Source organism: Physella acuta, unplaced genomic scaffold, assembly GCF_028476545.2.
Source record: "Physella acuta isolate Inbredline_101_S28 unplaced genomic scaffold, ASM2847654v3 ptg000972l, whole genome shotgun sequence".
Classification (NCBI taxonomy): domain Eukaryota; kingdom Metazoa; phylum Mollusca; class Gastropoda; family Physidae; genus Physella; species Physella acuta.
This window is the reverse complement of record NW_026732489.1, coordinates 224,373-346,268: the sequence shown is the minus strand read 5'-3', so window position 1 is coordinate 346,268 and position 121,896 is coordinate 224,373. Positions and strand designations below refer to the sequence as shown.

Genomic DNA, 121,896 nt, shown 5'->3' with positions numbered 1-121,896 from the left:
ACACACATGGTGCTGACCACACACATTCTGCACATGGTGCTGACCACACACATGGTGCTGACCACACACATTCTGCACATGGTGCTGACCACACACATGGTGCTGACCACACACATGGTGCTGACCACACACATGGTGCTGACCACACACATGGTGCTGACCACACACATGGTGCTGACCACACACATGGTGCTGACCACACACATGGTGCTGACCACACACATGGTGCTGACCACACACATGGTGCTGACCACACACATGGTGCTGACCACACACATGGTGCTGACCACACACATGGTGCTGACCACACACATGGTGCTGACCACACACATGGTGCTGACCACACACATGGTGCTGACCACACACATTCTGCACATGGTGCTGACCACACACATGGTGCTGACCACACACATGGTGCTGACCACACACATTCTCCACATGGTGCTGACCACACACATGGTGCTGACCACACACATGGTGCTGACCACACACATTCTGCACATGGTGCTGACCACACACATGGTGCTGACCACACACATGGTGCTGACCACACACATGGTGCTGACCACACATATGGTGCTGACCACACACATGGTGCTGACCACACACATGGTGCTGACCACACACATTCTGCACATGGTGCTGACCACACACATTCTGCACATGGTGCTGACCACACACATGGTGCTGACCACACACATGGTGCTGACCACACACATTCTCCACAATATGCTGACCACACACATGGTGCTGACCACACACATGGTGCTGACCACACACATGGTGCTGACCACACACATGGTGCTGACCACACACATGGTGCTGACCACACACATGGTGCTGACCACATACATGGTGCTGACCACACACATTCTGCACATGGTGCTGACCACACACATGGTGCTGACCACACACATGGTGCTGACCACACACAAGGTGCTGAGCACACACATTCTCCACAATATGCTGACCACACACATGATGCTGACCACACACATGGTGCTGACCACACACAAGGTGCTGAGCACACACATTCTCCACAATATGCTGACCACACACATGATGCTGACTACACACATGGTGCTGACCACACACATGGTGCTGACCACACACATTCTGCACATGGTGCTGACCACACACATGGTGCTGACCACACACATGGTGCTGACCACACACATGGTGCTGACCACACACATGGTGCTGACCACACACATGGTGCTGACTACACACATGGTGCTGACCACACACATGGTGCTGACCACACACAAGGTGCTGAGCACACACATGGTGCTGACCACACACATTCTGCACATGGTGCTGACCACACACATAGTGCTGACCACACACATGGTGCTGACCACACACATGGTGCTGACCACACACAAGGTGCTGAGCACACACATGGTGCTGACCACACACATGGTGCTGACCACACACATGGTGCTGACCACACACATGGTGCTGACCACACACATGGTGCTGACCACACACATGGTGCTGACCACACACATGGTGCTGACCACACACATGGTGCTGACCACACACATGGTGCTGACCACACACATTCTGCACATGGTGCTGACCACACACATGGTGCTGACCACACACATGGTGCTGACCACACACATGGTGCTGACCACACACATGGTGCTGACCACACACATGGTGCTGACCACACACATGGTGCTGACCACACACATGGTGCTGACCACACACATGGTGCTGACCACACACATGGTGCTGACCACACACATGGTGCTGACCACACACAAGGTGCTGAGCACACACATGGTGCTGAGCACACACATTCTCCACAATATGCTGACCACACACATGGTGCTGACCACACACATGATGCTGACCACACACAAGGTGCTGAGCACACACATGGTGCTGAGCACACACATGGTGCTGACCACACACATTCTCCACAATATGCTGACCACACACATGGTGCTGACCACACACATTCTGCACATGGTGCTGACCACACACATGGTGCTGACCACACACATTCTGCACATGGTGCTGACCACACACATGGTGCTGACCACACACATTCTGCACATGGTGCTGACCACACACATGGTGCTGACCACACACATTCTGCACATGGTGCTGACCACACACATGGTGCTGACCACACACATGGTGCTGACCAAACACATGGTGCTGACTACACACTAGGTGCTGACCACACACATGGTGCTGACCACACACATGGTGCTGACCACACACATTCTGCACATGGTGCTGACCACACACATTCTGCACATGGTGCTGACCACACACAAGGTGCTGACCACACATGGTGCTGACCACACACATGGTGCTGACCACACACATGGTGCTGACCACACACAATATGCACATGGTGCTGACCACACACATGGTGCTGACCACACACATGGTGCTGACCACACACATGGTGCTGACCACACACATTCTGCACATGGTGCTGACCACACACATGGTGCTGACCACACACATGGTGCTGACCACACATATGGTGCTGACCACACACATGGTGCTGACCACACACATGGTGCTGACCACACACATGGTGCTGACCACACACATGGTGCTGACCACACACATGGTGCTGACCACACACATGGTGCTGACCACACACATGGTGCTGACCACACACATGGTGCTGACCACACACATGGTGCTGACCACACACATGGTGCTGACCACACACATGGTGCTGACCACACACATGGTGCTGACCACACACATGGTGCTGACCACACACATGGTGCTGACCACACACATGGTGCTGACCACACACATGGTGCTGACCACACACATGGTGCTGACCACACACATGGTGCTGACCACACACATGGTGCTGACCACACACATGGTGCTGACCACACACATTCTCCACATGGTGCTGACCACACACATGGTGCTGACCACACACATGGTGCTGACCACACACATGGTGCTGACCACACATATGGTGCTGACCACACACATGGTGCTGACCACACACATGGTGCTGACCACACACATTCTGCACATGGTGCTGACCACACACATTCTGCACATGGTGCTGACCACACACATGGTGCTGACCACACACATGGTGCTGACCACACACATTCTCCACAATATGCTGACCACACACATGGTGCTGACCACACACATGGTGCTGACCACACACATGGTGCTGACCACACACATGGTGCTGACCACACACATGGTGCTGACCACACACATGGTGCTGACCACACACATGGTGCTGACCACACACATTCTGCACATGGTGCTGACCACACACATGGTGCTGACCACACACAAGGTGCTGACCACACACATGGTGCTGACCACACACATGGTGCTGACCACACACATGGTGCTGACCACACACATGGTGCTGACCACACATATGGTGCTGACCACACACATGGTGCTGACCACACACATTCTGCACATGGTGCTGACCACACACATGGTGCTGACCACACACATGGTGCTGACCTCACACATGGTGCTGACCACACACATTCTGCACATGGTGCTGACCACACACATGGTGCTGACCACACACATGGTGCTGACCACACACATGGTGCTGACCACACATATGGTGCTGACCACACACATGGTGCTGACCACACACATGGTGCTGACCACACACATTCTGCACATGGTGCTGACCACACACATTCTGCACATGGTGCTGACCACACACATGGTGCTGACCACACACATGGTGCTGACCACACACATTCTCCACAATATGCTGACCACACACATGGTGCTGACCACACACATGGTGCTGACCACACACATGGTGCTGACCACACACATGGTGCTGACCACACACATGGTGCTGACCACACACATGGTGCTGACCACATACATGGTGCTGACCACACACATTCTGCACATGGTGCTGACCACACACATGGTGCTGACCACACACATGGTGCTGACCACACACAAGGTGCTGAGCACACACATTCTCCACAATATGCTGACCACACACATGATGCTGACCACACACATGGTGCTGACCACACACAAGGTGCTGAGCACACACATTCTCCACAATATGCTGACCACACACATGGTGCTGACCACACACATGGTGCTGACCACACACATGGTGCTGACCACACACATGATGCTGACCACACACATGGTGCTGACCACACACATGGTGCTGACCACACACATGGTGCTGACCACACACAAGGTGCTGAGCACACACATTCTCCACAATATGCTGACCACACACACGATGCTGACCACACACATGGTGCTGACCACACACATGATGCTGACCACACACATGGTGCTGACCACACACATGGTGCTGACCACACACATTCTGCACATGGTGCTGACCACACACATGGTGCTGGCCACACACATGGTGCTGACCACACACATGGTGCTGACCACACACATGGTGCTGACCACACACATGGTGCTGACCACACACATGGTGCTGACCACACACAAGGTGCTGAGCACACACATGGTGCTGACCACACACATTCTGCACATGGTGCTGACCACACACATAGTGCTGACCACACACATGGTGCTGACCACACACATGGTGCTGACCACACACAAGGTGCTGAGCACACACATGGTGCTGACCACACACATGGTGCTGACCACACACATGGTGCTGACCACACACATGGTGCTGACCACACACATGGTGCTGACCACACACATGGTGCTGACCACACACATGGTGCTGACCACACACATGGTGCTGATCACACACATGGTGCTGACCACACACATGGTGCTGACCACACACATTCTGCACATGGTGCTGACCACACACATGGTGCTGACCACACACATGGTGCTGACCACACACATGGTGCTGACCACACACATGGTGCTGACCACACACATGGTGCTGACCACACACATGGTGCTGACCACACACATGGTGCTGACCACACACATGGTGCTGACCACACACATGGTGCTGACCACACACATGGTGCTGACCACACACATGGTGCTGACCACACACATGGTGCTGACCACACACAAGGTGCTGAGCACACACATGGTGCTGAGCACACACATGGTGCTGACCACACACATTCTCCACAATATGCTGACCACACACATGGTGCTGACCACACACATGATGCTGACCACACACATGGTGCTGACCACACACATGGTGCTGACCACACACATGGTGCTGACTACACACATGGTGCTGACCACACACATGGTGCTGACCACACACATGGTGCTGACCACACACATTCTGCACATGGTGCTGACCACACACATTCTGCACATGGTGCTGACCACACACAAGGTGCTGACCACACATGGTGCTGACCACACATGGTGCTGACCACACACATGGTGCTGACCACACACATGGTGCTGACCACACACATTCTGCACATGGTGCTGACCACACACATGGTGCTGACCACACACATGGTGCTGACCACACACATGGTGCTGACCACACACATGGTGCTGACCACACACATGGTGCTGACCACACACATTCTGCACATGGTGCTGACCACACACATGGTGCTGACCACACACATGGTGCTGACCACACATATGGTGCTGACCACACACATGGTGCTGACCACACACATGGTGCTGACCACACACATGGTGCTGACCACACACATGGTGCTGACCACACACATGGTGCTGACCACACACATGGTGCTGACCACACACATGGTGCTGACCACACACATGGTGCTGACCACACACATGGTGCTGACCACACACATGGTGCTGACCACACACATGGTGCTGACCACACACATGGTGCTGACCACACACATGGTGCTGACCAGACACATGGTGCTGACCACACACATGGTGCTGACCACACACATGGTGCTGACCACACACATGGTGCTGACCACACACATGGTGCTGACCACACACATGGTGCTGACCACACACATGGTGCTGACCACACACATGGTGCTGACCACACACATGGTGCTGACCACACACATGGTGCTGACCACACACATGGTGCTGACCACACACATGGTGCTGACCACACACATGGTGCTGACCACACACATTCTGCACATTGTGCTGACCACACACATGGTGCTGACCACACACATTCTACACATGGTGCTGACCACACACATGGTGCTGACCACACACATTCTGCACATTGTGCTGACCACACACATGGTGCTGACCACACACATGGTGCTGACCACACACATGGTGCTGACCACACACATTCTGCACATGGTGCTGACCACACACATGGTGCTGACCACACACATTCTGCACATGGTGCTGACCACACACATTCTGCACATAGTGCTGACCACAGAAATCATTCCCATAGTACCTTGAATGCCGAAAAGTAAAGTCTGACCAGACTTTGAATGCCATCAAGTAAATTCTGACCAGACTTAAAACGAGATCAAATACCTGCATACAAGAAAAAAGATGAGCGTTCGCCAGAGATAAACAAAGTTTATGTTTATATAAATATATTTTCCGCGATTAGACATTTGCAAGGGTAGATGATTAAAAAAATATTCCAGGGGAATTAATTCTCGGAACGTAAACCGATTTGTTATGGTTGCAAAAAAAAAAAGTGAATCTATTCTTGAAGCTCTAACGTTGATATGAAAAATTTTCTTTAAATCATTTTTTTTAAATAAATTTTATTTTGATTACATCTTTCTATAAACACCTGAGACATGAAACTTTAGCTTTTCTCAAAGGGGAAATGTTCTTACAAAAGATTTGGCGTAAATATTGGATTTTATCAGCCACAGTGTGGTAAAAAAAAAGTTTAGGTAAAACACAATCACCAGAGAACTATTATTTTATTTCCTTCTGTCAAAAGTAAAAACAACATTTTTTCAAACGTGTTATTATTTTCAGAGTTTTCTTTGCTGTACAACATTTCATTTAGTCTACAATATTTACTTTTTTCAAACCAACACATTTGTACGATATCTACTGGCTAAGATGTATCAGGTAGGGCGGAGCTAAGGTAAAGCCTTCATCGGTCTTTAATTTAGAATGATTGGAAAAATATTCAAGTATAATATTATAAAATAGTTCAAGAGTTAAACACATCCCCTTCCCATTGTGCCTACTGGCATTAATTTATGCATACAGTTCACCTATTAATTAATGTGGAAAAATCATTGTTTTTAACGTAAGTGATTATATTTTGGTGTCACTCCTTCTAATGTTGTTCATTGAAAATTCTTCTATATATTTTGATTTTTTTCGTCATGGCGTCACCCTCACCCAGTGCGGTACGCACCCCCCCCCCCCCTCGCGACGCCTCTGACGGACATAACATATTGACTGTTGGAGGGATTTCCCTTTAATGTTACAAGCAAGCACGAAGAAAAAGGATTTACAGCTAGATCTAGTTATGTGTGCCTATTTCTGTGTACAAATGTGAACGACTGCCCTACCACTACACCACTAGTCATAGCCTATTAGTTAGGGAACTGCTGGCTTAGTAAATACGATAAAATGGCATATCCAACACATTTTGATCTGGCCGTCTGTTTTTTGTTTTTAAAAATGGCAACTACTGTTGTAGCAGACAATGAGATCTACGCAACATTGTCAGTGATTGTACACGGGGATTTAGCTGAATCTGCGCTGGTGAGACGATTCAAACAAAAGCAAATCAAGATCAGAAGTAAGAAAGTTTACTTTTTTTGTCGGTAACCCGCGAATAAAGTATTTTTCAACTTTTTAAAGCTTATTTTCAATGCATGTTTTTTCTAGGTCAGCAAAAGTATAAAATAATAATGTATCGTATCGGATGTTTCATCTGATATCGCTTTTGTTCTTGTGTATTGACAAGGCTTAAAGGTCAGATGTGGGGTTTGAAGAACGATTCTACTAGCGCGGGGAGGTGGCATATGAAATATAGCACTTTAATATTTATAATTATCGTAGCAATTTTTAAAAATATATTCTAGATCTAAATCAAATCAGCTAAATGATAAATCGATTATTAAACTACGTAGACTAGATCTATTTAAAAATACCTCTGAACGATACCGTGTCCGCCGCCTTCTGCCATCAAAGTTGGCAGAACAAATTAGGTCAAACGTGTTGAGCTCCTTAATAAAAATAGTTTGAATATTTTATTTTGTTTCTATTTTATTTTTATGGTTGTACTATTACTTTTTAGACCTAGATCTAAAATATCGATCTAAAATCTACCTAAATTCTAAAAATATTTAATTTTTAGAAGTCTACATTTTTCGAAGTTTTAATTTTTTGTCCAGTGTCCGTTCCCCCGCAAATTTGACCTCTCATCCTACCAGAGGAAAATGTCTGAATTAGGCCTAAAGAATGAAACACTCATCGTCTGCCTCTCCGTCAAACTTTCATTTAGAGTTGTTGAGCTAAAATCCAACGATCCAACCAATTATGTGTAAAATGCTGTAGGGTTTTGACGTTTCCAAATTTCGTGTTTGACATGAGAATATCAAAGGACGAAACTAATGGCGATTTGACACGATATATCAACACACACACACACACACACACACACAATAGACTAAGCCTGGATATAGATCTAGTCTAGATCTTGCCAATGGCAGAGAATACGCGAAGTTTCATTTAGGTAAACGATATATATAGATATAAGTATAAGATCTTAATACTTAAATTACTTTCAATTTTTTAATGGCCGCCGACGTCCGTCCTAAAGAGGTACTTTCCTGTATTTCTGGTTTTTAAAATACCGATGACATGAGTGCCGTTTCAGGTAGGTAAACGAAATTTCAGACAGTCATTGGTATAATATCATATTCACTGGTTTCTTTTAAATTTAGAGTGATTTCCAATGACGGGAAGTAGTGCTTCACGCTGTTTCTGACTTCTCAAAAAAAAAAATCATAAGCATCTTGACTCTCTATCGTCCTTCATGGGCGGCAACCTGCGAGCAAATTTCGACCACTTCTACTAGACCGATATACTTTAAAAATTTCACGACAATGCGGTGTGACATAAAATGTAACTTGATAAGATATTAACTTTAAAAAAATCAATCAAGGTTTTTTTTTATTAAGTGCTAATTTTCCGCTCTGTTATACACACCTTGTTTGCTTTCATTTCGTGAGCAATTCTTTTTTTCTACTCGATTCTATCCTAATTGAATATTCGAGAAAGTTAAGGGGAAATCACGCCGCTTTATTTTTATTCAACTTGCCTCCTGGTCATGTCGTAAAGAATGAAAACCTGCAAACCAATTTATTTCTCCTCTAGTATAAGCGTGAATGGGTGCGTCGGTTCTGCTTGTATTTGCTACCATGTTAGTCCACATCAGTTTTAGTGTGGGATATGAGTGGAGACCACTGTATTCTAGTGTGTATGTGTGTGTGCGTGTGTGTCTTGTGTTATGCTGGATAGAATACACTGTGTTGCTGTTTAACATTATGTGTGGATGGATTTAAATATTGCAAACAGTCGTTTGTTTTCTTTAAGTCAAGTGTTTTGTAACACATCATCACACTGGTCATATCAACAACAGAAAGCTGTAGCATACATACGTAGGCCCACATCATCACACTAGTCATATCACAACAGAAAGCTGTAGCATACTGTAGCATACATACGTAGGCCCACATCATCACACTGGTCATATCAACAACAGAAAGCTGTAGCATACTGTAGCATACATACGTAGGCCTGCATCACCACACTAGTCATATCACAACAGAAATCTGTAGCATACTGTAGCATACATACGTAGGCCTGCATCATCACAACAGAAAGCTGTAGCATACTGTAGCATACATACGTAGGCCTGCATCACCACAACAGAAAGCTGAAGCATACATACGTAGGCCTGCATCATCACACTAGTCATATCACAACAGAAAGCTGTAGCATACTGTAGAATACATACGTAGGCCTGCATCACCACACTGGTCATTATTTAATGTCAGCATCATCACACTGGTCATTATTTAATGTCAGCATCCTGGTCAGTGGTCAAGGGATCCGTGATATTCCCCAAGGCGAAAGTGGCCTTTCTGATCGTGGAGCTCACCAAACCAGCGACGGATGGATGCCCGGGCCAAATTTCTTCTACCTCAGCTCTGGGAGCGAGCGACATCGAGAGGTCAGTGGTTCGAGTCCATGTTTGGCTTTGTACGGGCTTGCCCGATTTAAAAATAGCAAAACGTCAACTTTTGCTAGCTTTATTTTATCGCATAACAAAACAAAAAACAGTTCAAATTGTGTGCGATGTGCCGGGAGTAGATGGTATTATAGTCAGGGATGTAGGAAAAAAATTATTTACAGTTGGTGTTACTGGTAAGTTGGTCGTTCCTGAATGTCCATACGTTCTGTTTCACTTTTTGTTTGTAACCATAGACCAAGAATTATGTGATCTCAGTCCTATGAGACGCAGTATCTGGGCTAGTATGACGCAGTATCTGGGCAAGTATGACGCAGTATCTGGGCTAGTATGACGCAGTATCTGGGCTAGTATGACGCAGTATCTGGGCAAGTATGACGCAGTATCTGGGCTAGTATGACGCAGTATCTGGGCTAGTATGACGCAGTATCTGGGCTAGTATGACGCAGTATCTGGGCTAGTATGACTTGGTATCTGGGCTAGTATGACTTGGTATCTGGGCTAGCATGACGCAGTATCTGAGCTAAAGACTAGGAAAAAAGTATCCTAACTTTAGGATCGTGTAACCAGAAGGCCATCCACATACGCCAGCCCAATCTAAAATGTTTTCAGTCGTTTCAAAATGGCGGGTAGGGGGCGTGTCCGTTTGTGTCGCTAGGTGGTCTGTTTGTACTTCTTAGACAACGATAGAGGTAGCAGCTAAAAATAGATTGCATGTGATTAAATCATGATTGATTTTTCACACAAAAACGTGATTGATGATTAAGAAAAAAATATTGAGACACGCAGTGATTAGAAATATGATATTATGTTCAAGTAAAAATGTAAAAACTCAGACATGATTGTCTGTATGTTCGAAACGCGAGATTTTGTCAATTAGATTAACCGCCTTATATCACATTAATCATCGGAGAACGAAAAATAGGATTGAATAGAAAAATCTCCCGTTCTTTTTCTCTCCCCCCCCCCCTTGGTTTTATGCTTGCCCTACTCAGTTTACTTGTGTTTATTTATTTCTCTTCTAATCTAGCAATGGCGTCACTAGGCTGGGTGTCTATAAAAGGTTGCGTCCAAAAGGTTGCACTATTGCTAGTGTTGTTACTTTATTTAATATGCTAATCAGAAAGCCGTTAAATGTTTATCTTGCTGTGATATCTGTTAGTATATCAAGTTCCTTAAGTAACTATAACTTAAATAGTATATTGTAACTGTATATCAAGATTATGTGTATTCAAAAAATGGGCGCAGTGATTTTTATTTCATTTTTATTTTATATTTAACTGGAGGGTAATGTACGTACATACCGTAGAGTATCCATGTCATTTATTGAAGAGGATGGAACATTTATTGTGTCAATAGCTAGTGGCCTCCAACACAAAGTTGTGCGTCAATAGACACAGTGGTGCGTTGTTCTTCTTAAACATGAGCCGAAGACGTCAGCACATTTGTTATAAAAAATGGCCAGGTCTTAGAGTTAAAAGAAGATTTATTTTGACAACTGTTGTGCTTAGGAAAAATGAACACGTACCACAAAAATATAAGTCTTTGATACGTTCAACAGCAAGCCACTTTAAATAAAAAATTAAATATACTTTAAAATAATTTGTTTACTCTATAGTTGAGTTTGTTTTTTTTTGTTTCCTCCGTGAAGGATAAAAGGTAAAGGGGATTGACTTATGTATTAGGTGGCAGTCTTGGAACTGTGGTATTTGGTGGCACGTCTTGAGGCTGTGGTCAAATATTTCTGGCTAACTCATAACTTTCTATGTCAAAACCAACAGATGTGTTTGAAGGGGACTTTGCTGGTTCAGTCGTGTGTTTAAGTCAAACATAATCTCACACACACAACCTCACAATCACACACAGACTTCACAATCACACACAGACCTCAAACATAACAGAAGAAGTTCACCATGTCATACATCAAGCGAGTAGCGGATTAAGGGTGGGGGGGGGGGGGGGGGGGGTAGAGAGGACTGCAGTTAGGAGCCCCCGATTTTTAGAGGCCCCCAAATTTACTGCTTAATAGTTGGTTTTCACTGCTTAATAGTTGGTTTTCACTCTAAAAGCCAAAATTTTGATGTTTGCATCACAAAGATTCATATTTTACAAAATATCTAATATGCACGCACACACACACACATATATATATATATATATATATATATATATATATATATATATATATATATATGTATATATATATATATGTATATATATATATATATATATATATATATATATATATATATATATATATATATATATATATATATATATATGTATATATATATATATATATGTATATATATATATATATGTATATATATATATATACATATATATATACATATATATATATATATATATATATGTATATATATATATGGGCCCCCAAAAATTTTCAGCAAGGGGCCCCGCTCAAGCCTTATCCGCCCCAGCCACTCACACCTCCCACACCAAACAAAAGTGACTACTGAATGATTCTGGTCTTCCCCCCCCCCCCCCCCCACAGAATGGACAAGTTTGTCAACATCCACGGCCACTGCTACATCGTGTTACAGGCCCCTCTCTTCACAGACACAGAGCTCAGTACACTGTCCTTCTTACAGACCAAGTGAGTCAACTTCTCTTCATTGTCTACATCCCGACACTATACTGTCACCCCACTGTCGTTCTTACAGACCAAGTGAGTCAACTTCTCTTCATTGTCTACATCCCGACACTATACTGTCACCCCACTGTCGTTCTTACAGACCAAGTGAGTCAACTTCTCTTCATTGTCTACATCCCGACACTATACTGTCACCCCACTGTCCTTCTTACAGACCAAGTGAGTCAACTTCTCTTCATTGTCTACATCCCGACACTATACTGTCACCCCACTGTCCTTCTTACAGACCAAGTGAGTCAACTTCTCTTCATTGTCTACATCCCGACACTATACTGTCACCCCACTGTCCTTCTTACAGACCAAGTGAGTCAACTTATCTTCACTGTCTACATCCCGACACTATACTGTCACCCCACTGTCCTTCTTACAGACCAAGTGAGTCAACTTCTCTTCATTGTCTACACCCCGACACTATACTGTCACCTCACTGTCCTTCTTACAGACCAAGTGAGGCAACTTATCTTCATTGTCTACATCCCGACACTATACTGTCACCCCACTGTCCTTCTTACAGACCAAGTGAGTCAACTTCTCTTCATTGTCTACATCCCGACACTATACTGCCACCCCACTGTCCTTCTTACAGACCAAGTGAGTCAACTTCTCTTCATTGTCTACATCCCGACACTATACTGACACCCCACTGTCCTTCTTACAGACCAAGTGAGTCAACTTCTCTTCATTGTCTACATCCCGACACTATACTGTCACCCCACTGTCCTTCTTACAGACCAAGTGAGTCAACTTCTCTTCATTGTCTACATCCCGACACTATACTGTCACCCCACTGTACAGCCCCCCCCCCCCTCTTGATTGACGTAGGCCTACACAGTAGTCATCTTAATCAACAGACTTCTTAAGCGCGCTTACCTCACCGTCTTGATTACACATTCAACATTGAGCTTATGGTTTGAAAGTTTTTAATTTGGTGTCGGCTTGAAACCAACCCCCCACCCCCCCCCCCCCACCCCCCAGCTATCTCCAACACAAAGTCGACGTGTTACCTGCTCACAGCTACGATGATTGTATGACGGCAATGCTGACCATTGTATCGGTAAGTTATGTCAGTTTATGGTGTCATGTCGGCATATGGTGTCATGTCAATATATGGTGTCATGTCAGCATATGGATTCATTGCCGTTAGGATACAGTGACATGATATTGATACCATGGTGTTGTGTTGAAATATGGTGTCTTGTTCAAATAGTTTCACGTCAAACTGTGGTGTCTTGTTCAAATAGTTTCACGTCAAACTGTGGTGTCTTGTTCAAATAGTTTCAATGGTGTCTTGTTCAAACAGTTTTACGTCAAACTGTGGTGTCATGTTCAAATAGTTTCACGTCAAACTGTGATGTCTTGTTCAAATAGTTTCACGTCAAACTGTGGTGTCTTTTGCTGTTACACAACCTCAGATTCTCAGAATATGGTGCCATGTGTTATGTCAGAATGTCATGTAAGAATACAGTGTCATGCCAGAATGTCACGTCAGACTTCAGTGCCATGTGTCATGTCAGAGTATGGTGTTATGCCAGAATGTCATGCCATGTCATAATATGGTGTCATATGTTGTTCTAGCTACAGATCCCGCCAAAATCAGACCTCCTCCACCAGAGATTTTGTGACCTGATGACCGACATCCTCAAGCCTTTCCCCGTCAAGAAATTCTGAGCAAAAAAATCTTGCCCCAAGTCAAGATTTACAGGGGAAAAAATATTTCCATCACGCTGCGTAGAGTTAAAGGAAATTTAATTCAATGTCTGCCTAATTTCGTTCCACGTCATTTGGTTTTTTTATATTATTATTTTGCCAAAATATTGGGGGGTGGGGCCGTATCATGTCTACCAGCCCATTACACCTGCATTATCTACCAGTCAAACACAGAAAGTTCAAAACATCTTTCCAAAATCATTCTCCTGACATATCCATTGAAAAGTTGTCAAACTCACCTCAAGAAAATAAAAGTTTCCAGTTTGATACATTATCTGCAGCACTATCTTGCCTGACCAGCTAACTGTCAAACTAATTGTATCCGAAAGTTATTGGAAAAAAAAATGTTTCATCTAAAAACTAAATCTAAAAACCACATCAGAAACCAGAGTAATGAAATCAATAATCCAGACAATCCAATTTCGTCCCAAAGTCGTAAAATACATTTCTTTTTTTAAATCTAATTTTTTTTTTTTAATTAAATCTTTAATGCGGGACTAATAAAATCAACAATCCAGAGGAAAATTACATTGAACTATTGAAGTGAAAGAATACAAACTACTAAAATGGAAAGTTTGATTTCTGAAGTCATGCACTTTTTTTTAGTAAAGTTATATAGTACTAAAGTGTTAATTGTCTTGTCAGGTTACAAGTAAATAAATGTAATAAAGCTAATACTTAATAATAACGTTTATTAAAATGATAAGTCAACTTCTATTTAAAAATACCAATAGTAACATAAGCTCAACATGATAGACTAAACAGAATTACTTGAATACATTTCAGTTCAAATTGAAAACAAGTTTATTATATAATCTGTGTGTAAGGCAAAAGCTATGCATTGATGCTGGTGCAAAACATACAGATAGAATGGACATAAAACCAAACGAAATGGATATGTTCACATAATAATAACTGTCATCATTTCAAACACATGTACAAACAGCAAGGATTTTAAATTATTTGTTTTTAAATTTTATGAGAGAAATAAAAATATAAGGTTTCATAACCTATTGTACATAATTTGATTAAAAACATAGCGAAATGTTAGGGCTTTTAATTTAATACAAATTTGTCATTAAAAACTATAATTCTCATTTTTAAGTCAAACGTTCTTTCATTATTTTTTTTTTGTGAATTTAAATTTGGCCAAAAGATGTGGATTTTTTTCTTTTACACAAATGTAAAAAAAATCTGTTTAATGTAAAAATAGTCCTATCTTATTTTTAATGTTTTTTGTAGACATTTTCTTAAATTAAAACCTAAAAATATAATTAGACAAGAATAGGACTAGAAGGCTTAAAAATCACAGTACAAAAATCAATATGTCAGGCTTCAGTGTTCCTGTGAAGATTTTGTTCAATGTTTTTGAGCGTGGCGTACATGTCATGGATGTCCGTCCTCATGCTGTCCAGCTGCTGGGTCACTGTGGACCTGAACTCTGCCTGGGCCCTCTCCTCACCACGGTCCACTCTGTTCTCAGGCTCAGGCATCTCCTTGATGACATCAATGTACCATCTCTTGAACTTATGTTCTTTATCCCACTTACTTATGTACCTGGTGCAGAGGTGCTTGGATTATTGTATACAGAGATAGATAAGTTTTCAATGTTGGTGGGGGGGGGGATGTAAGAAAGTAACTAACTATACTATATTTTTTTGTTTGCTAGTTCATGGTATGTGGCAGTTCTTGTATCTAAATTTTGACCTATTCAAAAGCATCAAATTGGTTCAAACTTGTTTAGATAGATTTGTCTCCAGTGACATTAGGTTGGTTAGTAAAATTGTATCTAAAAATGACAAAATTCAATTTAAAGAAGGAAGATAGCTAGTGATTCTTTGATCAGCAGAGGGATTATTTTTGCCTGATTGTCAAATATTTTTAGTTGTAGTCCATGTGGTGTCAACTTCATTTGGAACAAATCACTAAAAAGTGAAAACAAATGAAAAAAGCCTTTTTTAAAATAATCTCATAAATGCACTGAAAATAAGAAAATAAAACAGATTTGCTTTCCTTAAAAACAAGCTTTGGATTCAAATATATGTAAGTGATCTCATTGTGACCAAATCTCTTACTAAAGATAGGAAGATATTTCCTTATTTTTAATGCATTTAATTTAAAAGCTTATTATTTTATAAAGGTTTTTTAATATTTGTTTTATTATTTTACAAAGTCTTGAGACAGGTAAAGCTAAATCAAAAAACTACAAAATATTATGGCGCTATAGTATAATAGACCATTCAGTTTCTTATGGAATGCCAGTAAATTATAGCTAGGATTATCTTACCCTTCTACAACCTTGACCTTACTAAACATGGGAAAGGTCAAAGGTAAACTTTTCTCAACATCAACACCAAGTTGGGCAGACTCAATTCTCCAGGCCTGCCGTTGTTTCTGTAGGGAAAAATAATTGAGAATTAGAGGTTGCTATTATCACAAATGTTTCAGAGTTATAGGTTTCTATAGCCACAAATATTTTTAAAATTAAAGGTCTCTATTGCCACAAATATTTGAGAATTAGACCAAGACATTTCTGGTTGTTAAAATATGTACAGCAATTAGTGTTACAGTTACAGCAATTAATTTTATAATTACCCAAACAAATTTTTAATTTTTATCATTAAGTTATTGTTTTTATACATAACTTTGCTTATTCTAAATTTAGAATTAAAAACAAAGTGAAACCAACCCTAAGGATTTCTCTGTAGGAGTCATTCATCATGGCAATCAGCAGATTCAGTAAAACAATGGTGGCCAAGATCATGTAGATCACATACAGTATCTGTTGATAGAATATAAACAGTTTATTATGTAGATCACATACAGTATCTGTTGATAGAATATAAACAGTTAATCATGTTGATCACATACAGTATCTGTTGATAGGATTATAAACAGTTTATTATGTAGATAACATACAGTATCTGTTGATAGGATTATAATCAGTTTATTATGTAGATCACATACAGTATCTGTTGATAGAATATAAACAGTTAATCATGTAGATAACACACAGAAGCCTATCTAAACAGATTAATATAAATATTTTATCATATAGATCACACAGATAATCTGTAACACAATGTAAACAATGAAGATCACAAAGAAAATCATAATACAACAAGTATAGTAGTCAGAATGTATAGCCAGTATAGGCTTACCTATCGTCCATTGTCATGATCATAGATCTAGTTATGGAAGTTTTAATTATTTAGCGATGTACATTTCCATAATTTAATGGAATTTATGGTGCTTTTGTGATGTACCTTTTTCAAATTCCATAATTTAACAAACTAGTGGTGTAGATTTCCATGATTTAACAATTAAAAAACTAGTGGTGTAGATTTCCATAATTTAACAATGCAGACAATGACCTTCATTAACAGAGCACTCCTGTTGACTGTACTGTAGCCAGTCTCAATGCCGTTGCTTATAAAGTCATTGTCCATCCCAATCATCATGTTAAACATAAGGAAGATGGTGTAGGTGGGATCAGGGTAGTCGGTTGACAAACTCATTGAAACTGGGGGGGGGGGGGGGGGGGGGGAGACATTTTTAATGTAAGTTATTTATTATTTAGACGTTAAAAAAATGTATACCTCAATAAATATTTACCAGTTAAAATGTATTTATTCTAAAGTAGGTCTAGGACTGTAAAAGTTAATATAAGTATTATAAGGTTGGTTTGGTGCCTTGGTCAATTGAAATCATCTATTGTTCTTTTTGTTTAATAAATATATAAGTATAAAAATATAATAAAAAGGTGATTGTTTAAATAGTATTTAATTAGAATTAAAATAATTGTTGTTAGCTACTCTACCTTGAAAGAGGGCATGGAAGGCAAATGAGAAAGCCAGCAGAACAAAAAGGTAGATAAACAAAAATTTGAACACATCTCTGATAATCATGATTTGAATCATTCGCCAAAAGTAATTGATAACTTTAAATCCTCTGGTGAAAGCTATTGTAAACATCCATCCTAAATATTAAAAACAGAAGAACAACAGGAATTAATGATTATTACAGCAAAGATAGTTTGTATCTCAACAAACTGCATGATTATTTTAATACTAGTATACACAGTGCTAAAACTAGAAATGTAAACAACACACATATACACAGTGCTAAAACTAGAAATGTAAACAACAAACCTATACACAGTGCTAAAACTAGAAATGTAAACAACACACATATACACAGTGCTAAACTAGAAATGTAAACAACACACCTATACACAGTGCTAAAACTAGAAATGTAAATAACACACCTATACACAGTGCTAAAACTAGAAATGTAAACAACAAACCTATACACAGTGCTAAAACTAGAAATGTAAACAACACACTGCTAAAACTAGAAATGTAAACAACACACCTATACACAGTGCTAAAACTAGAAATGTAAATAACACACCTATACACAGTGCTAAAACTAGAAATGTAAACAACAAACCTATACACAGTGCTAAAACTAGAAATGTAAACAACACACAGTGCTAAAACTAGAAATGTAAACAACACACCTATACACAGTGCTAAAACTAGAAATGTAAACAACACACAGTGCTAAAACTAGAAATGTAAACAACAAACCTATACACAGTGCTAAACTAGAAATGTAAACAACAAACCTATACACAGTGCTAAAACTAGAAATGTAAACAACACACAGTGCTAAAACTAGAAATGTAAACAACAAACCTATACACAGTGCTATGGCCAGGAAATAATCCATGTAGGCATAGTCCACGACATACGTTACAATCCATATGATGACAAATATGGAGTATATGAGGCCAACAAGAACAGACAGGAATGTCATAAGTACAGTTAAAATACTTTTCTGAGACAGTTTAGACCTATTCATTGAATTTAAAATAGAACATTAGTTTCATTAGGATATGTTATTGAAATAGTTAGACCGGTCATTGAATTTAGAGTAGAACATAAGTTTCATTAGAAGTCAATGGTATTGTTAGACCTCGCAGCTATCTAAGTTAGAAGTAAATACAGTTTCTAGTATTTCTACTCTAGACTAGATTGTCAAATCGCCAGTCAAATTGTATGAATTAACAATTTTATAGCCAATCAAAAAGTAAAGATACTTTGGATTTTGAGTGTTGAAGCTGAGGACAACATTAAATATGTCATGGGCCTACTTCAGTAATTAAGTAGTGTTAGAATACATAAGGGAACTAACTATGTTAGTCATGCTCTTTGGCATTAATAAAGTAGTGCCCCTTAGATTTGTTTTAGTTTAATTCAATAGTTTTTTATTTTAACCTTTTTGGAGGTACTGAACCCCACTAGTGTCATATGCGCATTCACCTAACCCATCTTTATAGTTCTATCATCCCCACTGACAAAATCCATCATGAATCATATGAGTTGGGTATGTGTCTTGACCTTTGCCATCCCCCCCCCCCACATCACAACTTGACCATATGTCTTTACCTAACAGACAACTCCCCCATACAACACAACTTGACCATATGATATGCGTTGTAGAAGACGAAGAAGGCAGGTTCTAGTGGCACAATGATGTAGGTCACCAGTGTGGGGCCGTCGTTGGTCCTCTCCCCTGGGCTAGTCCTGCTGTTGTACAGGAGGGTCAGTCCTGACCAGCTGAAAATATACAGAGGGTCAGTCCTGGCTAACTGGAGACAGAGGGTCAGTCCTGGCTAACTGGAGACAGAGGGTCAGTCCTGGCTAACTGGAGACAGAGGGTCAGTCCTGGCTAACTGGAGACAGAGGGTCAGTCCTGACCAGCTGAAAATATACAGAGGGTCAGTCCTGGCTAACTGGAGACAGAGGGTCAGTCCTGGCTAACTGGAGACAGAGGGTCAGTCCTGGCTAACTGGAGACAGAGGGTCAGTCCTGGCTAACTGGAGACAGAGGGTCAGTCCTGGCTAACTGGAGACAGAGGGTCAGTCCTGGCTAACTGGAGACAGAGGGTCAGTCCTGGCTAACTGGAGACAGAGGGTCAGTCCTGGCTAACTGGAGACAGAGGGTCAGTCCTGACCAGCTGAAAATATACAGAGGGTCAGTCCTGGCTAACTGGAGACAGAGGGTCAGTCCTGACCAGCTGAAAATATACAGGGGGTCAGTCCTGGCTAACTGGAGACAGAGGGTCAGTCCTGGCTAACTGGAGACAGAGGGTCAGTCCTGGCTAACTGGAGACAGAGGGTCAGTCCTGGCTAACTGGAGACAGAGGGTCAGTCCTGGCTAACTGGAGACAGAGGGTCAGTCCTGACCAGCTGAAAATATACAGAGGGTCAGTCCTGGCTAACTGGAGACAGAGGGTCAGTCCTGGCTAACTGGAGACAGAGGGTCAGTCCTGGCTAACTGGAGACAGAGGGTCAGTCCTGGCTAACTGGAGACAGAGGGTCAGTCCTGGCTAACTGGAGACAGAGGGTCAGTCCTGGCTAACTGGAGACAGAGGGTCAGTCCTGACCAGCTGAAAATATACAGAGGGTCAGTCCTGGCTAACTGGAGACAGAGGGTCAGTCCTGGCTAACTGGAGACAGAGGGTCAGTCCTGGCTAACTGGAGACAGAGGGTCAGTCCTGGCTAACTGGAGACAGAGGGTCAGTCCTGGCTAACTGGAGACAGAGGGTCAGTCCTGGCTAACTGGAGACAGAGGGTCAGTCCTGGCTAACTGGAGACAGAGGGTCAGTCCTGACCAGCTGAAAATATACAGAGGTTCAATCCTGACCAACTACAAACAGAAAACAAATATTTTGAATGTGCCCCATATGACATTACACAGTTGTGGTCTCAACAAGCTATATTCTTTCTGTAGTTTATGGTATCTTTATTTAAAAGTGCATGTGTTGGCTTCTTTACATGTATACTATATGTATAAGTATAAGTACAGGTGTGTTAATCCAGGTAAGAACATGGCCTACCTGAAGATACTCATACAGATAATCTGGACTATCATAACAATGATGGCCTACCTGAAGATACTCATATAGATAATGTGGACTATCATAACAATGATGACCAACCTGAAGATACTCATATAGATAATGTGGACTATCATAACAATGAAGGCCTACCTGAAGATGCTCATATAGATAATGTGGACTATCATAACAATGATGACCTACCTGAAGATACTCATATAGATAATGTGGACTATCATAAAAATGATGGCCTACCTGAAGATACTCATATAGATAATGTGGACTATCATAACAATGATGACCTACCTGAAGATACTCATATAGATAATGTGGACTATCATAACAATGATGGCCTACCTGAAGATACTCATATAGATAATGTGGACTATCATAACAATGATGGCCTACCTGAAGATACTCATATAGATAATGTGGACTATCATAACAATGATGACCTACCTGAAGATACTCATATAGATAATGTGGACTATCATAACAATGATGGCCTACCTGAAGATACTCATATAGATAATGTGGACTATCATAACAATGATGACCTACCTGAAGATACTCATATAGATAATGTGGACTATCATAACAATGATGGCCTACCTGAAGATACTCATATAGATAATGTGGACTATCATAACAATGAAGGCCTACCTGAAGATACTCATATAGATAATGTGGACTATCATAACAATGATGGCCTACCTGAAGATACTCATATAGATAATGTGGACTATCATAACAATGACATATGTCCAGGCAGACACTGAGCTGTAGGCTGTCTCAATGGCACTGAAGGGCTGCAATACAAACAGTTGACTTGGTGGATGTTTTGGTGGAATATAAATGTCTTAAAATTTTCTGGATGTTTCACTATGCCTATGACCAACTAGCAATCAAGATAAATTAAATAAATAACTAAACTTCCAATAAATAATATTAAAAAGTTTGAAGCACCTGAATGTTAAGGACACTAGCAGCATTTTCTGGCAAGTCAGAACCAGTGGCCAGGAGCCACTCTAAACATGAAGGTCTAGGGCTGACAGAACCCTGGCTCCACAAGCTGCCCAGAGTCCCATTAGTCCTGGGGGTTACACCAGTTACATCATACCGCAGGTGCTTGCCTACCTATCAGAGAAATGTTTTCCTAAAGTTGTTATATAAAACAATAGCTAGGCATTCAGAATAAACAGGTAATTTCATTCATAATCGTATGAATTAATCAAATCTGTACTTTGTATATTTGTAAATAGGCCTATAACAGTAAGGATGGGAAGACACTTCCTGTGCAATAAGACTATACAAAATATTGAAGTTTATGAAAAAAAAATGCTAGTTTTGCAGCTACCATTTGTATTTAGTTTTTCAAGAAAACAGAGGCAAAAAGTTCTTAGAATATCTTAGAAAATCTGATATCAAATTATCAAATTCTTAAGGATTTTTAATAATCAAAATAAAAGTACCCCTTCTGGTTACCAGAGATGGATGGATAAAAGTTGATAGAAATCTAAATATAGGAGCAACTACTTAAACTTAAAGGCCTATTTGAACAATCATTCACCTAACTGTAATGGCACTCAAGTTATCGCAATTTTAGAAACTGGAAATTTAGTAAAGTACCGCTTTAGTGATCGAAAGCAAAATTTTATTCTCATTTAAAGCAACTTTGTCTAACTAACTGAAATATTTTGTCTACCTAACTGAAATATTTTGTCTACCTAACTGAAATATTTTGTCTACCTAACTGAAATATTTTGTCTACCTAACTGAAATATTTTGTCTACCTAACTGAAATACTTTGTCTACCTAACTGAAATATTTTGTCTACCTAACTGAAATATTTTGTCTACCTAACTGAAATATTTTGTCTACCTAACTGAAATATTTTGTCTACCTAACTGACAGATTACTATTATTACATTTGTTTTATTATAATAAAAATGAATTCAAGATATTTTTACATTCAACACAAAGATATTGTTTAATCAATTGTAATTAATTAATTATTTTGTTTAAATAAATAACATCAACTGATCAACAAAGATAAATCATATTTTTCTTGAAATTGAATGAACATCTAATGAAATTAAGTGAACATCTACTAATGAAACTGACCTTAAAAACAAAGACATCCTCCATATTCACAATAAGCTGGATGACATCATTAGCTTTAATTTTACAAGCAAGATCAAGGACAGTCAAGTCCTCATTGTTGAGCAGTTCAGTGACCAGAATCTGGATGCCTCGTCTCCTGTAGAAGGCTTGACACTCCTTGCTCCTGCACTCCTTCACCTGCTTCAGGGTGCAGTACAGCTGATGGGGAAAATTTCATCTTTCTCAGACATGGGCTCAATTATAGTGATACCAGGTCACTGGCATGCAGAGGCAATGGGGTGTAAATGGGGGGTAAATATGTCCCCTGGCGCCGACAGGGGGTGCCAAAATAAGCTCATTTTAGCTGCTATTTTTAATTATAAACAAAAAAATGTATGGGTGGGGCGCCAAATTGAAAGTTTGTCCCTGGAGGCTGTGAGGGGTCGCTACCCCTCTGCTGACATGGAGGTCACTAAAATATGGTCATTGACCCGGGGGTCATAAACATGAGGTCAGTGACATGGGGGTCACCAACATGATCAATGGCATAATGGTCGATACAAAATGTTATATCTATAATTAACCATTTACAGGCCTATACGCCTGCGGTCGCCCATGAATTTTTTAATGTGGTACTTGTACAGTCCATTGCGCCCACAGTCGCCATACTATGTATTGTACGTTTATTTATAGATCTATGTATTTGCACGGCAGAAGCAGGAAATAATACGTTTTGTTTACGTTGTTTTCTTGTTGTTCTATCACTAGAGGTTCATTCTCTACGATTTTTCTAAAGTTAATAATTTTTTTTTCAAAATTAAGAGCAATACAATATAATTAATGAATCTAATTAAAATGCCTTTGCCATTGAATTGTGCTTTATTTATAACGTAACTATTGAAAAGAAAGCAGTGACAATGTTGAATGTTTTTTAACATTTAAAATACAAATTTTAGTTAGAAGTAGTGTTTTGTTTACATTTTTCTAGGATAGTGGTCGTGTTATTTTTACTGATTATTATGAAACTTTATAAGCTTTATAACCTCATGCATAATAAACTTGGACAAATTTTGTGTACAATTATAATGCTTTTTGTTTTAATTTTTTTAGCATAAGTGGTTATTTACGATTTTTTATTTTAAAAAAGTGCTGTGGTTGAAAAATGTGTCTTCTTTTCACCCAGCCGTAGTGGAAGTAAAATCATTTTGATGCCCAGGCTGGTAAAGGGTTAATAAATCCTCTGGTAACTAGGTGTGTTTACCTGCTGTCCCCTGTAAATCCTCTGGTGGTAACTAGGTGTGTTTACCTGCTGTACCCTGTCCAGCATGGTACACATGATGTCCAGGTACTGGGACTTGTGAGAGGGGTCAGTCACTGTTAAACTGGTCAGCATGTGGAGCAAGGCAGTCTGCTTGTAGTCCTCAAACTCTAGTGAAATATGGGCCCCATACAGCATCAAACGCTGGACACCTCCCAGAAAACCTTCCCTGTTCAGGTATGACAAATGTAAGAGCACACTATATCCTATCATGTTGGCAGTCCACTATATCCTATAATGTTGGCAGTCCACTATATCCTACGATGTTGGCAGTCGAGAATCGGAGACAAATAATTAAGCTTTTCTCTCGTTAACCAGTGGCCGGACACATTCTGCGAGGTGTGTGTTCCACCCCAGGACTTTCAACAGTTTCCCACCCACACCTACCCCAGGGCATTGCTCTCCTGTCAATAGATGACCTACATTTTTGAACACAGGTCTCAGGCCATTGACTTTCAAACTGCCACCCCCAACAAAGAGCACCAAAGACTGCCACCCCCAACAGAGAGCACCAAAGACTGCCACCCCCAACAAAGAGCACCAAAGACTGCCACCCCCAACAAAGAGCACCAAAAACTGCCACCCCCAACAAAGAGCACCAAAGACTGCCACCCCCAACAAAGAGCACCAAAGACTGCCACCCCCAACAAAGAGCACCAAATGCAAACACTTTCATCATGTTTGATTCATTTTATAATTTCACTCAGTGAAAGAACTGATGCCGTGATGGAAAATATATTTTATTTTTATCCTTTTTGATCAGTTAAGGCTTCATTATATAAATTGAGGTATTATAACATTTCCATTCAAAAGTGCTAATTTAGCTGATAAATTAATTAAATAATAAATTGTCAGGGTTTTTTTTAATAGTATCTAGATAGTATTATTAACTTAAAAAAGAATATGGGACATTAGTACTTGCCATATCTTAATAAATAGATGATTTAACTCCCTTTAACTCCTTCAAACTGTACCCCATGAGTGAAATAGTTTTGAAAGAATAAAAATTCATAGTGTTCCATTCATCTGATTTTCAAAGTGATTGTATTTATTTCACATTTTAAAATGATATTTTATACTGAACATGTTGGAAATCACCAATAGATTACACAAATTGTGGATGTTCTAAATTAACTTCAGCCTACCTAGCCGCAAGATACAAGCAGGTCTGCATCTTTTTATTCTTGTGATTGATGTCACAGTCTCGTTTCATAGCGTCATAAATGTCCAACATCATCTCCAGAACTTCTGGCTCTCCTGGTCTGAAAACATTTTTTTTTAACCATCAGACACAACTTGATGCTTTACCCAGCTTTCTCAAACACTCAAAATATAGGCTACACTCAATAAATAAATATAATCAAACACTCAAAATATAGGCTACACTCTATAAATAAATACAACCAAACACTCAAAATATAGGCTACACTCATTAAATATTCAAACACTCAAAATATAGGCTATACTCAATAAATATAATCAAACACTCAAAATATAGGCTACACTCAATAAATAAATATAATCAAACACTCAAAATATAGGCTACACTCAATAAATAAATATAATTAAACACTCAAAATATAGGCTACACTCATTAAATATTCAAACACTCAAAATATAGGCTATACTCAATAAATATAATCAAACACTCAAAATATAGGCTACACTCAATAAATAAATATAATTAAACACTGAAAATATAGGCTATACACAATAATTATAAATATAATCAAACACTCAAAATATAGTCTACACTCAATAAATAAATATAATCAAACACTCAACATTTAGGCTATTATTAATCTGAAGTCAACAGCTAAGATTAGTTAAAACAAAAACAAATCTTTATTCGCTGACTAAATGCGTCATGTAGAACAACCAGGTGTAAGTTGTTTAAGTGAGAATACCTTGGACCATCTAATTAAAGTTTTACCTGACAGCCTCATGTAGAACAACCAGGTGTAAGTTAAGTGAGAATACCTTGGACCATCTAATTAAAGGTTTACCTGACAGCCTCATGTACTGCTATGTTGCCATCAAAATCTTCATCCTTGAAGCTCACAAACCTGAACTCCCAGAGAACTTGTGGCCGCGCATGTTTGGCAGCGATGTGTAAAGGGTTTCTTCCATGGCTGCAACAAATAAATAAATCTTTCTTAAAGAAGTGAAGCCCTAAAGTGAATTGGTAGAACACAAAACTACAAACACTAGCAGCACTGCTGTGTCGTGATCAAAATGCTGAATATCTGCTCCTTTATCTTATTTCACTGCAACAACAATTAAGTCACAATATTTATTAGCCCAATTTTAATTTTTTAAATTTGTAAACTAAAATTAATATTTTCTTATGAAAAAGATGGAAAGAAGTGGAATAAATATTTTCCAAAACAAAGAGAGTGCCTCACATTTGCCATTTCAACTAAAATATTTTCTATACCAAAAGATCTCCCATATCAACAAAAATATTTTCTACACCAAAAGATTGCCTCCATATCAACAAAAATATTTTCTACACCAAAAGATTGCCTCCATAGCAACTAAAATATTTTCTACACCAAAAGATTGCCTCACTTGTCGGAAATGTTGAGACACTCCCAGGGATGTGTCTTGATGATGTAATCCATAAGCTTGGACACAGTTTGAGGCTGAATATGTTTGGAGTAGGCCGCAACATGGAGGGCTGTTTCACCTAGAAACAAAATTTATTTAATTATTTTAATACAGTGGAACTATTAAAATTCAAAAATATTTTTTAAATATGTAGTGATATATATATATATATATATATATATATATATATATATATATATATATATATATATATATATATATATATATATATATATGTATATATATATATATATAATGTTTTTTTTCATTAATGTTAATGAGGTACTTAATGAATTGTCAAATTTGTCTGTGTAAATGCCATATTGCTCATTGACAGGTTTGTATAGTATCATTATCTTTTATTCTGAGAGTTAATAAAACAAGAAAATTACCTTTAGAGTTTTTAATATTGGCCATTACATGGAACTGTATGAGCTCCATAATGACCTCGTGATGACCTTTTATACAAGCTTCATGTAGGGCTGTGTTCCCATAGTTGTTTGTGCTGTCAATGTTTACCTGGGTTAAAAGGGTTAATCCCATATGGATAATATAATTAGTGAAAGAGCTATACTAGACACAGTTGGAATTCATTTATGCCATGAGAGTCTATAAAAATAGTATGTGTTAAAATGTCAAAAGACAGCAAACATTCAATCCAACTACAGCATCAAATTTCTAATCATGTAAAGAAAGTGTGATGTTTAAATCTTGTCCATGTATAAACAATGACACAACTAAAAATACAATCTAACAGCTCCTCTAAGCTTATACACACAAGACTCTACCACTTTATAAAATTCTCTTATACACAAGACTCTACCACTTTATAAAATTCTCTGATGACCACTGTTCTGTTGTTCATGGCAGCGTGGTGTACAAAATTGTTGCCCTCTTTGTCAGTAGCACATGCATCTACCTGTTGATTCACTTGTGAAACAGTCAAATTAAACACATAGCTAGAGAAAAATTTTAAAATTTACACTTGCTAAACATCTCCCTTTTTACAAACAACTCTACTAGTAATACATTAAATTTTACAGTTACTAAAGCCATCGAATATAATTAGCTAAAATGTTATTTAGAGAGTAAACTGGCTTTTAAGTCACATTTTATTTCTTAAGAATTTTGACAGGGAAGTGTAATATTGTATGACGAATTTAAACTATAAAACCTCTTCAATCCCTAACATTATGTAAAGTTAAGCAAGTACAAAACCTACTTTTACTTATTGCTACAAAACCTAAGAAACAAACCTTTAATTCCAGTAGAAGTTTGATTTTTTCAGTGGTGCCTGAGGCAGCAGCAAGCAGAAGCAGGGAGCTAACTCCAGTCTTCAGATCAGCGTGAGCTGAAAATTTATGACAGTTTTTCAACTATTTAAAGTATATCTGAAAATGTATGAAACATTTTCACTGATTTAAAATAAATTTAAAAAACAAATGTTTACACAAGACATGACAAGGTTGATCACATCTCACACTTCATATTTCTCAATTTGTTCAATGCCACAGCAGCCACTGACCTAGCCAAGCAAACGCTTACATTGAGCAGACGCCTGTAGTTCCAGCACCAGAAGCTTGAGGATGATGTCACTGTTGTTGCTGACAGCATACGCCCACACGTCTTCTCCCATCAAGTTCTTGTGGTTAACATTTGATCCAAGTCTCAGCTGCATTCAAGAAATTCTTACATTGTTATATTACAGACTGATGCTTACATCTTTATTACAGACAGATGCTTACATCTTTATTACAGACAGATGCTTACATCTTTATTATAGACAGATGCTTACATCTTTATTACACACAGATGCTTACATCTTTATTACAGACAGATGCTTACATCTTTATTACAGACATATGCTTACATCTTTATTACAGACAGATGCTTACATCTTTATTACAGATAAGTGTTAATGTTTTAGTGAAAGAAAATCAGGTCACTGGTGGCACACATTTCAACCAGTTACTTTCAGGGCAGGAGATCTAAGCCACCTTTACCACTCCCACCCCTTTCCTTGACAAAATTAGAAATTCAAGTGCACCCCACCCCCTAGCAGAGTAATGTCTGAAAGAAACAATGATTCACTGATACTAACTCTAATTAGAATTAGAAAGTATCAAAAGTCCCAATATATAATAATGTTAAGGCCCCATTTGTAAATATATATGTTGTTTGATATGTGTATCTTTAACTTAACTTAAAAGCTTTAGACAGACTGTCCATGTTTAGCAGTTAAATTTTATTATACTAACCAGAGTCTGTAAGGCTTTAGGCTGTCCATGTTTAGCAGTTAAAAATAAAGCTTATACTAACCAGTGTCTGTAAGGCTTTAGGTTGTCCATGTTTAGCAGTTAAATTTTTGTATACTAACCAATGTCTGTAAGGCTTTAGGCTGTCCATGTTTAGCAGTTAAAAATAAAGCTTATACTAACCAGAGTCTGTAAGGCTTTAGGCTGTCCATGTTTAGCAGTTAAAAGTAGGGCTGTATCACCTCGCTCATCTGCTGCATCTATTTCTGCACCATTGGCCACAAGAATCTGGAAAATGAGTTTATCAGTCTACTGCCATTGTTTGGGTTGTTGTAAGATTACACTTGTTACTTCAAGATTAAGAAAAGAATAGCCTCCATTATTAATAACTTAAATATTAATTTATATTAGTTTTTAGTTTTAGGCCAAAAAAAGTACAGATCTAAACCAGATCTAGATCATATCAGTCACTACATCTAATTCTAATTATGCTAATACTGTAATTTATTCATAACCTTTGTTCAAAGTTAAAACACAGAAGCATCTCATATCCACAAACATGAGCTTTTACTCTCTCATGGTCTTTTTTTGTTTTTAAATGTAATTTTAATTAGTTAAAAAATTACATTTAAAACAGTCACTAAATTAATAATAAAACAGACCCTGATAACTTTGGAAAACCCCTCTCTCCCGGCGTGATGTATTGGCCTCTCTCCGCCCCTGATTTCAAAGTTGGGATCCGCGTTAAATTCCAGCAGAATTGAAACGATTTTTTCGAACCCCAACGCGCTGGCTAGGACGATGGGAGCAACCAGTCCCATATTTCTAGTTTGGCTCACATTAGCGTGGCCCTCTCTGGCCAAGATGTCCACAGTTTCCGTGTGGCCGTACCGTACGGCCCATTGCAGGGCCGTCGAACCCTTATCGTTTTCAACATTTGGAAGAGCTCCCAGCTTAAGCAAAGTCCTGACCGTGTCTTCATGTCCCCATCTAGCTGCCCACAGCAGGGATGTGTCGTTCTTAGCGTTGACGTGATTCACATCGACGCCATGTTCAACAATGAAAGTCACTATCTCTGTGTAGCCGTGATATGCAGCCAAATGGAGGCAAGGAAACGTCCTTGGCCTTTGACCTTTAATCTCTATCGGCGTTTCCTGATTTAATAGTTTTAATTTATTATGTAGCGTGGGTATTTTCTCTAGCAATAATTTCAGCAGGCAAATATTATTTTGTTCAACAGCCTGATGTAAAACGTTTTTCTTCCCGCCTGAAGCGTCGAACGCCTGCATAATTAAATCGTCGTCTGCCAACTCCATGACAGCGTCCACCAGTTCGGCGCTTTTTAGCTCCATCATGTAGTGTAAAATATTTCGTCCGTTAGCCGGATCAAGTAGTGTCTTGCTGGACAGTTTGTACTTGAAGGACATTTTTTTTATTCGATTGTTAAAGGTTTCCTTTCCTCTGGGTATCGCATCTGTAAGAAGAGATAGTGATATTTATTTTCGTAGTTGAGAGCTTTGAAAATAGAATGTAAACGTTTGGCTAAAACCAAAATGATGGTCAAAATGGCAAGTAATCTAAAACCGTGAAACATTATTTTAATATTTAAGCAATAGGTCGCACAGCTTTGGGGTTCGTCCATAAATGACGTCACACTAGTAGGGGGAGGGGTTGTCCGTGATTTTGTGACGGTGTGTGATGTGGTGGAGGGGGTCAGATGAACCATTCACTCGACAGTAAAACGTGTAGCCTGTGAAATATTTGAACCATTCACTCGACAGTAAAACGCTGATGTTTGAAACATTCACTCGACAGTAAAACGCTGATGTTTGATATTTTCTTACCAGTTATTTTCTTCCACATGGTCTTGTTATGCTTGGTCAACGATGCGTGTCGCTTGTTGGAGCTGACCAAACTGTCCAGCAACTCTAGAGACTCTGGCACTCTAGTCTGGTGGTCATTCATTAGTTAATTAATCAATTAAGACTTTCTATTTTTAGTTCTGTCTGCTATTTAGGTGTACGTCTAATATTAATGTTAGAAAATTTAGATGTACAGTAACTTGTTGACACCAAAATGACAAGTGAGATATTGTACATTTTATGTGCCCAGAGTTATCTAGAAGAAATATGCGTGGCTTATTTAAGATAGGCGTGTCATAAGTTTACTGGCCAATAAAAAAAGCAAATGCCGTGTCTCACCTCCCGACTCTCCCGTAGTGCCACAAAATCTCCATCCTCAGAGGCGTCACCCAGTTGCACACTCGACCCTTCCGTCTTGGTTGCCATGGAGACGGGAAACGCCTGTCAAATGAGAGTTTAAATGTTAGTAACGCATTAACTACTTCATTTAAAAGGGTAAACTAATTTCACATTTGAGTGATTCATATTATCATATATATATATATATATATATATATATATATATATATATATATATATATATATATATATATATATATATATATATATGTGTGTGTATGTGTGTGTACAGGATAAATCTCAATTTTTCTCGGTTAGTTTGAGAATTATATGGCCTGGTGTTATCCAATGCGGTCCACAACCCACGCACCCACCCTGCTTTCGTAACTTGACGTTACACGACCTTACTAGACAGCCTTGTGGATACACCGTAGGGGCATGTTAACAGTTACGATAGATCTCAAAGGGGAAACAAATCAGTCGGAAATTCGTGCGTTGTTGTCTACACCTGACTGAGTAGACTCAGGTTACACCGATCAGGTATCAAGTTGTCCAATTTGTAAACCGGTCTTTGTGTCTTTTTTCCAGAGCATAACGTTGTACTTTAGTATAAATATAGGCATATATATATATATATATATATATATATATATATATATATATATATATATATATATATATATATATATATATATGCGTATATAGGTGCAATTATGGTTTTATGACATTTTGAAAATGTAGAACTAAAGCGATACAAGACGTCGCCGCTATACGTTAACGTGAGACAGGTGAGGCAGTTTTCATATTTAGGATCTTTTGTCTGTTAAGGTTGTGAGGATTCTTATATGGGGGTGGGGGGGGGGGGGGGCTAGCTATCCCTTCCTACACCAGTGCTTAAGGGGGAGGGGGTCCATGTGTTATTTGGAGTATGGGTGGTATAGTGCAGCGATATTTGGAAGTCGTGCACATACAGAACAAAAAGTCGATGTGACCTAACCTTTACCCCATAGTGACATAATGTAACACTAGAGCTCCCTCACACCGAAAACACCTCCATGCACCTCCCCCCCACATTACTTAATATTTCTGGGACACCTCCATGCAATCCCTTTCAAACCCCACACACGATGACAGTTTATAGCAACAAAAATAAAGACAGAGAAATTCGCTTCTGTTCCGTCACTAGTACCCAGGTAAATAAAAGAGATAAATTAATATTTTAACAAACGGTGTCAGTTTTTTTCAGGAAAGGATAGCAGATATTAATAAACAGTTTCAAATGCTATAACATTGCTCTATATCACCAAACACTGTAACAGAATAAATACAAAACACCCCACCACCCCCTTCGTTGTAGATCATACTAAGTAAGTGCTTTTGTTTTTCTTGGTTTATTTCTGATTTTAGATTGGCTGAAGAAGTCAGGTGACCTTCATATTTTTCCCTACAAAGATAAGATTTAAGAATTATTTTGTTTACAATTGTGTCGATCTTTTGGGGGCTCGCGATGACGTTTTTAGGAAGCAAGTCTGACGTTATTGTTAGCAAAATGTAAATTATATATATATATATATATATATATATATATATATATATATATATATATATAAGCAAAAATAAATAAGGTCTGCAATAATTCGATAAGCTTAGATAGATTTGATGTCAATACAAACATTCAACTTCTAACCAATTCAAAATTTAGAAAACTTTCCTAAAAAAAAAAAAAATGTGTGTCTATTTGTTAACAGACGGTAATAAATGCACATTCAAAAAAACTTACGTTAATCCCAAAAACGAGATTTTCTACACCGTGCTGCATTCTACTAGACACACAAGAGCAGGACTGTCGCAGAATAAAATAATGATACTTTAATTGTATGACAGAGGACTTCACCATATCAATCAGATGATTGGCTTGATCGATAGAAATCGATACATAGATAACAGCAGACGTGTCGTCTGTTGAAAGAAATACGCGCCATGTTGTCCATGCTTCTGTGGTTTCATTTAATGGCCTTTGTTGTTTGATGCACTTTATGGGTGGGTGGAGATATCATATCAGGGGGGGGGGGGTGAAGGAGGTTACTAATTTTGGAAATAAAACAGGTGTCATTTCAACTAAGTCATGCCACTGTACCAAGTCATGTCGCTGTACTAAGTCATGATGTCACTGTAGTAACAAGTCATCCTATTATACCAAGTCAAGTCAATGTACCAACACGACAGACATTCACGTCATTTGTGTCGCAGTTCTCCTGAGCCCAGGGGCATCTTTCATAAGGGGACATAATCACGTAAGTTACCTATTAAATAGAGTAGTCTCCCGTTGATAGCTGAGAATTCACTCAAGATAACATTTTGTAAACTTGATGACATCATCTCGATGTGATAATAGACTCATTAAAAAATTTTCATTTTGTTAAAATTTCAATTTATCCTCATCTAACCTAATTTCTTCATTTTTTTGTGCTGCACGCATCACACTTCAATAAAAATAAAATAATTACTGCTTCTCATTTTAATTGATCAACAAATGATTGCATACAATTGTTTTAAAATTCGTTGAAGTTTTCAACTCACTAATAAATAAAACGGGTGCTAAAAATAGCTATCACATGATCATTCTAAAATTGTGGAGTTACAAAGATGGTTACACTGTACAGTGTTATGTATCAAATAAAACATCATTAACCAGCTTCAATGTTCACAAATCCAACAGCAAAAGACATTGCAGGCTGATTCAAGAACAAAATCGTTTGATCTTACAATAAGATGGTGGTTCCAGGTCAGAGGTCACACCATGTTACACCCTAACCTTGACCTTCCTGGACTGACAGCCTCCCAGCCAAACCCGTCTAATGTTTACAGAGCATTGTTATACCCCCCCCCCCCCTCCAATCAGGGGTAGTTGTATACAACATAAAACACAAACTTCCTATTCAGCAGTACTTTACAGTGTGGAGTCAACATCTTCATAAACAACAGGGGAAACAGCAGTTTGGTAAATATCAACAACATTGAATTATCAGATTTTCAACAAGGCTTATCAACAAGATTCAACAGTTAAAACATTAGTGACATGAAAAGTTGTATCAGGTACATTTCAAAAGTAACTTTCATCATTATTACAGCTAAGGAATTATTTTTACAATATTTTCCCTTTTAATAAGTTTTTATAATGCATCATTTTTCCCCCAGGAATTTTAGTTTTTTAATTTTTAGGTTTAATTAACAAAGATTTATTCAATGTACTCTGCCATTTAAAATATCTCACATGCAAAGATGAAAGAGTATTTGTTTCCTGAAATTTGTTCAAAAATTTAAAAAATCTATAAATATTAAGAAGTTTTTGGTTTGTTTCCTAAAGTTTGTTCCATATTTTTTAACATGTTAAAAATATCATCAACATTGGCTTTCAAGCTCAAGTACTGCTCCATCATCTTGGTGTCTGTGGACGCCATCTTGGACTTAAGCTCCTCCAGGGCTTCCTTCTCCCCCTCCACCTGCGTCACGTCTGCCTCGGTCACTGACTTCACCTTGGGTACCTCAATGTACCAGCGCTGAATGTCATTCTCCTTGTCAGAGGGACAGATGTAGCTGTAACAACACATTTAACTTTAGACGTAGCTGAAACAACACATTTAACTTTAGATGTAGCTGAAACAACACATTTAACTTTAGATGTAGCTGAAACAACACATTTAACTTTAGATGTAGCTGTAACAACACATTTAACTTTAGATGTAGCTGAAACAACACATTTAACTTTAGATGTAGCTGTAACAACACATTTAACTTTAGATGTAGCTGTAACAACACATTTAACTTTAGATGTAGCTGAAACAACACATTTTACTTTAGATGTAGCTGAAACAACACATTTAACTTTAGATGTAGCTGTAACAACACATTTAACTTTAGATTAACTTTAGATGTAGCTGAAACAACACATTTAACTTTAGATGTAGCTGAAACAACACATTTAACTTTAGATGTAGCTGAAACAACACATTTAACTTTAGATGTAGCTGTAACAACACATTTAACTTTAGATGTAGCTGTAACAACACATTTAACTTTAGATGTAGCTGAAACAACACATTTAACTTTAGATGTAGCTGAAACAACACATTTAACTTTAGATGTAGCTGTAACAACACATTTAACTTTAGATGTAGCTGAAACAACACATTTAACTTTAGATGTAGCTGTAACAACACATTTAACTTTAGATGTAGCTATAATAAGACATTTAAATTTCATTTACAAAATATTCTTTATAATATATTGATATTTTATCAATAATTCATAAAATGTGCAGTTAGCAAAAATAAAGTTACCCTTTAACAACCTTGACCTTACTAAACATGGGAAAGGTCAAAGGTAAACTTTTCTCAACATCAACACCAAGTTGGACAGACTCAATTCTCCAGGCCTGACGTTGTTTCTGTAGGGAAAAATATTTGAGAATTAGAGGTTGCTATGGTCACAAATATATGAGAATTAGAGGTTTCTACAAACACTTGAATAAACAATCAGAAATGAAAGTGGCTGAATAAATCTGGTCACCTGTTCATATTTTTGGCTTAAGTTAAAAAAATTGAACACTTGAAATGGCAAAGTGACCTCGGTCATGCTGTGTCAAGAGTTAGAGACTTCTATTGTCAATTATTTTTTTTTACAATGTTGTTTCGTCATACACTGTACCTCACAGATCATTGAAATGTTGGTCATACTCTCATACTATCTACCACAGAAAGCATAAGTTTTGCACTGTATGTCAGAAAACAAAACAACTTAATGTCTCTTGTAAGATTTGAATTTAACGAAACACATTTTTGGACGTACCCTAAGGATTTCTTGGTAGGAGTCATTCATCATGGCAATCAGCAGATTCAGTAAAACAATGGTGGCCAAGATCATGTAGATAACATACAGTATCTGTTGATAGAATATAAACAGTTAATCATGTAGATCACATACAGTATCTGTTGATAGAATATAAACAGTTAATAATGTAGATCACATACAGATTCTGTTGATAGGATTATAATCAGTTTATTATGTAGATTACATACAGTATATGTTGTTAGATTATAAACATTTAATCATGTAGATCATATACAGTATCTGTTGATAAAATTAATCAGTTTATTATGTAGATTACATACAGTATACATAGATTATAAACAGTTTATTATGTAGATCATATACAGTATCTGTTGATAGGATTATAATCAGTTTATTATATAGATCACATAAAGTATCTGAAAGAGTAAACCTTTATAACAAACAACATATTACATACATCAAACCGAAAGTCTAATCACTCAGTCTATAGTGAATTTCTATTTGATCCTCATCAAATACTTGTACAAGCTTACCTTGAGAAACAATGAACTTCTGTTAACACTAGTGAAACCATTCTCAACATCATCAGTCTCAAAAATGTAATCCATCCCAATGAGCATGTTGAACATGATGAAGACAGTGTAGATTGGGTTGGGATACAGGACAGCGATGTTGGCTGAAACTACACACACAAAGTGTGTCATTACATATTTAGTTGGTTAAGGTTGAAACTACACACACAAAGTGTGTCATTACATATTTAGTTGGTTAAGGCTGAAACTACACACACAAAGTGTGTCATTACATATTTAGTTGGTTAAGGTTGAAACTACACACACAAAGTGTGTCATTACATATTTAGTTGGCTGAGGTAGAAACTACACACACAAAGTGTGTCATTACATATTTAGTTGGTTAAGGTTGAAACTACACACACAAAGTGTGTCATTACATATTTAGTTGGTTAAGGTTGAAACTACACACACAAAGTGTGTCATTACATATTTAGTTGGTTAAGGTTGAAACTACACACACAAAGTGTGTCATTACATATTTAGTTGGTTAAGGTTGAAACTACACACACAAAGTGTGTCATTACATATTTAGTTGGTTAAGGTTGAAACTATACCCACACAAAATATTGATAATATATGAGTTTTTTCCCTTAATTTTTCAATTGTGATACAATGAGAAGAAAGAAAAAGGTTCTTAAAGGAAACTAATTAATTGATCAGTTTTAAAATTAATTAAAAAAAATTAACAAATAGTAATGAGAAAGACTTTGGTTAGGCTTACCTTGAAAGAGGGCATGGAAGGCAAATGAGAAAGCCAGCAGAACAAAGAGGTAGATAAACAAAAATTTGAACACATCTCTGATAATCATGATTTGAATCATTCGCCAAAAGTAGTTGATAACTTTAAATCCTCTGGTGAAAGCTATGGTGTACATCCAACCTAAGAAACAACATTATTACAATTATTTGAGTCCTGAAGTTGCTAAAACAAACGCAAACATTTGACAGTTTTAACAAATAGCCTAAAGTCTAGTCATGTGACTTTTTATGTTGTTACATATATTTCACTGTGAAATTCAAAAGCTTGGAACTTGCACACAAAATTTTATTTCAGACAACAGCTAGAGATAATAGTGAGATGCCTCATTCAAGTACAAGCAATTCACAATTTTGTTTTCAACACTATAGCATTGCTTGAATAACTAGTGATCTTAGTTTAATCAGAGAATTATTTCATTTTCTGCACAAGTATCAGTATTTTAGTAGAAAGTGGACAATATTTTATTCAACATTTGATTACTGTCATACAAGAAAAACAACACTCCTACACACAGTGCTAAAACTAGAAACGTAAACAACACACCTACACACAGTGCTAAAACTAGAAACGTAAACAACACACCTACACACAGTGCTAAAACTAGAAATGTAAACAACAAACCTACACACAGTGCTAAAACTAGAAACGTAAACAACACACCTACACACAGTGCTAAAACTAGACATGTAAACAACAAACCTATACACAGTGCTAAAACTAGAAATGTAAACAACACACATATACACAGTGCTAAAACTAGAAATGTAAACAACACACCTATACACAGTGCTAAAACTAGAAATGTAAACAACAAACCTATACACAGTGCTAAAACTAGAAATGTAAACAACAAACCTATACACAGTGCTAAACTAGAAATGTAAACAACACACCTATACACAGTGCTAAAACTAGACATGTAAACAACACACCTATACACAGTGCTAAAACTAGACATGTAAACAACAAACCTATACACAGTGCTAAAACTAGAAATGTAAACAACACCTATACACAGTGCTAAACTAGAAATGTAAACAACAAACCTATACACAGTGCTAAAACTAGAAATGTAAACACAACACACCTATACACAGTGCTAAAACTAGACATGTAAACAACAAACCTATACACAGTGCTAAAACTAGACATGTAAACAACACACAGTGGTAAAACTAGAAATGTAAACAACAAACCTATACACAGTGCTAAACTAGAAATGTAAACAACACACCTATACACAGTGCTAAACTAGAAATGTAAACAACAAACCTATACACAGTGCTAAAACTAAAAATGTAAACAACACACATATACACGGTGCTAAACTAGAAATGTAAACAACAAACCTATACACAGTGCTAAAACTAGAAATGTAAACAACACACCTATACACAGTGCTAAACTAGAAATGTAAACAACAAACCTATACACAGTGCTAAAACTAGAAATGTAAACAACACACCTATACACAGTGCTAAAACTAGATATGTAAACAACTAACCTATACACAGTGCTAAACTAGAAATGTAAACAACACACCTATACACAGTGCTAAAACTAGAAATGTAAACAACAAACCTATACACAGTGCTAAACTAGAAATGTAAACAACACACCTATACACAGTGCTAAAACTAGACATGTAAACAACACACCTATACACAGTGCTAAAACTAGACATGTAAACAACAAACCTATACACAGTGCTAAAACTAGAAATGTAAACAACACCTATACACAGTGCTAAACTAGAAATGTAAACAACAAACCTATACACAGTGCTAAAACTAGAAATGTAAACACAACACACCTATACACAGTGCTAAAACTAGACATGTAAACAACAAACCTATACACAGTGCTAAAACTAGACATGTAAACAACACACAGTGGTAAAACTAGAAATGTAAACAACAAACCTATACACAGTGCTAAACTAGAAATGTAAACAACACACCTATACACAGTGCTAAACTAGAAATGTAAACAACAAACCTATACACAGTGCTAAAACTAGAAATGTAAACAACACACATATACACAGTGCTAAACTAGAAATGTAAACAACAAACCTATACACAGTGCTAAAACTAGAAATGTAAACAACACACCTATACACAGTGCTAAACTAGAAATGTAAACAACAAACCTATACACAGTGCTAAAACTAGAAATGTAAACAACACACCTATACACAGTGCTAAAACTAGATATGTAAACAACTAACCTATACACAGTGCTAAACTAGAAATGTAAACAACAAACCTATACTATACACAGTGCTAAACTAGACATGTAAACAACAAACCTATACACAATGCTAAACTAGAAATGTAAACAACAAACCTATACACAATGCTAAACTAGAAATGTAAACAACAAACCTACACACAGTGCTAAACTAGAAATGTAAACAACACACCTATACACAGTGCTAAAACTAGAAATGTAAACAACAAACCTATACACAGTGCTATGGCCAGGAAATAATCCATGTAGGCATAGTCCACGGCATACGTTACAATCCATATGATGACAAATATGGAGTATATGAGGCCAACAATTAAAGACAAAAATGTGGTCAGTATGGTCAAGACTCCTTTCTGGGACAACTTTGACCTACAAATAAAAGTGGTGTCAGCCTCATAAGATCACTTAAATCTTATTAGTACTTAATTAGTATACCCTCATTATTCTGTGTCTTTTTTTTTTTATAAATCTATTAAAGACTCCATTTTTAAATCTGTTACTGACAATGTGCCTACTTAACCATTATTACTGATATAAAATAAAGTTTATTATTATAATTATTCTAATACCTAACAGACAACTCCCCCATACAACTTGACCATATGTCTTTACCTAACAGACAACTCCCCCATACAACACAACTTGACCATATGATATGCGTTGTAGAAGACGAAGAAGGCAGGTTCTAGTGGCACAATGATGTAGGTCACCAGTGTGGGGCCGTCGTTGGTCCTCTCTCCGGGGCTAGTCCTGCTGTTGTACAGGAGGGTCAGTCCTGACCAGCTGAAAATATACAGAGGGTCAGTCCTGGCTAACTGGAGACAGGGGGTCAGTCCTGGCTAACTGGAGACAGAGGGTCAGTCCTGGCTAACTGGAGACAGAGGGTCAATCCTGGCTAACTGGAGACAGAGGGTCAATCCTGGCTAACTGGAGACAGGGGGTCAGTCCTGGCTAACTGGAGACAGAGGGTCAGTCCTGGATAACTGGAGACAGAGTATGGCTAACTGGAGACAGAGGGTCAATCCTGGCTAACTGGAGACAGAGGGTCAGTCCTGGCTAACTAGAGACAGAGGGTCAGTCTTGGCTAACTGGAGACAGAGTATGGCTAACTGGAGACAGAGGGTCAATCCTGGCTAACTGGAGACAGAGTATGGCTAACCGGAGACAGAGGGTCAGTCCTGGCTAACTGGAGACAGGGGGTCAATCCTGGCTAACTGGAGACAGGGGGTCAGTCCTATCTAACAGGAAAAGTTTACAAATTTATCAAGATAACAAATCTACTTTAAAAATACCATGTTCTTTGAACATTTGATTAATAGTTTTAAAAAGAATTCCACAATGTATAAGCAATGATTTGTATGTGTAGCTACCTGAAGATACTCATGTAGATAATGTGGACGATCATCACTATAGCATAGGCCCAGGCAGCTACTGAGCTGTAGGCTGTCTCTATGTCACTGAAGGGCTGGAAAATTTAGAACAAGAGTTAGTGGGGTGGGGAATTTATAGTTGGTGGGGTGGGGAATTTATAGTTGGTGGGGTGGGGAATTTATAGTTGGTGGGGTGGGGAATTTATAGTTGGGGGGGGGGGGAATTTATAGTTTTTGGGGGGGGGGGGGGGCGGGGGGAATTTATAGTTGGTGGGGTGGGGAATTATAGTTAGTGGGGTGGGGGGAATTTACACAACTAGTGGGGTGGGGAATTTATAGTGGGGGGGGGGAATTTATAGTTGGTGGGGTGGGGAATTATAGTTAGTGGGGTGGGGGGAATTTACACAACAGTTAGTGGGGTGGGGAATTAATACAACATATTCTCACTGAAGTAAGTAAACACAGCATTGTTTTTAAACTGAACTAAAAAACTAAGCTAATGCTATTTTAATCAATTATTTACCTGAAGGTCAAGAACCTTAGCAGCATTTTCTGGCAAGTCAGAACCAGTGGCCAGGAGCCACTCTAAACATGAAGGTCTAGGAGAAACTGACCCTTGGTTCCACATACTGCCCAGCGTCCCATTTGTCCTGGGTGTAATGTTAGTGATGTCGTAGCGCAGATTTTTGCCAACCTACATGAACAGTAATTTTGTGTTAGAAATTGTTTTTACATCAAAAAGGTTTGTAATAACAAGCTTCATAGATGACTAAAGAGAAGAAAATAAAAAGATTTTCTTTAAATATACAATAATTCATAACTATAAACAAAAGTGTGGGTTGCTTATAAAACTTAAGTAACAGTATTAAATAGAGAATTCAGTGACTCATGCTTTTTATATGTTTATTTAAATAGTTGTGCATTAATATTTTAAAAAGAAAAACATTTTAATTTTTTTGTGCACACATAAGAACTTGTCATTATAAATGTTTTTTTTATTAAATACTTTTTAAATTATAATAAAGTTGAATCACTAAACTGAAAGCCATTGCATGCCAAATGAAAGCACAAATGTGTGTATAATAGGGCAAAAAATATTAGCAGGCTTCTTTATATAGCAATCTTTTATTATTTAAAAAAAAGGTATCCTTTATCTAATTATGTCAAAGTCTATGTCACATTTTATTGACACCAGATCTTGACCTACATGTCAAGTTTGAAATTTTGGAAATAAATTAGTTTGCTAGAAGTTTAGGAAATTTGCTTTCAAATTTAGACCCATGACAGACAAAGATGAAAGAATGACAGACAGAGATGAAAGAATGACAGACAGAGATGAAAGAATGACTGACAGAGATAAAAGAATGACAGACAGAGATGAAAGAATGACAGAGATAAAAGAATGACAGAGATAAAAGAATGACAGAGATGAAAGAATGACAGACAGAGATAAAAGAATGACAGACAGAGATAAAAGAATGACAGACAGAGATAAAAGAATGACAGACAGAGATAAAAGAATGACAGACAGATAAAAGAATGACAGACAGAGATAAAAGAATGACAGAGATAAAAGAATGACAGACAGAGATGAAAGAATGACAGACAGAGATGAAAGAATGACAGACAGAGATGAAATAATGACAGACAGAAGAATCAAGCTAAATAAAAGGTTGTAAAACCAGGAAAGTTGTGGGCATTCAACAACTGGGCATAAACCCACAGACTGACCTTAAAGACCAGCACGTCCTCCATGGTGACCAGTAAGAGAATGACATCACTGGCCCCAACCTTACAGGCGAAGTCCAGGACAGTCAGATCCTCCTTGTTGGGCCTCTCAGTGACCAGGGTTAAGATAGCTCTTCGTTTGATGTACAGGGACGACTGGAGCTCTTTGTTGTCTCCTAGCTTTAGGTTCTTCACTGCGCCGTACCACTGTAAAATTAATGTACTACTGTAACATCAACATAGTCAGATTAATGGACTACTGCAACCACAACATACAGTCAGATTAATGGACTATTAACAAACAGCTGAAGATAAAGAAATAGCAGGACAAGACAGCTGACCTGTGGTGTCCTGTCAATAGCAGGACAACAAAGGTACTAGAATCATGAGCTGACCTGTGGTGCCCTGTCCAGTATAGCTTGAATGATCTCCAGATAACGTGAGCTGTGTAGTGGGTCAGTCACGGTCAGGCTGGTCAGTATGTGTAGCACTGTGTTCCCCTTGTGGTCAGCCAATGAGATATCCGCACCAAACAAAATCAGACGTTTGACACTTGCCAAAAAACCTTCTCTGAATTTCATAAAATTATTGTATCATTAGGTACAGAGAGATGGATATCAATGACATAAAATAATTAAATTAGGAATTTATAATAAATTGCGTCTATTAATACAATACAACATCTGCTGTACAATTGACTTCTAAAAACATCTGCGGAACATTTGACCCCTAACCTGGCAGCTAAGTGCAAGCAGGTCTGCATCTTTTTGTTCTGGTGATTGATGTCACAGTCCCTCTTCATGGCGTCATAAATGTCCAGCATCATGTCCAGAACTTCTGGCTCTCCTGGTCTGAAGTTTTAAAATTTTGTTTTACAAATCACAAACTTTTTGAAAAAAAAAAACTTGTTTCAACAAGTTTGTGCATTGTAAAACAAAATTTTTGAAACAGTTGCAGAAAGAAAATTATTCACAAACTAGTATTTTTAATTGCACATCACTAAAAGAATGTGCTTCCATCAACAGCAGTTTCCATGGCAACAAGGATAAACAAAAGATTGAGTGTCAAAACTTACCTGACAGCCTCATGAAGAGCAATGTTGCCGTCTACATCTGCGTCCTTAAAGCGCACAAATCTAAACTCCCAGAGAACCTCTGGCCGAGCAAATTTTGCCGCGATGTGTAATGGGTTGTTTCCAAGACTGTTGAGATAATACAACAGATGACAGAGTTTAAAGATTGGCTACAGACAGGTACAAAAACTGGTTAACTGAACAACAAGGGACACAGTTTAATGTACAAAAACTGGTTTATTTAACAACAGGGGACACAGTTTAATGTACAAAAAAACTGGTTAACTGCAAAACTGCAACGCTATGCCATATAGGTTAACAACACATGGCACAGTTTAATGTACAAAATTTTTAACTCCAGACACATAGGTGAATTAAATGACAGAGACAACAGAGTGGGAGAGATGACAACCTTAATTTAGTGCTTAGACAGCTGCTGAAATATGATCTGATAACAACTAGAACTTTTAAACAAGTGATCTGATTATTTTTAAACATTTCAAAAATGTTTCTAAATTAAAATTTTCTACACCAAAAACATTGCCTCATATCGTCTAATAAAATTCTAAAACAAAAGACTCATAACAAAAATATTTTCTACTCCAAAAGATTGCCTCACTTGTCAGAAATGTTGAGACACTCCCAGGGATGTGTCTTGATGATGTAATCCATAAGCTTTGACACAGTTTGAGGCTGAATATGTTTGGAGTAGGCCGCAACATGTAGGGCTGTTTCACCTACACACAAACATGATATATTACAACAGTTTTAATAGTGACCCCAGTTGTCTTAATTATTTCTTGGCTAATTATGCTCTCACAATAATATTTTAGGGTATCAGTTTTGTAGGATTTGTTTGCGATTGAAATTATTTAACTAATTAGGCAGGTCATTGAACATGCTTGAATCAGTTACCCTGAGAATTTCTGATATTAGCCATTGCTTTGTACTGTATGAGCTCCATAATGACCTCGTGATGACCTTTCATACAAGCTTCATGTAGGGCTGTGTTCCCGTAGTTGTTTGTGCTGTCAATGTTTACCTGGGTGCGGATGGATCAGAACATAAAATAGAGATTAAAAGTCAGGTGAGATGGGCATAGATAGGAGATTAAAAGGGCAGGCGTGATGTCATGATAAGATTTTGAACCTAAACTCTCAAATTTCAAGTTTTGAAAAATACATTTCTTGATGGAATTAAAAAAGTATTAGTTAACTAAAACATCTGAGATAATTATTACCAACTGATGAAATTAACAAAAGGTTATTTAACTAAAACATCTGAGATAATCATTAACAACTGATGAAATTAACAAAAGGTTATTTAACTAAAACATCTGAGATAATTATTACCAATTGATGAAACTGTTTAATAACAGCTGGCTTATTGCTGATGGCAGCAAAATGCAAAAAATTATTCCCATTTTCATCTGCAGAATTAGCATCAATCTGAAGAATAGAAAAAACTACTTTAGACAATTTGTTAATCAAGTAAATCATGAACTAAACTTTTGAAACAATTAACAAAACTTGATCTGTTTTAACTAAACATTTCTACATCCATGAGCTCAAATCTTAAACCTCAAGCTGTTACATTGAGCTCAAATCTTAAAACACAAGCTGTTACCTTGAGCTCAAACAATAATTTCATCCTGTCTGTCTTACCTTGAGCTCAAACAATAATTTCATTCTGTCTTACCTTGAGCTCAAACAATAATTTCATTCTGTCTTACCTTAAGCTCAAACAATAATTTCATCCTGTCTTACCTTGAGCTCAAACAATAATTTCATCCTGTCTGTCTTACCTTGAGCTCAAACAATAATTTCATTCTGTCTTACCTTGAGCTCAAACAATAATTTCATTCTGTCTTACCTTGAGCTCAAACAATAATTTCATCCTGTCTTACCTTGAGCTCAAACAATAATTTCATCCTGTCTTACCTTGAGCTCAAACAATAATTTCATCCTGTCTGTCTTACCTTGAGCTCAAACAATAATTTCATTCTGTCTTACCTTGAGCTCAAACAATAATTTCATCCTGTCTTACCTTGAGCTCAAACAATAATTTCATCCTGTCTGTCTTACCTTGAGCTCAAACAATAATTTCATTCTGTCTTACCTTGAGCTCAAACAATAATTTCATTCTGTCTTACCTTGAGCTCAAACAATAATTTCATCCTGTCTTACCTTGAGCTCAAACAATAATTTCATCCTGTCTTACCTTGAGCTCAAACAATAATTTCATCCTGTCTGTCTTACCTTGAGCTCAAACAATAATTTCATTCTGTCTTACCTTGAGCTCAAACAATAATTTCATCCTGTCTTACCTTGAGCTCAAACAATAATTTCATTCTGTCTTACCTTGAGCTCAAACAATAATTTCATTCTGTCTTACCTTGAGCTCAAACAATAATTTCATCCTGTCTTACCTTGAGCTCAAACAATAATTTCATTCTGTCTTACCTTGAGCTCAAACAATAATTTCATTCTGTCTTACCTTGAGCTCAAACAATAATTTCATTCTGTCTTACCTTGAGCTCAAACAATAATTTCATCCTGTCTTACCTTGAGCTCAAACAATAATTTCATCCTGTCTTACCTTGAGCTCAAACAATAATTTCATCCTGTCTGTCTTACCTTGAGCTCAAACAATAATTTCATTCTGTCTTACCTTGAGCTCAAACAATAATTTCATCCTGTCTTACCTTGAGCTCAAACAATAATTTCATTCTGTCTTACCTTGAGCTCAAACAATAATTTCATCCTGTCTTACCTTGAGCTCAAACAATAATTTCATCCTGTCTTACCTTGAGCTCAAACAATAATTTCATCCTGTCTTACCTTGAGCTCAAACAATAATTTCATCCTGTCTGTGTTGCCAGCTGTAGCTGCCAGGTAGAGCAGAGAATTGACGCCAGATAAAGAATTTCTCCGGCCAAAATCAACGTCATCTGAAAGTAAGAAAAGAATCACTTTTTAAATATTTTTTTGAAAATGTAGGCCTGTCAACCAATCCCTTTGATGTATGACTAACTTACTGTCAACCAGTCCCTTTTGCTCCAGTGTTCGCTGATGTATGACCAGTAACTTTAAGATGGTGTCGCTTTAATGTATGACTAAAGTACTATCAACCAGTCCCTTTGATGTATGACTAACTTACTGTCAACCAGTCCCTTTTGCTCCAGTGTTCGCTGATGTATGACCAGTAACTTTAAGATGGTGTCGTTGTCGTTGCTGACAGCGTACGTCCAAACATCTTCTTCCATCAGGTTCTTATGGTTGACATTCGCCCCCAACTGCAGCTGATAGAAAATTGACACTTGAAATTGACATTTGAAATTGACATTTGAACTTACAAATAGGTCTTATTCTATTTGTGATTCTATACTTACAGGTTTCTACTTTATAAGAGCTTGAAGATAGGTAATTTTAGGAATCTTTCATAATTGCAAAATGATGGATAGGCTTACTAGCTTTAAAAGTGAATAGCTCAAACATGTTTTCTTGTTTAACATGTTAAGAAACTAGACATATAGCAGTAATTGTCAGTTCCATAAATGTAATTTGTAAAATTTTTTTTTAACTAACCAGAGTCTGTAAGGCTTTAGGCTGTCCATGTTTAGCAGTTAAAAATAAAGCTTATACTAACCAGTGTCTGTAAGGCTTTAGGCTGTCCATGTTTAGCAGTTAAAAATAAAGCTTACACTAACCAAGGTCTGTAAGGCTTTAGGCTGTCCATGTATAGCAGTTAAATTTTTTTTATACTAACCAGAGTCTTTAAGGCTTTAGGCTGTCCATGTTTAGCAGTTAAAAATAAAGCTTATACTAACCAGTGTCTGTAAGGCTTTAGGCTGTCCATGTTTAGCAGTTAAAAGTAGGGCTGTATCACCCCGCTCATCTGCTGCATCTATTTCTGCACCGCTGGCCACAAGAATCTGTTCAGATGTTTTTACATGTTTACTTCATACTTGCAGACAATCATCATTCATGAAATTAAAGTAGACCTATAATTCAGGGCATACTCACAATAAATTTTATATGAAAATTAAAAATGTGTTTTATTTAAGTATTAAGTATAGATATAGTCCTGTACAGGCTGTAGTAAATAGTGATTATGCAGTGAAATCCACATAGGCCTATAAATAGTATTACTAGATCGAGTAGATCTAACTATTAATTCATTATACTAGTTACTAGATCTAGATCTACTATTTTATTTTAGATCTAAAATCTAGATAACTAGATCTAGATAATATTAGATTTGTAGATATTAGATTCTAGACCAGAATTAATTAGAGATCTACTAGATATCTAGAATCTAGTATATTAAATCTTAGTCTTTAGTACTCTTTAGTAGATATCTCAACTCAATCTGTCTTCTAGACTAGATCTAGATTTCTAGATAGTAAAATAAGTAATAGACGGCTTTATAGATCCTAACTTTAAAAAAATAAATAAAATATGCAAGCCTGACGATAGTCATTTGACCAGGACAGGTTATATTTTTGCCGCCAATTATTTTTAACTTAGACTAGTCTCAAAATTGCGTTTTATGACCTAAAAATGCCAGAAAGCACACGAAGCATGCGTACTGGGTGAATTAATTGGAATACATTTTGTTGAATAACATAATTTTTAAATACGAAAATATTGCAATACTATCTATACTAGATTTGGTAATACAGAAGTAGATTCATATAATGGAAAACGTGTTGAATGGCCCTAACTAAATGATGACAAGACATAATATCCTCTCAGAAAAAAAATATTTCTAGATCTACATTTAATGTGAGGCTGCTTACACGCGTGGGACACAACAAATATTTATAGATCTAGGTTTTCCTCATTTTTGTTCAATCATGGCATGGAAAGGTGGTAGAGCACACGACTGGTAATTCAAAATTCCCAAAATAAGTATTCCTTCCCCCCCCCCCCCTTTGAAGTCTGTTGTCCGGCTTCTCTTACCCCCTCCTCCCTCCTCACAAAGACATACAAACACACTGCCCCCCCCCCCCCTCCGGATTTATATATGGAAGCCGGCAGTATAAGCATGTTGTTATTATCACATTTGGTCAAACTTCTACCTACCTCAATTATTTTAGAAAATCCCTCTCTCCCTGCGTGGTGTATTGGCCTCTCCCCTCCTCTGATGGCAAAATTTGGATCTGCCTTAAACTCTAACAAAATCGGCACTATGTCTACAAATCCTAAAGCGCAGGCCAAAACAATGGGAGCGACTAATCCAAGCTTTCTAGTTTGGCTCACATTTGCATGGCCTTCCCTGGCCAGTATATCAACAGTTTCCGTGTGCCCGTAGCGCACCGCCCAGTACAAAGCCGTAGAACCTTTGTCGTTCTCCACACTCGGGAGAGCTCCTAGTTTCAACAAAGCTCGAACCGTCTCTCTGTGCCCCCAACGTGAAGCCCATAGCAAAGACGTGTCGTTTTTAGCATTAACATGATTCACATCAACTCCTTGTGCAATAATATAATCTACTATTTCAGTGAACCCGTAATAAGCTGCCAAGTGTAAACAGGGGAACGTCCTTGGCCTTTGACCTATAATCTCCACTGGTGTTTCCTGATTTAGCAATGCCAAACGTTTTTGAACCGTTGAAATTTTCCCCAAAAGAGTTTTCAAAAGGCCCATATTATTTTGTTCGACAACTTGATGCAAAACATTTTTCTTGCCAACAATATTCGAGACGTCCACTTCAAACGCCTGCTGTATCAAGTCCTCGTCTGCGTGCTCAAGGACAGCGTTAACGAGGTCAGTGCTCTTTAGCTCCACGGCCAAATGTAAAATATTTTGGCTGTTGACTGGATCCAACAAAGCTTTACTGAACAGTTTGTTGCTGATGGAGATTTTTGTGATCGCGGCCTTAAAGGCAGCCACGCCACTGGAGATGGCATCTGTGAAAGATGGATAAAATATATTTTAGGTATTCGGTTATTTTGTACGATGGACTTTCAATCAACATTACTTATATCAACATTTAGAGTCATTAAACAAGAAGTCAGTTACCTGTTAACTCCGCCCACAAAACTTCTTTCCCGATGTGTGTACGTTTTCTTGCTATGCCAGATTGGATCCGCTTGGATGCTGACGTTGGTCTGTTGCCTTCCTTGGAATTTTCTAGAATTTCGTTCAGTAGCTTGGCTGGTATCTCGAGGGTCTCGGGGACTCGTGCCTAGGGGGACGAGAAAATAGAGTCAGGCAGGTGTAGGGCGTGTGACAGATATCTTGCAGATATCATAGAGACATCCCACAGTGGGCGTAGCAACACTTATGCTGTGTAGATGTTATGTTGAAGGCTCGCAGACCTTGTAGGACCCTAAACTTAGATATTCTACCTTACCCGTTCTGTAACCACCCCCCTCCCCCCCCCCCCCCAGTGTTGTTCTTCCTCTACTACAAATTACTCCATTTCCCCTAAAGACATTACCCCCCCCCCCCCCCTTAAAGACATTACCTGTCTACTTTCTCTGAGTGCCACAAAGTCTCCGTCTTCTGACGCGTCTCCCGCTTTGGATGTCATTGCTGATGTGAAAAAATGACAGTGGCATCATATATTAGTGTCAGAGAAAACAGTCCATTTTAAAATATGATAGTGGCATCATATATTAGTGTCAGAGAAAACAGACCATTTAAAAATATGACAGTGGCATCATATATTAGTGTCAGAGAAAACAGACCATTTAAAAATATGACAGTGGCATCATATATTAGTGTCAGAGAAAACAGACCATTTAAAAATATGACAGTGGCATCATATATTAGTGTCAGAGAAAACAGACCATTTTTAAAAATTACTGTGGCATCATAAAATATTAGTTTTAGAGAAAACAGTCCATTTTAAAATATGCGAGTTGCAAATTAAAATCTTTTTTCAATTTGCCCTAATAGCCGACATTCCTTGCGTTTGTTTTTTAAATAGTTTTTTCTCCCAAAGTTTTGACATAATTTGTATTTCAAAATGTTTTTAAAAGACGTTTATTCACTTACCCGCTTTGTGGATAGAAAGTCTGTCACTCAGTACAATTATAAATTATGAATGTTACAACACGTGTGTTTGCATGTTATAATTAGTAGTCCAATTAATTAAGCCACAATAGGTGCCAAGACAAGCCGCGCTAAAATGGTAACATAAAATGTAACATTGGATCCCACGCGTGCATTAGTGTAGACTTAGTTTTTACATTCTTCAATTCACGAGCGTATAATATTAGCTATTATGTTGGTTATTTTTAGAACCTTGGTCATGATTTGCACCATATTATAAACTATTTTTTCTGTGTCAATAGTGCGTGGCAGCAACGTTCAATGCCACTTCAAACAGGTTTATTCAGGCTGTCGTGTATTTTGTCAACTCGGTTGACTTGGGACCCCGAGGCTATGAACATTGTATGGAAGTGTTCGTGTGTATGTGTGTATGTGCGTGTGTATGTGCGTGTGTATATGTGTATGTGCGTCCGTGCGTGTGAGTATGTGTAGCGCCCTGTACATTGAACTCCCGCGTTTTTCTTCCATCTCGTGCAAGTAAAGGGAAATCACGCAAACCTTTCAATAAAACAAAAGGAAGTTGAGTTGTCCCTACAATGATTGGTGTTTAGAGCCAGTATTGACATGCGCACTTAAAGTGTGTGACGTATGGGCTGGTGGTCACACAACAGTTGCTATGGCCGTTGGTGAAACTTTTCAATCGCGGACCAGCTGTGGGAGAAAGTTGTGGACCGTGGACCAGCCGTGGGAGAAAGTTGTGGACCAGCCGTGGGAGAAAGTTGTGGACCGTGGACCAGCCGTGGGAGAAAGTTGTGGACCGTGGACCAGCCGTGGGAGAAAGTTGTGGACCGTGGACCAGCCGTGGGAGAAAGTTGTGGACCAGCCGTGGGAGAAAGTTGTGGACCAGCCGTGGGTGAAAGTTGTGGACCAGCCGTGGGAGAAAGTTGTGGACGAGCCGAGGGAGAAAGTTGTGGACCGTGGACCAGCCGTGGGAGAAAGTTGTGGACCGTGGACCAGCCGTGGGAGAAAGTTGTGGACCGTGGACCAGCCGTGGGAGAAAGTTGTGGACCAGCCGTGGGTGAAAGTTGTGGACCAGCCGTGGGAGAAAGTTGTGGACCAGCCGTGGGAGAAAGTTGTGGACCAGCCGGGGGAGAAAGTTGTGGACCAGCCGTGGGAGAAAGTTATGGACCGTGGACCAGCCGTGGGAGAAAGTTGTGGACCGTGGACCAGCCGTGGGAGAAAGTTGTGGACCGTGGACCAGCCGTGGGAGAAAGTTGTGGACCGTGGACCAGCCGTGGGAGAAAGTTGTGGACCAGCCGTGGGAGAAAGTTGTGGACCAGCCGTGGGTGAAAGTTGTGGACCAGCCGTGGGAGAAAGTTGTGGACGAGCCGAGGGAGAAAGTTGTGGACCGTGGACCAGCCGTGGGAGAAAGTTGTGGACCAGCCGTGGGAGAAAGTTGTGGACCAGCCGTGGGAGAAAGTTGTGGACCAGCCGTGGGAGAAAGTTGTGGACCGTGGACCAGCCGTGGGAGAAAGTTGTGGACCAGCCGTGGGAGAAAGTTGTGGACCAGCCGTGGGTGAAAGTTGTGGACCGTGGACCAGCCGTGGGAGAAAGTTGTGGACCGTGGACCAGCCGTGGGAGAAAGTTGTGGACCATGGACCAGCCGTGGGAGAAAGTTGTGGACCGTGGACCAGCCGTGGGAGAAAGTTGTGGACCGTGGACCAGCCGTGGGAGAAAGTTGTGGACCAGCCGTAGGAGAAAGTTGTGGACCGTGGACCAGCCGTGGGAGAAAGTTGTGGACCGTGGACCAGCCGTGGGAGAAAGTTGTGGACCGTGGACCAGCCGTGGGAGAAAGTTGTGGACCAGCCGTGGGAGAAAGTTGTGGACCAGCCGTGGGTGAAAGTTGTGGACCGTGGACCAGCCGTGGGAGAAAGTTGTGGACCGTGGACCAGCCGTGGGAGAAAGTTGTGGACCATGGACCAGCCGTGGGAGAAAGTTGTGGACCGTGGACCAGCCGTGGGAGAAAGTTGTGGACCGTGGACCAGCCGTGGGAGAAAGTTGTGGACCAGCCGTGGGAGAAAGTTGTGGACCGTGGACCAGCTGTGGGAGAAAGTTGTGGACCAGCCGTGGGTGAAAGTTGTGGACCGTGGACCAGCCGTGGGAGAAAGTTGTGGACCGTGGACCAGCCGTGGGAGAAAGTTGTGGACCGTGGACCAGCCGTGGGAGAAAGTTGTGGACCGTGGACCAGCCGTGGGAGAAAGTTGTGGACCGTGGACCAGCCGTGGGAGAAAGTTGTGGACCAGCCGTGGGAGAAAGTTGTGGACAGTGGACCAGCCGTGGGAGAAAGTTGTGGACCAGCCGTGGGAGAAAGTTGTGGACCAGCCCTGGGAGAAAGTTGTGGACCAGCCGTGGGAGAAAGTTGTGGACCAGCCGTGGGAGAAAGTTGTGGACCAGCTGTGGGAGAAAGTTGTGGACCGTGGACCAGCCGTGGGAGAAAGTTGTGGACCAGCCGGGGGAGAAAGTTGTGGATCAGCCGTGGGAGAAAGTTGTGGACCAGCCGTGGGAGAAAGTTGTGGACCAGCCGTGGGAGAAAGTTGTGGACCAGCCGTGGGAGAAAGTTGTGGACCAGCCGTGGGAGAAAGTTGTGGACCGTGGACCAGCTGTGGGAGAAAGTTGTGGACCAGCCGTGGGAGAAAGTTGTGGACCAGCCGTGGGAGAAAGTTGTGGACCGTGGACCAGCCGTGGGAGAAAGTTGTGGACCAGCCGTGGGAGAAAGTTGTGGACCAGCCGTGGGAGAAAGTTGTGGACCAGCCGTGGGAGAAAGTTGTGGACCGTGGACCAGCCGTGGGAGAAAGTTGTGGACCGTGGACCAGCCGTAGGAGAAAGTTGTGGACCGTGGACCAGCCGTAGGAGAAAGTTGTGGACCAGCCGTGGGAGAAAGTTGTGGACCGTGGACCAGCCGTGGGAGAAAGTTGTGGACCAGCCGTGGGAGAAAGTTGTGGACCAGCCGTGGGAGAAAGTTGTGGACCGTGGACCAGCCGTGGGAGAAAGTTGTGGACCAGCCGTGGGAGAAAGTTGTGGACCAGCCGTGGGAGAAAGTTGTGGACCAGCCGTGGGAGAAAGTTGTGGACCAGCCGTGGGAGAAAGTTGTGGACTAGCCGTGGGAGAAAGTTGTGGACCAGCCGTGGGAGAAAGTTGTGGACCAGCCGTGGGAGAAAGTTGTGGACCAGCCGTGGGAGAAAGTTGTGGACCAGCCGTGGGAGAAAGTTGTGGACCAGCCGTGGGAGAAAGTTGTGGACCGTGGACCAGCCGTAGGAGAAAGTTGTGGACCGTGGACCAGCCGTGGGAGAAAGTTGTGGACCGTGGACCAGCCGTAGGAGAAAGTTGTGGACCGTGGACCAGCCGTAGGAGAAAGTTGTGGACCAGCCGTGGGAGAAAGTTGTGGACCAGCCGTGGGAGAAAGTTGTGGACCGTGGACCAGCCGTAGGAGAAAGTTGTGGACCAGCCGTGGGAGAAAGTTGTGGACCGTGGACCAGCCGTGGGAGAAAGTTGTGGACCAGCCGTGGGAGAAAGTTGTGGACCAGCCGTGGGAGAAAGTTGTGGACCAGCCGTGGGAGAAAGTTGTGGACCGTGGACCAGCCGTGGGAGAAAGTTGTGGACCAGCCGTAGGAGAAAGTTGTGGACCGTGGACCAGCCGTGGGAGAAAGTTGTGGACCAGCCGTGGGAGAAAGTTGTGGACCGTTGACCAGCCGTGGGAGAAAGTTGTGGACCGTGGACCAGCCGTAGGAGAAAGTTGTGGACCGTGGACCAGCCGTGGGAGAAAGTTGTGGACCAGCCGTGGGAGAAAGTTGTGGACCGTGGACCAGCCGTGGGAGAAAGTTGTGGACCAGCCGTGGGAGAAAGTTGTGGACCGTGGACCAGCCGTAGGAGAAAGTTGTGGACCAGCCGTGGGAGAAAGTTGTGGACCGTGGACCAGCCGTGGGAGAAAGTCGTGGACCAGCCGTGGGAGAAAGTTGTGGACCAGCTGTGGAAGAAAGTTGTGGACCGTGGACCAGCCGTGGGAGAAAGTTGTGGACCAGCCGTCGGAGAAAGTTGTGGACCAGCCGTGGGAGAAAGTTGTGGACCAGCTGTGGGAGAAAGTTGTGGACCGTGGACCAGCCGTGGGAGAAAGTTGTGGACCAGCCGTGGGAGAAAGTTGTGGACCAGCCGTGGGAGAAAGTTGTGGACCATGGACCAGCTGTGGGAGAAAGTTGTGGACCAGCCGTGGGTGAAAGTTGTGGACCGTGGACCAGCCGTGGGAGAAAGTTGTGGACCGTGGACCAGCCGTGGGAGAAAGTTGTGGACCAGCCGTGGGAGAAAGTTGTGGACCAGCCGTGGGAGAAAGTTGTGGACCATGGACCAGCTGTGGGAGAAAGTTGTGGACCAGCCGTGGGTGAAAGTTATGGACCGTGGACCAGCCGTGGGAGAAAGTTGTGGACCAGCCGTGGGAGAAAGTTGTGGACCAGCCGTGGGAGAAAGTTGTGGACCAGCTGTGGGAGAAAGTTGTGGACCAGCTGTGGGAGAAAGTTGTGGACCAGCCGTGGGAGAAAGTTGTGGACCAGCCGTGGGAGAAAGTTGTGGACCAGCTGTGGGAGAAAGTTGTGGACCGTGGACCAGCCGTGGGAGAAAGTTGTGGACCAGCCGTGGGAGAAAGTTGTGGACCAGCCGTGGGAGAAAGTTGTGGACCAGCCGTGTGAGAAAGTTGTGGACTAGCCGTGGGAGAAAGTTGTGGACCAGCCGTGGGAGAAAGTTGTGGACCAGCCGTGGGAGAAAGTTGTGGACCATGGACCAGCTGTGGGAGAAAGTTGTGGACCGTGGACCAGCCGTGGGAGAAAGTTGTGGACCGTGGACCAGCCGTGGGAGAAAGTTGTGGACCAGCCGTGGGAGAAAGTTGTGGACCAGCCGTGGGAGAAAGTTGTGGACCATGGACCAGCTGTGGGAGAAAGTTGTGGACCAGCCGTGGGTGAAAGTTATGGACCGTGGACCAGCCGTGGGAGAAAGTTGTGGACCAGCCGTGGGAGAAAGTTGTGGACCAGCCGTGGGAGAAAGTTGTGGACCAGCTGTGGGAGAAAGTTGTGGACCGTGGACCAGCCGTGGGAGAAAGTTGTGGACCAGCCGTGGGAGAAAGTTGTGGACCAGCCGTGGGAAAAAGTTGTGGACCAGCCGTGGGAGAAAGTTGTGGACCGTGGACCAGCCGTGGGAGAAAGTTGTGGACCGTGGACCAGCCGTGGGAGAAAGTTGTGGACCGTGGACCAGCCGTGGGAGAAAGTTGTGGACCAGCCGTGGGAGAAAGTTGTGGACCGTGGACCAGCCGTGGGAGAAAGTTGTGGACCAGCCGTGGGAGAAAGTTGTGGACCCTGGACCAGCCGTGGGAGAAAGTTGTGGACCGTGGACCAGCCGTGGGAGAAAGTTGTGGACCGTGGACCAGCCGTGGGAGAAAGTTGTGGACCAGCCGTGGGAGAAAGTTGTGGACCAGCTGTGGGAGAAAGTTGTGGACCGTGGACCAGCCGTGGGAGAAAGTTGTGGACCAGCCGTGGGAGAAAGTTGTGGACCAGCCGTGGGAGAAAGTTGTGGACCAGCCGTGGGAGAAAGTTGTGGACCAGCCGTGGGAGAAAGTTGTGGACCGTGGACCAGTCGTGGGAGAAAGTTGTGGACCAGCCGTGGGAGAAAGTTGTGGACCGTGGACCAGCCGTGGGAGAAAGTTGTGGACCAGCCGTGGGAGAAAGTTGTGGACCGTGGACCAGCCTTGGGGAGAAAGTTGTGGACCAGCCTGTACAGAGGTGCCACTTTATTTTAAAAGAACACCAATCTCCACCCACTGTCCCACAATTCACTTTCCTTTACTCCACCAAGCCTGATTGTTTACATTTCTTACAGGCCCGCTGTGAATTTTTAAAAGTAAAAGGCTGCGAGTGGAAAATCAATAGCAATTGAGTATCGATACATTGATTCTGAGTTTATTTAGGCCAACAACCGACATGTTGTGTTTAAATGGTAGCCATGGTGTTGAGGGAGATCGACAATGCGATCATTCGATTACCTTTTAAAACTCAATAGATACTCATTGTTCGATTCCACTGATCGACGTCGAAGTACACATGTTTTCTTTGTTCTCAAGTTTCAAGTTTCATGAAGCTATATGAACAGAGTTTCTTCCAGGCATCTCTTCGGGGGGGGCGAAGCCCCCCCGAAAATTTTTTACCGCCCCCCCCCCCCCCGAAGGAAATGAAATTTATATAATTTATATAGAAAATATATACTTTTAACAGTGTCCGCCCCCCCGAAGAAAGTTTACCGCCCCCCCGAAGATTTCAAATGCCCCCCGGAGAAAAAAGTCTGGAAGAAACACTGTATATGAAGTTGACCATCAAAAAGACATGAACGGCGGATATTTAAAAACTGTAGGCCTACCCATAATTGTGATGGATCGAAAGTCTTAACTGTCTCACGAGTTCTATTTGCTTAGATTAATGATTAATGATATAAAAATAAACTTCCACTTCTCTAGCTTAAGTAATTTTTTCTTTAACTGTGTACATTATTTACTTGAGACTCTGTTTAGTTCAGGTTTGTTTACAAAATAATTCAGACATAAATTTTCAATTGTCCCGTTTTGTAATTCTTTCATAACTAGAATCTAGTCTAAAAATAATTTAAACTTTTTCACCTGTAAAGTTGTGTCTTACCTTATGAAAAATTAATATCAGCCCCAAAGTTCACACGCTGTGTCTGACAATAGATTAGCCTCCAACACATCCAACTTTACTTGCGAACATTCAGACTTCATTCAGTCCGTAGACAGACAAAAACTAGTCCTTTCATTTGGGAAATTTAAAATTAAGAAGTCACCCTAGACAAGACGGTCTAAGAATGCGACGAAATCTGGCCGATTTGTGCGACTACGGCCAAGCTGGTTTCTGTTTTAGTTACACAATGGTGAGTGGACCATAACGGCGAATTGATCTAGCGTAGACTAAATCATTCAGCCGATCAATGCTGATCAATAGCCTTACCAGTAGTTATTGATTATAGGGGGAGGGTGTGGTAGGGCTCCACAGATAGATTATTCAATTTCTTTGGCACCCAAACCTATCACGTGACATCCACTCGAGGTCGTTGATTCGTGTCAACAATTGAACTTGGTTCAATTAATTATATTATTAAATACACGAACGGAGGGGGCGGGGGTGGCGGAGATAAAATACCGAACCAACACTTTGCTTAAAACTAGGGCAGTAGGTCTACACAGGAAGATTTTTAAAGAAACAACAAATAATGTCTGCATACACACATATACATATTATACACGCATACACACACAATTGTGGGGGGGGGGGGGGGGGGGGGGATTCTATATGTTTAAATAAACTTAGGTCTATAAACTTCATGCCTAGTTGGCCCATAATTTTATGGCTGGTTGGCCCATAATTTTATGGCTGATTGGTCCATAATTTTATGGCTGGTTGGTCCATAATTTTTTGGCTGGACGGCAAATAAGTTTATGGCTGGTTGTCCTGTAATCTTATGGCTGGTTGGCTCATAGTTTTATAGCTGGTTGGCCTACACTGGCCTATACATTTATTTTTCTAACGTTACATAGGCCCTACTTACAAAAACCTGTCCCCGAGACATCATAGTTAGTATATAAAAAAACAGAGAAAAGCTATGGAAAAGATAAGCAGAAGTTGAGTTTTGTTGAAATTACTGTAAACAATCATTTTTTTGTACTGGTTTCAAAACATTCGCGAGTCTCTGTGTGCTATAAAGGGCAATAATCCACGATATATGTACACTTGGTGAAAAAACTCAGTTATCGATCTTGCACTTAAAAGTGTGTACTAGATTATTAAATGTTATTAATATTAAAATATGTAGAATCTAGGTGTAGGTCGTCTCAGTATCGTCCCAGGGAGGGGATGGTTAACATTTGTATCCAACGCACTCGTATCTCGCCATGTTTAGTGACGCCATTGAAGGAAATATACAGAGATTTTTCCTACTGTTATGAAATAAATGAAAGTAAACGTACATATATTACATACATTTAAATTAAAAACTAGCATGAAGGCATTGAATGTAATGTTTGCATATAATTTGGTTGCGTTTTATTAGATCTAGACGGCTTTTTACAATGCAACGCCTATTTACTATTTATAGAGATTACACATTGCTTTGACCGGTGTTTAAAAAGATAAAAATTTGACCCGGAAATCGCGCAGAATTCCGAAACCATAATACAAGAGGGCATTCATTTTTGTTATGTAGTTTGCTATAATAATTCAACTTGTTTCATTTTGAAGTGTAGCAGAATGGTAGCTTGTTTTATATTTTGGATTGCATCTGTACGTTGTTTAACACCACACTACTCTTTAGTAAGTTAAGTACGTAAATCCCTTTTAATTTCGATTAGTAGTGTGTAGTGACTACCGATCAGTGACTCAGTTAATCTATCGTTTTATTAGGTAGCCTACGTAAAATCGCCCGCGGCTATTAATGTGAAAAACAAGTGACTCCTTAAATTTTAATAATTATTTCACATCTTGAGCAGGATTTATGTTTTTAAAAGTACAAACATGTTTCCTTGTTTCATTTATGTACCTGTTTTTAACCCTTTGAGCCCGCCAGGCCGGTAAACCGGCTTCAACATTAGGCATATATGTCCGAAAAGCCGGTTTTCCGGCCCAATTATCTAGCGTCATATTCCTAGCGGCCGGTATACCGTCTAATTAAATATAATTAGCGGAAGACTGACTAAAACATAAAGTTGGTGCAAAAGATGAAGCAAAAGACCGAAATATCAACGAAAGAAGTAGAATGACTGCATCTCAGGCAATACAACTACTTATTGATTCTGATGAAGAAGATAATATTCCTGGTCTATATTATGATGACAGTGACGTTGAATTTGAGACTGAACTCAGTGACATTGAAATAGACAGTGACAATGAAACTGTTCAAGTACGTTCTGATGCACGTGTTGCCAAGGACAAAGACTTGCCGAAACGAAAAAAATATGTTTACTGATGCAAAACATGCGAAGTTTTTCTTTTCATCGGGTCCGGCAGTGATTACTGTTTTGAAAGTTATCACACAAAAGTGGACTTCTAGCGATGAACTAGTATGGCCAGGTATCAATAATAACAAAACAATTACTAAATGTAAATTGGTTTATTCTATGTTCTATCAAAACAATAATTACGTGTTCGTTTTATATACATTGTTCTGTTCATACATTGTAAACAAATAAAGAATTTCTGAATCTTTCTGCTTTGATGTTTGATCCGGAGTCTGGATACCAAATTTGGTCTGATTATCTCAAATGGTTCAAAAGTTATAGGCAAAGTTAGAAGCTAATAAGTGAAAATTGGTTTGGTCCTGGGAGCTCAGGAAATGGGAGAAACTAGGCCAGGGAGGCCAGGGCTCAAAGGGTTAAACAATTGAATTAAAACTTTTCCGTAATAAATGAAGACTAGCGATGTTTCCAACAGATGCAACCATGCTCATTTACTATAGCAGCCATCTTGTTTAAGTTTTATTTTTATAAGCTTATAGCGCAGATTCAGGGGGAAGCCACTCTATTTTACAAATGGCATTTGTTTATATAGCAAAACTTGCTCTCAGACACTGCTGTTTAAAGTTAATTTCTGGCCTATATTGATATATTTAGCCACTGATTTTGGTTTATTCATTTATCTATAATATTTGACACAAACATATGAAAATATACTTCTATTAAAGCCTTGACAATGAGGTAACGTTTTTGTACATTAATGGCCGCGGGCGATTTTACGTACCCAAAACGATAGATTACCCAGTAATCAGTCTCAGTATCTGTCAGTATCTGAGTATCTGAGTATGTGATGTCACTAACTACTTAGTACTATCGTATCACTGAGTATCATACAGACTACAGTGAACAGTAGTCTAGATCTACCTAGTAACAGTCTAGTCTAGATCTAGATTACCTAGATTTAGAATCTAAATTTAGTAAATTTAGATTCTAAATCTAGATCTAGATCTAGATCTAGACTAAATCTTCACTTCTAGACTCCAGACTAATCTCGACTCTAGTCTTGACTCTAGAGCAGGGGTCTCCAAACTACGGCCCGCGGGCCGTATGCGGCCCGCGAGGTCCTCTTATCCGGCCCGCGGAGATATTTTTGTCCATGGAAAAGAACGTTTGTTGGCGATGGCTGCAGAAAAATTAAAGACATGCCAAGAAGAAACTGGCCCCTGAACTGAAATTTGATAGTTAATGCGGCCCTCGGACTGAAAAGTTTGGAGACCCCTGCTCTAGAGTAATATTATATAGGCCTAATATATATTATATAATATATATCTGACTAAACCTACACTACAAATTTAACTACATTACATTATTACTGCAGTCTACTGCATTACTGTTCTAGATCTTACTGAGCTAGCAGGCCTAAGCTAGACCAGATTTTACTCTTTTAGAACAGTGTTTTTTTTAACCTGGGTTTGATTGAACCCCAAGCCATGAGTTTGGCAGTTTGGCAAGTCAGTCTCAGGCAGAGGCGTAGCAGGGGTGGGGGGTGGGCTGACTGCACTGGGTGAAATCATTATAAGGGGGGTGGGGGGTGACACTAAGGCAAAAAATAGCAAATATATACTGAAAAAAATGATCATTCCAGTTAAATAAATGATTAATTAGAATTAAATAGACTTCTAAGAGCAAAGTTGACAAGTCCCAACAAGAGGGGTGACACAACAATGTAAACCTGCTACATCCAGCTGTATTAATAACCAACTATGAGTGGGGGGGGGGGGGGGGGCTTACATTAACTAGTTGCGCAAGGAAAAAGATTTTGTTGAGAATCATAATAACTTAATTGACAATCTATGTCTGGTGGAGGGGGGGGGGGGGGGTGGCACCAAACTTTATAATTTACTACAAAAACAATGATTTATGCAATTGAATTAATAACTGTTAGAGTTAGGCCCCTAAATGCTTTTTCTAGGTGGGTTAATAATGTTTGCAGGCCATTTATGCCATAACAAAACTTAGGGGGGGGGGGGGGGTGGCTCCAAATATAACAAAACATCAACCAAAGTGGATTGGGGTGAAATCACATAGGAATTTTACAAATCTGCATATCATTTGAGCAACAGATGAATAGAACTGGTTGGCTTGCCATATTGACAAATTATGATGCTTGTTGTTGCCATGAAAAGAGTTGCCAAACATTATGAAATAATTAATTCACACCTTAAGTCAGTTTTTTTATCTTTAAATTTTGTTTATATTATGCTATGGATTATGCTAAATAATAATAATTTGAATGTTATTAATAACTGAGTAATTCTAGCCATAAGAATTGAAAAATTAAAATGAAACATGGAGCTACCATTTTACAATCATTAGGTCGCTTTCAGTAGTTATGTAAATTACATAACTACTGAAAGCGACCTAATGATGATAGCAACTCAAAACCGTGCTGTACCCAGTAATTACACTGAGAACTGAATTTCTGTATTAAAATTATAAATTAAGTGCAGGAACTAGCAATCAAGTAATGTCAAACTGTAGTGATGAATGGAAATGAGATATATCATTATATGGCATTTGGCATATATGGAAGGGATGTGAGTCTACACAATTTAGTAATTGTGGCAGAATTAGATTTTACGTGAGAGACCATAGGCTGTAAATACCAGAGTTTATTAATAATTCACACATTTGATTTAGCTTTATTAAATTGGCAAGAACTAGGCCTAAAAAATCATTTTTGAATGTATTAAATTAAACTTAGAGGCAGTGGAATTAATTGTCTTATATATTAATAATTAATTGACGTCCTTACTACTTAGATCTAGATATAGTACTACTTACACCTACTTTTAAACTTATTATTAAAATTTAATGGTTAGTCAAAAGGTAGGCCTAATGTATAGGCACAGGCAATGGAAGCCAAGGAGAGCAGCCATTTTAACTTATCATGTATGTGCTAGCTCAGGTAGTTAAGCTCTAAGTCATCAGTTACTATGATTGCTTGAATTACACCAAACTTTGTTGAGCTGATATCAGATATTGATGAAAAAACACTTTATATTAAATATCAAGGGGGAAATAAAGAATCAACACAAAACATTGATTTCAAGACCAACAGTGAAAGAACATACAGCCATAAGAAGTAGTGATATTCAGTAAACAAACAGAAAAACATACAGTGGTAAAGATACAATAAAATGAAAGCTTGTAAAAACATACAACAGTAAAGATACTATAAAATGAAAGCTTGTAACAAAATAAAATGGTAAAGATACTATAAAATGAAAGCTTGTAACAAAATAAAATGGTAAAGATACTATAAAATGAAAGCTTGTAACAAAATAAAATGGTAAAGATACTATAAAATGAAAGCTTGTAAAAACATACAATGGTTTAAAGATATTATATAATGAAAGCTTGTAAAAACATACAACAGTAAAGATACTATAAAATGAAAGCTTGTAAAAACATACAATGGTAAAGATACTATAAAATGAAAGCTTGTAAAAACATACAATGGTAAAGATACTATAAAATGAAAGCTTGTAACAAAATAAAATGGTAAAGATACTATAAAATGAAAGCTTGTAAAAACATACAATGGTAAAGATACTATAAAATGAAAGCTTGTAAAAACATACAACAGTAAAGATACTATAAAATGAAAGCTTGTAACAAAATAAAATGGTAAAGATACTATAAAATGAAAGCTTGTAAAAACATACAATGGTTTAAAGATATTATATAATGAAAGCTTGTAAAAACATACAACAGTAAAGATACTATAAAATCAAAGCTTGTAAAAACATACAATGGTAAAGATACTATAAAATGAAAGCTTGTAAAAACACAATGGTAAAGATACTATAAAATGAAAGCTTGTGTGCCTCACTAAGTTGATCACAGCTGGCTTTAGATAGCATCAGCAGATACCATCAGCAGTCTAGCAGATTTGATATGGCCAGAACATTGCCATCTTTAATTTGTCCGCCTCTCATTAACCTGTTATTGATGGGTAAGCCTATCATCCAATGTAATTGTAAGCCTGCTCTAGTAAATGTAATCAAACTGTAAGCTTATCATTGTAAGCCTGCTGTAGTAAATGTAATCAAAGTGTAAGCCTGCTATGGTGTATGTAATCTATTGTTAGCTTATTATGGCAAATGTAATGAAGATTTAAGACTATTTTGTTAAATGTAATGAAGATGTAATCCTATTATAGTAAATGTAATCAAACTGTAAGCTTATTATAGCAAACGTTATGAAGATTTAAGCCTATTTTGGTAAACATAATGAAGATATAAGCCTGCTATGGTTAAAGTATGTTATGAAGATGTAAGTCTATTTCAGTAAATGTAATGAAGATGTGTGCTTATTATGGCAAATTTAATGAAAATGTAAGTCTATTTTGGTAAATGTAATGAAGATGTAAGCCTGCTATGGTTAATGTAATGAAGATGTATGCTTATTATGGCAAATTTAATGAAAATGTAAATCTTATTTTGGTAAATGTAATGAAGATGTAAGCCTGCTATGTGTAATGTAACCAAACTGTAAGCCTGCTATGTGTAATGTAATCAAACTGTAAGCGTTCCATCTGATCTGTAAGCTCATCATTAGATCCTCTCCGTCCAGCTTGACAATGATCATAAACAAGTGAACAGCTGGTATAAAAAAATGAGTTATTGATTTATATTTGGCTACATGATTATAGGCAGGTGTGTGCACTATAAACCACTGTGTAGCCAGCGTTGTGTAACACTAGTCCCAGGGAAAGTATTTGGGCAGATCCATACCACCACCACCAGCAGCAGTCACATGACTTGTCTGCTGGGCTACAACAGTACATACGGTTCTGCTCTGTTGGTTTTCCTCTGCTTGTCAGCAGATAAGATCTGCTCATTTTAATTTGTGTATACAAATTAAAAGTTGTAATACTAGTGATACTTTTTTTTTGTAAGTAGTATAAAAATAGTTGTTTTACGTTGTATGTACTTTTACTTTCCTATCTACACACAGAGGAAGGATTGTAATAGTGCTTAATAATTAACAGATATCTTGACAGTTTTCACCATTGTACACCTCCCTACTTTAGGGAATTCAAAGGATGCATTGTAAACGTTAAAAAATCTAAATTGATATTTTTGTCAAATTTTGATGTTTTGACGTTAATTTTGAGGGGCCTTTGCTATCCGAAAGTGGTACTTAACTCTATTCACAGTTTCTAAATTACTGTTAACATAAGTACCATTTCACTTAGGTGAACGGAGTTTTATACATATTTATAAGATCTGACTCTCTTGATTCTTTCAAATTTTGAGTGATTTCAGTGAGAGCAAATGTAGTTATTTCTGATGATATCACTTTTAGCTGACATATTTGTTTTACGTAAGGCAATATTTGATGAAAATGCACTATGACATAAAATGTTTAATTTACTTTTTTTAAAAAGCACTAATTTTCAGCTCAATTATGAACACATTGTTTATCATTTGGTGCACAATTCTTTTTTCAACTCAATCCTTTTCAGTTTTTAAAAAATAATAAAATATTAAAGAAAAACATTACATTCCCAATTGCTCTGAAAGTGCCATCCCAGTGTATGAGGGAAGATCACTCCCGCTTTATTTATCAATGTTATATTTTAAATTTAGTTAAGATTAAGTCTAGATGTGTTTTTAAATTTGGTTTAATTAAGACAATTAGCCTGCTGCCTGCAATGTTGACCTTCTGTGCAGGGTGTCTGAGTGCAGCAAGCTGAGCATGTTGGTGCCACTGTTCACTGCCATCTTTGCGCTGCTCCTCTACCTGTTTGTCAGGCTGTTTCACCTGACAACGCCCGCTGCGGCCCCGCTCATCTACGCCAAGGACCAGTCCTCACAGTTTGTGCAGTCCATCCTTCTCAAGTGTCCCACCCTACACCGACCGTGAGTCTCGCAACCTTTGCTAGTTTAGACCTGCAAGAATAAAAATCAAAGCACAATTTAAAATCATTTGTTTATTAACTAATGACTCTTAATTGAAATTTTTAGCAAAAATATTTAACTTTAACAATAGATTTGTTGAATGCAAACTGCTTTTGTTGTTGAATGTTTTTGCTAATTTAACTAGAGTAACATCCCCTTTACCCCCCAGCTACACACCACCCCTGCTGTGGGGCAAGAGCGGCCATGCCCAAACGATAGCCTATGCCAAGATGGGCCGCGTCAATATGCCGGTCCCTAGTGGAGTCAGACACACTAAGGTCATGGCTGATGGGGTGACCTTAACCTTTGACCTTCATGAGCCTTTAGCACCACACAAGAGTGGAGGTATGTTTTGCTTTTCAAATTGCTTTTTACTTTCTCGTATGTACGAAGTATAGAGAAAGTATTGTAATCGTGCAAAAAAAAAATCGAGATGTTTACAAATCTCGACGTTTTACATCTCACTGATACGGAAAAACATAATTTTGCAATCTTGTCCGTATGTCTGCGTGTCTGTCTGTCTGTCTGTCTGTGTGTGTGTGTGTAAACACGATAACTTGAGTACCGTTACAGCTAGGTTGATGAAATTTCATATATAAGTATTTTATCAAAATCGTAGATCCGTATCAACTTTTGAGCGATTTCCGATAACCGGAAGTGGTACTTTTCCTACTTTGAAATTTTCAAAAGCCTATAACTTGAGTACTATTTCAGATAGATAAACGAAATTTCACATGTAAGTAAAAGATCTAATTCTCTACCTTCTGTTAAATTTTGAGTCATTTACGTTGAACGGAAGTAGTGATTTATGCTACTTCCGATTTCTCAAAAAACTAATGTAAATTTTTAAAGTACTAATAATATTGCGCACTATTATGCATTTTTTTATTCAGCGTTCACTTGGTGTGCAATTCTTTTGTCTACAAGATTTTATTCTATTTTTAAAACTTTAAGTATTTAAAATGGATTAAAAATCATGTCTATAGCCCGAGTTCCCATCCCCTGTTATTTTGTATAAAAATATTCGAGAAAGTTTAGGGGAGATCACTCCCGGTTTATTATTAGCTGGAAACATAAAAATATAAAACAAGCTTTCTTTCTTTAATAGTCACATCCATTGGTCACTGAAATTTGTAAGGGACCTGAAGAGTGACCAATGCTTTTATTTAAAAAAGAAACAAATCGGTTTTGTTTTCATAATTTCATTAAAAACCTTTAAATTCCACAGGTTTTTGTTTTGTTTTTTAAATGTTTTTAATTTCTGGTCTTCAACCATTGAATTCTCTCCCTTCCATCTCAGGGAATTATAGCATCATCTTGTTTCCTGGTATTATTTCTGAATTCTCTCCCTTCCATCTCAGGGAATTATAGCATCATCTTGTGCCCTGATATTATTTCTGAATTCTCTCCCTTCCATCTCAGGGAATTATAGCATCATCTTGTGCCCTGATATTATTTCTGAATTCTCTCCCTTCCATCTCAGGGAATTATAGCATCATCTTGTGCCCTGATATTATTTCTGAATTCTCTCCCTTCCATCTCAGGGAATTATAGCATCATCTTGTGTCCTGGTATTATTTCTGATCTCCAACCATTGAATTCTCTCCCTTCCATCTCAGGGAATTATAGCATCATCTTGTGTCCTGGTATTATTTCTGATCTCCAACAATTGAATTCTCTCCCTTCCATCTCAGGGAATTATAGCATCATCTTGTGTCCTGGTATTATTTTTGGTCTCCAACCATTGAATTCTCTCCCTTCCATCTCAGGGAATTATAGCATCATCTTGTGTCCTGGTATTATTTCTGATCTCCAACCATTGAATTCTCTCCCTTCCATCTCAGGGAATTTTAGCATCATCTTGTGTCCTGGTATTATTTCTGATCTCCAACAATTGAATTCTCTCCCTTTCATCTCAGGGAATTATAGCATCATCTTGTGTCCTGGTATTATTTTTGAATTCTCTCCCTTCCATCTCAGGGAATTATAGCATCATCTTGTGTCCTGGTATTATTTCTGATCTCCAACCATTGAATTCTCTCCCTTCCATCTCAGGGAATTATAGCATCATCTTGTGTCCTGGTATTATTTTTGAATTCTCTCCCTTCCATCTCAGGGAATTATAGCATCATCTTGTGTCCTGGTATTATTTTTGAATTCTCTCCCTTCCATCTCAGGGAACTTTAGCATCATCTTGTGTCCTGGTATTATTTTTGAATTCTCTCCCTTCCATCTCAGGGAACTTTAGCATCATCTTGTGTCCTGGTATTATTTTTGAATTCTCTCCCCTCCATCTCAGGGAACTTTAGCATCATCTTGTGTCCTGGTATTATTTTTGAATTCTCTCCCTTCCATCTCAGGGAATTATAGCATCATCTTGTGTCCTGGTATTATTTTTGAATTCTCTCCCTTCCATCTCAGGGAATTATAGCATCATCTTGTGTCCTGGTATTATTTCTGAATTCTCTCCCTTCCATCTCAGGGAATTATAGCATCATCTTGTGCCCTGATATTATTTTTGAATTCTCTCCCTTCCATCTCAGGGAATTATAGCATCATCTTGTGCCCTGGTATTATTTTTGAATTCTCTCCCTTCCATCTCAGGGAATTATAGCATCATCTTGTGCCCTGATATTATTTTTGAATTCTCTCCCTTCCATCTCAGGGAATTATAGCATCATCTTGTGCCCTGGTATTATTTTTGAATTCTCTCCCTTCCATCTCAGGGAATTATAGCATCATCTTGTGCCCTGGTATTATTTTTGAATTCTCTCCCTTCCATCTCAGGGAATTATAGCATCATCTTGTGTCCTGGTATTATTTTTGAATTCTCTCCCTTCCATCTCAGGGAATTATAGCATCATCTTGTGTCCTGTATTATTTCTGAATTCTCTCCCTTCCATCTCAGGGAATTATAGCATCATCTTGTGTCCTGGTATTATTTCTGATCTCCAACCATTGAATTCTCTCCCTTCCATCTCAGGGAACTATAGCATCATCTTGTGTCCTGGTATTATTTTTGAATTCTCTCCCTACCATCTCAGGGAATTATAGCATCATCTTGTGTCCTGGTATTATTTTTGAATTCTCTCCCTTCCATCTCAGGGAATTATAGCATCATCTTGTGTCCTGGTATTATTTCTGATCTCCAACCATTGAATTCTCTCCCTTCCATCTCAGGGAATTATAGCATCATCTTGTGTCCTGGTATTATTTTTGAATTCTCTCCCTTCCATCTCAGGGAATTATAGCATCATCTTGTGTCCTGGTATTATTTTTGAATTCTCTCCCTTCCATCTCAGGGAACTTTAGCATCATCTTGTGTCCTGGTATTATTTTTGAATTCTCTCCCTTCCATCTCAGGGAACTTTAGCATCATCTTGTGTCCTGGTATTATTTTTGAATTCTCTCCCTTCCATCTCAGGGAACTTTAGCATCATCTTGTGTCCTGGTATTATTTTTGAATTCTCTCCCTTCCATCTCAGGGAATTATAGCATCATCTTGTGTCCTGGTATTATTTTTGAATTCTCTCCCTTCCATCTCAGGGAATTATAGCATCATCTTGTGCCCTGATATTATTTTTGAATTCTCTCCCTTCCATCTCAGGGAATTATAGCATCATCTTGTGCCCTGGTATTATTTTTGAATTCTCTCCCTTCCATCTCAGGGAATTATAGCATCATCTTGTGCCCTGATATTATTTCTGAATTCTCTCCCTTCCATCTCAGGGAATTATAGCATCATCTTGTGTCCTGGTATTATTTCTGATCTCCAACCATTGAATTCTCTCCCTTCCATCTCAGGGAATTATAGCATCATCTTGTGTCCTGGTATTATTTCTGATCTCCAACAATTGAATTCTCTCCCTTCCATCTCAGGGAATTATAGCATCATCTTGTGTCCTGGTATTATTTCTGATCTCCAACAATTGAATTCTCTCCCTTCCATCTCAGGGAACTATAGCATCATCTTGTGTCCTGGTATTATTTTTGAATTCTCTCCCTTCCATCTCAGGGAATTATAGCATCATCTTGTGTCCTGGTATTATTTTTGAATTCTCTCCCTTTCATCTCATGGAATTATAGCATCATCTTGTGTCCTGGTATTATTTCTGAATTCTCTCCCTTCCATCTCAGGGAATTATAGCATCATCTTGTGTCCTGGTATTATTTCTGATCTCCAACCATTGAATTCTCTCCCTTCCATCTCAGGGAACTATAGCATCATCTTGTGTCCTGGTATTATTTTTGAATTCTCTCCCTACCATCTCAGGGAATTATAGCATCATCTTGTGTCCTGGTATTATTTTTGAATTCTCTCCCTTCCATCTCAGGGAATTATAGCATCATCTTGTGTCCTGGTATTATTTCTGATCTCCAACCATTGAATTCTCTCCCTTCCATCTCAGGGAATTATAGCATCATCTTGTGTCCTGGTATTATTTTTGAATTCTCTCCCTTCCATCTCAGGGAATTATAGCATCATCTTGTGTCCTGGTATTATTTTTGAATTCTCTCCCTTCCATCTCAGGGAACTTTAGCATCATCTTGTGTCCTGGTATTATTTTTGAATTCTCTCCCTTCCATCTCAGGGAACTTTAGCATCATCTTGTGTCCTGGTATTATTTTTGAATTCTCTCCCTTCCATCTCAGGGAACTTTAGCATCATCTTGTGTCCTGGTATTATTTTTGAATTCTCTCCCTTCCATCTCAGGGAATTATAGCATCATCTTGTGTCCTGGTATTATTTTTGAATTCTCTCCCTTCCATCTCAGGGAATTATAGCATCATCTTGTGCCCTGATATTATTTTTGAATTCTCTCCCTTCCATCTCAGGGAATTATAGCATCATCTTGTGCCCTGGTATTATTTTTGAATTCTCTCCCTTCCATCTCAGGGAATTATAGCATCATCTTGTGCCCTGATATTATTTCTGAATTCTCTCCCTTCCATCTCAGGGAATTATAGCATCATCTTGTGTCCTGGTATTATTTCTGATCTCCAACCATTGAATTCTCTCCCTTCCATCTCAGGGAATTATAGCATCATCTTGTGCCCTGGTATTATTTTTTAATTCTCTCCCTTCCATCTCAGGGAATTATAGCATCATCTTGTGCCCTGGTATTATTTTTGAATTCTCTCCCTTCCATCTCAGGGAATTATAGCATCATCTTGTGTCCTGTATTATTTCTGAATTCTCTCCCTTCCATCTCAGGGAATTATAGCATCATCTTGTGTCCTGGTATTATTTCTGATCTCCAACCATTGAATTCTCTCCCTTCCATCTCAGGGAATTATAGCATCATCTTGTGTCCTGGTATTATTTCTGATCTCCAACCATTGAATTCTCTCCCTTCCATCTCAGGGAACTTTAGCATCATCTTGTGTCCTGGTATAGGCAACAACAGTGAGTCTCCCTATATCCGCACCCTGGTGGATTACGCCCAGAGGAGTGGATACACTGCTGTTGTTCTCAACCATGTAGGATCCACAAAGACTATCCAGCTTACAGGGTCTCGGATATTCACATACGGTCAGTCAACTAGGAATGATATGGTCAGTCACTGAGAAACAAGGCAGTCAAGCTATAGGCTTTTAAGTGAGATGCCTAAGCCCTAACCTAGTCCTAAATTTACTCTTGTACTAACCATAACACTATTGTTATTTATTGTATATGGATCTACCTTTCCTACAATGCCAATGTTACAAAAAGAAAATAATATTAGACAACAAATATAGCGTTTAATTAGCAAGTTTCAGGACATGTAACTGTAACAGCTGGTTAAAATGTGTGCAGTACAACTGCAACAGCTGATTCAGACAAGTCCTTTGTAATAGTGAAGTACATCTTGGGATAATGTAGGATTGTATTCAGACAATTTGTAATAGTGAAGTACCTCTTGGGATAATGTAGGATTGTATTCAGACATGTCCTTTGTAATCCTGAATTACCTCTTGGGATAATGTAGGATTGTATTCCCCAGGTGGTACAGAAGAGCTGGGTGAGGTGAGGAGGGAGGTGGAGAGGCTGAAACCTGGCAGTGGGATCATCCTGGTGGGCTGCAGTATGGGGGCCAACGTGGTGGTCAAGTACCTGGGGGAGAGGCTGGAGCATCAGCAGGGCATTCTGGGAGCTGTGTCCATTAGTCAGGGCTACGACGTCATCAAGTACGTGCTACGCTGGACGTTTTGATCTTACACCACTGACCATACACACTTACACCACTGACCATACACACTTACACCACTGACCATACACACTTACACCACTGACCATACACCCTTACACCACTGACCATACACCACTGACCATACACACTTACACCACTGACCATACACACTTACACCACTGACCATACACCCTTACACCACTGACCATACACACTTACACCACTGACCATACACACTTACACCACTGACCATACACCCCTATGCCACTGACCATACACCCTTACGCCACTGACCATACACCCTTACGCCACTGACCATACACCCTTATGCCACTGACCATACACCCTTACGCCACTGACCATACACCCTTATGCCACTGACCATACACCCTTACACCACTGACCATACACATTTATTACCACTGACCATACACCCTTACACCACTGACCACACACCCTTACACCACTGACCATACACATTTATTACCACTGACCATACACCCTTACACCACTGACCATACACCCTTACACCACTGACCACACACATTTATTACCACTGACCATACACCCTTACGCCACTGACCATACACCCTTATGCCACTGACCATACACCCTTACACCACTGACCATACACCCTTACACCACTGACCACACACCCTTATGCCACTGACCACACACCCTTATGCCACTGACCATACACCCTAATGCCACTGACCATACACCTTTATTAACACTGACCATACACCCTAATGCCACTGACCTTTCACCCTTACACCACTGACCATACACCCATAGGCCACTGACCTTTCACCCTTATGTTACTGACCATACACTTTTGATAGGGCCAAACCACTGCTGTTGTCATGGAAACACCTGAGGCGCCTGTACATCTACGTGATGACCAGGAACCAGAAGAACCTGATCCGCTGCCACCAGCAACAGCTGTTGAGTCAGGAGGTCAAGGCCAAGTACGGCATAGACGAGGCTGCGCTGTTTGCTGCCAGGACAATGGAGGAGCTGGATGAAGCTTACACCAGGTCAGTTGGTGCACTAGACCAGTTGGTGCACTAGATCAGTTGGTACACTAGGTCAGTTGGTGCACTAGGTCAGTTGGTGCACCAGGTCACTTGCTGCACTAGAGTTGGTGCATTAGGTCAGTTGGTGCACTAGGTCAGTTGGTGCACCAGGTCAATTGGTGCACTGGGTCAGTTGGTGCACTAGGTCAGTTGGGGCACTAGGTCAGTTGGTGCACCAGGTCAGTTGGTGCATTAGATCAGTTGGTGCACTAGGTCAGTTGCTGCCTTCTCCACCATCTACATAGATCAGTTGTGACTTAGATGAAACCTACACTGGGCTAGTTGTCCTCAATTTATGATGTGCACCAAATATTAAATGTTTTACACACCCCCCAACATGCACCGACTGTTACAAATTTGTGTTCAACTTGGTTCATCTGTCTGTCAAGCTTAATGCTAGAGTTGGTTGCCATTCTGTGATGGAAATATTGATATTTAAATCAGTAGAACCAACTTGTTACAATGTTATTGACACAAACTTTGACATAATATTATAATCCTAACATGAATCTAAGTGGAGATGGTACATAGACCCTTTGATAAGTTGTGGTAAGTATAATCTGTACTCTAGATCTGTTGCTAGGCAACACAAGTCAAGCAATCACCCTTCTCGTCTGCAGGCGTCGCCATGGGTACACCACCTTAGATGACTACTACTACCACAACAGTAGCTGCCACTACCTGTGTAATGTATGTACCACCTCATATTTCTTTGTCGCATCTAGTGCTCATAACATGCCAGCAATCCTAGTCCCCGTTCCCCCCCCCCCCCCCAGTAGTCTCCCCCACATTGTTTTGACCAGATTTCACTACCCTACCCCACCTTCATTAACCAATATAGAACCAAACCTAAAAAGACTGGACCAATACCAAAATAGATTTTGTGTTGGCCAGGGTTAAAGGTCACTTTACCCACCCTTACATGCTGTGCTACAATGTATTGAGTAGAAATTTTTTGATATGATGATGTAGCATATAAAAATAGCTGTAAAAATTAGTAACGACCTATATAGAATAACATTGACTTATGACCCAGATAAAATGTAACATTGACTTATGACCCAGATAAAAATGTACCATTGACATATGACCCAGCTACAATGTAACCTTGACCTTTGACCCAGATAAAAATCCCACTTCTTGTGGTCAATGCTGAAGATGACCCTATTGTACCTAAAGAACTTCTTGAGTGCCCACTGCAAGCCTCAAGTAAGTAAACATCTGCCACACATCTGCCACACATTCGCCACACATTTGCCACACATCTGTCACACATCTGCCGCATATTTGCCACATATGTGCCACACTGTATCATCTTTTTAAGACACATTGTAGACCTTTTAATTAACTTTTTTAGCCATTCTTGTGATTTTGTTTTAGCTCAAAAACATTGCTTTAGACAGTTAAGATCTAAAACATTGTTTAAACCTGCTTAAATCAAGACCTAATTAAAAGTAAACATTGACCTAACATAAGACATCCAAACAGAAGTATAGGTCCCATGTTGGCTAAACCTAATGGTGTGTTTCCTCACTTTCATTTGATATTTTCACTAAATATAACATAAGACTAACCCATTTGTATATTTTCACTAAATATAACAAACCCATATTCTAAATGAAATAAAACAAATGCTGCTAAAACATATTAAAAAAATTTACAGCATGAAATATTTTCTAAAAATAAATGTAATGTATTTTTTTTTACTTTTGCCTTGTAAACAAAAGAGGTGATAGTTGTTTTTAAATTACCACATTATTTTTCTACTTATAGAAGTCGACAATCTTTTAAAAATAGATTCTCTTGTAATATTGTTTGATAACATAAACATTCTGTGGTTGCCATAAATCTAAACAAATTTGGTCCTGGACTAGTTTTGATCATTGTAACCAATCAACATGCTGTATATCCCATCCTAACCAATCAACATGCTGTATATCCCAGAATGCCTTCCTCACATGATCTTTGCTGTGACCAAACATGGCGGCCACCTGGGATTTTTTGAGAACGGGATAGTTCACCCAGACAGTCTGACGTGGATGGACAGGTAAGCTGTTTACCTGTAGAGATGATGTGACAGGTAAGCTGTTTACCTGTAGAGATGATGTGACAGGTAAGCTGTTTACCTGTAGAGATGATGTGACAGGTAAGCTGTTTACCTGTAGAGATGATGTGACAGGTAAGCTGTTTACCTGTAGAGATGATGTGGGATTGTTGACTCCAGGGGGAAAAAAAGCAGGGGGGGGATGGGGACGGATGGACAACATTATAAACCCCCTGTCCTACATTATGAACCCCCTGCCCTACATTATAAACCCCCTGCCCTACATTATAAACCCCTGCCCTACATTATAAACCCCCTGCCCTACATTATAAATCCCCTGCCCTACATTATAAATCCCTGCCCTACATTATAAACCCCCTGCCCTACATTATGAACCCCTGCCCTACATTATGAACCCCTGCCCTACATTATAAACCCCCTGCCCTACATTATAAACCCCTGCCCTACATTATGAACCCCCTGCCCTACATTATAAACCCCTGCCCTACATTATGAACCCCCTGCCCTACATTATAAACCCCCTGCCCTACATTATAAACCCCTGCCCTACATTATAAACCCCCTGCCCTACATTATAAACCCCCTGCTCTACATTATAAACCCCTGCCCTACATTATGAACCCCTGCCCTACATTATAAACCCCTGTCCTACATTATAAACCCCCTGTCCTACATTATAAACCCCCTGCCCTACATTATAAACCCCTGCCCTACATTATAAACCCCTGCCCTACATTATAAACCCCCTGCCCTACATTATAAACCCCCTGCCCTACATTATAAACCCCCTGCCCTACATTATGAACCCCCTGGCCTACATTATGAACCCCCTGCCCTACATTATGAACCCCCGCCCTACATTATAAACCCCCTGCCCTACATTATAAACCCCTGCCCTACATTATGAACTCCCGCCCTACATTATAAACCCCCTGCCCTACATTATAAACCCCCTGCCCTACATTATGAACCCCCTGCCCTACATTATAAACCCCTGCCCTACATTATGAACCCCCTGCCCTACATTATAAACCCCTGCCCTACATTATGAACCCCTGGCCTGTCACCAGGTTGATCATTGAGTATGCTGACGCCATCACTGAACTCCACACCAAACAACAACTACCACACCAAGGCTCCATCCACGACGACAACATGGCTGGAGATTACATCAAGAAAAACAACAACACACATGGCAAGGAGGACACCCTGTCCAAAGATGAGATTTTGACCAATGGGAAAGATGAGATTTTGCCGAATGGGAAAGATGATGCGCCTGTGATAGCTTGTCTGAACAGAAATGGAGTTGTAGAGTAGCCAGCTTTAGATTCTAGCCCACTGATTTGCAGCTCTGGCTGTTAGTTGGTGCCTCAGACAACAATAGAAAGTTTTATCAAACCCACTGAGCCCACATACATTTCAAAACTATCTGGGTGAAGTGTTTTTTTAAACAACATGTTTGATAAATTGTAACATGATGTTTAAAAAAACAAATGAGCACCCAGATGACCCAGAAGGCCATGATGAAACAAACAACATGAACTTGTGTGAAACTCTCCAAATTCTGTCACTTGCATAGAAAACTTTCAGGCTCAACAACTCTGCACTGACTCATGGTTTAGTCATGTTAGAGTTAGTGTCCTTTATCACAACAAGTTTGCAGGGGATAGACAGAGTTTTCACACTACAATGTATTCTTCAAAACTTTTGATGTATCAGCTAACTGCTGTTTCAGCCAGTCACTCCATTTGTGTACTGGCTTGCTGCAGTACTTCTAGTCTTGTGATATTCAAGGGCTTTCTTTTTACATCAGGATGGCTCATCAGGATGGGTCATAGGATGGGCTCATCAGGATGGGCTCATTAGGATGGTTCATCAGGATGGCTCATCAGGATGGTTCATCAGGATGGCTCATCAGGATGGTTCATCAGGATGGCTCATCAGGATGGCTCATCAGGATGGCTCATCAGGATGGGTTTATCATGTGCTATTTATTTAATCACCATCCTCATTACATATAGTAGCTAGATAGAGATGTTAGCTAAATAGTTTAATTTATGAGTCTGTCATCTGGGGTCATATGGGTCAATTTGTCTAGCTGGGTTGGTATGGGTCAGCCTGTCTAGCTGGTTTGCTGGGTTGGTATGGGTCACTGTAAAAAAATATATTTGGTAGCTTCTACCTAAAGACAATAGGCATTAGGTCAAGCTTTAACAGTAGGCATTAGGTTAAGCAAATTAAATCCCTTTATATTTTCACCTAATAGCTGTCAGTCCTGTATATAACAAGGTCCAGTTTTTGACACCATTTAAAACATGCTCCAATAAGATGCACCAGCATGTATTGATGAGTTTTAAATTGCTTATATTGCATGTTAGAAGTGAGCTTAAAAAACCAGTGTACCCTAGATACCCAGTAACATAGTTGTGTACCAGTTATAAAATGACATTACCAACTGGCATACAATATCCTATTTGCCCACTGTTTTTTTTTACTATCATCTGGCTGGGCAAGAACACTAACTGTTGCTGCCATTTTTAAACAACTTTTTCTCTCTGCCTTTACAGACTGAAATAAGACCAATTTATTTGTCAAATTTGATGTGAAATTGCTGAATTGTTTTCTTGCCATTGATGCCTTGTGTATGGGTTCAACCTCAGGAAATATACACAATTATTTTTTCCTCTATAAAAATAATTTTCATCAGTACTGCTAAGGTAGCTATCAGTTGGATGGCCAGAGCTAAGGTAGCTATCATTTGGATGGCCAGAGCTAAGGTAGCTATCTGTTGATGGCCAGAGCTAAGGTAGCTATCTGTTGATGGCCAGAGCTAAGGTAGCTATCTGTTGATGGCCAGAGCTAAGGTAGCTATCCGTTGGATGGCCAGAGCTAAGGTAGCTATCATTTGGATGGCCATGGCCATCGGCACTGCTTATGTAGCCATTACTTTGATGGCCCAGCTGCACTGCTAAGGTAGCTATCACTAGGATGGCCGTGGCCATGAGAACAGCTAAGGTAGCTATCAATTGAAGCTGGAAACTTTCACCTACCGTTGCCTTAGCATTTGAAGTGTGTTGTGTGCAACAAGGTGTGTGTGTGCCAATATTTTTCTCTAAATACCTATCAACTTGAGTCCCTAGATTTGTCTCCCCTGGTAAATCTAGAGCCCCTAGATTTGTCTCCCCTGGTAAATCTAGAGCCCTTAGATTTGTCCCCCCTGGTAAATCTAGAGCCCCTAGATTTGCCTCCCCTGGTAAATCTAGAGCCCTTAGATTTATCTCCCCTGGTAAATCTAGAGCCTCTAGATTTGTCTCCCCTGGTAAATCTAGAGCCCTTAGATTTATCTCCCCTGGTAAATCTAGAGCCCTAGATTTGTCCCCACTGGTAAATCTAGAGCCTCTAGATTTGTCTCCCCTGGTAAATCTAGAGCCCTTAGATTTATCTCCCCTGGTAAATCTAGAGCCCCTAGATTTGTCCCCCCTGGTAAATCTAGAGCCCCTAGATTTGTCTCCCCTGGTAAATCTAGAGTCCCTAGATTTGTCTCCCCTGGTAAATCTAGAGCCTCTAGATTTGTCTCCCCTGGTAAATCTAGTGCCCCTAGGTTTTTCTCCCCTGGTAAATCTAGAGCCCCTAGATTTGTCTCCCCTGGTAAATCTAGAGTCCCTAGATTTGTCTCCGCTGGTAAATGTCCTGCTGTTGTCCTGGATGTGTTCACTTTGAACTGTTTCATTTGCTGGTGTTGTGTTGGTTATCTTATGAGTGTCCTGTCAATGACAAGCTGCTTCTGCATGTGCCAGTAGCCTTCATCTGATGGAGACTCTAGCTGTAACCTTGAGAAGAAGTGGAAGTGTCCTGTCCCCCCCTCCCCGTCCCCCAAATAGACATTTTTTTTGGTGAAATACATTCCACACTCAGTTGACATGACCCTCATTGAATGAAGCTTTCTGATTGGTCATTTTGTGTGCTGTGTGAATCACTTTGAGCTGAGTGAATTCAACTGGTCAGATTTGTATTTATTTAGATTGGTTAATGATGTCAAGGTTGTGCTAGCAATACAACTCCAGAACTGTGTTCAACTTTTGCTTCCTTGTTTAAATATTTGAGCCAATCAGCAACTTGCTTTAACATTTTAAATTGGGTTTTTTTTTTTAGGAAAGGTTTTTAGAATGGAGCTGTAAGTTTTCTTACAAAACAAATTTTTTTGCACTAATAGAAGACTAGACCTACCAGCTAACAAATAGAAGACTAGACCTACCAGCTAACAAAGACTAGACCTACCAGCTAACAAATAGAAGACGAGACCTACCAGCTAACAAATAGAAGACTAGACCTACCCGCTAACAAAGACTAGACCTACCAGCTAACAAATAGAAGACTAGACCTACGAGCTAACAAATAGAAGACTAGACCTACCATCTAACAAATAGAAGACTAGACCTACCAGCTAACAAAGACTAGACCTACCAGCTAACAAATAGAAGACTAGACCTACCAGCTAACAAAGACAAGACCTACCAGCTAACAAAGACTAGACCTACCAGCTAACAAAGACTAGACCTACCAGCTAACAAATAGAAGACGAGACCTACCAGCTAACAAATAGAAGACTAGACCTACCAGCTAACAAAGACTAGACCTACCAGCTAACAAAGATGAGACCTACCAGCTAACAAATAGAAGACTAGACCTACCCGCTAACAAAGACTAGACCTACCAGCTAACAAATAGAAGACTAGACCTACCAGCTAACAAAGACTAGACCTACCAGCTAACAAATAGAAGACTAGACCTACCAGCTAACAAAGACTAGACCTACCAGCTAACAAAGACTAGACCTACCAGCTAACAAATAGAAGACTAGACCTACCAGCTAACAAATAGAAGACTAGACCTACGAGCTAACAAATAGAAGACTAGACCTACCAGCTAACAAATAGAAGACTAGACCTACCAGCTAACAAATAGAAGATGAGACCTACCAGCTAACAAAGACTAGACCTACCAGCTAACAAAGATGAGACCTACCAGCTAACAAATAGAAGACTAGACCTACCAGCTAACAAAGACTAGACCTACCAGCTAACAAAGACTAGACCTACCAGCTAACAAATAGAAGACTAGACCTACCAGCTAACAAAGACTAGACCTACCAGCTAACAAATAGAAGACTAGACCTACCAGCTAACAAATAGAAGATGAGACCTACCAGCTAACAAAGACTAGACCTACCAGCTAACAAAGACTAGACCTACCAGCTAACAAAGACTAGACCTACCAGCTAACAAAGACTAGACCTACCAGCTAACAAATAGAAGACTAGACCTACCAGCTAACAAATAGAAGACTAGACCTACCAGCTAACAAATAGAAGACTAGACCTACCAGCTAACAAATAGAAGATGAGACCTACCAGCTAACAAAGACTAGACCTACCAGCTAACAAAGACTAGACCTACCAGCTAACAAATAGAAGACTAGACCTACCAGCTAACAAATAGAAGATGAGACCTACCAGCTAACAAAGACTAGACCTACCAGCTAACAAAGACTAGACCTACCAGTTAACAAAGACTAGACCTACCAGCTAACAAAAAACAGACTATGAACAACTTAAAAACAAAACCCAAATTCTACCAAGTAATCAAATGACTACTCACATAACTAAGGATATCATGACTAAGGATATGGCTGGACTGTAGGCAAAAGTGACCTTGAAGTTTTGTGGGACTCTTAAAGTTTTCCTCAAGGCTCTTGATGTTTTTTTTCTACTGCTAATAGTGCTAATTGGGAGGGTTAACAATGGCTCTAGGGACCAAAAAATTCTAAAACTACAGCCACATTTTTTTATGTGATCAAACAAAACAAAAATGCCATGAAGGTTAAGTACGACTTCCAGGCTTCCATTGATCTTTCCTTTGAGGTCATCAACAGGTCTGCTATCCTGTTTTAGTCCTAGCTGGCACATAGTGCCTAGTCTGACCAGATATGCCAGGTAGGATTTCTTGCAATAACTTGAGCTCATTAGAATCCTGGCAATATTATTCTCCTGTATTAAAATGAAACAAATCAAAAACATTTGTTTTACTTTTTTCTACTGTTTTTGTTCTTTTTACTTTTACTAACCAGATTTTTATTTATACTTCACTTTTCTTGGACCATATTTATTTGGGTTCATTTTAACTTTTTTAATCAACAAATATATTTATCTGGTAATTGTGATTTTGTTTTTGTTGTAGAATGAAACCTGTTGGTTGAAAATGTTGATGCTTTCAAAACTTATCCTTTTTTTTTTTGGCTTTTTCCACTAGTCTGATCTACATCAATCAAAGGTGCTATTTAACATTGGTAAAAAATAAATAAGGCTGTTTTTGAAACACTTTTGGCCCGTAAGCAAACTACGCTGTTTATTAAAAAGTTTGGTCCACAAAATAATTGCCCCACATTTGTAGCCACTGGTAGCCTGACCTTGTCTGATATCATGACATATAAAAACATGTTACATTGTCTAAAATTGTGTATTTATTTCAGATAGTTTCATTGTAAGAAGACATTATGCATTTCTGAACTAAGAAACTTGATTTCATGGCTATCCTATGGTTCAGCTAAATATTATGGCTAATTGTTTTTTTAAGATAATTACCCACATCCCCACAAATTATAAGCACATCACATAGCATTAATATCATTACCACCCACTAAGACCACACACCATCAACAAAAGACACCAACCTACGATCATCTAGTGACACCATCATCAAAAGACAACCAACACAACCTATCAATACCCCATGACCACACACCATCCACCCACCATCATCTAATGACACCACCAACATGGAATAAGAACCTTTCACCTTCAACAGCCCATTTCCTTTACTGCTGATTTTAAAAAGTCAACTTGCTATCTTTTGCATTGTTCATTTTAAATTGTGTTTATTTTCTTCACTACATTGTGTGCTGACCTAGTGAACTAGTCACCAATTGATGCCAAGAATTAAGTTTTACATGATCAATTACATTCAAGGTTGAAAAAAAAGGTTATTAATGTTTACATCTTTTTTACTTGGGAAAAAAGGAACTTTTCTATTGTATTTCTGTAATACATGTTATTTTAATTAGGTTTCTGCCCTGTAATTCATGTTATTTTAATTAGGTTTCTGCCCTGTAATTCATGTTATTTTAATTAGGTTTCTGCCCTGTAATTCATGTTATTTTAATAAGGTTTCTGCCTGAATGTTTGTAAAAATTTTTTGTCACAGGGTTAAGACTTCCATGGGTAAACATACAGTGGCTCATGCTTAAATCACGTGACTATCCAATGTCAGACACCATCATTCACCCCTCACCCTTAACAAATAAAATCTCTATTTAACCCTTCATTGGAAACTTCACATTTGAACATAGAACTTTGTATCTAATCTTCAATGAATAAGTCACAGAAAACTTTCTACATCCAATTTTTATCTATAGTCCCCAGAATCTTCATTACAAATTAGAAAATCCAACCCCATTGGTCTGATAAAAACATTTTTTTCCTTCATCCAATCAAATCTTATCTTTGATTATTTAATGTGATATGAACCAACCAGCTTTCTCTAGACAATGATGCTATGTAACAAATTCTAAAGAATCTAGACAATGATGCTATGTAACAAGTTCTAAAGAATCTAGATCTAGACAATGATGCTATGTAACAAGTTCTAAAGAATCTAGACAATGATGCTATGTAACAAGTTCTAAAGAATCTAGACAATGATGCTATGTAACAAGTTCTAAAGAATCTAGATCTAGACAATGATGCTATGTAACAAGTTCTAAAGAATCTAGACAATGATGCTATGTAACAAATTCTAAAGAATCTAGACAATGATGCTATGTAACAAATTCTAAAGAATCTAGACAATGATGCTATGTAACAAATTCTAAAGAATCTAGACAATGATGCTATGTAACAAATTCTAAAGAATCTAGACAATGATGCTATGTAACAAGTTCTAAAGAATCTAGACAATGATGCTATGTAACAAGTTCTAAAGAATCTAGACAATGATGCTATGTAACAAGTTCTAAAGAATCTAGACAATGATGCTATGTAACAAGTTCTAAAGAATCTAGACAATGATGCTATGTAACAAGTTCTAAAGAATCTAGACAATGATGCTATGTAACAAATTCTAAAGAATCTAGACAACGATGCTATGTAACAAGTTCTAAAGAATCTAGACAATGATGCTATGTAACAAGTTCTAAAGAATCTAGATCTAGACAATGATGCTATGTAACAAGTTCTAAAGAATCTAGACAATGATGCTATGTAACAAATTCTAAAGAATCTAGACAATGATGCTATGTAACAAATTCTAAAGAATCTAGACAATGATGCTATGTAACAAATTCTAAAGAATCTAGACAATGATGCTATGTAACAAATTCTAAAGAATCTAGACAATGATGCTATGTAACAAGTTCTAAAGTATCTAGACAATGATGCTATGTAATGTTCCTAAAATAATAAACAACCTTCACATCTCTAAGATGTAATGGCTTCACTTGTGTGTCTGCTAGTAAAGTTTGACTGTTGATGACTGGCCTTCTCTTCCCCCCCCCCCCCCCCCCGGAGAAAAAGTTCTGAAACAAACACTGTTATTCAAAGTTCGAATCAGGCCTAGTCCTGATGGGATTAACATGATAAAAGCGTATTAATTAGTACATTTAAATATGCCATTAAAAATATTTTTTTAAAGATGTTATACTTTACTTACACTACAGACTAGATGGGTAGATCTCTATACTAGTTCTAGATATACTAGATTAGAATTAGATTCTAACCCCGTGACAATTCAACCACACTATACAGTTAGTTTTTTTAGAAGAATAAGGCTAAAAGAGTAATATGAGACCATTGCACAGCTATTTGGGGTAGTTTCATCCAGTGGCGGAACTAGAATTCAAAGGCTCCCCCGCAAAGAAAAAACTAGGGCCCCCCTATATATATATATATATATATATATATATATATATGAAATCTATATCCTAAATGAGTTATTTATTCTACTTAATTGCAATATATAACCATTCTTTTTTTTTTAACCGTTCTGAGAGAACAAACTAGAAAAAATTTAGTTCTAAATAAGTAGTAGTTAAATATACTGGTAAAAAATATATAAAGACGTTAGCTTGATTCGTGAATGGTTTCTCGCGTTATGTTTATTTTTTTCATTTTTGGCTTTTATAATATCAATTTTGAAAACATTGATTTTTATAGCTATACTATTATATAGTACGTCTTATTTAAGTAACAATTCAGAGAATCAATTGCTTTTTAATATACACAGTACAAAACTATTTAAATGAGCTTCGTGGGCATCCCTATTTTAAAGAAGGGCAGTAAGTCATGCAAGTAGTGTGAATGTTTACCTACCTTTCAAACTATAGCTCTTGTAGATTTTAAAATATTTTTCTACGCAACAATCTCTGCTATAGTAGACCTGTTTTTTTTTTTTTTTTTTTTTTTTTTTTACAAAACCACTTTCAAGATGCATGAAAAACATAATTTTTGAAAAAAAAATTCATTGTTTTTTGGTCGGAACTGGGCCCCTAAACGTCCTGGGCCCCCCCGCATTGCGGGGTCTGGCGGTATGGTAGTTCCGCCCCTGGTTTCATCCCAACTTCAGCTCATGTTTAGTTTAACGTTTTTGCGTCTCCTGCAGGGCAGCCTAGGCTATGGGCAAAAGCTTTTTCCGACTAGTCACTTCTCTTCCAAAAATAAAATTGTAGTTAAATTACAATGTTTCTTTGCAACTGGCACATCGAATTGGACAAGCCAGTTCTGAAGAAAAAAATTGGATGATGAAAAATATTCGAGTTTACAGTATTCTGATGCACGTGTTTACAACTTCTGTCGTCTACGCAGTTCTCCAGACCGGAAGTTGGAGGAAATGGCTGTCGCGCGGGATGGAAAATTTAGGAGCCTAATGTTCAGTCCTTATTTGTGGGTGGATGACAGCTATAAATAGAATGAGACAAATTAGAGGGCCCTCAAGGTCAGTGGCGACAAGGTCATTGGGTGCCGTCCCCCATGTAGATGGCCCCATTACGAAATATACCTTTAGCTAATACAATGAGAAAATATATTCTAGTTAGATGCCGTATTAAAGGTAAATAGTCGACACCGTTAAACACAGGGATATCACCCTGGGTGGGGTGACACCAAATTGCCTCTAGGTCTAACAATCAGCCTTTGATGAAGGGATGGGGTGAGACAAGTTATTTTAAACTGGATCTTACTATAGCCTGCCCACAGTTATTTTAGGTGTGTATTGTCTTATTATTATAGGCAGATGGGGTGTGGCGGCCCACTGGCAGTAATGTTGTGGATCTCACATGCCTACAGCACCTCGCTATGTTGCAACGTGTTGAGTCAAGTGTGAGGAACAGGGTGAGTGTGGGGTGGGGAGCAGGGGGTAAGTGTGGGGTGGGGAGCAGGGTAAGTGTGGGGTGGGGAGCAGGGTAAGTGTGAGGTAATTACACCACTAACCTGTTGCGTCACCGATGCAACAACCCCCCCCCCCCCCCCGCCCACCATGAATCCAAATTCCCTGACAACCCAACTCTAGAATCCATGAATAAAAGATAGCACTGTGAAGCCACACGTCATTTCGCCAGCAGAGATAAGCGCATAAGAATGGAGGCAAATTATACGAAACTGTGGAGCTTGGCTCGACACTAGGGCCCTCTGACGTCATTGCTTGGGCGTATCGTCAGCTGGGTCACAAGGGTCACACATTACTTGAGAAAAGCTGGGTCACAAGGGTCACACATTACTTGAGAGGCTGGGTCACACATTACTTGAGAAAAGCTGGGTCACACATTACTTGAGAGGCTGGGTCACACATTACTTGAGAAAAGCTGGGTCACACATTACTTGAGAGGCTGGGTCACATAACTTGAGAGGCTGGGTCACACATTACTTGAGAGGCTGGGTCACACATTACTTGAGAGGCTGGGTCACACATTACTTGAGAGGCTGGGTCACACATTACTTGAGAGGCTGGGTCACACATTACTTGAGAGGCTGGGTCACACATTACTTGAGAGGCTGGGTCACACATTACTTGAGAGGCTGGGTCACACATTACTTGAGAAAAGCTGGGTCACACATTACTTGAGAGGCTGGGTCACACATTACTTGAGAAAAGCTGGGTCACACATTACTTGAGAGGCTGGGTCACACATTACTTGAGAGGCTGGGTCACACATTACTTGAGAGGCTGGGTCACACATTACTTGAGAGGCTGGGTCACACATTACTTGAGAGGCTGGGTCACACATTACTTGAGAAAAGCTGGGTCACACATTACTTGAGAGGCTGGGTCACACATTACTTGAGAGGCTGGGTCACACATTACTTGAAAGGCTGGGTCACACATTACTTGAGAGGCTGGGTCACACATTACTTGAGAGGCTGGGTCACACATTACTTGAGAGGCTGGGTCACACATTACTTGAGAGGCTGGGTCACACATTACTTGAGAAACGCTGGGTCACACATTACTTGAGAAAAGCTGGGTCACACATTACTTGAGAGGCTGGGTCACACATTACTTGAGAGGCTGGGTCACACATTACTTGAGAGGCTGGGTCACACATTACTTGAGAGGCTGGGTCACACATTACTTGAGAGGCTGGGTCACACATTACTTGAGAAAAGCTGGGTCACACATTACTTGAGAGGCTGGGTCACACATTCCTTGAGAGGCTGGGTCACACATTACTTGAGAAAAGCTGGGTCACACATTACTTGAGAGGCTGGGTCACACATTACTTGAGAGGCTGGGTCACACATTACTTGAGAGGCTGGGTCACACATTACTTGAGAGGCTGGGTCACACATTACTTGAGAGGCTGGGTCACACATTACTTGAGAGGCTGGGTCACACATTACTTGAGAAAAGCTGGGTCACACATTACTTGAGAGGCTGGGTCACACATTACTTGAGAGGCTGGGTCACACATTACTTGAAAGGCTGGGTCACACATTACTTGAGAGGCTGGGTCACACATTACTTGAGAGGCTGGGTCACACATTACTTGAGAGGCTGGGTCACACATTACTTGAGAGGCTGGGTCACACATTACTTGAGAGGCTGGGTCACACATTACTTGAGAAAAGCTGGGTCACACATTACTTGAGAAAAGCTGGGTCACACATTACTTGAGAGGCTGGGTCACACATTACTTGAGAGGCTGGGTCACACATTACTTGAGAGGCTGGGTCACACATTACTTGAGAGGCTGGGTCACACATTACTTGAGAGGCTGGGTCACACATTACTTGAGAGGCTGGGTCACACATTACTTGAGAAAAGCTGGGTCACACATTACTTGAGAGGCTGGGTCACACATTACTTGAGAGGCTGGGTCACACATTACTTGAGAAAAGCTGGGTCACACATTACTTGAGAGGCTGGGTCACACATTACTTGAGAGGCTGGGTCACACATTACTTGAGAAAAGCTGGGTCACACATTACTTGAGAGGCTGGGTCACACATTACTTGAGAGGCTGGGTCACACATTACTTGAGAGGCTGGGTCACACATTACTTGAGAGGCTGGGTCACACATTACTTGAGAGGCTGGGTCACACATTACTTGAGAGGCTGGGTCACACATTACTTGAGAGGCTGGGTCACACATTACTTGAGAGGCTGGGTCACACATTACTTGAGAGGCTGGGTCACACATTACTTGAGAAAAGCTGGGTCACACATTACTTGAGAGGCTGGGTCACACATTACTTGAGAGGCTGGGTCACACATTACTTGAGAAAAGCTGGGTCACACATTACTTGAGAGGCTGGGTCACACATTACTTGAGAGGCTGGGTCACACATTACTTGAGAGGCTGGGTCACACATTACTTGAGAGGCTGGGTCACACATTACTTGAGAGGCTGGGTCATACATTACTTGAGAGGCTGGGTCACACATTACTTGAGAGGCTGGGTCACACATTACTTGAGAAAAGCTGGGTCACACATTACTTGAGAAAAGCTGGGTCACACATTACTTGAGAGGCTGGGTCACACATTACTTGAGAGGCTGGGTCACACATTACTTGAGAGGCTGGGTCACACATTACTTGAGAAAAGCTGGGTCACACATTACTTTCATTTTATGAAATCAATTAGTAGTGATGCTTTTTATTACAATAGTAACAACTTATGACATTACTCGTTAAAATTCTCTGTAGTTTGTTATTTTATAAAAAAAATTGTCGGCCTTTTGTCCGTGTCGGCCTTTTGTCCTAAGGATGTAGGTTGTTAACACTCTAGGCCGTACATACAGTGTGAAGTTTATTGACATTCAATAGCCGACACACACATAAACGTTTTACAATTAGGATAGTCATGGTGTTAACTTTAGACTTATATACAATGTAATTTGTAACAATTCTCAGTCAACCTTCTATACATCAGCACTACCATACCCAACAACAACCCAGTCAACCTTCTATACATCAGCACTACCATACCCAACAACCCAGTCAACCCTCTATACATCAGCACTACCATACCCAACAACAACCCAGTCAACCCTCTTTACATCAGCACTACCATACCCAACAACCCAGTCAACCCTCTATACATCAGCACTACCATACCCAACAACAACCCAGTCAACCCTCTATACATCAGCACTACCATACCCAACAACAACCCAGTCAACCTTCTATACATCAGCACTACCATACCCAACAACCCAGTCAACCCTCTATACATCAGCACTACCATACCCAACAACAACCCAGTCAACCCTCTTTACATCAGCACTACCATACCCAACAACCCAGTCAACCCTCTATACATCAGCACTACCATACCCAACAACAACCCAGTCAACCCTCTATACATCAGCACTACCATACCCAACAACAACCCACCCAAATAGGCCAGATGTATTTATGGTGAACTATACTTAGCGACAATACAAACTAACGCAAACTCATGTCACAATAAACACACACACAACACACACACTACTCACACACACACACCTCACATGCTGTATTTAAAAATAATGTGTCGCCAGCTTACAAATATGAGGGTGTGTCGGCTGAAATTACAGGTAAATGTTAGAGGTATCTTTAGGTAATTGCTAGAGGTATCTATAGATAGGTGTTACAGATATAGATATCTTTGAGTAAATGTAGCACCAGTTAATATAGAAAGGTGGGGGAGGGGGAGGGTCAACGTCTAGCACGGGATATGCAGAATATATATATATATATATATATATATATAATATATATATATATATATATATATATATATATATATATATATATATATATATATATATATATATATATATGCACCTTTCAAAAGTTTTAAGGTAATTTGACTGCATAGACCAGGGGTCGGCAACCTTTTGAGACGGAAGAGCCAAAAGTTACAATTTACACAAATTCCAAGTCTTTAAAGAGCCGCCAACATTTTTTTTTCAATATTAGGTATATATATATATATATATGTATATATATATATATATATATATATATATATTTATATATATATATATATATATATATATATATATATATATATATATATATATATATATATATATATATATATATATATATATATATATATATATATATATATATTAAGCAATGTATGTGTGTTTGTGTGTCTGTTTTTTCTTTTACGCATTACAACACCAATTCATTCGACCGCTATGAAACTTTGGGAAGTTGTTGCGAATTCTCCTGGGGAGGTTTCTGCGAAAACAGTTTTTCAAATTCGCAGGAGTTGCGCCTAGGCACGACGCGGTTTTTTTTTCCTCTATATACGGTATATAAAAAATAGAAGTCGATTGCGGATTCACACCCTTCATCCGATCATCATGAATCTTAAAGGAGTTGATTAAAACACTACAGTAGAGGTTGGTGCAAAAAAAAATCATATTTTAAATTTCGGAGGGTGCGATTTTTCTCTACATACTTATGGGCGGCGCCCGGGTGGTGAATTTTTGTCCATACACGCCCTGAGTTCCAGAGCGGCTACGTTATTACTTGGCATCCGTTAATCGGGCGTTCTACAAAGCGGGTAAGGGGTACTACAATATTTAGCGGCAAAACTACAACAGGCACAACCGCAAGCGCCTCGTAATTTGCGCGACAAAAAGCGTCCCTTGCTCACCTGCGAGCACCATGGCGCCTACGTTTTTTTAATAAAGAAAAAATGCTATACACTATAGACACGATGGGCAACAATACGTTCATTTTAAACAGCGCAATAGGCTATGAATACAATGGGTTGCTATAGTCGCTCACTGAATCAAATCAGGCGCGCCCTAAGTCTCTTCAGGGTGCCCAGAGCTATCACGCGAGCACTAAGCGCCTACATTAGTTTTAAGCAGCACCCTACAATACGACATTCGATGATTAATCCGAGCTAGGGATTAACAAGGGGAAAAAAAAGAAAACAAGGAAGTACATTGAAATAGGGAGTATCTAAATATTCTAATAGAATATAGTGTTTATTGTTTATATTTATTATTATATCGTTCATTACCGAGTGTTGCAGACTAATACTTTTATGAGTATTAAAAATAAAATAAAATAATTTTTAATATTTGTGCATGGAGCAGAAGAGCCGCAACTTGACATCAAAAGAGCCGCATGCGGCTCGCGAGCCGCAGGTTGCCGACCCCTGGTATAGACCTATGTCTGTTTATAACAGTGTCTCTAAGCAAACCAAATACATAACCTTTAAATACATTGACTTCATCAGAAAACTACCGCCCCTCGGAAACTCCTCCCGCCTGTCGGAAACTCCTCCCGCCTCTCGGAAACTCGAACCGCCGAAAGTAAATCCAAAAATAGCCCACTATTCAGGGTTGACAACTCCGTCCCCGATTTATTTATAGCACACTGATTTCTACATTATTGATCTGATTTACGAACGACGACTCACCCCCCCCCCCCCCCCCCACCCACCTTCCAGCCTTCTCCTTAACTCATGAATGCTTACGACACTACTCTATCTAATATAAGCAATCTGTTTTTTATTTCTGCCCTCACTTAGAATTATGGGATGGATTTGTTCTAGATCCCATCAGGCAATGCAAAAACTGTATGTACAAAAATGTTCAAGCAACCTACGCCAATCGTGTAATATTATATATATATATATATATATATATATATATATATATATATATATATATATATATATATATATATATATATATATATAGCGTATATATAGATGCAAATGTATAGCCTATATTTAGATGCATTTATAAGCCTGAATAAATACACACTATGTGTATATACACACTGTGTAGTTTGCATTTCTAAGTTTGTGTGTGTGTGTTTAAGTCATCCAGTACATGTGTGTTTGTGTAAATATGTGTGTGTGTTTAAGTCATCCAGTGCTTGTGTGTTTGTGTAAATGTGTGTGTGTGTTTAAGTCAACCAGTGCATGTGTGTTTGTGTAAATGTGTGTGTGTGTTTAAGTCATCCAGTACATGTGTGTTTGTGTAGTGTGTGTGTAGCTGATACAAAACGAAAAGACCCCTCATACTCCCATCCTCTTGCCTGACCCCTGGACATCGATCGATATTGATCGATCATCAATTGGCAATCAATTCAATCCACCGACGCAGATCATATGTGGATCTAAAAATAGATCTCAGACTGCTGGGGATGACGTCACACAGCTAGCATACGACAACCCGGGTTGTGTTGACAGCTGCTTACTTGTCATAGTCTCATGTCATTTGACATTTGTCAAATGTCATGTTTATGGGATGTCATTCAACACGGTTGGTATACAAAATATACAAAATGTCATAATTTACAAGACGTGTCATATGTCATATGCCATGTCATAACCGCATGTCACATCTCACCAGCCGTGTCTCAAACTATTATCGACCCCTAATGTAAACTTTCAATCTGTCGGACAGATATTGAACAAATACAATTTGTACAACAGAACTTTTTTTAAAAAGGCATTCTATTTTTAGAAACCAATCAGCGTGTAGAAAAAATGAGCACGTGATCTCAAGAGGTCTCTCGGGTTTTAGTCAAGGGCTGTCTCAGTATGGCACTCGAATGTTCTAGGCGATGTATTGATTGGTGTCAGTGGCGTCACCTACTAGATGTTTTAGTCAAGGGCTGTCTCAGTATGGCACTCGAATGTTCTAGGCAATGTATTGATTGGTGTCAGTGGCGTCACCGTCAAGGGCTGTCTCAGTGTGGCACTCGAATGTTCTAGGCAATGTATTGATTGGTGTCAGTGGCGTCACCGTCAAGGGCTGTCTCAGTATGGCACTCGAATGTTCTAGGCAATGTATTGATTGGTGTCAGTGGCGTCACCGTCAAGGGCTGTCTCAGTATGGCACTCGAATGTTCTAGGCAATGTATTGATTGGTGTCAGTGGCGTCACCTACTAGATGTTTTAGTCAAGGGCTGTCTCAGTATGGCACTCGAATGTTCTAGGCAATGTATTGATTGGTGTCAGTGGCGTCACCTACTAGATGTTTTAGTCAAGGGCTGTCTCAGTATGGCCCTCGAATGTTCTAGGCAATGTATTGATTGGTGTCAGTGGCGTCACCTACTAGATGTTTTAGTCAAGGGCTGTCTCAGTATGGCACTCGAATGTTCTAGGCAATGTATTGATTGGTGTCAGTGGCGTCACCTACTAGATGTTTTAGTCAAGGGCTGTCTCAGTATGGCACTCGAATGTTCTAGGCAATGTATTGATTGGTGTCAGTGGCGTCACCTACTAGATGTTTTAGTCAAGGGCTGTCTCAGTATGGCACTCGAATGTTCTAGGCAATGTATTGATTGGTGTCAGTGGCGTCACCGTCAAGGGCTGTCTCAGTATGGCACTCGAATGTTCTAGGCAATGTATTGATTGGTGTCAGTGGCGTCACCGTCAAGGGCTGTCTCAGTATGGCACTCGAATGTTCTAGGCAATGTATTGATTGGTGTCAGTGGCGTCACCTACTAGATGTTTTAGTCAAGGGCTGTCTCAGTATGGCACTCGAATGTTCTAGGCAATGTATTGATTGGTGTCAGTGGCGTCACCTACTAGATGTTTTAGTCAAGGGCTGTCTCAGTATGGCACTCGAATGTTCTAGGCAATGTATTGATTGGTGTCAGTGGCGTCACCGTCAAGGGCTGTCTCAGTATGGCCCTCGAATGTTCTAGGCAATGTGTTGATTGGTGTCAGTGGCGTCACCCACAAGGCCTTTGATGTGTGGGTATGAGGGGGGGGGGGGGGGTAGAACCTAATGAATATGTAGGGGGAGTAGAGGCGTCAACTGTACAGCTGTCTTGTTCAGGGGTCAGAGGTCAAACAGGTTTCTGACCTATAGTAGTGTCCGGCCCAGCAGCCACTGTTAGAGGGAAAAAGTGGAAAGCGTTGGTTGCTCTACTCTAGAATCACTCAATGAATGAAAATTGTCTTATCTGCTCTAGCAAGACCTTATCTGCTCTACATAGACAGGTATTTGACGGACCTTGTCTGCTCTACCGACCTTATCAGTCATGACCATGGTGCATGCGCTATCACGTCAGGCCATTTAGTGAAGGTGTTGGCAACTTTCTACTTAGTGTACCTCTGTATAAAGGTGTTGGCAACTTTCTACTTAGTGTACCTCTGTATAAAGGTGTTGGTTCTTCTTCTTCTTCTTCGTTCTTAATTATTAGTGTTGAAGGGGATCGAGATTTATCTGCCAGTGTGTTTGAACTCGAGGTTTTGTTCGAATTTATCAACCATGAGCTTTTTGCCGAAAGGTGTTGGTAACTTTCTACTTATTGTACCTCTGTATAAAGGTGTTGGCAACTTTCTACTTAGTGTAGGCCTACCTCTGTATAAAGGTGTTGGCAACTTTCTACTTAGTGTAGGCCTACCTCTGTATAAAGGTGTTGGCAACTTTCTACTTAGTGTACCTCTGTATAAAGGTGTTGGCAACTTTCTACTTAGTGTACCTCTGTATAAAGGTGTTGGCAACTTTCTACTTAGTGTACCTCTGTATGAAAACCAAGCTATTGGGTTCTGACGAATGTTGCCATTAAAATGTAGGTCATCACCGAGTTCTTAGAAACAGGCGGGTCAAATTTCTCTCGTGACATTTTATTTCTATGGCTACTCAAGGGCCGTAAGTAAATCGTTTGTTCGACTTCTGTAGGTGGCAACAGTTAGTACTTATTGGTACACAACAGCCCACAATCTCACATTTATTACAAATTTTCGAGACCCCCCCATCCCATACCTTTAGTGTATGTAGATAAGAATCGTGTACCATTACAATTGAGCACTGAACTAAAAGGCCCTTAAACAAACAGCTGTCGTCATCACCAAAAAATTAAACCAGTGACGTCAGGGGACAGGGGAGGGAAGCGAGCCAGTAAGGGGAAATAATCCACCCACGCTTCTAACAGCATTTGGCTTTTACAAGAATCAATGGCCATTCATTCACAGGACCACTCGCACCCCCTCCCCCACCCCACCCCTCCCGCCTGCTGACGGTCGCCTGACGTCCCAGCAACTGCACAATAAAAAGTGCAGGCGGCAGACGGCTCCGTCAGTCCAGCAGACGACACCCACACGCCCGGCCGGCGACTTGCGCCAGTCCACGTGACGACAGAGACAGGCAGATATGAGACAGGCTGGACTAGATCTACATCTGTTGATCTGCTGCAGGTGTCCGGCTTAACGAACTTTGCAGACGTCACTACACCACCACAGGTAGGTCACGTGGCTAATTGTCATCTTTAGGTTTTAGGTCATTTTTTTTATTTAGGTCATTTTACATTAGGTCATTTGTTTCCATTAGGTCATTTGTTTGTATAGGGTGTCTATCTTTTCTATTCGATCTGTGACTTCTAAAAACGCATTTCAAACCGTGAGTGATGTCACCTGGGACTTAGATCTATTGTTGACTTCATAGTGGCATTTAGTAAACCAGCGGAGTAGGGGTGGGGTGGGGTGGTGTCAAAAGATGTTTGTTATCGAGACAAAAACATTTGAACAAACCTCCCTATCTCGGGTCAATAGCTAAGGACGATAACAAGCAGCCTCAGTTCGTACCAAACAACTGCGGTTATCTGCCCATGCTAGTTGACGATCATTACGGTAAACATTTCAATGAAAATTATGAGCGAGTTTGTAGCGCTGGTTACTAATTGATCCAGGTCTAATTAAGGATTCACTTTCATTTGTTCTACGTTTCTTACAATACCATTTAGCTTAAGGTCGGGATTTTCCTTTATTTTGTATTTAAGAACCAACGCCTTATAAAACTGATTAACTTGTTCAGTGAAGTAGAACTTGCAGAAATGACGTGATACAAAACTTACATCAAGTTACTGCTAGTGACGTATGTGGTCCAATGTTGGCTGGCCTCTCTATACATGTATTCCACTAGTGATTTATGTGAAGATGATTGTGTACTTAATTGTGTTCTTGATGTGTACATCGGTGTTTCTTCCAGACTTTTTTCTCCGGGGGGGGGGGGCACTTGAAATCTTCGGGGGGGCGGTAAACTTTCTTCGGGGGGGCGGACACTGTTAAAAGTATATATTTTCTATATAAATTATATAAATTTCATTTCGTTCGAGGGGGCGGTAAAAAATTTTCGGGGGGGGGGGGCTTAGCCCCCCCGAAGAGATACCTGGAAGAAACTCTGGAGTACATAATTATGTACTTAATTGTGTACTTAATTGTGTACTTAATTGTGTACTTAATTGTGTACTTAATTGTGCACTTAATTGTGAACATATTTGTGTACTCAAATGTGTTCTTGATTGTGTACATAATTGTGTTCTTGATTGTGCACATACTTGTGTGCATAATTGTGTACGTAATTATGTACATAATTGTGTACTTAATTGTGTTCATGAATGTGTTCTTGATTGTGTTCTTGATTGTGTTCGAGATTTCGCAGATGACTGTGTAGTTGATTGTACAAATGATTGTGTAGATGATATTATGTATGACTGCACAAATTATTGTACAAATGATTGTAAACACGATTGTAGAGATGATTGTGTAGATGATTGTATTAATAATTGTGTAGACTATAGTATAGGTGATTGTAGAAATGGCTCTATATATGAGTGAGTAAATGATTGTTTGGATGATTGTATCATTTTTTTAACAGCTAATTAATGCTCGCTGTCAACAACAGTTTCCTGCTTGACAAAGTTGTCAGAGATTTTAGGCAACTCACACCGACTTTAGGCAACTCATGCCGATTGTAGGCAACTCATTAGGCAACTCATGCCGATTGTAGGCAACTCATTAGGCAACTCATGCCGACTGTAGGCAACTCATGCCGATTGTAGGCAACTCATTAGGCAACTCATGCCGACTGTAGGCAACTCATGCCGATTGTAGGCAACTCATGCCGATTGTAGGCAACTCATTAGGCAACTCATGCCGACTGTAGGCAACTCATGCCGACTGTAGGCAACTCATGCCGACTGTAAGGCAACTCATGCCGATTGTAGGCAACTCATTAGGCAACTCATTCCGACTGTAGGCAACTCATGCCGATTGTAGGCAACTCATTAGGCAACTCATGCCGACTTTAGGCAACTCATGCCGATTGTAGGCAACTCATTAGGCAACTCATGCCGACTTTAGGCAACTCATGCCGGTTGTAGGCAACTCATTAGGAAACTCATGAAATCTTTTGTTGCTCTAAATAAAGGGCAATATTTTCCTGTTCCAATAAACGGCAATTACTACTGACTTTCTTGGTTTATTTTTGTTTGTCCAATAAAGGGCAGTAACTCGAGCAGTCTTTAAGAAATCTTTCCCTACCCAACGTAATCAGATGTAATCGATCTAACAACGAAAAAAAAATATCGATCTATCTACGGAAAAATCTAGAACCATTTTTTAGTGATTGGAAAATTAGCATATAGATGGGGGAAGAAGGGGCGGAGCTAATACCGCGGGAAGATGTTTGGGAGATATGGACATGACTAATTCTTGGGCGTGGGGGTGGGGGTAGGGGTGGGTGGGGCTGCGGGAGGGAAGGGGTGGTCCCAGTGCCCCTAACTCTCAGCCCGGGGTCTTAGTGCCCCCAACTTCACCACAAGCCTCCCCCCACCCTAACCCACCATCCCCATATCAAATTGGAATGTGTTTCTGACAGCCAACCTTCTCTCCCCACAGACTGAAGAGCGTCTCACCAGCCTCTCAAGATGTCCAGACTGGAGGGTATGTGCTCGACTTAAGTACACAGCTTTTGATGACGTAGTGGGGACACGTTTAGCCCTTGACTCGGCTCTCGTGCCCAACTTTTGATGACGTCATTGACGAGGATTTAGGGCGTAGCTTTTATTGGCAGTTGGGATTGTTTAACCTGGTTCAGCACTAAACTTGATCTAAAACAACAAACATTTATAAGATTTTTATGTGTAGTAAATGATTTAGATATACAAAATTAAACTTGTTTCTTTTTTAAGAATAAAACGGGAGTGATCTCCTCGAAATTGTACGATCTTAGATACATCAAGGATAAGAATGGCACCTAGTGTGCAGTCGGGTTATTAATATAAAAGTTTGCGGCAAAACGATTATTTTTCACAAACAAAACAACAACTTATAAAGGTGAAAATATGATTTAAAATTATCACATTCTGAATGTTTATTTACAGAAATCGGAAATAGAGCGAAATGCCCCTTTATCGGACACTAATTTCCTCTCTCTTATACACTCTTTTAATAGATTCGCATGGAAAAAAGAACTGCGTCCCGACAGTGAAATAAAAATTCCAAAATTCTTATATTTTTAAAAATGGAAAATAGCGTAAAATACTATTTCCGGTCCCCAGAAATCACGCTAAATTCGAAGGAATTAAAATCAAAATTCGGTATAAAATTCTGTCAAGCTACTTGAAAACGTAAATATGTTACGGTATTTTAGAAACCGGAAATAGACTAAAGTATATTTTCCGGATATCGGGTGGTCACTCATAATTTCAGAGTAATCCAAGTATTAAATATTTTATATGAAATTTAATCTACCTAACAAACAGTGTTCTAGTTGTCGTATTCCCACAAAAATCAAGTACCACTTCCGGTTACCGGTAATAATTCAAAAGTTGATAGAAATCAAATAAATATATTTTTAAAAATTGCCCAGCTAACTTAATTTGTAAGCTTTTGAAAAACCGGAATTAGAGTAAGCACCACTTCCGCAGGGTCGGAAATCGCTCAAAAGTTAATAAAAAAACCCTACAAATTTGATATAATACGTAGATCTATATATGAAATTAAGTCAACTAAAATTATATGATACTCAAGTTCAGTGTTTCTTCCAGACTTTTTTTTCTCCGGGGGGGGGGGGGGGGCACTTGAAATTTTCGGGGGGGGGGGGGCGGTAGACTTTCTTCGGGGGGGGGGGGCGGACACTGTTAAAAGTATATATTTTCTATATAAATTATATAAATTTCATTTCGTTCGGGGGGGGGGGGGCGGTAAAAATTTTAGGGGGGGGGGGGGGGGCTTCGCCCCCCCGAAGAGATGCCTGGAAGAAACTCTGCTCAAGTTATAGTGTTTACATACACTCATACAAACACAGACAGACAGGATTTTATTTCTGTAAAAAAAAAGTGAAATGTGAATGTTTGGTCCGGCCTTAATGTGACCCCCGAATGTTTGGTCCCGCCTTAATGTGACCCCCGAATGTTTGGTCCGGCCTTAATGTGACCCCCGAATCTTCTCGCAGCCTCTGACGTCATCAGCACGTGCAGTCACCCCCACCTGGTGTTTATGTACGGCACCCTCAAGTCCACCGAGCCCAACCACCACCACCTGTTCGCCAAGGGTCCGCAGGGCGCCCAGTTTGTGGGACACGCCCGGACCGTCGCCAAGTATCCGCTCCTGGTGACCACGCCCTTCAACATCCCCTTCCTGCTGCACAAGGAGGGGACGGGACATGTGAGTAACGCCCACTGATTTTAATAGAGGGGGACATGTGAGTAACGCCCACTCATTTTAATACATGGGGGGGGGGGCGGGACATGTGAGTAACGCCCACTCATTTTAATACATGGGGGGGGGGCGGGACATGTGAGTAACGCCCACTCATTTTAATACATGGGGGGGGGGGGGGCGGGACATGTGAGTAACGCCCTCTGATTTTAATAGATGGGGGTAGGGCATATGAGACACGCCCTTTGACAGAGATGAAGTAAGACACGCCCGCTGATAGTGGACATGGCCCACCCACTAACATTAGAGAGGCGGGAATTAGACACTTTAGACACGCCCCAATCAAATCAGCGAATGGTGGGGTTGAGTTCGATTAACATAAGGAGGGGAGGGGGTAAGAGACTTAAAGAAGAAAGGGGGGGGGGGAGGTAAACATAGACGTGTGTGTGTATGTGTTAACCGCCATGTTTATGCTAATGAGCCTCGTCTTGAGCAGCGAATCATCGGCGAGCTGTACCGTCTGGACGACGAGACCATGGCCTACGTGGACTGGTTCGAGGACCACCCCAACTGGTACCAGAGGCGGCAGGTCCCCGTGGAGCTCTTCACTGACAAGATGGAGAACAGCACCACGCCCCTGACTGTCACGTGCTGGATGTACGGGCTACACAGGTGAGAACACTAGGGTAGGGCTACACAGGTGAGGGCACACTGGGGTAGGGCTACACAGGTGAGGGTAGCACACTGGGGTAGGGCTACACAGGTGAGGGTAGCACACTGGGGTAGGGCTACACAGGTGAGAACACACTGGGGTAGGGCTACACAGGTGAGAACACTGGGGTGGGGCTACACAGGTGAGAACACACTGGGGTAGGGCTACACAGGTGAGAACACTGGGGTGGGGATACACAGGTGAGAACACTGGGGTGGGGGCTACACAGGTGAGAGGTGGTACACACTGGGTAGGGCTACACAGGTGATAGCAGCACACTGGGGTAGGACTACACAGGTGAGAACGCATGAAAAATGCGCAACGGAAAATTGCGCAAACAGAAATATGCGCAAACAAAAATGAGCGCTCACAGAAACATGGTTTTGATCGCAGTTGCCTTGGGTTACAGTATGATAGTATAGTACTTTTATCTATAAGTAATTGTATTTTATAGATTACTATATATATTGCCTACGCCGCAGATGAAACTTGGCTGGTAAAATTTCTTCAATTGCTCTACAGTGTGTCAAGTCTAAGTTACAGTTTATTATTACCAAAGTCTAATATAAATAAACCAGCAAATAACCAGTGACCGACCCCCCCCCCCCCCCCCCCCGCGGAGGTCAACACAATTTGGACTGACCACCCATGTTAGTAGCACCTGAACACAAAGCTGCGATGTATGTCTAATCTAAAAAAAAAATCTTTTTTTTTACAATTTTTATTTCTACCGGTTTTATGGCGGCATACATTTATTTACTAAAATATAAAGAAATGGGTGGCAATACATATTTATACATATATAGACACATACCAACTCAAACACGCACAAACAAACACAAACGTACACACATACACACACAAGGATATAATCCACTTTGCTGAGCAATCTATGAGTGGCATTTCTCTGTGTGCGCATTATTCCTTATGAGCATTTTTCTGTGTGCGGAAATTTCTCTTTGCGCATTTATTTTGTGTGCGCAACTTTTGTGTGCGCAACTTTTGTGTGCGCAACTTTTGTGTGCGCAACTTTTGTGATGGCCACTAACCCACGTGATTCTTAACCCCAGGTTCAAGGACAGCCTGCTAGAGCTCCCCCTGGTGGAGGCCTACTACGACAAAAATCGCGAGTTGGGCAAGCGCTACAAACCTTACAACATGGGCAGGGACGAGCCGCTCTGTCAGTACCTCTTCGACGACTAGCACTCGCTAGCAGGTAGCACTCGCTAGCAGGAGGCACTCGATAGTAGGTAGCACTCGCTAGCAGGCAGCACTCGCTAGCAGGTAGCACTCGCTAGCAGGTAGCACACGCCAGCAGACAGCACTTGCTAGCAGGTAGCACACGCCAGCAGACAGCACTTGCTAGCAGGTAGCACTCGCTAGCAGGTAGCACTCGCTAACAGGTAGCACTTGTTGACATTGGTAGCCCAAACTGCTACCTAGAGGAGGGCAGCCAGCGATCAAGAACTCCTGCTCAACAAAAATTAAAAGTGATTGACTTTTGAGAAACTTTTCAATTGAGCAATGCAGCGGCTGTGATTTCTTTTGTGTACACGTTCCCATAATGTTGTGTGTACGATATATTTTGTACATGTTCCCATAATGTTATGTGTACGAGATATTTTGTACATGTTCCCATAATGTTGTGTGTACGAGATATTTTGTACATGTTCCCATAATGTTGTGTGTACGAGATATTTTGTACAAGTTCCCATAATGTGTGTACGAGATATTTTGTACATGTTCCCATAATGTGTGTACGAGATATTTTGTACATGTTCCCATAATGTTGTGTGTATGAGATATTTTGTACATGTTCCCATAATGTTGTGTGTACGAGATATTTTGTACAACTTCCAATGCTCTCAAAATACAACCTGTTATGATGTATTTGTTCTGCATGGGTCTCCAGAAACAGATTTTAAACCTCCAAACATGAACAGTTTCCAGATATTTTTTTAAACGATCACCATTGGCACAGTGGTATCGCCTGGTGTCTGGCAAAAATTATTGGGGTATACCCTCTGTTTCATGGGGCATAGATTCTGTGACATGGGGCATAGATTCTGTGACATGGGACATTCCCTCTGTGACATGTACCAATCAGAAAACTCGACCAAAGATGAGGTAACTCTTGAGATGACATTAGATTGGTTTGCGTCAAATGTGTGTTCCACCAATGATATGCGTCCATATGTCATGTATTGCTTGTCATTTACTTTTGTCATTGATAATTCTATGTACGTCACTAGACGTATAACTTAATCATGTATGTCAATATGTGTTCAGTTTGCCCACCACATACACGGCGCTGTGTCATTCCCTCGTTAGCAAACCAGTTCCACACGAATAATGTTAGTGAAGTGGGACAGACAAAATTATCTACAACAAAAAAATTCAGAAAATTTCAAATTCTACTGCCTCACACGTCGTCACCTTTTTCAAAGCTTCCAATTTTTCTCCAATGGAAGAGAACTAATACTGGCCAAGAAGAATCATTTGCTAACATTTCTTCTGTTATTTGAACGCAATTCAAATTGTAAAGCTATTATTATTATTTTGCAGAAAAAAACTGATATGACAGAAATTTAGCGCTTAGTCATTAAGTCTTAGTGGAAAGAACGGGCAATAGCTGTCATCATTTAGGCTATATAAATATATATATATATATATATGTGTGTCTGTGTGTGTGTATGCGTGTGTGTTTGACTATTGCCTGTATGTTTAAACGTGTTAATACTAAATGAGAAGGCTTACATAATTGTGTGTGTGTGTGTTTGCTGAGGACGAATACCATAAGGTGTCTGAACTGTGTTGGCAGTGTGTGTGAGTTGTGGCAAATGTTGTGAGCACCACATGATATGATGGCGAATATCAGTGTGTGTGTGTGAGTGTGAGTTGTTGTGGCGAATGTTGTGAGCACCACATGGTGTGATGGGGAGTATCAGTGTGTGTGTGTATGTGTGTGTGTATGTGTGTGTGTATGTGTGTGTGTGTGAGTTGTGGTGAATGTTGTGAGCACCACATGATGTGCTGTTGTTGTCGTGTAGCAACGCTGTGTAGCCGCTAGCTAGCCGATGCTGTGTTAGAACTCCGATACCAATGCCTTAATGCTGTTATTTATTTCTTCATTTAGTCATTTTTTGGTAATAAAAATATTTTTCTATGAAATAATTTTCAACATTTTATTACCTAAGAAAGATTTGGAAGAAATGTGTGGTTTAAGGAACCTGAGCGATTGATGTGATTGTGTTTGCAAGATGTGTGTGTGTGTCATTTGTGTTGAATGTTATCGACGGTCTAAATATAGCAAGACCAGGAAGCCCCTCGTAACCCAATTGAAGGGCACTTATCATTGGGGCGGGGCTAGGATTGCGTCATTGTGGTGTCAAAATGACTTGTTGGATTTAGTTTAGGGGCCGTCTATAAATGACAGAAGAGATTCATGTAGGTCAAGCAGACGGATAACTTCATAAGGGATTTGCCCAAGTCAGTTTTACTTCAGCGTAATGCTGAAGACAAAAAATTTATAATCAAGTTAAAAAAATAAATATGAGGAAGGGAAGTAATTACCTCGAGACTAGAGAAGGGAAGTAATCTACAAGTCAACTTAATAAATTTAAAACCGGTTGTCGAAACTGATTAAAGTAACATGTTTACTAGAATGTTAAACTTTGATATAAAATATTTCACACACATTTAACAGCCACGTGAATTGTGGAGCTTAAATGCTGGTATGTAAAAACGTGATTTGTTGACTGGTATGTAAAAATGTGAAGTTCAAATATTTAGAAATATTCTTGGCCATTACAAATTGTTTTACTTGGTGTAGGGGCGACAATCACAAATCTGCTGGGTCCGTTGTTTTATGACACTGTTGTCATCTGTTAGTGTAGTGTTTGGTGTTGTGTTATGCTGGATGTTGTGTTGGATGTTGTATTAGATGCTGTGTTGGATGTTGTGTTGGATGTTGTATTAGATGCTGTGTTGGATGTTGTGTTGGATGTTGTATTAGATGCTGTGTTGGGTGTTGTATTAGATGCTGTGTTGGTTGTTTCTGTTGGATGTTGTATCTAATGATGTGCTGAATGTTCTGTTGGATGTTGTATCTAATGTTGTGCTGAATGTTCTGTTGGATTCTGTTTCTAGTCACAGTGGCAGTTATCAATTTTCTCTTGTTTTAAGCCGATTTGTTTGTTTAGAGCGTTTCACATATTGAGCGGGAAGGGGGAGGGAGGGGGGTGGGGCTATGTTGTTCAAATATTGACCGGATATGACGTAACAATGCGCGCTTGTCTAGAGCAATGACCTGCAGAAGTAGAACTTCAGAGTCTAGGTCCTGTCTACAGGACAAAATTTGTGTCCTAACAACAGTCAAGTCCTAACAAAAGGACAATATCCTTGGGGTAAAAGACACACGGCTAATTTTTACTGTCCACCGCTGAGTGAGTCTATTTTTGTATGAAACAGATTTATCTGCACATGAAGTAGTTCTCTAAACTTCCGCAAGAAAATAGTTCATTAGCCATAACAAGATAATGTTTAGCCATACCTGCAGCCATACACGCAGCTATACCTGCAGCAATACACGTGAAATGTTACCACATAAAGAAGTTGTATAAAACATTAGCTACAAAAACAAAATAAAACTAATGGATGAACGGACATTTGAACAAAATGGAACAGAGGTATCAGAAAGGTTAATTAACGTTAACATAATTAACTGTTTTCGTTCTTCATGTCAGGTACGTTGATTGTTGTTCAATTAACGATTACTGATTTAGGATTGATAGAAAATGTCCCCATATATATATATATATATATATATATATATATATATATATATATATATATATATATATATATATATATATATATATATATATATATATATATATATATATATATATATATATATAATGTTTGCGTGTGTGTCTATCTGAAAGCTAGAAGCTGGTTTAAGTACCGATGAGGTGGATTCAAGAACTAAATTGCTTAAAAACATCGCATGCGTCATTAAACCCTAAACGTATCATTGTTTGATTTGTGCTCTCACGATCCTGTGTATCGCAATCAGCGAAGTATCGATACCAGCTCAATTTGTGGTCTCACGATAACTCGTATCAATTTGTGACCCACGAGTACGAGTCGCTTACTACACGATGATAAAAAATGTCGGCATTCATTTCAGAATCGATTTTATGTTGTTTTATATTTTTGGCAAAAGCAATATAATAGGTTCTATTGAAAAAGAAAGCGCTTGCTGCGACTCATTTTATAAAAGTTACAAACCGCCCCCCTTCTCCCTACCCACCCCTAATTAGTGGCCACATGACCATACTTGTTTTTTTTATTTTTATTTTTTTACAACTGCAGCATGGGAAAATGTCTGTAGAAATTATTTTGATTATGTCACCTTTCTGTACCACCTGAATGTATCACTTTTTGTACCACCTGATTGTGTCACCTTTTTGTACCACCAGATTATGTCACCTTTGTGTACCACATGATTATGTCACCTTTCTGTACCACCTGAATGTATCACTTTTTGTACCACCTGATTGTGTCACCTTTTTGTACCACCAGATTATGTCACCTTTGTGTACCACATGATTATGTCACCTTTATGTACCACCTGAATGTATCACTTTTTGTACCACCTGATTGTGTCACCTTTTTGTACCACCAGATTATGTCACCTTTGTGTACCACCTGATTATGTCACCTTTCTGTACCACCTGAATGTATCACTTTTTGTACCACCTGATTGTGTCACCTTTTTGTACCACCAGATTATGTCACCTTTGTGTACCACATGATTATGTCACCTTTATGTACCACCTGAATGTATCACTTTTTGTACCACCTGATTGTGTCACCTTTTTGTACCACCAGATTATGTCACCTTTGTGTACCACCTGATTATTGTCACCTTTCTGTACCACCTGAATGTATCACTTTTTGTACCACCTGATTGTGTCACCTTTTTGTACCACCAGATTATGTCACCTTTGTGTACCACATGATTATGTCACCTTTATGTACCACCTGAATGTATCACTTTTTGTACCACCTGATTGTGTCACCTTTTTGTACCACCAGATTATGTCACCTTTCTGTACCACCTGAATGTATCACTTTTTGTACCACATGATTGTGTCACCTTTTTGTACCACCTGATTGTGTCACCTTTTTGTACCACCTGATTGTGTCACCTTTTTGTACCACCTGATTGTGTCACCTTTCTGTACCACCTGAATGTATCACTTTTTGTACCACCTGATTGTGTCACCTTTTTGTACCACCAGATTATGTCACCTTTCTGTACCACCTGAATGTATCACTTTTTGTACCACATGATTGTGTCACCTTTTTGTACCAAGGTGATTGTGTCACCTTTTTGTACCACCTGATTGTGTCACCTTTTTGTACCACCTGATTGTGTCACCTTTCTGTACCACCTGAATGTATCACTTTTTGTACCACCTGATTGTGTCACCTTTTTGTACCACCTGATTGTGCCACCTTTTTGTACCACCTGATTGTGTCACCTTTTTGTACCACCTGATTGTGTCACCTTTTTGTACCACCAGATTGTGTCACCTTTGTGTACCACCTGATTGTGTCACCTTTTTGTACCACCAGATTGTGTCACCTTTTTGTACCACCTGATTGTGTCACCTTTGTGTACCACCTGATTGTGTCACCTTTTTGTACCACCTGATTGTGTCACCTTTTTGTACCACCAGATTGTGTCACCTTTTTGTACCACCAGATTGTGTCACCTTTTGTACCACCAGATTGTGTCACCTTTGTGTACCACCAGATTGTGTCACCTTTTTGTACCACCAGATTGTGTCACCTTTGTGTACTACCTGATTGTGTCACCTTTGTGTATCACCTGATTGTGTCACCTTTTTGTACCACCAGATTGTGTCACCTTTGTGTACCACATGATTGTGTCACCTTTTTGTACCACCTGATTGTGTCACCTTTTTGTACCACCTGATTGTGTCACCTTTGTGTACCACCGGATTGTGTCACCTATTTGTACCACCTGATTGTGTCACCTTTTTGTACCACCAGATTGTGTCACCTTTGTGTACCACCAGATTGTGTCACCTTTTTGTACCACCAGATTGTGTCACCTTTGTGTACCACCAGATTGTGTCACCTTTTTGTACCACCAGATTGTGTCACCTTTGTGTACCACCAGATTGTGTCACCTTTTTGTACCACCTGATTGTGTCACCTTTCTGTACCACCTGAATGTATCACTTTTTGTACCACCTGATTGTGTCACCTTTTTGTACCACCAGATTATGTCACCTTTCTGTACCACCTGAATGTATCACTTTTTGTACCACATGATTGTGTCACCTTTTTGTACCAAGGTGATTGTGTCACCTTTTTGTACCACCTGATTGTGTCACCTTTTTGTACCACCTGATTGTGTCACCTTTCTGTACCACCTGAATGTATCACTTTTTGTACCACCTGATTGTGTCACCTTTTTGTACCACCTGATTGTGCCACCTTTTTGTACCACCTGATTGTGTCACCTTTTTGTACCACCTGATTGTGTCACCTTTTTGTACCACCAGATTGTATCACCTTTTTGTACCACCAGATTGTGTCACCTTTTGTACCACCAGATTGTGTCACCTTTGTGTACCACCAGATTGTGTCACCTTTTTGTACCACCAGATTGTGTCACCTTTGTGTACCACCTGATTGTGTCACCTTTGTGTATCACCTGATTGTGTCACCTTTTTGTACCACCAGATTGTGTCACCTTTGTGTACCACCAGATTGTGTCACCTTTTTGTACCACCTGATTGTGTCACCTTTTTGTACCACCAGATTGTGTCACCTTTTTGTACCACCAGATTGTGTCAACTTTTGTACCACCAGATTGTGTCACCTTTGTGTACCACCAGATTGTGTCACCTTTTTGTACCACCAGATTGTGTCACCTTTGTGTACCACCTGATTGTGTCACCTTTGTGTATCACCTGATTGTGCCACCTTTTTGTACCACCTGATTGTGTCACCTTTTTGTACCACCTGATTGTGTCACCTTTTTGTACCACCAGATTGTGTCACCTTTGTGTACCACCTGAATGTATCACCTTTTTGTACCACCAGATTGTGTCACCTTTTTGTACCACCTGATTGTGTCACCTTTGTGTACCACCTGATTGTGTCACCTTTTTGTACCACCTGATTGTGTCACCTTTTTGTACCACCAGATTGTGTCACCTTTTTGTACCACCAGATTGTGTCACCTTTTGTACCACCAGATTGTGTCACCTTTGTGTACCACCAGATTGTGTCACCTTTTTGTACCACCAGATTGTGTCACCTTTGTGTACTACCTGATTGTGTCACCTTTGTGTATCACCTGATTGTGTCACCTTTTTGTACCACCAGATTGTGTCACCTTTGTGTACCACCTGATTGTGTCACCTTTGTGTACCACCTGATTGTGTCACCTTTGTGTACCACCTGATTGTGTCACCTTTGTGTACCACCTGATTGTGTCACCTATTTGTACCACCTGATTGTGTCACCTTTTTGTACCACCTGATTGTGTCACCTTTGTGTATCACCTGATTGTGTCACCTTTTTGTACCACCAGATTGTGTCACCTTTGTGTACCACATGATTGTGTCACCTTTTTGTACCACCTGATTGTGTCACCTTTTTGTACCACCTGATTGTGTCACCTATTTGTACCACCTGATTGTGTCACCTTTGTGTATCACCTGATTGTGTCACCTTTTTGTACCACCAGATTGTGTCACCTTTGTGTACCATATGATTGTGTCACCTTTTTGTACCACCTGATTGTGTCACCTTTTTGTACCACCTGATTGTGTCACCTTTGTGTACCACCAGATTGTGTCACCTATTTGTACCACCTGATTGTGTCACCTTTTTGTACCACCAGATTGTGTCACCTTTTTGTACCACCAGATTGTGTCACCTTTTTGTACCACCAGATTGTGTCACCTTTGTGTACCACCTGATTGTGTCACCTTTGTGTACCACCAGATTGTGTCATCTTTGTGTACCACCAGATTGTGTCACCTTTGTGTACCACCTGATTGTGTCACCTTTGTGTACCACCTGATTGTGTCACCTTTGTGTACCACCTGATTGTGTCACCTTTTTGTACCACCAGATTGTGTCACCTTTTTGTACCACCAGATTGTGTCACCTTTGTGTACCACCTGATTGTGTCACCTTTGTGTACCACCAGATTGTGTCACCTTTGTGTACCACCAGATTGTGTCATCTTTGTGTACCACCAGATTGTGTCACCTTTGTGTACCACCTGATTGTGTCACCTTTGTGTACCACCTGATTGTGTCACCTTTGTGTACCACCTGATTGTGTCACCTTTTTGTACCACCAGATTGTGTCACCTTTTTGTACCACCAGATTGTGTCACCTTTGTGTACCACCTGATTGTGTCACCTTTGTGTACCACCAGATTGTGTCACCTTTGTGTACCACCAGATTGTGTCACCTTTTTGTACCACCAGATTGTGTCACCTTTGTGTACCACCTGATTTTGTCACCTTTGTGTACCACCAGATTGTGTCACCTTTTTGTACCACCAGATTTTGTCACCTTTGTGTACCACCAGATTGTGTCACCTTTTTGTACCCTGGAGAGGACGACAACCTGAGTGGCGGGTTGTAGCCATAGCAATAACCGGTGGGTGGGGTTGTTGGGGTGTGAATGTCCGTGGGGTGAATGAACTTTGCCCCCCCCCCCCCCCCCCACCAACAAAAGCAGACGTGTGGCGAGTTTTTTTCCTGCCGTCTGGCAGCTTTTGGTGCCAACATGAGACTTCGTCTGGACTGATTGGAGATCAATTCATGGACGATCATTCGGTAATTGGGAGTCTGTAGATGATTTTTTATCTTGCTTGTGACTCTGGCTGTGACTCCTGCCTGTATGACTCCTGCCTGCGTGACTCCTGCCTGCGTGACTCCTACCTGCGTGACTCCTGCCTGCGTGACTCCTGCCTGCGTGACTCCTGCCTGCGTGACTCCTGTCTGCGTGACTCCAGCCTGCGTGACTCCTGCCTGCGTGACTCCTGCCTGCCTGACTCCTGCCTGTCTGACTCCTGCCTGCGTGACTCCTGCCTGCGTGACTCCTGCCTGCCTGACTCCTGCCTGCGTGACTCCAAGTTCACCCATTACACGTCTGACCCTTCCCATAGCCCATGACATCACGTCGTGTTTACATTACAAACACAATTTCACATCCCGCCAACTTACGGTCTTGTTATACAGGAGTTGATCGATTTGATTTGTGGGGACCCGGTTCTTGTGTGAGACCGGTTGGTGAGACCGGTTGGTGAGACCGGTTGGTGTGTGAGACCGGTTGGTGTGTGAGACCGGTTGGTGTGTGAGACCGGTCGGTGTGTGGTTGGTTTATCAACATCCCTTTTGTGCACACAATGCAATAACTTCCCTTTAGACTCGGGCATGTACTTACCAAAAGACAAAAATTTCGACAAACGACAAAAACTGAGACAAACGACAAAAATTTCGACAAACGACAAAAACTGAGACAAACGACAAAAATTTCGACAAACGACAAAAACTGAGACAAACGACAAAAATTTCGACAAACGACAAAAATTTCGACAAACGACAAAAATTTCGACAAACGACAAAAATTTCGACAAACGACAAAAATTTCGACAAACGACAAAAATTTCGACAAACGACAAAAACTGAGACAAAGACAAATAAAAGAAGGCAAATATCACCATCAAATCGGTTTGTTCAATCTGGAGAATTTCAAACTGTCAAGTTCTTGACGTAGAGAATAGCCTGACAAAAGTTGGTAACTTTTTATTTGTTTTTATTTGTACAGTTTCTATAGATGTTGTTGATACACCCCCCCCCCCCAATCGATTAGCCCTAAGGACTGTGGGTAAACCAATCAATGCATGGCTCGTGTCTAGGTACTTGGGGCCCCTATGGACAAGTAGGGCTACAATTTCTGCTGCTCGCAAACTGTTTCAACTGACATCGAGATTAGCCACGCGTGAAGAGTTATGGAGAGGTCAATCCAGTTTAGTGGATTCGTTATCCATTGGGTAAATTAGCTCACGTATCCAGTCTAATGGCACTGTAAAAAAATTAATGTGTGTGTGAGTGTGTGTGTGTTAGTGATAGCATGTGTGTGTGTGAGAGAGTGTGTGTGAGTGCGTGTGTGAGTGCTTATGCGCACCTAATTAAACTCCCCCTTAATCAACCTAAAGGTCGAACAAGTTTGAGGGTTTCTTTCATCGATTTTACAAGAACACTTAATTAACAGCATTGTTTATTTTTACTTGAAATGCTTGAGGTTTATCAGAAGCGTGGTCGTACGGTAGAGCGGACGGTTGGACGGTAGAGCGGATGCCTGCTGAACCAGCAGGTTCGTGCCCCGGGCTCAAGTCTACAGCTCTAATGGGTACCTGACTCACGCTAGAAAACGTGAGAGGGTGGGCAGAGTGATGACCACACTATTCATTGTTTTAACGAGGTACAGAGGTGAACTCTACTTCATCTGCTCGAGTAACAAACAAGCTTTTGGGTTGTTTTTTGAACATGAGATAATTCAGTTTTTAATTATCTCAGAAATCTTTGAGGCGTTCTCCAATCAAACCTCCAGGTTTATATACTTGCTCAACTGAACATTTCTCACCTGAATATTTCTCACCTGAACTTTTTAGCGCAATTTCCATACTGGCAATTGCGATTATTAACTCGTCATTTCTGGATGGATGTGTGTCCGCAGCTTTAAGTCGTATCTCCTCCTCAACGAAGCAATATCGAGGACTAGTTCCAAAGCAAATATGTTAAGCAAGTTCCGAGGATGATTGTGGGCCAAAAAAATTCCCGGAATTCCTTCCCGGATTTCCCGGAAAAGCCAAAAAACCTCGAAAAAATGCAGTTTTTGGCCCATATCTCGGCAACCAGACCACTTAGTGACTTGAAACATTTACCAATCGATTCCTGCCATAATTTAAAACAATATTGCCCAAGAAAGTTTTCAAAAATATCCTTTCGTTCGGTCACAAATTTTTTTTTTAAAAATTACATTTTACATAATACACTACAGTACTATAATCAAGCGTCGTGGAGGATAAAAAATTCATTTTTTCTTTTCAATCTCATTAATATTTTTTCTATTTTGTTTTGAATTATTAAAACTATTATTAAAATTATTTATTTGCTGAATATATGATTTATCTCGATTTAAAATTGTTATGGATAACAAAAGGAAATTGCGCTTAAATTGTCACTAGACTTTTTATTAACTTGTTTACCTGAATATTTCTCACCTGAATATTTCTCACCTGAACATTTCTCACCTGAACATTTCTCACCTGAACATTTCTCAACTGAACTTTTTTATCTGAATATTTCTCACCTGAATATTTCTCACCTGAATATTTCTCACCTGAATATTTCTCACCTGAACATTTCTCACCTGAATATGTTTCACCTGAACATTTCTCACCTGAACATTTCTCACCTGAACATTTCTCACCTGAATATGTTTCACCTGAACATTTCTCACCTGAAAAACCCACTCTAACTGAGGCTCAACTCGCCATCTTACCCAGCTAGAATAATCTATAATCGATACTCACTCGCTATTCGATTACCGCAAAACCTGAAATATTCGACTACCCCGTGATTCTATTGGTCTGAATGTTTCCAATTCTCCAGGTATGGCCAGTGGTTATGTCACAAATCTCTCGCGGATTTTAAAACACAGCTAAGTTGATGGAGTAATTAATTAATGCAGTCAGTGATAAACTTACCTGCACTGTACGTATTTTCTAGTAGTATTAATTATAATTAAGTGTAATTATTAAATAATGTGATTTTTAAAAATTGAATAATCAAAAATTATAGTTTATTTTATAATTATAAAATAAATTTAGTTCACATTGTAAATATTAAAAATGTGTATTATATTCTAATAATTGAATAAAGTCAATCAATTAGCGGCGCCCTTCTTGCCTAGATGTTTTCAGAAGTCAAAAACAAATGTTTATTAAAAGGGTTTGGCAAATGTCGAAGATTGATAAGTTTAAAAGTTGAATTAGTTTTTAAAACGTTTCACCCCTGCATTTTCAGTTTAGTTGTTGATTCAAATTATTATATTTTAAATTCCGAATTTCTTAGTTTAACTTAACTTCTTAGTTTATCTTATTTTCTTAGTTTAACTTATTTTCTTAGTTTAACTTATTTTCTTAGTTGAACTTTGATTTAAAATGATTAGCAATTTTATCAAGATCAATGATACAAGTGCTATGGCATTGGGCGGGGGGGGGGGGGGTGAAATATAAAAAGTGTATGGTAAAACTTGAGGCATTTCTTCTTGATTAAAAGTGTAATAATTTATTAATTTGTGTGGGTGGGAGGGGAGGCAGTGGCAGGAGGAAAATGCTTACAAACCAACCAAGAAGTTGCCCCTAAAACACGCGCACCACGCTCATTTGATCCAGGGCAAACAGAAAAAAAATGACGTACTTCCGGCGATTTTATTCCCCTAAGTGCACAGCAATGCCAAGGTCAGATAAAATGGGAAAGTTCCAGAGCTGGCATCTGAGACAGCCAGGAAACTCCCGCTCTTTGAAACTAATCCTCTGGTGCCAGACGGGAAGTCAGGAAATTGTTCCGTGTGGTTTAAACTGTGGTCGACACGGGCTCACGTCCAGCTGGCCTTTAGAAGGGGTCGGGGGTCGGGGGTCGGGATCCAGTTGGTGCCAGGGGTCGGGATCCAGTTGGTGCCAGTTGAAATATGACACCCCTTGACGCCAAGTTTCGCCTAGACGCGACACATTATTTAGACACCATTTAGACACCATTTAGACATCATTTTGACACCATTTTGACACGATTTGACAAACCAAATGAGTATTCTCGTGTTTCTGAGATCAACCGATTGACTAAGTCGAGACAATAAACAACGGAAATAAAAACCTGTATAATAACAAGCTTTTAATAGCACTGAAAGTAAGAAAATAAACATGCACTTTTTAATAAAAGAAATTGGTCGCTCATCAGTTCCCCTAGGGTATTATTAAGAAAGCAATTTGGTTTTCTTTCCTAATTTTCAGTGCCTTTAATTGTGATGGAGGCGTGGTCGAGTCGGCCAAAGCTAATGGTTGATAAATGCGAAAAAGTCTCGAGTTCAAACCCTCTGGCAGATAAGGCTCGATCCCCTCCAACACTAAAAGTTAAGAACGAAGAAGAAGAAGAAGTGCCTTTAATTAAAAGCTTGTTACTATTTGTTTTAATTCCCTCCCACGTTTTATTAAACGTCTAAATGAAGTTGAAAGTACTTGGGCTAAGACTAAAAATATTTGAATGAAAACCCGACCAGTTGCGTGTCTATCTCTAGCAGACGGTTACCTGTTAAAACCCGAATAGTTGCTTCTCTAGCAGCCGGTTACCTGCCCCTATCTGGTTGGTGGTCGCCACTCCGGCGACAAACCAGCCCACCATGACGGTGAACGGAAAAAAGTCACAGTTTTTGCTAGGAAAAAAAGTCACAGGAAAAAAAACACAGAAAAAAATCACAGTTTTTGCTAGGAAAAAAAGTCACAGGAAAAAAAAACACAGAAAAAAATCACAGTTTTTGCTAGGAAAAAAAGTTACAGAAAAAAAGTCACAAATCAAAATTTTATTCGGAAAAAAGTCAAAGAAATAAAGTCTCAGAAAAAAGTCACACAAATTTTATAATGAATATTTTGATTTTAATTGTTGAGCATTGTAAAATTTTGGGTGTGTATTGATGTGGGTTTTTTTTTTTGGTAGTATATTTATAAACGAGAAAATCATTTTGGTTTATAACACCAATAAGTAAAAATACTGTAACCTAATTTACACAGCAACCACAAATTTTGTAATGAATTTGGTTAAATACGCTCTAGAAATGTTAATTATAAACGAAATTTTTTGCCGATCTTTGGTCGGTTTCTCCTCATTTGGCCATGTCCGTCCATATTGTGTGTTGTTGACGTTTTGTGTCAATGACAGCCCTTGTACCGTATCGGCTTTCTGTTTTGATCCTTTCCTTTGTTATGAATCGAGCGTGATAAATGTGGGCAGTACAGGTGGTTGACCTATTGTTGTGATGAGTTGAGGGCAGCAAGTCACATTAACTACGTCTTTATGCAATTTCGCGCTAATTTAAAGTTAGTATTTCACAAACACTTTGAAAAAAAGCGAAGGTTGGAACGTTTAATTAAATTCTATTAAATATTATATGTATAAATAAATCAAAGCGTAAATACTTCACACAAAATATCTACATTTGTTATAAATATCACTATACGTATATAACCTAAACACATTTCATTATATTTAATAAATCTAAGTTGATTTGCACTTTCTAAATACTTAATACATAAAAGTATTCAGAAATTTCATGCAAATATATATTTGTGACCTTTTTTCCTGTGACTTTTTTTCCTGTGACTTTTTTCTGTTTTTTTTCCTGTGTTTTTTTTCCTGTGACTTTTTTTCCTACAATCACCACGACAACCACTTCACCCTCAATGGCCAGCCGATCGAGTTATCTCATCTTGGTTTCGAAACCGATGAATTAATTTTTCAATGACTTGTTAAATATCTAATTAGTATAAAATAGATATTCTTGCTTATTAATTTTTCAATGACTTGTTAAATATCTAATTAGTATAAAAATATATATTCTTGCTTATTAATTTTTCAATGACTTGTTAAATATCTAATTAGTATAAAATAGATATTCTTGCTAATTAATTTTTCAATGACTTGTTAAATATCTAATTAGTATAAAAATAGATATTCTTGCATTGTCACCGAAGAAGAAGTTATGTGAAAAGTTAGAATAAAATCGATGCACTAGAAGAGGCTCAAAATAAAAAGTTCCATGACAGATATCTCACAGTCATTTTTTTATATATTTAAAATTATTTTAATCGATGTGTAACTTTTTTTTTTAAATTGATTATCATTTGGTTTTTACATACTTTTTTTTCTTACACATAATAATTGTAAGAAAAGGTTTGTCACATTGCATTAAACGTATTAAAATTGGAATTAGAAATATAAAATTCGTGAGATTAAAATAAAGTTTCCAGGCAGTGTAGTTGGGCCAGTGTATGTGGGCCAGTGTAGGTGGGCCAGTGTAGGTGGGCCAGTGTAGGTGGGCCAGTGTAGGTGGGCCAGTGTAGGTGGGCCAGTGTAGGTGGGCCGGTGTAGGTGGGCCGGTGTAGGTGGGCCGGTGTAGGTGGGCCGGTGTAGGTGGGCCGGTGTAGGTGGGCCGGTGTAGGTGGGCCGGTGTAGGTGGGGCGGTGTAGGTGGGCCAGTGTAGGTGGGCCAGTGTAGGTGGGCTAGTTGAACATTAGACAATCCTACCACATCAGGTTTATGAATCTAGAACAAAGGGTTAGCTCATCTACGGGGGGGGGGGGGTCTAAGAAAACAAATATGTACCAAGGTGGCCGCTCGCATTGTTTGGCGGAGACATGCCCTAAGGGAGAAGATGTTAGCTCTCCGTGGACAATACAATTCAATACAATTATCATTTAAAGTCAATAGAGATATTTCGGTCACACTCTGGTGATCACGTGACAAATGTTTCTTTAGACAGCGGTCATCACGGTTAATCATAGTGTGCATACCAACATAGCTGTATTACTGGTGATTACCCAGCTATGGCCCCTTACTTTATATCGCAGAAAGGCATCAGCACCTTAAGATGTCAGATTTACGCTGAACAAGTTTTTTTTGTTTTATACATTTTCATTTCCTACACATTTCATATAAAATGTTTTTTTTTAAATGTAGTTTAACTCATTCATTTAGTTTATTCCACAATTATTATGTGAATAAAAAAATCTACTTGACAAATTAAAAAAAAATTAAATAATAATCATTAAAAAAGTTAAAAAAAAACCCACGTTTTCTGATTGAACTAAAAAGTAGAAAATAAATGCTATACATCACAATAATGCAAGCGATCACTCTACTATAAGCGATCAAAAACGTGGGGCGCCGAAGTAAAAGTTATATTACTATTGATTAGATAATACTATTGACTTTTATTAGGGAGCTTGTAGAGAGTCAACAGTATTAGAAACTGTAAGAAAATCACGGCGCCCCACGTTTTTGATCGCTTATAGTAGAGTGATAGTTACCTCCTGTAAGTTTAAAGTCGGTTAAAACTAAATTATCTGCCCCTAAGCCTGTCGCGACTTGGGATCGTTCGCTTCACTGCGCGCGGCAAGAGAGAGGCTAGCTACGCGTCGCTGGTTTTTTTTTCTAATGGCTCGCAGAGGAGAATTATATATATAGATTATATAGCGGTCTAAAATGCTCAATAAAATGTTTCCATTGATCAATTTAGTAATAATAACAATTGAATATTCTATGGTCATCCAAAAGAAAGCTTCCCTGAACATTTCAGCGCGCTAGCTAACTGGGAAGTGCCAGAAATTTCGATCGCAAGATTGGATTGGAAAAACAGACAGAGAAAGCAAGTTAAAGAAAACGTGGGAAATTGACTAAAATCCTCCTAAATACAATAACAATTTTGCTATGAGAAATTTTGTCTTATATATTTTGTCTGAGATCATTTGTCCATGGTATCATTTGTCCTGATAAATTTTGTCCTGGTATCTTTTGTCCTTGAGATAATTTCTCCTGAGATCATTTGTCATGAGATCATTTGTCATGAGATCATTTGTCCTGAGATCATTTGTCCTGAGATCATTTGTCCTGGTATCATTTGTCTTGAGATCATTTGTCCTGAGATCATTTGTCCTGAGATCATTTGTCCTGAGATCATTTGTCCTGAGATCATTTGTCCAGAGATCATTTGTCCATCGTATCATTTGTCCTGAGATCATTTGTCCTGAGATCATTTGTCCTGAGATCATTTGTCCTGAGATCATTTGTCCTGTCACCATATTATCAAGTTACAAGATCTGCCACAAACAACCGTTGCGAATAAATTGAAACCTTGTAATAAAACAAATATTAAAAACTTTTACAGCAAGAAGCTTTTAAATGCACTGAAAAATAAATTACATGAAACATAATAAAACAAATATAAAAACCCTTATAGCAACAAGATTTTAAATGCACTGAAAATAAGAAAAGAAAACTAATTTGCTTTCTTTACTAAAAGCTTTTGTCGCTAAAATATTTAAAAGATCTCATGAGCGAACAAACCTTTTATTAAAGAAAGCAAATTAGTTTTATTTTCTTATTTTTCAGTGCATTTAAAAGCTTGGTACTAGATATACAGATTTTTTTCTATTTTTTCTATTTTCTACCTTTTAGTGATTCCTAATTTATGAAGTCGACACGACTAAAAATATTTGTTTTAAAACACCTTTAGTAGATCACGATATCTAAAAGACGATTGTCTGCCCCGTGAAAGCAGCCGTCCGTGATAATATTTTACAGACGACAGCAAGGTTTTAGTTTTGTTACCTCCCCTTTGTTTCAAATAATTATAAAATTTATATTATCCGCCCCTAACAGCTTACAATAGATTGCCCGGCTCTACGATTGTAAACATTCTCGTGAACCACAGCTCACCAGACTGTTAGGGTGATCGCGTCTTGCAAGTTATTTCCCCTTCTGTTGTTGAATTCAGTAATGTATCGAGTGATTTAATTTTGTTATTAATTTTAATTAATTGTAATGACTAGGCCCTAATTAAACATTTAATTTAATTAAAAATAGATAGGCTAGAAGTAGAACATATCGGGAAAGTTTGAACGAAATCGCTGCATTAAAAATAGGTTAAAATTAAGTTACAAAATTTACCAGAAACAAACAAATAAACCAAAAAAACAGACGTTGCAAACAAAATAAAAGCTTGTAAAAAGTGGGCCACAAGATTTGAACACAAACTCGCACACATTCTGACCAAAGTCAACGCTTGCTATACAACACGGTCGAGTCCTTAGTACATCATTTACCACCTTTTGTTTTATGCTACCATTGGTGTGTCGGTATGTCTGTACGTGGTACAAACAGCGTCATGGCTAGACATTAGGACGGCCCGTACATCACCGAATCTCTGCCCCCCCCCCCTCCACACCTCCAATAGTGGTGCCGTGTCGATATCACACGATTTATGTACCTGGTGAAATGCAATAGAGAGGTTTCAAACAGGCCCATGTCACGTGATGACCCCACTCGTCACGTGATCTCCCCACTCGTCACGTGATCTCCCACACTTTCACCGAGTGAGTGAGTGCTCACACACTATGAAACAAACCGTCACGGATCACTGGTTCTGACTGGGGAAAAATTCAATTCAACCCACGTGACATGTTCGACATTTCTCTCTCAAGTTTTTTCCAATCTCTGTGACGGGTCAACGAGAAGCTGACAGGTGCCGTCATCTCCCATACACAACAATCAAAATTATCCCCCCCCCCACACACATACACATCATGATGTTGGTTGTATTATCACACACATCGTGATGTTAGTTGTATTATCACATCGTGATGTTGGTTGTATTATCACATCGTGATGTTGGTTGTATTATCACATTGTGATGTTTGTGCTTCTCTCACTGGCTGGGTGTGATGATCGATCATGGTGCTAACAACCTACACCAAGGCGCTAACAACCTAGACTATGGTGCTAACAGCCTAGACCAGGGTGCTAACAAACTTAACCAGGTTGCTAACAACCTAGACCAGGGTGCTAACAGCCTAGACTAGGGTGCTAACAACCTACACCAAGGCGCTAACAACCTAGACCAAGGTGCTAACAACTTAGATCATGGTGCTAACAACTTAAACCAGGGTGCTAACAACCTAGACCAGGGTGCTAACAGCCTAGACTAGGGTGCTAACAGCCTAGACTAGGGTGCTAACAACCTACACCAAGGCGCTAACAACCTAGACCAAGGTGCTAACAACTTAGATCATGGTGCTAACAACTTAAACCAGGGTGCTAACAACCTAGACCAAGGTGCTAACAACCTAGACCAAGGTGCTAACAACCTAGACCAGGGTGCTAACAGCCTAGACTAGGGTGCTAACACCCCGGACATCACATGATTTGGTGTACATATGTACACATCACTGCAAAATGTACCTATGATGTCTACTAAATGGCTAAATGTACCATTTATGGCTAAATGACTAAATGCACCAGTGATATAAAGTAAATGGCTAAATGTACCGGTGATGTCTACTTCCTTCCTTATACGGAAACCGGCTCAGAAGGCTGACTTCCATTAGCCAGGCAGGCCTCAGTGTGGCAGACCCCGAAAGAGTTTCCCAAACATCGGTCGCTACTTCCGTCGGCTCTCACCGGGCCCCCCCTCCCCACCCACCAGACGCGGGACGTCGTCCTACCACCTGGTACCCAGCTTGATCGTAGGGGGCGTTCGGCCTTTCTTTGAACCTAGCGCATACAGCAGCTCTGCTCGGCCAGATCAAAAACCTCTAGCTGCTGTTGGCTACCACTAGCCATTCCGTACTCACTAGGGGGGTCATGGGCTTGGTCCGACTAGTGGCACTCTTCCGAAGCCACGTGAAGACCGCAGCTTAAAGTCAAGATATCTTGTTAGGGTCGAGAGCAAACCCTTCTTGGTTCACGGCAGTTTTGCACCTCTCCTCCCCCACGCTATTATGTAGGGAATTTGGGAGTCCGACGTACCAGGCTCTTCGGAAGTGATGTCAACTAAATGGCTAAACTTTGATTTCTTTCAGAGCTATGAGACAACTTATTCTGTGTCTAATCTGGAGCATCTTCAACTTACAGCAAGGTCAAGGTAGGTTTTTTATCTTTTAGATTTATTTTGAGTTTTTAAAGACGCTAAAACTGTCATATAGAAAGATTAGTTGTTTTTTTTTTTACTTTCTCTGAAACGAAGTATAGAGGAAGTATTGTAATCGTGCGAAAAATCAAAATTAAGATTTTTACAAATCTTGACGTTTTACACCAACCGGAGTCGGAAAAACATGGTTTTGCAATTTTGTCCGTATGTCTGTGTGTGTGTATGTGTTAGTGTGAGTCTGTGAACACGATAACTTGAGTGCCGTTACAGCTAGGTTGATGAAATTTCATATGTAAGTATTACATCGAATTTGTAGCCAACTTTTCAGCGATTTCCGGTAACCGGAAGTGGAATTTATTCTACATTCGATTTTTCAGAAGCCTATAACTTGAGTAATACTTCTGATAGATGAAATTTCACTTATACGTAAAAGATCTAATTCTCTGTTTTTTTTGTCAAATTTTGTAATTTCCGTTTACAGGAAGTAGTACTGAACGCGATTTCCGATTTCTCGAAAAACGCATATGAAG

General features: G+C 39.8%; 5 protein-coding genes across 7 annotated transcripts; 3 read left to right on the top strand and 2 right to left on the bottom strand.

Annotated features, from left to right (window-relative positions):
- The first annotated feature begins 7,505 nt into the window (after positions 1-7,505).
- LOC131954100 (uncharacterized) lies at positions 7,506-14,989 on the top strand. The gene is made up of 5 exons (XM_059317622.1): positions 7,506-7,678; positions 9,976-10,120; positions 12,654-12,755; positions 13,788-13,866; positions 14,388-14,989. The coding sequence occupies exons 1-5, from the start codon at positions 7,507-7,509 to the stop codon at positions 14,478-14,480; spliced, it is 591 nt and encodes a 196-aa protein (XP_059173605.1). The 5' UTR covers position 7,506; the 3' UTR covers positions 14,481-14,989.
- Positions 14,990-15,658: 669 nt separating this feature from the next.
- On the bottom strand, positions 15,659-31,999 carry LOC131954097 (uncharacterized). Its single transcript, XM_059317619.1, has 22 exons — positions 31,913-31,999; positions 31,556-31,661; positions 30,374-31,185; positions 29,895-29,999; positions 29,002-29,128; positions 28,713-28,807; positions 28,280-28,375; positions 27,849-27,975; positions 27,418-27,535; positions 26,853-26,978; positions 25,992-26,108; positions 24,835-25,015; positions 23,550-23,747; positions 22,392-22,562; positions 22,140-22,234; positions 19,973-20,143; positions 19,220-19,377; positions 18,340-18,498; positions 17,894-18,042; positions 17,209-17,301; positions 16,807-16,913; positions 15,659-16,076 (listed from the first exon to the last, which is right to left on the bottom strand). The coding sequence occupies exons 1-22, from the start codon at positions 31,997-31,999 to the stop codon at positions 15,848-15,850; spliced, it is 3,627 nt and encodes a 1,208-aa protein (XP_059173602.1). The 3' UTR covers positions 15,659-15,847.
- Positions 32,000-34,816: 2,817 nt separating this feature from the next.
- Positions 34,817-58,428, bottom strand: LOC131954096 (uncharacterized). Its single transcript, XM_059317618.1, has 24 exons — positions 58,248-58,428; positions 50,993-51,060; positions 50,545-50,710; positions 49,609-50,432; positions 48,351-48,455; positions 47,677-47,822; positions 47,559-47,623; positions 47,362-47,471; positions 45,874-45,969; positions 45,437-45,563; positions 45,141-45,258; positions 44,525-44,650; positions 44,184-44,300; positions 43,845-44,019; positions 43,453-43,656; positions 42,245-42,415; positions 41,722-41,816; positions 40,964-41,134; positions 40,563-40,720; positions 38,060-38,218; positions 37,297-37,445; positions 36,761-36,853; positions 36,253-36,359; positions 34,817-35,509 (listed from the first exon to the last, which is right to left on the bottom strand). Exons 2-24 carry the CDS (start codon positions 51,056-51,058, stop codon positions 35,251-35,253), a joined length of 3,807 nt encoding a protein of 1,268 aa, XP_059173601.1. The 5' UTR covers positions 51,059-51,060; positions 58,248-58,428; the 3' UTR covers positions 34,817-35,250.
- A 1,362-nt stretch (positions 58,429-59,790) lies between these two features.
- Positions 59,791-77,681, top strand: LOC131954087 (monoacylglycerol lipase ABHD2). 3 transcript variants are annotated; one of them, XM_059317604.1, is made up of 10 exons: positions 59,791-59,933; positions 66,313-66,501; positions 66,710-66,885; positions 71,906-72,073; positions 72,525-72,708; positions 73,553-73,747; positions 74,407-74,476; positions 74,911-74,995; positions 75,731-75,833; positions 76,922-77,681. In XM_059317604.1, exons 2-10 carry the CDS (start codon positions 66,338-66,340, stop codon positions 77,166-77,168), a joined length of 1,392 nt encoding a protein of 463 aa, XP_059173587.1. In that variant the 5' UTR covers positions 59,791-59,933; positions 66,313-66,337; the 3' UTR covers positions 77,169-77,681. The 3 variants fall into 3 exon arrangements, with proteins under 3 accessions (XP_059173587.1, XP_059173588.1, XP_059173590.1); XM_059317605.1 differs by having other exon boundaries at positions 59,791-59,942; XM_059317607.1 differs by lacking the exon at positions 59,791-59,933 and adding an exon at positions 65,497-65,530.
- A 20,403-nt stretch (positions 77,682-98,084) lies between these two features.
- Positions 98,085-102,377, top strand: LOC131954095 (putative gamma-glutamylcyclotransferase CG2811). Its single transcript, XM_059317617.1, has 4 exons — positions 98,085-98,100; positions 99,614-99,825; positions 100,316-100,491; positions 101,602-102,377. Exons 1-4 carry the CDS (start codon positions 98,085-98,087, stop codon positions 101,732-101,734), a joined length of 537 nt encoding a protein of 178 aa, XP_059173600.1. The 3' UTR covers positions 101,735-102,377.
- Positions 102,378-121,896: the final 19,519 nt, after the last annotated feature.

Excerpts from the sequence above, each read along its gene's own strand:
- LOC131954100 (XM_059317622.1), top strand. The coding sequence starts at position 7,507 with ATGGCATATCCAACACATTTTGATCTGGCCGTCTGTTTTTTGTTTTTA. Across the intron at positions 12,756-13,787 it reads CTGTCCTTCTTACAGACCAA|CTATCTCCAACACAAAGTCG; the intron begins GTGAGTCAACTT and ends CCCACCCCCCAG. Across the intron at positions 13,867-14,387 it reads CAATGCTGACCATTGTATCG|CTACAGATCCCGCCAAAATC; the intron begins GTAAGTTATGTC and ends ATGTTGTTCTAG.
- LOC131954097 (XM_059317619.1), bottom strand. The coding sequence starts at position 31,999 with ATGGCAACCAAGACGGAAGGGTCGAGTGTGCAACTGGGTGACGCCTCT. Across the intron at positions 23,748-24,834 it reads TGCTGGACAGGGTACAGCAG|CTGTACTGCACCCTGAAGCA; the intron begins GTAAACACACCT and ends TTTCCCCATCAG. Across the intron at positions 20,144-22,139 it reads ATCTATATGAGTATCTTCAG|CTGGTCAGGACTGACCCTCC; the intron begins GTAGGCCATCAT and ends GTATATTTTCAG.
- LOC131954096 (XM_059317618.1), bottom strand. The coding sequence starts at position 51,058 with ATGACATCCAAAGCGGGAGACGCGTCAGAAGACGGAGACTTTGTGGCA. Across the intron at positions 44,301-44,524 it reads GCTCTTCATGAGGCTGTCAG|ACCAGGAGAGCCAGAAGTTC; the intron begins GTAAGTTTTGAC and ends TTAAAACTTCAG. Across the intron at positions 43,657-43,844 it reads TACTGGACAGGGCACCACAG|TGGTACGGCGCAGTGAAGAA; the intron begins GTCAGCTCATGA and ends TTAATTTTACAG.
- LOC131954087 (XM_059317604.1), top strand. The coding sequence starts at position 66,338 with ATGTTGGTGCCACTGTTCACTGCCATCTTTGCGCTGCTCCTCTACCTG. Across the intron at positions 66,886-71,905 it reads AGCACCACACAAGAGTGGAG|GGAACTTTAGCATCATCTTG; the intron begins GTATGTTTTGCT and ends CTTCCATCTCAG. Across the intron at positions 72,709-73,552 it reads CAGGGCTACGACGTCATCAA|GGCCAAACCACTGCTGTTGT; the intron begins GTACGTGCTACG and ends CACTTTTGATAG.
- LOC131954095 (XM_059317617.1), top strand. Across the intron at positions 99,826-100,315 it reads ACAAGGAGGGGACGGGACAT|CGAATCATCGGCGAGCTGTA; the intron begins GTGAGTAACGCC and ends CGTCTTGAGCAG. Across the intron at positions 100,492-101,601 it reads TGGATGTACGGGCTACACAG|GTTCAAGGACAGCCTGCTAG; the intron begins GTGAGAACACTA and ends TCTTAACCCCAG.